At 31.0% G+C, this 141,910-nt stretch overlaps 17 protein-coding genes and 2 pseudogenes across 23 annotated transcripts in view; 9 read left to right on the top strand and 10 right to left on the bottom strand.

Annotated features, from left to right (window-relative positions):
• LOC111318200 (uncharacterized) overlaps positions 1-2,468 on the bottom strand; it is a gene marked incomplete at its 5' end in the record, with an annotated part of 2,896 nt that extends 428 nt beyond the window's left edge. The window contains 6 exons of the mRNA XM_089755346.1: positions 1-10; positions 127-336; positions 695-738; positions 1,269-1,328; positions 1,418-1,501; positions 2,154-2,468. The exon at positions 1-10 is cut by the window's left edge and continues 91 nt beyond it. Coding sequence (XP_089611472.1) covers positions 288-336; positions 695-738; positions 1,269-1,328; positions 1,418-1,501; positions 2,154-2,468 — 552 coding nt within the window. The remainder of the gene's footprint in view (positions 11-126; positions 337-694; positions 739-1,268; positions 1,329-1,417; positions 1,502-2,153) is intronic.
• A 2,279-nt stretch (positions 2,469-4,747) lies between these two features.
• LOC111317727 (uncharacterized) lies at positions 4,748-6,643 on the top strand. The gene has a single exon (XM_089755341.1). It carries the CDS (start codon positions 5,286-5,288, stop codon positions 6,468-6,470), a length of 1,185 nt encoding a protein of 394 aa, XP_089611467.1. The 5' UTR covers positions 4,748-5,285; the 3' UTR covers positions 6,471-6,643.
• A 1,436-nt stretch (positions 6,644-8,079) lies between these two features.
• Positions 8,080-9,612, top strand: LOC111317571 (uncharacterized). The gene is made up of 2 exons (XM_022920005.2): positions 8,080-8,492; positions 8,600-9,612. The coding sequence occupies exons 1-2, from the start codon at positions 8,149-8,151 to the stop codon at positions 9,441-9,443; spliced, it is 1,188 nt and encodes a 395-aa protein (XP_022775740.2). The 5' UTR covers positions 8,080-8,148; the 3' UTR covers positions 9,444-9,612.
• Positions 9,613-17,593: 7,981 nt separating this feature from the next.
• On the bottom strand, positions 17,594-18,356 carry LOC111317570 (uncharacterized). Its single transcript, XM_022920004.2, has one exon. It carries the CDS (start codon positions 18,275-18,277, stop codon positions 17,828-17,830), a length of 450 nt encoding a protein of 149 aa, XP_022775739.2. The 5' UTR covers positions 18,278-18,356; the 3' UTR covers positions 17,594-17,827.
• A 15,799-nt stretch (positions 18,357-34,155) lies between these two features.
• On the bottom strand, positions 34,156-36,527 carry LOC111318199 (autophagy-related protein 8C-like). The gene is made up of 6 exons (XM_022920915.2): positions 36,369-36,527; positions 36,190-36,237; positions 35,668-35,723; positions 35,519-35,571; positions 34,542-34,660; positions 34,156-34,452 (listed from the first exon to the last, which is right to left on the bottom strand). The coding sequence occupies exons 2-6, from the start codon at positions 36,224-36,226 to the stop codon at positions 34,331-34,333; spliced, it is 387 nt and encodes a 128-aa protein (XP_022776650.1). The 5' UTR covers positions 36,227-36,237; positions 36,369-36,527; the 3' UTR covers positions 34,156-34,330.
• A 4,230-nt stretch (positions 36,528-40,757) lies between these two features.
• LOC111318198 (putative beta-1,3-galactosyltransferase 2) lies at positions 40,758-45,937 on the bottom strand. The gene is made up of 11 exons (XM_022920914.2): positions 45,490-45,937; positions 44,442-44,538; positions 44,284-44,348; positions 43,989-44,200; positions 43,778-43,841; positions 42,851-42,923; positions 42,582-42,702; positions 42,232-42,319; positions 42,014-42,139; positions 41,784-41,893; positions 40,758-41,227 (listed from the first exon to the last, which is right to left on the bottom strand). Exons 1-11 carry the CDS (start codon positions 45,597-45,599, stop codon positions 41,079-41,081), a joined length of 1,215 nt encoding a protein of 404 aa, XP_022776649.1. The 5' UTR covers positions 45,600-45,937; the 3' UTR covers positions 40,758-41,078.
• Positions 45,938-50,417: 4,480 nt separating this feature from the next.
• Positions 50,418-57,494, top strand: LOC111318193 (putative disease resistance protein At4g27220; annotated as a pseudogene). Its single transcript, XR_016333553.1, has 6 exons — positions 50,418-50,730; positions 52,292-54,298; positions 54,654-55,929; positions 56,041-56,811; positions 56,914-57,084; positions 57,171-57,494. The product of XR_016333553.1 is annotated as a putative disease resistance protein At4g27220 (transcript).
• Positions 57,495-57,777: 283 nt separating this feature from the next.
• LOC111317726 (putative protein S-acyltransferase 6) lies at positions 57,778-59,802 on the bottom strand. Its single transcript, XM_089755324.1, has 4 exons — positions 59,081-59,802; positions 58,709-58,972; positions 58,392-58,625; positions 57,778-58,250 (listed from the first exon to the last, which is right to left on the bottom strand). The coding sequence occupies exons 1-4, from the start codon at positions 59,471-59,473 to the stop codon at positions 58,080-58,082; spliced, it is 1,062 nt and encodes a 353-aa protein (XP_089611450.1). The 5' UTR covers positions 59,474-59,802; the 3' UTR covers positions 57,778-58,079.
• Positions 59,789-65,616, top strand: LOC111318196 (protein RRP6-like 3; annotated as a pseudogene). Its single transcript, XR_016333544.1, has 13 exons — positions 59,789-60,020; positions 60,083-60,342; positions 60,429-60,527; positions 60,639-60,722; positions 60,877-60,963; positions 61,081-61,201; positions 61,617-61,801; positions 61,918-61,962; positions 62,551-63,062; positions 63,148-63,641; positions 64,300-65,014; positions 65,056-65,124; positions 65,550-65,616. The product of XR_016333544.1 is annotated as a protein RRP6-like 3 (transcript).
• Positions 65,617-65,885: 269 nt separating this feature from the next.
• On the bottom strand, positions 65,886-72,361 carry LOC111318195 (NEDD8-activating enzyme E1 regulatory subunit AXR1-like). 4 transcript variants are annotated; one of them, XM_089755309.1, is made up of 15 exons: positions 72,282-72,361; positions 71,952-72,124; positions 71,691-71,854; positions 71,321-71,431; positions 70,998-71,092; positions 70,404-70,554; positions 70,232-70,325; positions 69,633-69,721; positions 68,800-68,873; positions 68,553-68,715; positions 67,848-67,933; positions 66,737-66,820; positions 66,470-66,650; positions 66,225-66,314; positions 65,886-66,138 (listed from the first exon to the last, which is right to left on the bottom strand). In XM_089755309.1, the coding sequence occupies exons 1-14, from the start codon at positions 72,317-72,319 to the stop codon at positions 66,228-66,230; spliced, it is 1,590 nt and encodes a 529-aa protein (XP_089611435.1). In that variant the 5' UTR covers positions 72,320-72,361; the 3' UTR covers positions 65,886-66,138; positions 66,225-66,227. The 4 variants fall into 4 exon arrangements, with proteins under 4 accessions (XP_089611435.1, XP_022776644.2, XP_022776643.2 ...); XM_022920909.2 differs by having other exon boundaries at positions 70,998-71,077; XM_022920908.2 differs by having other exon boundaries at positions 68,553-68,873; positions 70,998-71,077.
• A 1,798-nt stretch (positions 72,362-74,159) lies between these two features.
• LOC111317725 (uncharacterized) lies at positions 74,160-75,002 on the bottom strand. The gene has a single exon (XM_022920140.2). The coding sequence runs from the start codon at positions 74,646-74,648 to the stop codon at positions 74,292-74,294; it is 357 nt and encodes a 118-aa protein (XP_022775875.1). The 5' UTR covers positions 74,649-75,002; the 3' UTR covers positions 74,160-74,291.
• Positions 75,003-77,425: 2,423 nt separating this feature from the next.
• On the top strand, positions 77,426-86,107 carry LOC111318192 (aconitate hydratase, cytoplasmic-like). 2 transcript variants are annotated; one of them, XM_022920905.2, is made up of 20 exons: positions 77,426-78,012; positions 78,401-78,505; positions 78,641-78,801; positions 78,947-79,039; positions 79,459-79,644; positions 79,847-80,008; positions 80,702-80,846; positions 80,949-81,091; positions 81,169-81,225; positions 81,374-81,453; positions 81,586-81,661; positions 82,292-82,477; positions 82,633-82,700; positions 82,813-82,931; positions 83,107-83,228; positions 83,958-84,056; positions 84,143-84,622; positions 84,921-85,019; positions 85,114-85,356; positions 85,841-86,107. In XM_022920905.2, the coding sequence occupies exons 1-20, from the start codon at positions 77,721-77,723 to the stop codon at positions 85,907-85,909; spliced, it is 2,985 nt and encodes a 994-aa protein (XP_022776640.2). In that variant the 5' UTR covers positions 77,426-77,720; the 3' UTR covers positions 85,910-86,107. The 2 variants fall into 2 exon arrangements, with proteins under 2 accessions (XP_022776640.2, XP_089611423.1); XM_089755297.1 differs by lacking the exons at positions 78,641-78,801; positions 78,947-79,039.
• Positions 86,108-86,558: 451 nt separating this feature from the next.
• On the bottom strand, positions 86,559-95,970 carry LOC111317724 (uncharacterized). Its single transcript, XM_089754186.1, has 12 exons — positions 95,631-95,970; positions 94,667-94,829; positions 94,253-94,407; positions 93,886-94,174; positions 93,463-93,638; positions 92,565-93,000; positions 91,731-91,756; positions 88,024-88,171; positions 87,717-87,886; positions 87,282-87,555; positions 87,023-87,174; positions 86,559-86,952 (listed from the first exon to the last, which is right to left on the bottom strand). Exons 1-12 carry the CDS (start codon positions 95,671-95,673, stop codon positions 86,663-86,665), a joined length of 2,322 nt encoding a protein of 773 aa, XP_089610312.1. The 5' UTR covers positions 95,674-95,970; the 3' UTR covers positions 86,559-86,662.
• Positions 95,971-97,573: 1,603 nt separating this feature from the next.
• On the bottom strand, positions 97,574-98,324 carry LOC149520195 (uncharacterized). The gene has a single exon (XM_089743131.1). It carries the CDS (start codon positions 98,187-98,189, stop codon positions 97,737-97,739), a length of 453 nt encoding a protein of 150 aa, XP_089599257.1. The 5' UTR covers positions 98,190-98,324; the 3' UTR covers positions 97,574-97,736.
• Positions 98,325-104,300: 5,976 nt separating this feature from the next.
• Positions 104,301-108,810, top strand: LOC111318190 (protein DETOXIFICATION 40-like). Its single transcript, XM_022920902.2, has 7 exons — positions 104,301-104,706; positions 104,813-105,444; positions 107,504-107,560; positions 107,710-107,948; positions 108,056-108,174; positions 108,254-108,340; positions 108,449-108,810. The coding sequence occupies exons 1-7, from the start codon at positions 104,392-104,394 to the stop codon at positions 108,506-108,508; spliced, it is 1,509 nt and encodes a 502-aa protein (XP_022776637.2). The 5' UTR covers positions 104,301-104,391; the 3' UTR covers positions 108,509-108,810.
• A 69-nt stretch (positions 108,811-108,879) lies between these two features.
• Positions 108,880-112,171, bottom strand: LOC111318191 (large ribosomal subunit protein uL6c-like). Its single transcript, XM_022920903.2, has 3 exons — positions 112,027-112,171; positions 111,004-111,312; positions 108,880-109,348 (listed from the first exon to the last, which is right to left on the bottom strand). Exons 1-3 carry the CDS (start codon positions 112,056-112,058, stop codon positions 109,012-109,014), a joined length of 678 nt encoding a protein of 225 aa, XP_022776638.2. The 5' UTR covers positions 112,059-112,171; the 3' UTR covers positions 108,880-109,011.
• A 4,477-nt stretch (positions 112,172-116,648) lies between these two features.
• Positions 116,649-122,036, top strand: GLR5 (glutamate receptor 5). The gene is made up of 6 exons (XM_022920901.2): positions 116,649-117,230; positions 117,803-119,148; positions 119,549-119,826; positions 120,006-120,037; positions 120,759-121,165; positions 121,370-122,036. Exons 1-6 carry the CDS (start codon positions 116,972-116,974, stop codon positions 121,802-121,804), a joined length of 2,757 nt encoding a protein of 918 aa, XP_022776636.2. The 5' UTR covers positions 116,649-116,971; the 3' UTR covers positions 121,805-122,036.
• A 6,024-nt stretch (positions 122,037-128,060) lies between these two features.
• Positions 128,061-133,666, top strand: LOC111318187 (glutamate receptor 3.4-like). The gene is made up of 7 exons (XM_022920899.2): positions 128,061-128,368; positions 128,574-128,990; positions 130,026-131,374; positions 131,531-131,808; positions 132,169-132,200; positions 132,310-132,719; positions 132,891-133,666. The coding sequence occupies exons 2-7, from the start codon at positions 128,660-128,662 to the stop codon at positions 133,350-133,352; spliced, it is 2,862 nt and encodes a 953-aa protein (XP_022776634.2). The 5' UTR covers positions 128,061-128,368; positions 128,574-128,659; the 3' UTR covers positions 133,353-133,666.
• A 3,047-nt stretch (positions 133,667-136,713) lies between these two features.
• Positions 136,714-139,041, top strand: LOC111318186 (septum-promoting GTP-binding protein 1-like). Its single transcript, XM_022920898.2, has 6 exons — positions 136,714-137,282; positions 137,370-137,493; positions 137,596-137,692; positions 137,838-137,877; positions 138,046-138,129; positions 138,671-139,041. Exons 1-6 carry the CDS (start codon positions 136,953-136,955, stop codon positions 138,833-138,835), a joined length of 840 nt encoding a protein of 279 aa, XP_022776633.2. The 5' UTR covers positions 136,714-136,952; the 3' UTR covers positions 138,836-139,041.
• The last annotated feature ends 2,869 nt before the right edge of the window (positions 139,042-141,910 follow it).

Raw genomic sequence — 141,910 nt, 5'->3', positions numbered from 1 at the left:
CTATGGTGATCTGCAAGCATTTGAAAGAACTATGCAAGTTAATTTCTGATACTGAAGTAAGTACAAAGATTAGAGATATAAAAAGGATAAACAACTAGCAAAGCCAGTTTGTGTGGAGATCAGTACCCAACCTACGAGGTATTATCCGCTTTAATCTGAAGGTCTCGTAGTTTTGTCCCACAAAAATTGCCTCACAAGTTTGGGATTAAGTCTCAACTTATATATCATATCATATTTACACATTCTCCCAATGTGGGATTGGGGGCGTTACAATATATTTTCTCTTATTAAGAAAGAGGTTGCCAAGACATAGCCAACGACACCCATTGATCGAGCCTGCAATTTTAAAAAATTGTCCACCACAGCAGTTCAGGATATAAATAGAGGATTCCATAGCTTCTAATGAGAAAGAATGTGCATAAGAGAGAACACTACAATTGAGCACAAGAAAATCGAGACACCCCAATCGGCAATTAACTGATTTCAATGTGTGAGAAACTGGAAAATTTTTTTTCTCTTTTAATAGGCTTCATAAAATAAGAGGCATTTGTCATACATAGATTAAAACCATAACAAATGTCGTTCAGATACATTTCTTATATAAAACGCTGTAACAAACATGTGTAAGGGCAAGCACCGTTTCTTATATGAAAAGATTCAACAAACATATATAAAGACATGCACTACTAGTTACCTCCACAAAGCACCCATTGTGAAACCAAATATTCCATGTGTAAGCTGCATGGGCAAAATATTAAAAAGGTCAGTCAATTATTCACTATTCCACTTACAGAAACAAATGTAAAATTCCACTACCACCAGTGCATTGCAACTTTGGCAGAAAAAAATGAACACATCACAACACAACCCAGCTCCACCCATGGAAAAAGAACAACATTGGGATTAGAGAGAACGAGAGGGCTACCGTACTTGACTTAAACCTAATTAAATATTAACTACAAACAGGTTAAATTTTTTAATGCTTTGGTAAATTTGTTTAAAAATAAAAAGGATTTTGCTTAATTGGAAAAGACCAGTGAAATATGGGAAAAGCATATCAGGCTTTTGTACTTAAAGCAAAATCATCACAACTTGTAAGGCTTTTCCACCATAAAGCCCAAGAACAAGAAGAACTATAGCTGAAAAAGAGATAGAGAGAACACACAAGATCCTAATTTTGGTATCTGAGGCGTAATTGGCAATTTTAGTGGTTTAATCATAACTCAGATCACGCAAAATAAGTTCAGGTCAGATCAAATTCAGCTCACCAGATTGCTTAGGGCTTTCTCAGGGCCAGACAAGACAAAAAATAACATAACCGTGGACAACTGGCAAGATGAAAGACCATCTCAATAATTAGGCATCCGATAACTTTCTAGTAATATTCACACATTAAATCTCTTGAAGAGTTACAAACCAATTGTTTCCTCCCACATGCAACACCCCATCTTATAGAGGGGATCACTATTGGCAATGAAAAGAAACATCCAAAGTAGTTATGCTGGCAAAAATGGAATCTGAGTTAGAAACATGTATAGCAATAGTCAATAGATAATGGAATATATTAACAACTGTTTCCAACGACCAAATACATAGTGTTGGCAGGGCCGCAAAGAGCTTTTACTTTCTAAAAATGACCCATCAGTGAGAAATGAAGAAATTAAAGAAAACATAAGTGATACCAAGTAAAACTACTATGATTATGATGCCCCAGAAATCCCATTCCTTTTCTTTTGAAGAGAGAAATCCCATTATTATGATTATAAAGCTCAAAGCTGAACAAAATTAAAAACCAGTTTTTTTTGTCAACACATACAGTACCATCAGCTTTAACCTACATAATGAAATATAATATTTTCCTATCTCATAAATCCCATTGCATGCTTAAAATTTAAACATGAAACCTCTTATTGGTAATCTCAAATTCTAATTATTTACTGTTGCCTTGGGACAAAAGAAACATTTGAACCTAATATCCCATAAAAACCCCAACTCTCAAAGGCAGCTTTCTAGCAACTAATGAAATTAAGAATGAACGCATTGCTTAAAATATAGCAATTCAAACACTCTAAAGACTTGACCAAAAAAATGAAAAATATATTTTTATAAAAAAGAACCTATTTTACAATTGACAAAATTGAGAAAGATAAAACAAAAGAAGCCTCAATTGCGAGGGAATTACGCAAGAAGTAGACAAGTCCGGCGACAGCAGCAAACATGGAACACTCCACCAATCTCAGCGTCTTTCTATAAACGACACCGTTTGCTGCCAAGTCTTCAAGTTCCACCGCCGACCCATTGCTGGGTCCTTGTCTTTCTTCTTCATCGAAATAAACCGCTGGTTCGACTTTGGAAAGGTTTGAAAACTCGAAGCATAGAAGGAAACTGAAGATGATTGAAGGGTAGTTTGGGAAAGAGGTGAGGTAAGAGTGGGCAGCAGGGAAGGGTAGTTCGGGAAATTCGGTTATTATTCATCATAATAGCATTCTCGGATTTTTGTTTTGATCGTTTATTTTTGTTAATCAGTGAGCCGTGACATTTACGAGCAGGTGAGGATAGGGAGGGGCCTTTTGGGCTAAAATTAGGCTGGGCTTCTCCCTTCAAAGCAGCGAAAGCAAAATAAATGTGTTTGATATTGTTAATGGGCTTACCCCTAAAGCAGAAACCCATGACGTCTGAAAATATGTAACACTGATAATCTTTTTGGTACTTTTTTTTTTTTTTTATATTTGAAATTGTGGGATTTAAATTCTGATTGGGGAAGTAAGATTTTAGCAATTTAGCAATAAAAAAATCATAATTTAGATATAGCTTTTATGATTTGGCCAACTTTAAATTTATATTACCCCAATATTTTCCTTAAAATATTTTTTATTTATTTAAAGACATAAATATTAAAAAAATAACTATTAAATTTTATTTAAATAAAATTTTATACTTTTATTGTACCTATGTAAGACTTTATCATTTCATTTGTATTTATATGAGTTGTTATTTTAAATAAAAGATTAATTTATATTAAAGTTTTTTTGGATATACATTAAAATTTTATTTAGATATAATAAAAATATAAAAAATTTATTTAAATAAAATAATAAATTTTAAATTTTTTTTGTTATTTTAACCATAAAAAAGCCACTACTGAACGACTCCAATGGGGTGCCTTTAACACCGGCTGGCTTCCACCAAAACAAAAGGTAGGCATAAAAGTAAAAGGTATGTAGACCACATGACGAATAATCATTCATTGTTTGTTCTCTCTAAAATTCAAATTCAGAAAACAATAAAACTATCAAATTCTTAGAATTTGAATCGTCGAAAGAGCCTTAAAAGAGGCTTTTTTTTTTTTTTTTCTCTTTTGCATTTCAGGTTGATGGGTACCTAAGCATGACTAATAATATATGTAACGTTGGAAAATGTTGAAGTTACTGTTTAAATTAACTAATTTATACAATTATTTTTAAAATTTTATATTTAATAAATTTAAATTTTAATATCGATAAATTTTTTTTATAGAAAATGCTGTTAATTAGTAAAAAATATGGAGAATTTCAATGTCTTACATGGGCAAAACTTTTAACTTTACGATCCCAAAGCCTTTTTAGAGTTCATCAATTACAAGATTACAAAATTATTAGCGAGGAAAGAACAATGGAACATCATGATTATTACCATCTCTAAATACAATAAAATAAATTAGACCAAACAATAATATCACTTGAAACAATTATTATTTATTTGCCTCAATGATGTATGTGGATCTAGCATGCGTTGAGCATGCCGCCTCCCCATCATGTCTCGCCATGGACATGCTTGTACCAATAACAAGCTTCATTTCTTTTATTAATTATTTATTTTTCTTCTTTCCTTATGTTTTGTGATCAATATTTCGTTTTTGGCTAGTCTATATTTTTTTTTATAGATATGGAGCTTATAAAAGGTATTGTTAATGAAATGTGACACATCTATTTTTTTATAAAAAAAAAGTTTAAGAACAAATAAGATTTATTTTGTTTTTAAAATTTAATTAAATCATCAATTTAATTGAGATTTATAAATTAATTAAATTTTTATTTACTTATTTTTCATACTTACAAATCATTTACCAACAAAAAATCATGAAGAGATTCGAACCAGGTGCGATTGTTGGCATGACACATCTAGTCTAAAGACATCATCCTAGTTTTTATACTTTTGAGGGTTTGGTTCATGAGTTATGTCTAAAATTGTTTCATACTTCTCATCACCAAGATTGCCTATGAAGCCTAGCATATAAGAACAGTTACTTTCCAAAAGAAAACTCTAGGGAAAAAATGCCAAAGAAGTTAGGCCTCCATTCCTCCATGGGGACCATGCAAATGGATCTGTCGGTAGAACACGTGCTCCATATCTACATGAAAAGAACATATGATACAAGATGGGTTTCATGAACCATGGCACAATTTCAAAAGAAAGTGGACCAAATTAATGTATGCATTCTTATATCTTTATTTATTTTTTCTGATAGGTGACTTTCATCAATCCAATAGTAGAAGAAAATGAAGAAACGATTCTAATTGAGAAGAGAGTGTTTTCCACTTGGCATTTAGCATGGGAAAAAAGTCAATAATCAAGAAAGAAAAGTGAAGAAAATCAGGGAAAAAGTTGACAAAACACATGACAGATTGATGGATTTGGACCATGCATACATTGATTCAAAAGACTTTTTAAGGTGGGACTTAAATGACAGAAAAGAAACTCTACAGCATGTAGCCCACAGGGTAAAATCAAAGTGGCTATGGGCAGTGGAGTAGAGAGCGTGAGCTTGAGCTTTGGTTTTGGTTTAGTAGGAAGATACTTACTTGGCTTGTTTCAGAGTTTCAGTAACTTTACTCAATTTGCTGTTGCATAGTCCCTACACAATTATACATGTAGGAAATGGTGCTTTTCTACATCACTGTTTTTACTTTGTCCAAAGAAAAACGTAAAGGCAACGCCTTCTCTATGCTTTTCATTATCATCCATCTACCTACCTTAAAGTGTTCAGCTACCTTGCATTCTTGAGAATCTTAAGTGTCTTTAACTTTTCTAACTCTGCTATTTTTCTCTTCCACTTTCACTTTTCCTCCCCATAGTTGATCCTTTGCTTCCTTGATCAACTTCAATATATGCCTATTAAAGCAAGCATTTCGATCTTTATACCCTTTCTCGAGATATGTATTTTCTGGCTTGTCCAAGCACTACTTCCTGAGAAGCCAATCTTTCCAAGTTTGGGGATTCATTTTAGTACATAATGAAGAGAAGCCATGAAAGAGAGAGGCAAAGCTGTGGAAGTGTACAACAATATTGATTTTTTCCAAGATTATAGCACTTCATCGGATGTTCCATGTAAGAAACACCCGCAACCATCTTCAGTTGGTGTATGTGCGTATTGTCTCAAGGATCGTTTGATCAACTTGGTTTGCTCAGATTGTGGTGAACAGCGTCTCTCATCTTGCTCTTGCTCTGAAATCTCCTCCAACCCTCGAACTTCATGCACTGGTGAGGTAGGTAGCGTTGGTCGTGTCTCATTCTTGATAGAGAATGAAAACAAGGATCAAATTCTAAATCCAATTTCCAAGCCTAGAAACAGTAATAGTGGAAATAAATCAGAAGAAATTTTCTTACTCAAGAGAAGCAATAGTAGCTGCGTTGAGATCAAGAAAAAGAACGGATTTTGGAGAATTGGAAGGTTGTTTAGGAAAAAGAGAGACAAAGATAGTAATAATTGTGGTAAGAGCGTTGGTGGGGTTGATGACAAAAGTGATTTGTGGGTTGTTGATTACACGGGTGTGTCAAGGTCAAGGTCTCTTTGTAGCTTCAGGGGTGGTGGAATTTTTGGATCTGAAGATGGAAGTGACTTGATGAATATTTCAGGTGCAAGGAGCTCCATTTCAGCTGCTAGGAGTTCTGGTGTCAATGGTGGTTTGGTTTTTGATCCTGAACGGAAAAGTGGGTTTAGTGAAGCAGAGCCGAGGAAAAGTGGCTTTGATAGTGAAAGAAGAGACAGTTCTTTCATTGAGTCTGATATTGCAGATATTAGAGCTATGAGAAAAGGTGTTGGTGGTCTCATGGATGTTGATGGTGGTTTTAATGGAGCAAACAGGCGGGTGTTTTCTCTGAAAGAGAGTTATTTTACTGGTGGGGATGATTCAGGCTTCATTGACTTAAAATTTGATTTCCAATCAGAGCCTAAAGGGGATATCCCTGCAGTGAAGAAGGGTGTTTTTTCTGCTTTTGGCAGCATGAGGGATGGTGGTGATTTTATGCCATATAAATCTGGTGGTTCTATTGAAAATGCACTGGTTGGAGATGGGGCCTTTTGCAATGGAGGTTCATGTCGGATGACAGTGGATGAAAGAGGAACCAAAAAGAGCAGAAAGAGTTTCAAGGGATGGCGATGGATGTTCAAAGCACCATCCAAATTGGACCATTCCGGAGAAGAAAAATGAAGATCTTACAGTTCATCCCTGAAGCCCTGACAGGGTTGAACTTGAATAGCCCAATCTTTCAAATTTCAAGCTGTGTTTCCTTTGTGTTCTTTTCATATGTATTTTTCCCACATACTTTCTTATGTAGTTATGTCCATTTAAGTAATGAAACAAAAGTGGCTAGCTCAGGAATGTCTTTGATTTTTCACTTACTTCAAAAACTCAAGAGAGGAACAAAAAGCAACAAGGTATTTTCAGGTTTACCATTTCTTCCTAAAACAATCTTCACATCATCATCGATACAATATTACACTTGGTGAGGAAGCAACTAAGGCTTGTCAATCTCAAACTAGTTCCAACCAACTTAATTTAATTTTTTTTCCCAATAGATGGATTCTATAACAGGGTATCTTTCAATTCCAAGTCCTTGGTGGAATTGTCAAAAGATTTTACAAACCAAGCAACCGAGTTAGTTAACGACTCTTTTGAAGTTTGAACATTGAAATTGAATAGATTTATGCTTCATTTGGGCGGCGGGAGAATGGGAGAGGTTCAATCACAAAACGACACTCTCAATGTGATAAAATCCCTCTTAAAGCCTATCTAATCCAAATGAAGCATTAATCTATCAGATGATAGGGTTGAATTTATAATTAGAATAGTAATTTTGAATATTAGCAATCCCTTGGATTCTAACCTTCATCAACCAAAAGAATGAAAGCATGAAAGAGAATTGCTTTTTTAATTGTTGACTTTTTTTAATCTTTTGGATTAAAGTTAATTATATATTTTTATTTGAAATAAAAAAAAATACAAATTGATATCTAAAGAATTAAAATGTGTAATTTGCACCCTAAACTTTCAAACTATATATCATTTTAATCTAAATTCTAGTATTATTAACTTAACTTACCCATATACTATCTAATCATTATAATTTTGTTATATAAATGTTATTTATTAAATAAAAGTATTAAATATTTTATAAAAACTTCTAAAGGATGTCATGTGGATCTCCTATGACAAATAATAATTGATCTATTCTAGACAATTTTTACAGGTTAAGTAAAAAATATTTTTTTAATTTATATAAAAAATTGGTTAATAATATGTGCAATAAACACATAATTTTATAATATTTATCAAATGTTATATATATATATATATAAAAGCTAATATGATTAGCAAGATTAGAGTTAAATTTAAGATGATATATAATTTAAAAATTTAGAATGCAAATTGTATTATTTAAGTCTTTAGGAACTAATTTGTATATTTTCTTAAAATTTAAGTACCCCAATATAATTAATTTTTTGAATTAGAACTGAGATTTGAATTCTAATCCCTTGGCCCTGAAGCATAATCCATTAGCACCGAGCTAACAGCTAATTGGTAATAGTTGCTTTCCTCCTTTGCGTCGCGCATCTGCTTTTGAATTGGTTTATACTTTGATAAATGAACAAAGCTTCCACGAAACGTATACACTTAGCTAATAGTAGACGCCATTGAACTTTCAACTATGCATTAAAAAAAGGCTTGCTCTGACTAGTTGTTAGTCAAATGTGTTGTTACTTGTCTAATGCCAATGTTGCTTGTTTGAATTCAACATATCTTCTCTTTCAGTTCAGATTTTATAAGAGATTTCATAGCAGAAAAGTACTCAGAGCAGCAAAATCAGAAATTTTTGGAATTTAGAAAGATGTATGTAACAAGGCCTCTTTCTATGTATAAACAGTCTCCTTCAGAGCTTGAATTACCTCCTCCTGAGGGTCCGAATTCCGGTATTCTGGTAATCCTGGATGAAGAAGCAGAACCAACTTGTTGTTTTGGAATGTTCAAAAGTCATGAGCTGAATCGCCTGCCTTTCCCTCAAAACAAGAAGATACGGATTCGCTATAATAATAATAATAATAATAATAATAATAATAATAATAATAATAACAATAGTACTTATACACGCGCTGCAGCATTCATTCCTGTTCTTGATCAACCATTGTCTTCCAATCGGTACTATGCGTTACAGCCTCGAGGAAGTCATAAAGGGTAAGTATGTTGTCATAGATTTAACTTAGTTATCAATTTCTGAGGATATTGTTTTGTATTGGCTCTTATTCTAATTATTAATAGTGGATTTTTGAATTGGGGTGTAGGGAAGCATTCACAAATTCAGCAGAGGAAGATGTTGTCACTTGCTGTTTCTGCAAGTGTTTTCCTGACATTGAACCACAGCCAGCAGATCATCGTGACATATATCAACAATTTGAGATCTGTCCTCGGAGTTGGGGAGGCTTTGTTGCCAAATCTGTAGCCCCAGATGGGGTTCCTCCAACGTTCTTGAGGAGAAAAGGCTGGCGAGTGCTCATCTCAACTCCTCGTAATTTCACATTAGGTGAAGCACCAGGGCTTGACACTGCCCTCCGAGCCCGCCTACCCGAATTCAACTTCCCATTATCTCACAAGAGTTCAGAACCTATGGTTGTTGGAAAATGGTACTGTCCTTTCATTTTCATCAAAGATGGAAGACCGAAAGACCAGATGGCTGAATCAATGTATTATGAAATGACACTTGAGCAAAGATGGGAACAAGTTTTTGACGATGACTATAATGAAGATAACACCGTGGTCGTGGATGCCACAGTTGAAAAAGAAGTAGTTAGAGTTGATGGGATGGAGGTTTTGCAAGATGAGAGGGAAATACTTGATGGGGTGATGTGGTTTAGGAGTTCTAGCGTAACAGGAGGGGAAGTAGCTATTGGGTTAAGTTTGGCAATCGTTGAGAGAATGAAGTGGGAACAAGAAAGGTTTGGGTGGACTGCTGGAAATGAAAGGCAAGAGAGGATTCAAACAGTAGAGGAATTTGGAAAGAATGGTAAGTGGAACAAATTTGGGTGTTATGTGTTGGTGGAGAGGTTTGTATTGAGAAGAATGGATGGAAGTGTGGCATTGACCTATGATTTCAAGCATACTCATCAGATCAGAAACAAATGGGAGTGATCATTTATGCTTCTTTTGTGCCTACGAGAATTTTCTCCTGGTCATGATTGTGTATAATTTCTAATATAAATTAGGTTACTGTAATGAAGTTAATTCTTCTTCGTTTGCTTTTTCCAACAAATTTTGAATCAATAACACGAAAATATCTGAATTCAACACAGTTGAACCATTTCTTTCTACAAAAATTGACAGTAGATGACAAGCTGAAACCAACGGAAAACCACTAAGTTTTTGCCACTTTATCTTACTACTAATATAAGAATCAAGCGTTGTCCCGACATCCCTTCTCCCACGAAAACGCCACACTACAGCACCGACATATGATGACAAAAAGGGAAAATGCTAAAGGGAGTGAGTGAAAGAACAAGGTTGCTTTCCAATTTGGTCCCAACCATGATGAAGAAGAAGCAATCCCCTGGTAGTGTAATGAACAGAGCTAGACTGATTAATCATAGTATTAAGGAAGCTGATGGTTCCCAAAAAATAAAGAAAGCAAATGAAGTATCGCAGCCTTAAAGAAAAACCAAGGAAAACTAAAGATAGCCTGAAGAAAATGTACATGACAAGGCCTCTCTCAATGTACAAAAAGTTTGCTTCACAGTTGTTCTCAATGCCTCCTGAAGGCCCGAATTCTGGCATCTTGGTGATCCAAGATGAAGAATCCGAAGTAATAATAAGCTGTCGGATTGTGCAAATGAAAGACTATAGTGTCAAAGAGGCTGAATAGATTTATATGTTTCGTTTGGTTCCTTCGGTATATATTTAGGTTGAACAGTGTTTGCAAGCTATGAGAGTAGAGCACGACCTTGCCACTGCTACAGCAAAAATTTTCTTGGTGACAGGCAGTAGCTGTCAAGTATGCAGCAGCTTCTTGTTGATCCTCCTCGAAAGCGGGCAGCAGCTTGTTCTACATTGAAATTCAATGGCTTTCTTTAATTATTTTTCTCTTTTAATGTCTCAGGTTTCAAACTAAATCACGCATGAATGGTTGTGTGAACCTGTCTCAAGCTTTTCAGTTTGCAACGAAGTGATTCACAATTATTACAGCAATAAGCTATAAGCTAGACCTTATTGGGAAGTATCAAGTTATTTGAGATAAGCAGCCGGGCATACTTTGGTTTTATTTGTTTACCTCAAAGTCAGAAGCAAAGGGTGACAAAACTTTGGTAGTGTCAGTGAGTGGCAGTGATTTTCGGTACCCTATTAGACCTTGTCGCCAACTTTTAAGGTAGTGCTTGTTAACGTATTGAAAAGATTTAGATTAAATTTTTTATTAAAAATAATTAAATTAAAATTAAAATTGATAAATTTAAAGGTTTTATTATATAAATTAAATATATAAAATTTGAAAAAATTTTAATAAATTTTGATATATTTTTTATATAAATATTTTTAATAAAAATATTGATAAAATTTTTATGAATAAATAAATTTAAATTAAATTTAAATTATAAATAATATTTTAATATTTTTAAATATTATTAATTTTTACATTAAATTTTATTTAAAAAATTTTATATAAATTTTATCCCAATAATTGTGATAATCGAGTTTTTTTCGAGATATTTTATAATTTTGTTCCTTAATAAGGATCATTTTAAATTTGTTTGCGTAAACGAGGTACTTTGTAGCCTGTGAATATCATGTCAGATTCTTTAAATACATTATCGTTACTTTTTCTTTTTTATTACAAAACACTGTTTCTGCCTGCCTTTGAAACATGGTGAAACAGGGTAGGAACAGGGTTTCTAATTCAACAAAAGATTTCAACCCATCAAAAGCTTATGGAATGCTAGATATAATTATCCTCTCGTTAAGATATGAAAGGAAGGTAGCATTTTAACGAGCTGATCTTTCAAGCCACTAATAATATTCTTACGTTCTCTGACTCTGCATATATCTTCTACTGTATATAGCATTATAACACCACAAATAATTAAATAGCTTAAATATTTATAAATGAAAGCTTTAAGACCAGTGCTTAATAGTTTAATTGAAGCATTTCCTCTTCGATCCTGAGTTTTACAGCCCAAAGAGATGTACAATGACAGGGCTGTAGATAAAGGTTCCAAGTCAATGACACCCTTAGTAAGTCTTTCATTTTCTTATTGCTTTGATTCAATATTTTGGCCTTGTTTTCATAGCCATTTTTACTTTCAACTGTCTTCTTGATTTGATTTTGGCATATAGGAAGAACCCTAAATGACAAGTTGATTCAGTTTTCTCATTCTGGTCCATTCTTTTTTATTAGTGGCCAAGGGGGTCTTTGCCAAAAGGGGCAAAGACTGATCACTGTTGTTATAGTTGAGAGAAAGGCTGCGCCATCAACTGATCCCCCAAAGAAGTTTCTTCTCAGTCCTATGTTCTAGTAATCAATTCGAGCCCTCCAGCAAAATCCCCATTTCCATCTCCAAGGCCAACACAGTTTCCCAAGCATCATGGCCCTGTTAAAGAACTTCCAAACGCATCATCTATAGGGACAAATTTGGCTCCTATATCTCCATCCCTTGTTTATGATCCCACCTAAAGTTTTCCTATTATGCTTGCTACTGATCTTTGATTGCAAGAGAGTTAAAAGCATGGAAGCAGAGAACGTGTAATCTCTTGTATTTGAAAAATACTTCCATGAAGGTTGATAAGTGAAATTTATGAAATTTTTTATTAAAAATAAATAAATTAAAAATCAAAATCAATAAATTAAAAGATCTCGTTACATAAATCAAGCTTATAAAATTTGAAAAAATTTTAATAAATTTTGATATATCTATTAAATATATATTTTCAGTAAAAATATTGACAAAACATTTATCCTTAAATAAGTATCAATCAAATTTACATTATAAACAATATTTTTAATAATTTTTTTTTTACATATTACTGATCTTGATATTAAATTCTATTAATTTATCAATTTAGATTTCTTGTTAAAGTTTTTGTCTATTCATTTCTAATAAAAAATTTCACGAACTTCATCTATAAAACTTTATATAAGTTTTGTGCTTTATATTTTGTATGTTAAAAGAAAAGGATAATAAAAAAATAGAACAAGGCATGATAACCTCATTTAGATAAATAAGTTTAAAATTATACCTATTAAGAAATAAAGATTTTAGAATAACTTTCCGTAGGAAAAGAATTCTGTGATAATCTTGCTATTAGAAATTGTTTTTGTTATCCAAATTGTATGAAAAAAATTTGTTAAAATTTTATGAAAGGTTATCAAATATTTAATAAATGCTACTAAAATATATCCAAAGTTAAAAAAATGAAAATTATATAAAAGGTTATTAAATTATTTATATATATATATTTATAAGGTTACAAAGTCGTATTAAAAGTTATCAAAATGATATGAAAATTATAAAAATTTTGTCAAAAATTACCAAAATTATATCATTAGTTACTAAAATTTTATTAAATGTTATTAAACTTCTAACAAACATTACCAAATATATCAAAAGTTATTAAAACGAAAATTATATAAAAAGTTATCAAATTGTATTAAAAGTTACTAAAATTGTATTAAAAGTTATTAAAATTATATTAAGGTTACTAAAATTTTGTTAAAGATTACCAAAATTTTGTTAAAAATTACCAAAATTTTATCAATGATTATCAAAATAATATCAAAAGTTATCAAAATTTTATCAAAAGTTATAAACATTTAACAAAGGTTACCAAAATATATCAAAGGTTATCAAAATAAAAATTACGTAAAAATTTATCAAAATTATCTCCAATATTACCAAAATTATATCAAAAGTTACCAAAAATTTATCAAAAGTTATCAAATATCTAATAGAGGTTATCAAAACAAAAATTATATAGAAAATTATAAAACTTGTATTAAAAGTTATCAAAATTATATCAAGGTTACTAAAATTTTGTCAAAAATTATCCAAATTGTATCAATAATTATCAAAATAGTATCAAAGGTTATTAAAATTACTAAAATTATATAAAAAGTTACTAAAATTATATTAAGGTTACTAAAATTTTGTCAAAGATTATCAAAATTTTATTCAAGATTCTCAAAATAATATCAAAAGTTATCAAAATTTTATCAAAGGTAATCAAACATCTAACAAAAGCTACCAAAATATATCAAAGGTTGTCAAAATAAAAATTATGTAAAAACTTATCAAAATTATATAAAAACTTACCGAAATTATAGGAAAAGTTACCAAAAATTTATCAAAAGTTATCAAACATCTAACAAAAGTTATCAAAATATATCAAAAGTTATCAAAACAAAAAGTATATAAAAGGTTATCAAATTTGTATTAAAACTTACCAAAATTATAACAAGGTTACTAAAATTTTGTCAAAAATTACAAAAATTGCATCGATAATTACCAAAATAGTATCAAAGGTTATTAAAATTATATAAAAAAATTATCAAATATCTAACCAATATTACCAAAATTTATTAAAGGTTAAATTATATCAAAATTTACTAAAATTGTTTTAAAAGTTATCAAGATTATATTAATATTGTCAAAATAATTTAAAAAGTTATCAAAATTGTATCAAATATTATAAAAAGCAAAACTATATCAAACACTACCGAAATTTTATCCAAGTGAAATGAAATGTTTGATTTGTGTTTAACAAACTACTCATACCAGTGGTAATAGGACTCGTTTGGTTAAGATTTGGCAAGAAATTGGCGATTAAATGAGATGGGAAGGCTTTATCACCGCACTATATCATTTGATCAAATGAATTTTTAACTTTTATACACAATGTAAATGAATAATAATTAAATAACTTTTATAAGGAGAGAATGAAAATGAGCATTATGTTATGGAATATACTATTATTTAGAAGATAGAACAAATAAAGGTCCAAAACAAATATTTGAGTGCACACTTAAATGGAAAGGATATAACTTGAATATATAAAATAAAAGCAATATGCTAAGATTATAAAAAATTGGAGGCAAATAATGGTTGATATATTCTTATTTCCATGTGATTTCCAGTTGTTTTGCTTGTTTTTATATGAATTGTCAGTTGAATTTTCCTCTGGCAAATTGGTTTAGAGTGGAGACCACCTTAGGCTTCATTTGGATCTTCATTTGGTATTGTTGAGATGCGATTTGCATCACTGTTTTACTTAAATCGTATTGTTTTTGTGATCACACTAATTAATCTTGATGGTCCCCAGTTCCCTGTTGGAGCTCTGAAAAATCACCCAACCTTAACGCAGCCTTCTTCCAATTTTGTTCCTATTTTTTTGGCTTTTTTTTTCTCCTCTACCCTTAAAGTCATAATGATTTGACAAAAATATCTCTACCATTTTTTTTTTGTTTTTTCATTTGTTAATTTAAAATAATTTTATTAATTTAAAAATAATAAATAAAATGTATTAATATTTTCATTAAATAAAATTTTTAAAATTTTAAATATTATAAATAATATTTAAAAATTTATCAATATATTTTTAAAATAAATTTTTTATAGTCATTTCTATTCTCACCTCATCGTTATCGATATTTTATTATTTAAATATATATTTTATTATTATAATAATTAATCTCATTTTCATCAATATTTTTAATTTTATCAAACAAATATTAATATCCATCCAAATATATATTTAATCTAGTGGCTTTGAGCATTGGTCCTGGAAGAGGTCTCTGAAGCTGAGCTTTGAAGGTGAGGTTAATTCTTTTTGTTCTCAATGCTATACAAAAGGAATAAGTGAAATCTGTGATGGTTTTCCATTACAAAACTTGATTGATTGATTAGTGTAAAGAAGATGAACTTCCAACTCTGAGTTTAATTTTTTGTTCCCGAAATCTAATTGAAATGTGAGTTCACATAAGAGTATAAAGTCTGCCTTTCCCTCTTTTCCACACCAGATTGCTCTTTGGCGATTTACTGGAAAACCAGAGAGTCGTGTCAAAGCAAACGACCAGTCAGCCAGGGAAACGATTGCCACAAAAATTAATATTGTTAAATGATCAAAAAACAAGCATTTATCGATAACATGTGGCAGGAATTAGACACGGTACTAGGATGTGCGACGAATATAATCCATCTTTTTCATTGGTATACTTTAACGAAAGATCCCATGGAACACGGTGACAATATTGTGACACTTCAATTATTTAATGACGCGAATATATATATATATATATTAATTTTCTGGTAAATATATATTTTTATAAGATAGTTTTGGTTCGTATTTCCTTTAAAATGTGGAAATCTTTTATACCCAATATGTGAGGAATGTATTTAAGCACGTTTCATTATAATTACTGTCTAAATTTTGGCTAAAATCATCTTTACCAAAAAATTTTTAACATATTTATTGTCTTAATCAAGAATTTGCTTTGTTGTTTCATACAAAATTTTTTTTTCTTAGCTGGTGTTTGATTTAATTATTGAAGTTAGTCTTTTTCAATGCGTCTGAATTTTTATTTTGAAAGTCGGTAAATAATTTGTTTTTAAATAACTAAAAATAACAACAAAATGAAATTTTAGTGCAAAGACAGCCCGAGTATATTTAATGAAATGGCCAATTTAAAAACAGCATTAATTTCTGGGCCACAGTGTATTTAATGATACACCCAAAAAAACTCCAAAGGCATGGGAAACGTTGTTTACGAGTGGACCCCTTTTACTAGTCCTATAATCGCGGAAGCAGCCACACGTTTTTTGGGTGATTCAAGGGAAACCACAAAAAAAAAAAAAAAACTTTTTTTTTTTTATTTTAAATACTCTTTATTGCATAGTTTCTTATTTTATAAAAACGAAAAAGTTACATTATGTCTTTGCTCGATTAGATGGATTCAATTTGATTCAAGTTGAGTTATGAATAAAATTTTTTTTATGTTTAGATTCGATCTAGCTTAATATATTATTTGGTTAATAAAAAATTAATTTTATTTAATTTTAAAATATGTTTACAAATATTAAAATATTTATATTTTAATATATTTTTTTAATTTTCGAACTTCTTGAACTTAATGGATGGAATCAAGTATTAGAATCGATTTTAAAAAATTAATTAATTTCTTTCAATTCATAAACATTTTTAATTTTACAAAATATCATTTTAAAGAATAAAGAAAATATCATTTTTCATTATTTCAATCTAAATCTAATTGATCTTGACAGTAGCCTGGATATGGACATAAAAAATAGAAAACTCATGATGAAAAAAAAAAAAGATGAGCAAGTAGCCTTCCTTAATTAGACCTAATATCTTAAAGTTTGTGTGGACTGACAATAACATTTCACTTATAATTTTTTTAATACAATCATTTAATTATTTAATTATAATAAAAATTTATGTAAAAATTTATTGCTTATAAATATAAATTTTATATAATCATAAATTTTGATTAATTAATTATAATGAAAATGTTGTGAAAGATATACTTCCGGACTGAAGAGCTAGACAATGGATAAAGTCGGATGAGCTAGTGTCGTCTCACCTATCATTAGTGTCCTTCTTCTTTAAATTTGGGTTCCTCTTTATAGCAATGTTATATATGTCGCCCTTTTTTTTTTTTTCAGTAGGGTTGATTGAAAATTAATAGAAGAAATAATTGGGATGGTAAAGTGTCTGGCTTTAAACTTCATAAGGCAAGTTTATTTGATCTCAAACAATAAGTTTTTTTTTCTTTGTATTTCACCCAAAAATTCGTAAGAGATTTCAATATACATACAATCATATTAATTAGTTTGATAAGTTTTCAAATTAAAATTTCAATAATTAGTTTAATTAGTATACTTTCTCTATATAACCATACTAACACTATACTTTTGTTCTTTATTTTTTTTACTTGGACATTAAAACAAAAAATTCAACACGCAATCGATAATTTTTCAAAGTTGTTGGCCAGTATAAATTGATATAAGTGATTAAAATTTAAAGTTTAAATATAAAATATTTAGATTCGAATTCTTTCGATTTTTTATTGAGAAATAAGTTATAAATTCTAAAAATATTAAAAAATATTTAAAAATATTCATAAATCTTCTTGTGGAATGAAAACTTATTTCAACTTTAAAAATAAAATAACCTCTTTTATTTTTAAGCTTTTTAGAATTAAAGATAGATCTTTATTTTTTGCATTTGCCTTTTGTTATTTTTGAAACCAATTTAGAATTAGAAAAGGTTACGAAGATCAATGCTACAAGTGGAAATAAGCACATCCTTCCAGAGTCTCGTGCCTAACGCACGTCCATACATCGTTGCATTTGAGAGATTAAAACTAAAATCTACATATAATTACACAAAATATTTAACAGTTTTTATATTTTAATAAAAAGGGGGTTTTTTTATTGGTTTTTTATTTTTAAAGATATCTAATAATTTGCATTCCCCCAACTAAAACACTAACGGATAGTTGAAGTTGATGTTTCAAGCTAGCGCAGCCACCAGTTGTCGCGGTGGTTGGAGTTGAAAGTGCAATAGTTAAATATCAGCACTTCAACACCGGCGACTAGTTTAGCAGGACTCAAGAAAGTACGGCAAATGGGACAAGTCATGGAAAGGCTGTAACCAAGCCACCTATCCAAGCAAACCTTATGAAAAAGGTGATTACATCTCAGCTCTCTCATCTCATCATCTTCTTCTATTCGGCATAGGCAAACAGCACAAGCCACTTCTTCTTCTTCATCGTCGTCGTCGAAGCAGTTCTGTTTTTGCTGCTTCCAATTGTATCTAACTACACCAAGTTGTTGATCAGCAACGCCTGGCAAGTGCTGCTGTGGGAATTCCTGCTTGTCGTAAACGTTAGGGAACATAGAATATTTAAGCAACAAGTTCCAGGCCAATTTCAATTGGTTTAAAATCAAAAGAACGTAATACAACATGGTCGTTGAGTAGTTGAGAGGAAATTAGCTGTGGAAGAGCTGGTTGGGTGAGAGGATCAATGGCAGCAAATTGTGAATACCTAGCAATAATTCAGAGGGGAATACTTGGTATTTATAAAGTTGAAAGGGAGGGATCGGTGACATTGTGGGGCAAGCTACAAGACCAACATTTTTCATTAATTAGAAAATTAATTATTATAATATTATTTACTTGATAAAGTTTTATGATTATTTTTTTTTTATCATTCAATTTTTGAAAAATTATAAATTTTAAAATTTCATTGCTCAATCGTTAAAGATTAACGATAAATTATTGTGATATTTTCACATATATGACATTGGACAAAATTTACATAAAATTTTTAAGTGAAATTTGTGAAAAATTTTTGTTAAATGATTTAAAATATATATAATAAAAAATTTAAATCGATAAATTAATAAAATTTAATGTAAAATTTCATAACATGTAAAAAAATTTTATTAAAAATATTATTTATAATTTAAATTTGATTAATATTTATTAAATTGTAAAAAATTTTATCAATATTTTTATTAAAAATATCTATATAAAAATATATATTAAAATTCATTAAATTTAAAAAAAAAAATTTAAACACTTAATCTATCTAAAAAAATTTTTTAATTTTTATTTTCGATTTTAATTTTTATTTAAAACCGATACTAAACTTCACTACTGATATCTTAAGGAACAACCCCCACTTCTAACTCAAAAAAAAAAGCCAGCTCAATCTTCATATCGACCTTCCCCTCTCTTAAAACTCTAAAGCTAAATTATCATTCATCGTTTAGCTAGCAGCTTAACGTTACGATCGTGTTTCATATTCTCATGGCCCACTCTCTCCGTTATCATTTTTAATAAAAAATTTCACAAATTTTATTTAAAAAATTTCACAAATTTTATTTAAAAATTTTCACTAAATATTACATTCAATTACTTATCTAACATGTAATGTTATAAATTCTGAAAAATATGTATCTGATGTTAAAAATAAATCACGTTTTTGGTCTCTTAGCATTTTTAATTTTTTATTTTGATTATTTGATTTTGAAAATTTTACAATTTAATCGTAAAAGTTTGTAGAATTAAATTTAAAAATGTTAATGATCAAAATTTTAAATTTAAAAAATATTAGTGGTTTAATAAAAAGATCAAAATAAAAAAAAAATTGTGAAAATTTTAGTTATTATCTAATTTACTTAAAAATAATTTTTAGCAGACATTAACTTTTCCTAGGAAATTTCTATAACAAAACAAAATATGTACCTGATATTTACTGGTGTTTGAACCATGCTTGATTTAGACTTTTGTGGACGAGAATGACAGAGAGAACACGTCGACGGAGCCAGGGTGCGTTTGGGTGGATTTTTTTGAGTTCTGGTTGTGTTTTACTTATTTGGTCTCAAAATATTTGAATTGTATTAATTTTTGTGAAATTTAAAAAAAATTAATTTTAATATATTTAATATTAAAATTATTTTTTATAAATTTAAAGTTTCATTATTTTTAATATTAAAAAGTAAAAAAATCATAAATTATAATTTTAAAATATATAAAAAAGAATTTTAGATTAAAAAAAGACATAATTTTAAGATATAAAAAAAATGAACAAAAACAATAGGTAATTTTTAAGACTAGGTTACAAATTCTCCTTTTCCTAAACATACTTTCTACTCATTTCTAATGTTTGTATAATTTGATTCTCTTCATCTAATTAAAACAATGAGTTTAATTTTTTTTTTTTTTTTCACATTACACCATTTAAATCAAAGTTCAAGTGGGTCAGCGGTTGTCGTGGGCGCGATTGATCAATCGAGATGGGTTCCTAATTCCCTCACGCAAAACCTGAATGAAATTGGATAAAAACGTGTCTTATCTTCTCTTGCTTTATAAAGGATTCCGTTTTGTTTCCATGAAAAGAAAAAGAGTGATATTTTGGGAACATCTGAATCGAGAGATGAATTGACGACCCATAAGCAAGCGTATGGCAGTGTTCCTTTCAATGAGAACGAATTATATTTCGTCGGAAACCTAAGACAGTGTCATCTATCAACGACCCTGCTTTTGTTTTTGCATGAAAATGTGGCTCACAATATACAAACAACGGGCTTATGTAAGTCCACCAGTCCCCTTCCAAAACCAGGTGTGGACGGTGGAAGGACTATTAATGCAATTTTATGCGTCTCTGTTTGTATCGATCCTGTACATTCACGGGCGGTAGTTAATAATGGTAGCCTGAGGGGGCCTTGGCCCTCCAAATGTTATATATATATATATATATATATATCATTTTATTATCAAATATATATTATAACAATAAAAGATGCATTTAAAAGATAAAATAAAAATGACACCTCTCAAATATTTTATAAATTTTAAAAGTAAAAAAGTCACGATAGATAAAAAAAAAAAGGTTATATTTTTCGTAATCAAAAGAGATAACTGAATTTCACCAAATAATGAATTAATCCACAATTTCAAATAAAATTCTTTACTTATTTCATCTTCAAATCACTAATCAATTGTTGTGATTTATTTTACCTTTTTTCATTCAAATCTTTACTATTTGACCAAAACTATAACGTAATGATAATAAAATAAAATTGTAATTTTTTAAATTGAGAAAAGAAAAGAAACGTATTTATATTGTTTCAGATTACAAATAACTTAAATGAAAAATGAGTTTTCAAATAATCATTAAATAAATTCTAAGTTTGATGATTTCTTCAAATATAGTGGATTTTTTTTTGTTCAAATGGATTTTAAAACCAGGAGAAGATTATTCAATTTCAATTAGAAGCAACATACTTTTGACAAAATATTTTTCATGAAAAGGCTACAAGAAAATAGAAAATCAATGATAATTTTTAGTGATTTTCACTAAAAAACGTCACTAACTTTAATATTTTTATAGAGCTCGAATGATTTTTTAACAAAACATCATTTAATATTCAAATAATGATGTTTGTATTATTTAATGCTACTAAAAAAACAAATTAGTGGCGTAAACACCTCAAAATAAAATCCAAAATTAATAAAATATAAATATAAATCTTTTAATGGTGTTTTAGGCAATAAACGTTGTTATTCGAAAATAAATAATGATGTTTTTTAAGGAAATGCCACTATTGTAAAGAAATTAACGGCGTTTCTAAAGTAAACGTCGCTAAATTTTTTTCCTCAAATTGAAACTCCTTTTTCTTCTTGCAATTTCCTTTCATTTTTCAATAAGTTCTCCCACTAAAAGTTTTCCCCTAAAATTGAAACCAGACGAATCCTAATCATCCATGCCAACCATCTTTATGCTCTTCGCTCTCCACTCTCCACTCTCCTTGCTGGTCTTTAAAACCTTCAAAATAATCAAAACCAATCTCAGAATAGCCTTGGTTCCATAAGCATGGATGAACTTTTGAAAAACATCTACTTGTCCCCACCACCGCCACCATCTACTTTTGACACCCACTTACAATTCCCCAACTCATCCATCCCTCTCAGTCTCTCTTTTGTCTTCATTTGATTATCAAGAAACGTAGGAAACTCGTAATAATAAAAGTCACAGCTCCATTTTTTTTTCTTTCAGTAAACAAAATGGAAGTTTCAGATTTTTTTTCTTTTGATGGAAACATTTTACTGTTTTAGATTTGTACTTAATTGTTTGATTCTATTTTCTCTTTTGCAGATCTCACATTGTGAGAAAATACTTATTTATAGTTAATTATAATATTATAATTTATATTTTTATATTTTTATATTTATAATTAAATATTTGTATCCTTAGAATTAAAGATAAAAAATTAAGATAGATAATCTCTCAATTATAAAATCGATTTTTAGAAAGATTTAGATTTTTAATTTATCTACTAGTTAGTTATATATAAACTTAAAGTGCTTGTATAATTTATTTATGAGCAGTTTTTTAATATACATTCAGTTTTACTCTTAATTTTTCACATAACTTTATTTTACAGTTTTTTTTCACATAAAATCAGAGCTTTAGACTCTTTTTAGGAAGTAAAATTTTTAGCTTTCATTGTTGAATTTTATTTTAAGCTTTCATTACCAAATCCTAATAAAGCTTTCATAGCCATTTTATTTTTCCTTTCTTTAGCCTTCATTGCTAAGAGTCATTTTTTGTTATATCTTAAAACTTGTTTTAGTTCAAAAAAAGATATCACTATCATCCAATTTGAGAAAGTATCAACTGAAAAAATTACCAAAGTATTATAGATGTTTTAAAAACAATAAGAGTTAGACAGAGAAGAGATTGAGTAGCTGAAAAGTCTATTAAAAACCTTTGAAAAGCCTATTAGGGTATGTTCCTTGGGTAAGGTCTCTAGTTTAGGTAAAACTTTTGGTTTTCATAGACTAAATGTCTCGGTTAAGCCTATTACAACTTCTTGGATCATTGACTCAGGAGCCACAGATCATATGGCATATTTTTCACAGAAGTTTAGTACATAAACCCTATGTCAAAGTAATAAAAAAATTATTGTTATAAATAATTCACTTATTACAGTGGTAAGATTAGGAGATGTTCAAATTAATCTCCCGTTTGTTCTTAAAAATGCTTTTCATATTCCTGGATTATATACTAATCTGATATCTATACAAAAATTTACCAGAGATATGAACTACAAAGTGACTTTTTATTCTTCTTATTGTAAATTTTAAGATCAAAGTTCGAGGAAGAGGATTGAACTTGCTAAGAAAAAGAATGGATTATACTATCTTGAGATATCAAACAATACAAGTAATATTAAGAATAGTTTACATTTATCATTTCTTTATGAAAAATCTCCCAATAAAGATAAAATATGGCTTTATTATTTTGTCTTGGACATCTTTCTTTTGAAACTTTGAAAAATATACTTCCTTATTTGTTCAACCAATTAAATGTCAAAAATTTTTATTGTGATGTTTGTGAACTTACAAAGCATAAATGTGTGTCTTTTTCAATTAGCAATGAAATAAATTCTATTCTTTTTTACTTAATTTATAGTGACATATAAGGTCCCTCTACAATTCTTAATATTTTAGATGCAAGGTGGTTTATTTCTTTCATAGATAATTATAATAGAGTCTCTTAGATATTTTTACTTAAATCTAAATCAGATATGAATAGTATATTTTTAAGCTTAAAAAACATGATCTAGAATTAATTTGGAGTGAAAATCAAGATATTTAAGTCTGATAATGCAAAAGACTATTTCAATTAAAGTTTATCTACTTATTTTCAAAAAGAAAAAATTATCCATGAGTCATCTTATGTTAATACTCCACAGCAAAATGGAGTGGCAAAGAGAAAAAATAATCATTTACTAGCCACAATCCGAGCTTTACTTTTTCAAGCAAATGTATCCAAATCATACTAAGGGAAAGCTGTTCTTACCACCATATATATTATAAATAGGATACTTTCAAGGGTTTTAGGATTTAAAACTCCTATAGAACTACTCTCACAATTATATCTCAATTTTAATATCACAAACAATCTCACACATATGATATTTGATTGTACATCATTTGTTCATGTTCACAATCACAATAGGAGAAAGTTAGATCCTAAAGTAATTAAGTACATTTTTATGGGATATTCATCAACTCAAAAAAGGTATAAGTGTTATCATCCTCCTATTAAAAAATTTTGTGTTTACAGATAACACTTTTGAAAAAAGTAAATTATTTTTTACTCAACCTTATCTTTAAAAGGAGACTTCATTCATGAAAAATGAAGATAAAGACTTCTTTTTGCTTGATTTATCCTTTTCTTCAATATTTTTACCTAATAATTCTTCTAAGTCAAATTTTGTTTCTTCTGAATCCAAGTTAAATATTGAATTTAAGTCTAAACCCATTCCAAATATAGAAAATGTGACAAAAGATAATATTATTTTTGATTTTATGAAAGAATTATAGGTTTAGTCAAAAAGAAAATTTTCAAATCCTAAACTAGGGCCAGTCTAAAAATTTAATCGTAACTCTAGAAATAAAGTAACTATAATTTTTTTACTTTATTTCTCAAAATGAGTATGAATCTCTTAAAACTATAACTAGTGATTATGATCTACCTATTTTCATTAAGAAAGGAATCAAAGAATATACTAAGCATCCATTATATCTAATCTCTAATTTTTTATCATTTGAAAATTTTTTACCATTCCATAAAAATTTTCTTATGAGCCTAAATACTATTTATGTTTCAACTACATTATCTGAGGCATTATCTAATGAGAAATGAAGGCAAACCATGAAAATAGAAATTGAGGCCTTCGAGAAAAATAAGATATAAGAACCGATAGAATTGCCTAAAAAAAAATCTAGTTTGGTGTAACTGGGTTTTCATTGTAAAATATAAGATAAAAGGTACTATTCAAAGGTATAAAGCTAGGTTAGTGGCTAAGGGCTACACTCAAACGTATGAAGTGGATTATCAAGAAACTTTTCCTTCAGTTCTCAAGATGAATACAATTAGTATTTTATTATCATTGGCTACAAATTACAATCAGCTATTTTAACAATTTGATATAAAGAATAATTTTTTACATGGTGATTTGGAAGAAGAAATATATATGAAGGTTTCATTGAAATTTAGAGGTCATCTAGAAGCAAACAAAGTATATAAGTTGAAAAAGGCTTTATATAACCCTAAACGATCTCCTAGGTCTTGGTTCGAGAGATTTGCCAAAGTGATGCTAGCAATGAAATATAAGCAGAGTCAAGGAGATCACACATTATTTATCAAGCACTCTGATTCAGGGAGAATCACAATTCTATTAGTGTATATTGATGATGTAATTGTAAATGGAGATGACGAAAAAGAGAGAGAATCTCTAAAATAATATTTAGCTAGAGAATTTGAGATAAAAGAGCTAGAGAGATTGAAGTACTTCTTAGGAATTGAAGTATCTTACTCATGGCATGGTATTTTCATCTCACAACAAAAATATGTGGTGAATCTTTTGAAGGAAACTGAAAAGCTCACATGTAAGTTTGTAAATACATTTATAGATCCTAATCATAAACTTAGAGAAGTTAATGAAGATGTTGCTATAGATAGAGATGTGTACCAAAAATTAGTTAAAAAAATCATTTATCTCTCACATACTAGATCAGATATAGCATATGTTGTGAGTGTGATAAGTCAATTTATGCATAATTCTAACAAACAAACAAAACAAATGCCAAGATGAGATGAAAAAAAAACATAATAGACTATTTCATAATGGTTTCCTAAAGATATCTTGAATGAATTAATAAATTCATGTTAACAAGTAATAACTTTTTAGTAATTTAAAAAAATTCTGTTGAAAAAATACTAAACCTAAAATTTCATTCGTGTTTATAACTAAATTCAACATTCAATTTTTGTTCTATCTTGAATTTTTCTTACCAACCAAACAAAATAAACTGAACTATAATAACAAAATAAATTCATAAAAAAAAAAAAGAATAGTCAAACACTAAAAATTGTCAATGTTGAAATGGAGTTTACCAATAAAGCTTGAATGGCGACAAAAACAAAACAAATCAGATAGAAAGTTTAAAGATTTGACCCAACAAATCAGACAAGAAGTTTAGGGATTTGACCCAAAATGCAAGAAACCTAACTTGAAATTTATAAAAACAAAAGAAAAGAATATGAAAATTGACCATAAAATGACTGAAACTTAGGGAGAAAATGAGAAAAAAATGACCTAAAATGAGCCAAAAATAGAAAAAATAAGTAGGAGAAAGAAAAGTAAAAAAGGGGTTTCGCGAGTTTGAAATTTAAAAAAAATTTAATAGCAAAAAAATGTGATTATTGAACGTATTTTTTTTGCTAAAAACATATTTAATAATCTCTTTCAATTTTTTTTGGATTGTTCAAATCATTTCTGGCCACAAACACTTTCAATAATCCCTTCAAATTTTTTTTAGAAATTATTCAAGGCGTTTTTGACCAAAAAATGCATTGAATAATCTCTTACAAAAATTAAATGGGGTTATTTAAGGCATTTCTGACAAAAAACACATTAAATAATCTTGTTCCATTTTTTTATTATTATTCAAGGTGTTTTAGCCAAAAATGCCTTCAATAATCTCTTTCAACTTTTTTGAAGATTATTTAAGATGTTTTTTTACAAAAAACACCTTAAATAATCCCTTTCCATTTTTTTGGAGATTATTTAAGGTATTTTTTTACCTAAAAACAACTTAAATAATCTTTTACAAGAAATTGAATTGGGTTATTCAAGGCGTTTCTAGCAAAAAATACCTTAAATAATCTGCTTCATTTTTTAGGAATTATTGAAAGTATTTTTTTACAAAAAAAACACCTTTAATAATCTTCTTCCTTTTTTTTGAGATTATTCAAGACATTTTTGGCTAGAAAATGCCTTGAATATTCTCTTACAAAAAAATTAAATTAGGTTATTTAAGGCGTTTTTAACCAAAAATGCCTTAAATAATCCCCTTCGATTTTTTTTAGGGATTATTCAAGATGTTTTTAGCTAAAAACACATTCACTAATCCCCTTCAATTTTTTTTAGAGATTATTCAAAGCATTTTTGGTAAAAAATGCATTGAATAATCTCCTTCCATTTTTTTGATTATTAAAGATTTTTTTACCCAAAAACGTCTTGAATAATTCCCTTTCATTTTTTTTATTATTAAAGATTATTTTACAGAAAATACATTGAATAATTTCATCATAAAAAAATGGAGGTGATTATTGAAGGCGTTTTCTACCAGAAACGACTTCAATAATTTTTCTAAAAAATTAGAGATGATTATTGAAGGCATTTTTGGTTAAAAACGCATTCAATAAATCTCTTTGTCAATAAATTTACCAAAAATAAAATAGCATTGTCGATTAGAGTATACGGTTATTAACCATAAGATTATAGGTTTAATCTCTCCTTTTAGCATATTTTGAGTTTTTTAAGGAATTATTCAAAACATTTTCTACTAGAAAACACCTTGAATAATCCATTAAAAAAATTAAATGAGGTTATTCAAAGCGTTTCTAGCCAAAAACGCCTTAAATAATCCCTTGAAAAACTCAAAATGCTAAAGGAAGGGATTAAACCTATAATCTTATGGTTAACAACCGTATACTCTAATCGACAATGCTACTCTATTTTTGATAGATTTATCGACAAGGAGATTTATTGAAGGTGTTTTCGACCAAAAACGCCTTCAATAATCCTCTCTAATTTTTTAGGAAAATTATTAAAAGTATTTCTGGTAGAAAACGCCTTTAATAATTACCTTCATTTTTTATGAGGGGATTATTCAATACTTTTTCTGTCAAAAACGTCTTCAATAATCACTTTAATTTTTTAAAGAGAATTATTCAAGATATTTTAATCGATAAATGTCGCTATTTTTATCTTTAGTAATATTTATAAGTACAAATAATACTATTTAAATATTTAGTGATGTTTTGAAAAAAATTAAATTTTATAAAAATACAAAAGCTAGTGACATTTTTAAGTAAAATGTCATTATAAAACTACCACTAATCGTCTATTTTCTTGTAGTAGTAAGTAGATATTTGAATAGGTCACATTTGATTCTTCTTGAAATTAAGATCAAGTTTTCTTTTTCTAAAGTAATTTGGACTTTGTTGTGTGAAAGGATAGGCTTGCCTCTTCACCCAAGTCTTCAACAATTGAAAGCGACGTTTGGTAGGGAGGGTCCACTTGGTTGAGATTCTCACCCTTCGCATTGAATTTCAATTGAATTTACGTGTTATTCAAATTTGTTTTGAAATTCATGATTTTGACCTCTTTATAATTTTTGGATTAATTCTTAATGAATTCAAGCATGTTTTGAGCCAATTTTTTTTTGCTAAATTCTTAGCTCATAAATCTTTAATTTTGAAAAAAATTAGCTTTAAATTACATCCACACAAGTACAGAAAACTCTCCAAACTCACGCCCAAACTTAGTTGACGGATTAGGATTTTTTTTATATTCGCGAATTTGATCTCTTTGTGGTTTTTGGATCAGTTCTTGATGAATTCTAATTTGTTTTCAGCCAAATTTTTTTTTGTTAGAATCCTAACTCATAGATCTTTAATTTTGAAAAAAAAATTAGCTTTAAATTCCATTCACACAAGTACAGAAAAATTTTCAAAGTCATGCCTAAACTCAGTTGACAGATTAATTCTTTTTGAAATTCACAGTTTTGATCTCTTTGTGGTTTTTGGATCAATTATTGATGAATTCTAACTTATTTTAGCCAATTTTTTTTATTAGAATCCTAACTCATAGATCTTTAATTATTAGAAAATTAACTTCAAATTTCATCCACACAAGTATAAAAAATTCTCCAAAGTCAAGCCTAAACTCAGTTGACAGATTAGCTCTTTTTGAAATTTACGATTTTGACCTCTTTGTGGTGTTTGGATCAGTTCTCGATGAATTTTAGCTTGTTTTGAGCCAAAATTTTTTTGTTAGATTCGTAACTCATAAATGTTTAATTCTGAAAAAAATTAGCTTCAAATTCCATCCACACAAGTACGGAAAATTCTCCAAAATCACGCCTAAATTCAATTGACAGATTAGTTCTTTTGCACGAGTGATAGAATAGCAAGGATCTACTCTCTTTTTTGGCATTTGGTTTGCTTCTTTTTCACTTCACACTCTTATATTTACATGTTTACTTGTTAGTTTTCAATTGATTGCATTTGTTTTCATGGATTTACATGTTATTTGATAGATTTCTTTAAACATGCTCTATTTTTTCCATATCTATGTACTGTTTGAGTTATTAGTTCAATGAATCCGATTTTTTCTTATTTGTTGAATTTTGTGGTAGACTTGTTGATAAATCTTACTTTAGCTCAGTTCTAGTTCATTCTCCTTAGAAGTTTCTAGATCTAGCTTTTTCACTCCTTGAATTAGTAAAATTCTAAAGCAATTTAGTTTCTGTTTTGATTTGTTTTAGTACTTTCTTGTGATTTTTCTTTAGTTTCTGATTTTCAAATTAGTTTCTATTGTAGTTCTTTACATGCTCTTTTAATGTCCAGCTCATGCTTCATTAATTTTGCATCATTTAGACCTAGATCAATAACTTCAAATTCAATGTTTACATTTTTTTTCACTTTCGGTTTCAACTTGCACTTTAAGTTTTTGCATTTTTTGCTTCACATTTGAAGTTCAAACTTGTTCCCACTTTAGTTCTTCACTTGTCTTTGCAATTTTAAGTTTGATTTCATGTACTTTTTGCCATTTAGATTTCATTCTAGTTCATGAAGTTATGATTTGTCTATGGTAGCTTTGTATTTTCTATTTTGCAAGTTTAATTGCAATTTGCATTCAGTAAGTATTTATACTTTTTAATATAAAAAATAACTTATTATTAAGTGTAAAAATTTGTTTTACTTTATTCAGCAAGTTCTTGAACATACTAGTGATCGTGGTTGAAAAAATCCTTCGTCAAATGGCAATGCTCCAAGTCTAAACGATCATCAATTATATGCATTTTAAATTTTTTATTAATATATTGAAACAATTTGAATGTTATTGTATTAAACTTTATGTTACACGCATACTGGAATAAATTATGTATTTAGATATTTAAATATTTATAATATTTAGTTTATGAATTTAAAATTATTTATCTATTTTTTATTTAATTATAGTAATAAAAATTGAAAAAAAGAAAAAAAAAGGTAAAATTTTTTTTGGAGATTATTCGAAGCATTTTTTGTCAAAAACGCCTTGAATAATTCCCTTCCATTTTTTTTATTATTAAAGATTTTTTTTGCAAAAAATACATTGAATAATCTCCTCATTAAAAAGTGTAGGTGATTATTGAAGGCGTTTTCTACCAGAAACGCCTTCAATAATTTTTCTAAAAAATTAGAGATGATTATTGAATGTATTGTGATAAAAAAATATCTTTAATAAATCTCCTTGTCAATAAATTTGTCAAAAATAGAGTAACATTGTCGGTTAGAGTATACAGTTATTAACCATAAGATTGTAAGTTTGATATCTCCTTTCAGCATTTTTTGAGTTTTTTAAGGAATTATTCAAAACATTTTCTACTAAAAAATGCTTTGAATAATTCATTAAAAAAATTAAATTGAGTTATTCAAAGTGTTTCTAACTAAAAACGCCTTAAATAATCCCTCAAAATGCTAAAGGAAGAGATTGAACCTATAATCTTATAGTTAACAACCGTATACTCTAACCGACAACACTACTCTATTTTTGATAGATTTATCAACAATGAGATTTGTTGAAAGTGTTTTTGACTAAAAACATCTTTAATAATCCTCTATAATTTTTTAGGAAAATTATTAAATACGTTTCTGGCAGAAAACGCTTTCAATAATCACCTTCATTTTTTATGAAGGGATTAATCAATGCTTTTTTTTATAAAAAAATACCTTCAATAATCACTCTAATTTTTTAAAGATGATTATTCAAGGTATTTTAATCGATAAATATCACTAATTTTTGTCTTTAGTAATATTTATAAGTACAAAAAGATACTATTTAAATATTTAATGGTGTTTTGATAAAAAAAAACATTAAATTTTATAAAAATATAAAAGCTAGTGACATTTTAAAGTAAAATATCATTACAAAACTAAGTAGATAAATATTTTCTTGTAGTAGTAAGTAGATATTTGAATTGGTCACATTTTATTCTTCTTGAAATTAAGATCAAGTTTTCTTTTTCTAACGTAATTTGGACTTTGTTGTGTGAAAGAATAGGCTTCCCTCTTCACCCAAGTCTTCAACAATTGAAAGCGACGTTAGGTAGGGAAGGTCCACTTGGTTGAGATTCCCACGCTTTCGCATTCAATTTCAATTGAATTTACGTGTTATTCAAATTTGTTTTGAAATTCATGATATCTTTATGGTTTTTGGATTAATTCTTAATGAATTCAAGCATGTTTTGAGCCAGTTTTTTTTTTTGTTAGATTCTTAAACTTGCACTTTAAGTTTTTGCATTTTTTGCTTCACATTTGAAGTTCAAACTTGTTCCCACTTTAGTTCTTCACTTGTCTTTACAATTTTAAGTTTGATTTCATGTACTTTTTGCCATTTAGATTTCATTCTAGCTCATGAAGTTATGATTTGTCTATGGTAGCTTTGTATTTTCAATTTTGCAAGTTTAATTGCATATTGCATTTAGTAAGTATTTATATTTTTTAATATAAAAAATAACTTATTATTAAGTGTAAAAATTTGTTTTACTTTATTCAACAAGTTCTTGAACATACTAGTGATAGTGGTTGAAAAAATCTTTCATCAAATGGCAATGCTCCAAGTCTAAACGGTCATCAATTGTATGCATTTTAAATTTTTGATTAATATATTGAAAAAATTTGAATGTTATTGTATTAAACTTTGTGTTACATGCATACTGAAATAAATTACGTATTTAGATATTTAAATATTTATAATATTTAGTTTATGAATTTAAAAATATTTATCTTTTTTAATTTAATTATAATAATAAAAATTGAAAAAAAGAAAAAAAAAGTAAAATTTCTAATTTAGAGGCGTTTGTAGTGAAAAATATCGCTAAATTTAACGACGTTGTTGTCCAAAAACACCACTAAATTTTTTCATTTAGCAGCGTTTTTTCTTAAAATACCATTATTTTTTTCGATGTAGGTATAACTGACGCTTTTAGCGACGTTTTTGACAAACGTCACGAATCATTTAATGATATCTATAAACATCGCTAAACATGAAAAAAAAAACATCACTAAAAATCTATTCTCTTGTAGTGTATTCAACAGATCGTTGGTAGAACCTAAAATTGGAAAAAACCTAAATCCAATATAGATAACTAACTTTTTTAAAAAATTGAGTGAAAAAAAAATTATAATTACAATCAAAGGTTAGATGAATGAGTTTTTTTTTTTTTTTTAAGAGAATGAAAATGCAAAGTAATAAATAGATAATAATAAGTAGGAAAACAATTAGTTACTTACATGAAAGTTTAAATATTGCAAATTTATCTCCTCTCAAGCTGTAAAAACTCTTTTGAAGATTATTATCTCTTGAATAAGAAAATAAAATAATTTTTTTGAAATAAATGAAAGAAGAATACAAGTATTGAAGAGGCAACCAATAATGAAAGATGAAGCATTCTTGGCTCTAAATCTTACGAGATGAAAGACATAGAAATGGGATAATTGAACTTGAATGACCTGATAATTTAAAATAAATATTTAGCAACTTAATGGTCTTACATGGCAAATGAAGATTGCATATGTGGCAATCCACATGTCACAATTTTAGACAAGGATAAAAATACATGTATGTTAGATATATATATATATATATATATATATATATTATTTATATTAAATACATTTCAATTGGTCTTTTAAATTGATTTTATTATTTTGGTGTTTTATAAATTAATTTTATGCATTGTAATTTAAAAAATATTCAAATCATATTTATATTTATTCATTTATTATATCCAACAATTATTACTTGTAAATTCTTAAAGTCAATAAATTTATCACAAATTTTAAATCACAATCAAATGAACTTAACAAAAGTCAAATTAACTTTATGATTTTCTCAACAAAATTTAAGTTTTCAACCAAACACCAAATGATTTTTTTTTCTTTTTTTTTTTTAGTACAAGGAGCTCGAAGTCTAGAATTTTTAAGGAAAGGGAAAGAGATATTTAGCTTACTACAACTCCTTTTCTCCATATATTTTTTACTTTTATTTTTACTATAGATTTTTATCACATGTTATTATGATTCTTTTTTCACCAAAAAATTCATATTGGAATTACTTTACAAAATGATAGAAAAACATCAAACTTTTTTATCTCAAAATTTTATTTCCGTTCCTTTAAAAGTATATTTGATTTTCTTGTTTTGATAAAATATTTAATAATTGATTTATTCATTTTTTTATTTCAATTTTAAATTGTTAAAAAATGAAAAAATTTTGTATAACTTGTAATTCAACTGTGTTATTGTTAAAAATATAATGTAGTCATAGTAATACTTTTGTTTTATAATTTTATTAGCTTATTATATTTTTATTAGTATAATGTTTTTATTAATATATTGTCTACCTATATATATATATATATATTAATAAGTATAATAAAATATATTATATTATTAATTTGTTCTTTCAAAATTATATATTAAGATCCATCATTGTATGTACATACTCTCCTTTCCTTTCACTTTTATTCAAATTTGAGATTAAAATCGTAATCTAAAATGATGAGATAGAAATTTGAGGGTTCAGTTAATTTATTGGTCTTTGACAGGCCTTCCCACTTAGCATTTGATGGCGTATGGCCCTTCTATTAGCTGGTTCTAATTAACGCACAGCTTGTTCAATAAATTTCTCCAATTTGTAACTAAACATTTCATTCCGTAGCATTGGATTATACTCTCAGAGTAAAATTCAAATTCCTCTTTTTCTAATTAAAAGGGGAAAAGAAAATCTTTGGGCATAGTTTGGCTGTTTCGGTAATGGGTAGAGCCAGCTTGCAATGTTGCACTTACCCTCTGAAACAAATTGAGCCTTTGTCCTTTCGCCTTTGACATGGTCACATATATATATATATATATATATGGAAATGAAAAGCTTCCCTTTGCTTTACATGATTATCCAAGTACGACTCATACATCATATGAGCTACCCTACTTTCCTTGGTATAAAAAGCAAATAATAGGTTGAAAGACTTTGAAATGTAATGAACTTTACGGGATGAAAGATGATTAGATTGTCTGACCTGAACCCGATAAATGTTTGAATGCACCAAAAGAAATTCCAAGAGTAAATTCGATCACGATACCGTATCTAATTTACATAAAGCTTCAGCTACTTACATAATCAAACCGACATAGCATACATCCATATCAAAGCAAACTTTGTTTAGTTCATATAAATTAGTTCCAACTTTAGAAGAAATTGTCAGAGGAGGCAATTTGACAGAGTATTGAACTAATAATAGGTAACATCCACTTAGACCTGGTAGAGACCAACGGAGTATTTACATCTTAAAAACTAATTTTATTTTTTTGCAAGTCATGTTCACATGGATATCCCTTGATCATATGCCTCAATGATCCCAAATGTGTTCTCCCCACTGTAAGTCATGTAAAGGAATCCATCTTCATCCTTGTTTTCCTCATAGATGGCAGACATCATAGCAGCTGTACCAACGTTGACAAGACACCATTTAACATAACAGGTAACACAGAAAATGCAACAAGAGTGAGAGATCTACAAGGTTCATTCTCACCAGTTGGGGGTAGAATGTTCTTCACAAAAATGAATATAGCTTTCTCAGGACTTAGCTTAATCCTCTTTCGGACAACATAGACAAATTGGCCAACAGTTAGATCAGCAGGAACCAGATATCTGCATTAATCCCAAGAGAGAACCTTAAGTTTCAAGTGAAGAAAAAGCGAAATACGGGGAAGAAATGGAGAATCAGTGTACAAAAATTGGAATCAGGTTCCAACAGGACGACATTGAAGAAATGATCATATTAAAGTCACAATCTTGTCATAGAATATCCTTTGTTCTGCAAAATAAACAGTCACATAATATAGAACAAAATATGTCATCACAAATGCTAACAGAAAATAGATACGATCATTAAAAATTAGTTAACAAACATCATTAACATATTCATTTTCTCTGGCTGCCATAACTAACAGCATGCTTTAAAACTTCCCGCTCTTGCCAGGGCAATATCAAAAGTGCAGGTACATAAACTCATGAAAATTAGACTAGGCAAACTTAAAAACTAGTATAAGAAAAGATTCGATAGATCACATTCAAAGCATACAAGTTCATAATTTCATACACCTACTGAGATTGTTTCTATGATAGCTTTCCATCCTCAAAAACCCCATCAAGAAATGGTTGACAACTCTTTCTTTAGCTAGGAAATCTTGATCCACATTAGTTAGAATCCACTCGAATCAATACATCAACAGTTTTAGAGAATTTAATAACCGAAATCACAACCACAACACAACAAAAAGAAGACAAATTTGGACAGTCAGTAACAAAATCTACTAGAAGAAATAACTTACATTTCAAAGCATCAATTAACTAATGTCAAATAGCAACAATACATTAAAAATTTTAACAGCTTGAAAAGTAACACGTATCAATGAAACCCAAATAGGTAATACACATATAAGCAAATTAAAATCAATAAAATCAAAAGTTCTCTAAAAAAAAACAAGTAGAGAAACAATAACTGACTTTTTCTTATCAATATCAGGCACATCACTCTTCTCCGCCCTTTCAACTATCACCTACACCAAACAATCAAACACCAATGTAACGTGTTAATCATAGGAGAAAACAAATAAAAGTTGCATTAAAGGACACAACAACCAAACATTACATACTGGGATTCTGTCAGGATACTTTTCCCTAATGCGAGCAGCTTCAGCCTGCCTCCTTTCTGGCAAAAGAAAAAAAAAAAAAAAAAACAACAACAACAAACACTTTAACATAACATCCTAATTCTCCCGTGTTCTAAACCCTAATTACTATTTTTTTCCTCTAAATTGGAAGTTCAAAATTGTTTCTATTCCTTGAAAAGCAACAGCATTATAAAAATTAAAAATTGTAACAAAAGAAGAAATACCCAAATAAAAGAAAGAAAATTTCAAGGGTTGAAGTAGATTAATTGGTGAAAATATTAAAATTAGGGTTTCACAAGATCAACAGAAAATTTGAGCAAAAAAATTAAAAATTGCAACAAAAGAGGAAATACCCCAAATAAACGAAAGAAATTTTCAAGAGCTGAAGTAGATCAATCGGGGAAAATATTAAAATTAGGATTTCACATGACCAACAGAAAAAACGCGCATAAAAGATCAATGGGAAATTATAAAGGAGCTCCAACTTAAAAGAGGAAGACGAACCGAGCGGGTGTTCCAACTTAAAGGAGCTCTTGGCCATAGCAACAAAGTCTGCAACCCAGAGGAAAAGGAAAGAATTCAACCAATCAATCAAATATAGTTTAAATTAATCAATTAAAATTAAACGATTGAAAAAATAAATAAAGAAGAGATCAAGAAAGAAGAAAGGGAATGTAACAAACCGATGGAGAGAGAACGAATTTGGGTCTGGGGAAAAAAAAGTGGAAGTAGCAAATTTTTCAGAGTTTTTCTTTTGCCAGTTTTTCAGAGGGTTGTTAGATTGTAAAAGAAGTTGTTTTGTTGACACGTTTGGTGTCCACTATGCATAATGCCAAAAACCTGAATGATTGAATTATAGATTTTCTCGATTTGTATCTTACAAAATATTTAAATTTATATATTTATATATTATTTAATATAAAAATTATATATTAATATAAAATTATGAAATTTATTTTTTTATTTTGTTAAATTTATACATAATTATTATTAAAATTTTAAAAATATATCATTTTTATATTTTATTTTTATATTATATTTATATCATATTATAATATCATTTTTAAACTATCAAATTTAATTTTCTCATTTCTCTTTTATTTTAACAGAAAATTTTAATTTTTAATCAAAATAACTTGTAAGTAAATTAAACTTTCCTCAAATAAATTTGACCCAAACTTTGTGAAAAAACAAACAAGAGAGGGAGAAGTATTTTGAATAAATTAACTTAACTGCCATTGTTTTCTTATTAATAAATTAAAAGTTTATTTAAGTCTAAAATTTTTAAGTTTTTATAATTTAAATAAGTATAAAGATCCAACAAATATTCAAATAATAAATATAAATTAAAGTTAATGTCATGAATAACTTTTAAATTATAATAAAATATTTGATATAATATTTAAATTTTAAAAATTTATAATGTAATATCAAAATTATAAATTTATTAATTAATATGAAACTTATTTATAATATAATTAGTTTCAAATAATGATACATGATAGATAAATAACTCTTAAAATATTATATTAGTTAATAAATTTATAACTATAATATCATATTTAAGATTTTTAAAATTTAAATAACTAAAGGTATAAACAAACTGAGCATTCAACAAATTATTTGTGAATATGTTTAGTTCTGTTCGTTTATAGTTGTTTATTAAATTTAATAAACAATCTTAAATAATATTTTTATGTTCGTTTATTAAATGAACTAAATATGAATAGAGATCTGTTTAGTTTATTTATATTCATGAATAAATTTATTTAAAATTTATTTAAAATTCGTTCGTTTATCATTTGTTTATTATTTATTTGCTATTTATTTATAATAATATTAATAAAATTATATTTTTATCATTTACTCCAATCCTATTTTAAGGTTCATTTATTTCATTTAAATTTTATTTGTTTAAATTGGTTTGATTATAGTTTATTTATTGTTCATTAATATTTAATATGTTTATATATATTTGTAAACATGTTAGTTTAATGTCTACAACTGAACTTGTTTAACTTAATTGAACCAAATATAAATCAAACGTAAATAACTTATTATTTAAATGAACACGAACGATAAAATAATTTTTTTAACAAATATGAATCAAATATGAATATATCCAAAAATAAACGAACAAGCTATAACTATACGTTTTTGCGTTTATATTTGACTCGTTTACAATCTTATAAATAATACATTAAATATTTTACTATAATTTAAAAATCATTCATGACAAAAAAAAAAAAAAACTTAAACAAAAAGTAAATCAAGTAAATGATTTTAATAATGAAAAACTTAAAACGTCTACTAAAGATTAAAAAATTAATATTATATATTTTGGATAATTTAATTATTTTTTAATAATAAAAAAAATTAATTTATAAGAAAAATATTTTTTAAATTTCTTTCAATAACCGAATGAAATTGTTCCATTGCCAACTAATTAATGGAATTAATTTCAATAATAATTTACATTAAAATCATCGTAGACAGTAGGTACCACACTTGGTCCCAGGATACAAGTGAAAGACCACTCAAAATACACCACATGTATGGGTCCAGGATCCGAGTAGCCCGGCGTACTGTGAGAGTCAGGTAACGTCTGTCTATGGAACTTATGAAGAAGGAGCACTTTGGGAACCACCATTGGTTCTGAGCCCCCGCCCAATTGGTGTTTTCCGTCAAGGTTAAGTCGCTTTTCCAAATGTGAGTTTGGTAACGTCTCTAGATAACTCATGAAGAAGGAGCATTCCGGAAACCACCATTGGGTCGTGAGCTCCCGCCCAAATGGTGCTTTCCGTCAAGGTTTAGTCACTTTTCCCAATGTGACTCATCATCATTTTTGGCCCATTTTTGGACCCAACTACTTCTTGTAAGTTTACATTTTTTCTTGTATAATTCTCAAACCCTTTGGACCACTCTTTCTGTTGTCTAGGTTCTTTTGCTGGTAGTTTATATAAAGCCAAAATCTTTGGCATTGAGAGCCCAAGACATACCAGAGGCAATCATGGCTCGAAGCTTGAAGGAGCTTTCTAGCTACAAAAAGAGGTGTCTGGCTATGGCAAAGGAGCAGAAATCAAGATTTTACATACTGTGGAAATGTGCCACTATGCTGCTATGCTGGCATAAGTATGGGGATTCTTAGCTTTTTTTTTTTTTTTTGTGTTTTTCCCATTTTCTAGTTTTCCTGATAAATAATGCTTAGATTGCCCTTTATATCTCAAGTTATGTATCAACCATGAATCTAAAATTTAATATTATTTGCTTAGTTTTCCTGTAATGTTGATGTTATATTTAAAGCTTATGCTTATGATCATAACTATTTATTTGTATATTTCATAAATAAAACTAACTGTTAAAGTGTCGTATAAAAAATTTGTTAAAAACAATGTATTTGTCGAAAATTGATTAGACCGTACAGAACCAACGAAGTGGCCTTATGGGAAGGTAGTGCTACAGGATATCGAAAGAACCCAAAGGGTTGTTATTACGGTTTTGACTTTAATCCATAAATGCTCGATTGAACAGAACCAACATGCCCTTTCCTTTTTTTAATGATGTTACCTTGCTACATTCAAAGCTCCAAACTTGTGTCCGTGAGCTTTTCATGATTCTTGTAGTACGGTTTCTCCCTATTAATAACCCAACTTCTTTTGTCGTTGAGCAGTTGAGTAACTTGAATGCAACTTGCTTCAATTCAAGGCTTACCTCTATTTTTGCTGTTGAGGAGGACGAGGGAAGGGAACCTGCTTGATAAAAGCATTTTCTCTCCCCCTCCTTTCCCTTGGTCACCTTTCCAACATTGAACATGTCTGTCGGTCTCTCCAACACGAAATTTGCCTGCCTTTTTTCAACTTTATATATGGCATTAGTACCATTTTGGAGATTGAAAGTGTCTTCTTCTCTTTTACCGTGAATTCTTGTTTTGTTTTGTTTTTTCTTGGTTCTTCCTTTCTAGCAGATGCTTTGGATAAATGGTGGCAGCAGTAAAGAATCAGTTTTATCGAGATATTGGTCCGGTTCAATAAGAAAGCACAGTTCTCAAAAGAGCAATATTGAGACTGCTTTTTGATTGAGCCGTGCCAATATCACGTGCCACTGTTCTTAATTTGGTACAAGAAGATTTGAACTCAACTCTCTTTTTAACTTATTTTTTTCAACGAATCCATGAGGTAATTTCATGTCTACCTTAATAATTCCATGTTCATTTTTTCATCATCTGATCTTAAGGACAGAAATGAACTCAGATCTCTGACAAACTTTACAAAGAAGCAGCACCAGTCTCTCAACTATTTATATGTTTGAAATTTTTGGGCACCCAAAAAGGTCTAGATTCTTGGTTTCCAACAGAGTTTATAGATGCATTTCAATAGATAAAACATGTAGTAGACATCCCAAAGTAGAGTTATCAAAAGATATTGCTTGATCATGCACCTCACCAACAAATTTGAGGCAAAGAATAGCCACCCATATTAGTTGTTGTAGCAAAAATGACCCAATATCGATAGTATTCATCTTAAAAAACAGATGACAGAAAATGAAAAACAACTAATCTCTAAAAAATTTATGTTGCTTTCTCCATTTTAAGATTTTTTTTTTTTGGGAGGGGGGGGGTGAATTTATTGAAATAATTTGGTGGACTGACTAGGCTAGGCTTCGGATTCATGGTATTGCCATTCCAACAGTGATTGGAAAATGGAGAAGAGAGCAGGAGGTTCAAAAGAGCTTCAGCATTCCTGATATCATTTTGCATAATTCCTCTTTTTAACTCATAGCTTTTGCAAGACAAAAGGATACATGATTGGTTTCCACAAGAGCCATTCTCTCGTAAAACCTTGTTTCATTCTCAACTTTTTGTTAAAGCATTTTAAGTTAATCAAATCTTTAAAGGGTAACATCAATTCGAATTCAATCATTCCGCATAAAAATAAAATGCTACTTATTAAGCAACAGGTTGAGTACCAAACATGGTAGATATGTTAGCCAGACCAGAAACATGATTTGGAATGTTGGAGTTAGATCAAAAGAAGAGAATGTTTCTCAGTATTGCAGAAATGGATAATTGAGGATTGAAAAAGGTACCAAAAATATTTTGTATTTATTATGAACTTTATGGAACTGTAACTTACAAATTGGCCCTCGAGCCTCAAAGAATAAGAGGGTGGTGGTGACAGTCAGCTTCCTTTTCGGGCTGGCTATTGCGACTGTTCCCTTCTACTAAAATTGTAAAGGCCCCCATTTCAATGCTTTCTCTCTCTCACACTCCTATATATGATATAACATTTTCTGTACTCATTAAACCACAGAAAAAGATTTTGGACGTATGCTAATGTCTGGTCGTCACCCTAGCTTATCATCCTCCTGAGTTAGGAAGAAAATGAAGCTGCCTATTAGAAAGTAGCACTCCACAAGGCATTCTCACCTTCCCCACACCGCCGATGAACCTCTTTGATCCTATCGGCAGACCTGCAAATTCCACTGCAAGTCCAATCGAAGGAAGCAACACAAATGTTGCCAGCTTGGGCCTTCCACTCACAATCTGCATTCAGAATACATTTGTTAGACCAAACAGATTTCATAGTTTTGTTCTCAGGCAAAAAAGGAAAATGCAGTAAGCTTCCCTTGCTCTTATAGGTCACATGAGATTTCAATGAATGATCGTATAATTTTTTTTGAAGCCTCATCTCAAGAGTGAATACTACCATAAAGCAATTTCACTTCTACCAAAATGGCTGAGCAAATCATATCTATATCATGCCTAATATTTTTTGGAAACAAAATGGCAATTTAGATTACCTTCCATGATTTTTTTAAAGAAAAAAAAAATGGTACAAGGATAGCATTGTATATAAGAAATCATTTGGTCACTTCAGCTTTTTGGTGTTTAGTATATTTCACCAGGTTTTAGAATTGATACGACAATGACTCAATGCCAGCTTGTCTGTGACATGTGAACCAGTATTCTCATCAGCAGTAATTATAGTTTTGAGTTAGATTTTACATCATCCTCTTCTATGCAAAAATCAAAACAACCTCTTTTTTTCAATCTAATATTACCACAATTCAAAATATTTGGGAGCATTTAAGAACTTTACCAGGTGGTGTGCCACAACATAGTCTCCGATCATCAATATGCTCCACATCAAGTCCAATAAACCAAGATCCCAGTGAAACATCCTCGTTAGCATACTTGTGTAGCACATGCCTGACATAATCATTCATGCAAGTAATCATCTTTAGTACAACAATGACAACGAGGGGCAGGCTTTGGATTAAAAAAAAAAGCTTCATCTTGAATTTTACAAACATGGCTCTTGGATCTTACTGATTTATAGATATATACGAGGCCAATTCTTTTGAAATGGCATACAACTGTCCTGTAGCATGCCGGAAATATTTGTTTCCTGACTCGCCAAATTTCCAGTGTTCAGGCTCATGGTATCTCACTCCCCTGTTCCATAATAAAACAATTCAGAAAACCAGTATACTTTTTCAAAAATCTTTTGCATAAGAAAAAGGAAATATGTAGATAATATGGCTCACTTTTGAGAGAGGACGGGACCAGATTTCATGCATCCAATGTATACGCGTGGTTTCTTACGGTGTCTAACTAGAGTTTCTCCAAGTGTTGCTGCAGCAATTTTACAGAACAGGACTTAAATGACAGAATTAATAAAATTGTTTTAATAAACACTTAATTACTTTTAACTGCAACAAGTATCATAATTCTCACAGGAACCACATAAGATAAATATTGATCTTCAAGAACAAAGGATACACAAGATTCTAAATTCTTGGATCTTTCTGTAAAGGATGATTCAATCGTAAGAAAAACCAATCCTTTGGTTGTCGATTGTAAACTTTACTTTTGCTAAACAAATTGCTGAACTTACCTATATTTACATGGACATCATCATCAACTTTGACATAGAAATCTGCATCCCATAAAGCAACAGCAGTAGCAAAATATATCTTAGTTTTTGCAGACAATTCAAGGTACCCTTCAACATGGTCCTGCTCGCATGTAAAACAGCATATTACTCAGTTCACTTATTTATCCTTTTCTCAGAGTAAATAATAATGAAATGTTCTTAAAGAAGCAAGCACATTAATAGAAGAATAGTCTCTACAAAAGGGATTAAAAGTGGCTAAAACAGCCTACCAGCCTCAAGAAGTCTCCATGCTTCTTATCTTCTGCTTCAATTGCTCGGTCCAAAATACCACCCGTTGTGACACTGGATAACAAAAAATGATTACATAAAAGTATACAGTAAATTCTTAAATTTGTAAAGGATTATTATTGCTGTCAGTTTCCACCCTTAGTCACTGCCTGGCAATATATATAAGATTTAAGGAACAAACTTAAAAAATTTCGAATCAAGAATCTATAAAAATAAATTTAATTGCTTATACCACAATTTAGAGCGTCTACCAAGAAGACCACAAGAAAAAGAATAAAGGGCACATCAGGACATCCTGTGGAAGCAAAATCTGTTTACTATAGATGTTCCATACAATTTGAGGAGAAATACATGCCAAAGTTCAGCAACCAAAATTAAAAGTTTCTATTGCTAGTAGATGCAGAACCAACTTTATGGCATTATTACAGCTTTACCTATATTTAGAGTTGTTATAGACTTTGCTATTCATTAGAACTATGGTTTAATGGTTGTAATGACATATGCTTTATTCTTTTATCTTTCATTCAATTTTGAATGTGTGAATATTTGAATCAGATTCTCTCTCCAATAGATCAGTTCTGTCTATAGTTTCTCACTCTTCTCAATTTATCTCCCTAATCTTTCTGTTCACTCCTTTTCATCCCCTATTATTCCTCGTTCTCTTCTCTATTTCTTTCCCATGCCCAAACTAGTAGCCCATGAAGATTCAAAGGCAATAATGAATGAAACTGAGATAATATAACCTAATAACAGCGGAAAATGTAATTCTTCCCAGCAGGGGGCTGCAAATTCAAAATGACATACTTGAGAGGAGGATCAGCACGTCAAAGTAAGAAAAACATGCTGAAGGATATGATACTTGAAACTTATAAAAAAAAAATACAATAGAAGGAGAATTAAACCCTCACCTATGACCAATAACAAAACGAACGATAATGCCCTTTTCATCCTCTAATTTCTTCCTCTTTTCACCTATTTTCCATCAGTTTTAGGAAGGAAAAACAAAAACAGATTTAATTCAGCAATCCTATTGGCATGAGAACATTGGGAAAGGGGCTGGTTTGTGTTAAAGGGAATAGGGTAAGGAAAGAAAGGGTCAGAAAGAATCAATCCAACAACCTTGTGGCATCCATGTAGCACGAACTGAGTCTCTTCTTTTCCTGCTGCTGAAAGCAGTATTAATTCCTATAACCATCACATACTTTCTCTTCCTAGATGATTCAGCTCTACTCACACCTGTGGATAATGGAGAACCACTGAGTAAGGATTCTTGTGCTGCCCTTGCAGCAGCTAATTCCATCTCTAAGTTGGAAATAGTCTTATCCAATGCCCTACATTCAAAACAACACGATAAGTTCGTTGATCAGCCACTTTAAAACCAAATCAAACATAAGTAGACAAAAGCAGCACTTACTGTATAGCATGATGAGTCTTAAAAACCTCCCCAATGATGTCCTTAGAAACATGCTTTTCTTCTTTCTGATACAAATAAAGGAACCCAATCAGCTTAAAAACTGCAAAACTTCGGCTGATTAACAAATAAGTTTTATATGATATAATCAAGATACTCACAGCATTAAGATTACAACCCTCTGAAATTAGTTTTAATTCTTCAGCTTCTACTGCAGTTGTCCGCATGATACCTTCAGTTTCAGGAATAGTCCCCATCCTGTTACGAATTTTACACATTAATTAGCCATTATATCTTACCTCAATAACATCTAAAACATACAACTTTTCATAAACAAATGAAACCAAAAATTTTAAATGTAATCCAAAATATAAACCAGTCAAACAAAATTAAGAAAAAAAAAAAATTAAAAGCCGCACAATTAGATAGAAGCATTAAAAGCAAAACACTTGAGGTAGAAGCATTAAAAGCAAAACACTTGAGATATTTATATGTCTCTAAAATGTCAAAGAGTTTCGGTTACAACTACCAGATGTTAAACCAATATTACAGCATGTGTCAGAGTTCTTCCTGCAATGAAATATTGAAAATGGCTTGAATGCTAATTAAGGATGCAGATTTCACTGGGCCATGGATAACAAGACTGCAATGATTTTTATTCAAATTTATAAATAAAAATAGCAACCCAAAAAAGCTGACCTTTGTATCAATATAAAAATTGAGTCTGTCAATTGAAACCTCCTTTACCAAAAACAAGAAAATTTTGAAACTTCAAAAACTTAATATCACATCATACTATTGCTGTTTGTTTCTCATATATATATATATATATATATATATATATATATATAAAATTAGATCCATTTTGCCTTGATAGGTAAAATAAACAAGGGAGAGCCACATATTATCTCTTATAAAAAAAAACTGTAGGAAACTCAAAAATGAACAGAACTTGAATAACACTGCTAACAGTACAATTCTTAATAATTTAAAACAACCAATCTTTAGAAAATAAATAAAATCTATTGCCAAAACAAGCTAACATAATTTCACCATTGAAACAAAGCAAAATTTAGCTAAATATAGATCATAAAACAAGATTAAAAACAAGCAAAATCCTTGTTTGAAGAAATGAAAAGCTAAAAGTTATAAACTTTGAGAATTCAATAAAACTGAAAACAAGGACAAGAAGAATAAAAAGATGGATACCTATTGGTGAAGAGCATTCCAGCACAGAAGCAGCCCAAGCAAAGAAGAAAAGTCCATTTCTTTGATACAAAACTTCCAGTAGACTGCTCTCCTTTGCTTTTAAAAGACATATTTTTGAAACTGTCAATCTAAATTACCTTGTATTCCTCCACCACTAGCAATCACAAGAGAGAAAACCCATACGTAAAAAGGGAAGCTTGAGCCAAATCAGAGTGACCCGGTTGTAGAAAAAGACTCCCCAAGAGCTCCAAATTTGAGTAGAAGACAGAAGAGAAAGAAGCAGAGTGCTCTGTTTTTGCTCTTTTTTTTTTTGGCTTGTTATTTTGTTCCTTTCTTTCTTTGTGTGTATTTTTGTTGGTTTGCTTGTTCTCTTCTCTCCACAGATTCTCTCTCCAAGTCTCAACTTTGCAGGCAAGGGACGTTGAACCCAAGCGAGAGACGACGACCCACCACTAACCGCGTTTCTCTTCTTCTTATACCAAATTTACCAAACTATCCTTTTATTTTGATTTTATTTATTTTATTTGTTAGTATTTATATTATTATTTTTTAAATTTTATCTACGAGGATGTTTAATTAACAGAATTTAAGATTTTTGTAGAAAGGGTGATTTCTGAAAAATATTTTATTCCTAAAAAAGGATAATTTTTCCTGTCATGAACATATTAAACTTTTGTGGCTATTCAACTGACGAAATTATTTTTAATTTTATAAATTTCATTCTTTATATATGATTAAAATTTATTTAAATTCGAATTATAATCAGAAGCTCATTGGAAATTAAAAAATATATGTAAAAGAAAAAATAAAATGTTTTTTTTTCTCCCTTTCAAAGGGTGAGAAAATAAAAAATATAATTTTTTGGCCAATAATTTTGGAAGCTTTTTTCCCATTAAATTTGTAAAGCTTCTTTTGTTAATTATTGTTAATTAAATAAATTGAGTTGGCTCCAGAGGCAAAGTCATCCCATGTCATGTGACATTTATGCCCTTATTCCATTTTTTTTCATACTATTAGAAAAAAGAAAGAAACTTCTATACTAGCTTACCAGTAATGCGCTTTTACGTGGAGTCCATAATTTATAATTAGGTCCTTCATAGGTAATTAGTGGTAATGAGTTTCTTTGAAAGAAATTGACACCAAAAAAAAATAAAATTACCATCTACTTATAAAAATTTTGAAAATTTTTTTTACATAATTATGGGAATTTATGCAAGATTAATAGTAACCCATATAAAATTACCATGGACTTATAAATGTTTCAAGATCAATAAGATATGTAAATTTTTTTGGTAAAAAAAAAATATATAGAACAGCTTATCTGTCATATTATTTTCTAGGTTTTTTAATTATAGAATATTTTCCAACTAAATATTTTATAGAATATTTCTCAACAGTTATATTTTGATCAAATTTACTCTAAAATTAAAAATAGAGTGATAATTTTGCATCAAAATTAAAAATAATGAAAAATTTGTACCCATTATAATATTAATGTAAACTTAAATCACTCACATAGATGATAACTTTATATCTCATCTCAAAATTATTTCATCTTAGGGTACAAAAATCTTTTAATCAAAATGGTTATCCAAAATAATTCATTGTTGATTCTCTCAATTCAAAATATAAAAAAATTAAAAAATACTAATAATATATTTTTATTTACATAGTGAAGTTATATTTACATATCCCTAAAATAACAAATGATGATGATGATGATGATGATGAAAATATATGTGATCCTTACTAAAAATAAAACTAAACTTTTGTGTTATAGTCTTATCAAATGCCAATATTTAAGCATAACAATTGCAACTTCCAAAAGCCATTTTTTAACTAGTTTTTTATTCTTTTACATCAAAATGCCGAAGATATTTTGTGAAAGACTCCTTGAAAATGACAGCTCAATTACAACTTGCCATTTATCCAAACACATTGCTGAAATTATTTTTTTGCCATGTTAGGGTAGTAATACATGCATTTAATTTATAGGTATAGGTGTCAATAATACACATTTCCTCTCACATGATGAAAGGTTAGGGAAATGGTATACTTCTATTCGATGATAATTTTTTTTTCTAAAACAAATTACATGATTCCAACATTGCACTTAAAGCTATAATCTCTTATGATCTCAAAACAATCCATGTCTTTGTTTTTAATTTATAATTATGAATGAAATTGAGTGCAAGATGAATTTGATATTTAATTAAATTGATTTATATAATTATTATATGACATTCAATAAATTTAAATTTTAATGTTTGTAATTTTTTTTCTTATTAAGATAAAAATGAATAAAATTATATAAGATTGGAAAGCAATAAAGGGCTAATGAATTTTCATATGTAAAAAAAATATTAATATTTCTTCTTTTATTTAATAAATTTAAGCTCATGTTAGTGAGTTTGATATAGTATTTCGCATGTATGAAAAATTTTGGTAATAAATTTTTTAGGATATTCTTTAAAATTAGTTAAACTATTACTTATAATAGTATTTTTTATTAAATATAATAGTTGACAATTAATTTAATAATTTTTAATGATTAAGTGAAAATAATACTAGACATAATGATTTTGCAGAATGCTGTAAAATATTATTTGGCAAAATTCATAAAAAAAAATTACAAATTTAATTTCTATCACTTTAATCAAGTGTATACAGACATTGATTAACATTTTATTAAACAAAATAGAACAAGGTTTAGATTCCCCTAACATGAGATTAGCCGATAAGCAAGCTCATTAATGAAGAGCCCCCAAAAAGGCAGAATGGGTAAAATTGGAAAAGACTGCCAAGTATATCTGAGAAAAGGTCACAGTTCACAACGTGGCAAAACACAATTGGATAAAGCACTTCACTGTATCTTGCCCCTCCCCCTTAATCACGTGACACATGCATTTTAGGTAACGTGGATGCTGCAAATGAGAGCAACGCGGGCAGAGGGTCACACCTCACGAAGACTGTTGACACGTGTTATGATGTGGTTAAAATGTTCGTAACTTTATGTTTCCTTTCACCATCCTCTATCAGGCTATCACCCACAAATAAGGGACATATGCCCTTTGGTAGGGCGGTGCCCGTTAAAGACGGGGACATCGCCTTTTGTTTGGAGGAAAAGAGGATTCCTGAAGAATAATTTCGTCAGAAAAGCTTCTATTGATTTTTGTTGGAGGTCTGGGAATTGAGATTGAGTTTAAACCAAGGTGAAATTTTATTTCAACTTTTCATAATTTTTTGTTGGTAAAAAAGTTACAATGGTAAATGTAAATTCTAATCATAAAAATAATACTTAATATTATTTTAATTGAAAGTTACGTTATTAATTGATGCAATTGGATTAAATTGATTACATTTTAAAAAATAATTACTATTGATATATATGTGTTTTAATCCATGTTAATGTAATAATTTTAAAAATCTAAGCTTTCTATTGGGCTATGTAAACTGACTACTTTCTCATAGCCAACAAAATGTACTGTATGTTTCAAGAATATTATTATGAGAACTATTATTACAAACACTAAGTGAATTAACCACTTGTATTAATCAAGATTATTGCTATAATTTAATATAGCAATTATTAATTAAGTTAACCGCTTTTTCTTTTTGGATGAATATTATAGCATTTCAAACAAGACAGCATCACTTTTCCAACATTCTTTGGTTGATTTCCAGCAAGACAAAAGCAAATATGTAGAAAATGCAATACGCCTGTTAATGAATCGAAAGTTCTGTGCACAAGTGTATATATATATATATATAGACCTTGAGCTAACTTACCTGGTGCCTATTTGGCTGTGGTTAAATTCTAATGAACTTGAAGCACTTTTGATTGCTTGTGTGATATGGCAATAAACTGACCAATTTTATGGAAATGATGGATTTAATGATTTTAATATTTGTGTCATGAAAATATTAAAATTTTTATATTTATATTTTATTTTATATAAAAATTATGTATCATAATTTATATCGATATAAAATATAAAATATATATTTTTTATGCTGTTATGTTTAGATATACTTATTATTAAAATTTAAATCATATTTATATCATATTCGTATCGTATTATCATATTATATTTTAAATTATTAAATCTGAGATGCCAATAAAATTTTTTGACATAATTGTTGCATATAGTCCACTGGCAACAACTTGGGGCCTAAAATTGCTACAAAATCTGACAGAATTTTAGTTTCAGTTGCACGCGGTTAATGGTTACCTTCTTCCTCTAGTCCCAATATTTACCAGCCCCAAATTCTTTAAGAAATAACTGTTTATCTTTCAAAAAATTAATTAAGGATCATCACTAAACATTTTAGATTACATTGACGAGACTAAAAGATAATACATTTATTTTTTATTATATTAATGTTTATTTTAAAATATTTTTTAAAATGATACATGCCATATTTTTAATTTAGCTGATAAAGTTTAAAATTACAGTATTTTAAACCCAAAAATTTCTGCTAACTTGTTATCTACTTGGGATATCTTATTGGTAATTGGTTACTTTAATGGGCTAACCTCGGAGCCCAAATATATAGGCCTACAATTGCTCAGGATTCATGAACTTGCGTAAATGACAAAATCTGAGCACTAGCATGAGCCATGCCTCATAGCCCACAAGTTGCAATGAGCAACAGGATCACCGCAAATTTTAGGGCCACTGTTCGTTTTGGAAAAATATTTTCATATTCACTTTTACTTTATTTATAATTAGAAACATAATCGCGTTAGGCGATGGGATTTATAATTTTTTTTTTCACAAGGTATTTTAATTTTTATTATAATATTAATTATTTTTGTTGAATATTTGATGAATATACTTCCCTCAAAAAAATTTTTCTAAATTGAATTTAAGGAGCCCACCTGGGTTAGTCAAAAATTCGCCTCCAATTATCATCAACTACTAAAAACAGGTCCCTTTCGTCTTCTTTTCTACAAACAAACGCGTCAACTTGCTTCAGTTTACTCGGTATCTTATCTTCCCGTCATTTTTCCACATTAAGAATCCCACACGCTTTTGTGGCATAGCTACTTTCCTACTTTTCAAAACAAGGAAATGGCTTTTGGTTCTGTTTGTAAGTTTAATTTCTCCTCTGATCGGTGGCATGAGGAGGGGCAACTGAAGTAAGTAACTCCATATATACAAACTTACCTAAAGTCGTGAATGGCGAAGAGGAAAAAAGAAGAAGAAGAAGAAGAAGAAGGAGACCGCAAGTAATTAGGTAAAGCCATAAGCTTGAAAGTAAATTATAGTCTTCTCTTTGATGAGTAGTAGCGCTTGAATTCTCTTTGGATTTCTCTTTATCTATATTTATGCTTTACTTATGAGTTGACCCATAAGTTATTAATTTAAACACCATAAATACATATTCTGTTTCAAATTTAATTTAATGAACTCTTTATTATGATCATAAATAAATTTATTTGCATGGTAAGACTTAAGAATTATGCCCTCAGTTTTTTTTTTTTTTTTAATTTTTTAAAAAGTAAAACTAAATGATCCCTTACAAAAAAAGTTTAATGATAGAAAATAAAATGATTTTTATGTACAATAATAAAAAATAAAATTTTTACTTTCATAAACAAAAAAATTTGAAGTCTAAAAATCCATAAGATAATTTATAATGTTTAGATTTGCAAATAAAATTTGTTACTTCTTTCTCCTTATTTTTTCCATCTTTTACCATAATAATTAAAAAGTATGTATAAAATTATGTGATTTATTTATATTAATTATTAATACTAATTTCTAAATTTGATGTCACAAATGATATCAACATAAATGATGAAATTATTTAAAATTAAAAAATTTATAATTACAAATATAGAGTTAAGGATGAATATGATTTACCTTTTTTATAAATCTCAAATTTTCTTCACATGCTAAAAAAAAAAGAACTATCCACTTATGGAAAATAATACCCAATTTTACTTTTTACATAATTTTTTCTCAAAATAATAAATAAATAAAATGGTTTTTCTTTTTATCTTTGAATATGACTTCTGTGGGCTAATGGGCTAATAATAACATTTCTATGTGGGCTAATGTTTCAGTGAAAAATGGGCTGAACCCATGGTATTAGGCCCAGATGCAGAGCATTGTGGATTAGGTCCAGTGCTCCAGTTACAGTTTATAAACACTCGAAAAATGTTCCGCTGCAAAACGAGATTTATAATCATTATTAAAAGATGTAATTTTGTGTGTTTAGTTAAAGATTATTATTGATGTTATTGTGATAATATTGATATTTTTATTAAAAATTAAATAAATGTGTATTTTTTTAAATTTTCTCACTAAATTGAAGAAGAAGAAAAAAAAAAAAAAAAACCCATGAATTCCTTTAATCTATAAATATAGAGGTATAAATTAATATATATATATATATATATTTGATTTGTTAAAATTAAACCGTAAACAAAATTAAGCAAATCATTTACAAGAAAAACAATAATACCACATTATTAAAGCAGGTAATCCTGATTTGAACTACAAATATAAACTCTAATTAACATAAAAATGTTTCGACTTCAAAGAAGGATTATTTTTTTCCACATGCTTAGCTATGAGTCATTTACTCTTGAGTTGCATGCATAACCCCAAACATGTAATTTTGTTTTTATTGTATGTTTTAATTCGTGGGACTGTTGTCAACAAAAAAAAAAAAATCCATGCGAATGTTTCCATTTTATTGGTAAGCATACATTTAGAAACGTTTTCAAATTATTATTTGTGTACTACCATGGCAACAATGTTGATCCTCTCAGATTTTCTTGTCTTAATAGTTTTCTGCAGCTGCAGCGGTGACTTTTTCAAATTACTTTAGCAGACAATTTTTTTTTTTCAAGCTTCAAATTGTCAGGAATGGCTGATGAGTTTGCTATTTCCGCTGCTTCGAACGTTGCGGGAAACCTGATATCGGAATACCTGCTGAAGCCTGCAACACGTAAACTTCGTTACATGTTTTGTTTTAATAACATTGTAAAAGATCTTAAGAAGAAAAGACAGGAACTTACATCAGCTCAAGATCGGCTGCAATATGACGTCGAGGAGACCAGAAAGCAAATTCAAGAAATCCAAAAGGACGTGTTGGATTGGCTAAATGCTGCCGATGAAGTCCAGAAAGATGTGCAGAGTCTGGAAAATGAAATACAGGAAACTCAAAGGTGTTTCAGTTGGTGTCCGAATTGGAGTTACCGATACAAGTTAAGTAAGAAAGTAGCAACGAAGACGCTAGTGGTTACTGAACTTGTACAAACTAGCAAATTTGAACGATTAGGCCACCGTGCTACTCTTCCAAGCATAGAGTTCTTTTCTTCTAAGGATTTTATGCCTTCTAAATCTTCAAATTCAGTTTTGAAACAGATTAGAAAGGCGCTGGATGATGAAGATGTGAACATGATTGGTGTGTGTGGGATGGGAGGAGTGGGCAAGACAACTTTGGTGAAAATAGTGGGAATCAAAGCTAAAGAATTGAACCTATTTGATCAAGTTGTATTTGTCACTGTGTCCCAGAACCCAAACTTGGACAAAATTCAAGATGGAATTGCGGACACTTTGGGTTTAGAATTTGATAAGAGGAGCGAACAAGGAAAGGCAAGGCAGTTATGGTTGAGGTTGATAATGGAAAAGAGGGTTCTCATCATTCTTGACGATGTTTAGAAAGAGCTCAACTTGATGGCTGTAGGAATTCCTTTTGGTGAATATCACGAGGGTTGCAAAATTCTTGTCACAACACGTCGTCAACAAGTATGTTCTTCTATGAGATGTCAAACAAAGGTTCAACTTGACGTGTTAGCTGAAGATGAATCATGGGATTTGTTCAAGCGGAATGCATTTCTGGATGATAGGTGTGGCACTTTGAATGACGTCGCCAGGGAGGTTGCTAGAGAATGCAAGGGTTTGCCTCTTGCAATTGTTACCATGGCAAGGGCTCTAAGAGAAAAAAGTCTAGATGAGTGGATAGTCACAAATCAACGACTCAAAAACTGCCGCCACTTGGACAATCAAGATGTTTGTGAAGATATCTACTCATGTCTCAAGCTTAGCTATGATTATTTAAAGGGTGAAAAACTCAAGTCATGTTTCTTGTCATGCTCCTTTTTTCCCGAGGACTATGAAATTAGCATCGAGGAGTTGACTAGATATGAAGTTGGGCGGGGATTGTTCTATGAGGTCAACTTGATTGAAGATGCAAGGAGGGAAATTCGTGTACTGGTAAAAAGCTTACAAAACTCTGGTTTATTATTGGACAGTGGCAAAGAACAATTTGTGAAAATGCATGATGTGGTTCGGGATTTTGCTCATTGGCTAACCTCATCGGGAGATAACACATTCCTGATAAAATCTGGCATTGGGATAGAGGAGTGGCCAAGGAGTGAAAATTTTGGATGTTACACGACAATCTCTTTAATGGACAACAAGATACATAACCTTCCCAACAAATTGGAGTGCCCGAAGCTCGAAACTTTGTTATTCAGTGGAGAAGGCTCAACAAGAGTTTCAACAACATTTTTTGAAGGGATGAGCAACCTCAAAGTACTGTCTATCGAACGCGTCTTTTGGTTAGAAGGACTTCAATTCTTGACAAACCTCCGAACTCTACGCTTAGAGAAGTGCAAACTAAGCAACGTTTCATCGTTGGGAGAACTGAAAAAACTGGAGATTCTTGATTTTCATGGTTCTGGAATCATTAGTCTCCCAAATGAATTAGGAGACTTGCCAACTCTAAGATTGCTCGATCTGTCAGATTGCCAAAGGCTACGAAGGATTCCCTCTAACTTGCTACCAAAGTACGTGGTGTTACAGATACGCCAATTTTTAGTGTTTTTCAAGTTCTTGGTTATATATTTTACTTATTTGCCTACTATTCCTTGTTCAATATACTTTGATTTTTCTTTTTTAACATTTAAAGTTGCCATAATTGAATCCTGATCACTAAAATTAAGAATCTAGCACTCCACCAGTAGTTCAAGGAGCTATTCGCATTATAGGGAAAAAAGTGAGAATTTTAAATTCTTAAGAACTGAGTTCAGCTTTTGAAATGCCCTCAACTTTGGGAACTAAAAATTCCCACCAAGAAGGTGGTAATTTCAAATTTGTTTAATTATTTATTGCCTAATGTGTTAATTATTTTTTATCTAACAGGTTATCTCTACTAGAAGAGTTATACTTCAGCGGATTTAGCGTTCAACAATGGGCAAGTGAAGGAACAAGCTGAGAAGCAAGCAACGCTAGCTTATCAGAGCTGAATTCATTGTCCCGTTTGACTGCACTTTCACTAAACGTTTGTTCTAAGTATTTTCCAAGGGGGTTTGTGTTCTCCAAATTAGAAAGATATGGGATATTCATAAATAGATGGTACTACGGCAGCTATCCAACCTCAAGAACCTTGCACATCAAAGGATGCCCATTGGAGGCATTTAAGGAGTTGTTCTCTAACGTGGAAGATCTTACTTTAGATGGGATCATGGGTTACAAGAATCTTAATGTTCCAATCTCATATCAAGGTAGAGGACTCAACAAGTTGACTTCTCTTGAACTTCAAGATTGCAAGGACATTGAATGCCTGATCGATACAACACAAGACCAAGTGCCAGGGAATGTTGCTTTCTCTAACTTGGTGAAATTAACCATAATGGAAATGGTTTGTTTGAAAGAGCTATGCAATGGTCAGCCTCCAAAGAGTTTTCTACAGAAATTAGAAGAGATGACAGTGAGGAAATGCAAGCACATGATCTCTATAGTCCCAGCGCTTCAAAATCTGAAAGAAGTAAGGGTTAAAGAATGTGATAAGTTGCAGGTGGTTTTTCAAATAGATGGGCATATGTTTATAAAGGAAGGTCGCAATTCGATGCAACTTCTCTCAAACTTGACATATTTGGACTTAGAGTTCTTACCTGAATTGGGAAGCATATGGAAAGGGTCAATCCGTCATGTAAGTTTCCAAAGTCTAAAGATGGTGAGAATCCAGGACTGCAATAAGTTGACGTTTCTCTTATCACATTCCCTGGCTGAAAGCTTGGTTCATTTAGAAAAGCTTGAGATAAGTCACTGTTCGAGACTGGAGCAGATTATTATCAATGACATAGCACTACCAGATCAAGGTGAACCATTATTGCAGAGCACCCATCCCAGTCTTTTCTGCTTCCCAAAATTAACGACTCTTGGAATAACTGACTGCTCCAGATTGCAATATATATTTCCAATGTCGACGGCTCAAGGTCGTCCAAGTGATGGGACTGAGATCGTGCTCCCTCGGTTGCAGTCTTTAGTTCTTGAAAATTTAATGAACTTGACAAGTTTTTATGCAGAAAACTGCCTTGTAACACTGCCATGTTTGGAAAAGTTGGAAGTGCGCAAATGTCCCCTTCTGACACATTTTACGGTTCGGCTGGAAGTCACTATGCAATCTCAACTAAAGGTACTTGTTCTATCTCTCTCTCTTTCTCGTTTTACAGTTGAATGCACAAGCATTGCAAATTTGCAACCCTTTCTGAGGTGGGTGCTCTATGTCTATGTGTTTACATTACAGAGATTATGCCTTTCTAAGGTGGGAAAAAGCAATCAATTGTGCAACGTAGTTGGCTTCCATAGGAGACAAAAGTCACGAAATTTGGAATACTTGGTCGTTGAGGATTGTGAAGAAATATTCCGTCTTCAAGGTGGATACTTCCTCTCATGTTTGGAGGCATTGCGGTTGGAGGCTGTTTCTAATTTGCAGGTTATATGGAAAGGTCCCACTAATGTTGCAAACCTACAAAATCTTGTTTGCTTGGTATTGATTGACTGTCCAAAGCTAAGATATGTCTTCCCACCTGTACTTGCCCAAAATTTGAAGCAATTGAGTTACCTAGACATACAGGAATGTGGGGAATTGGAACAAATCATTGCCAAGGATCAAATTTCATCATCATCATTATCATCACATTCTCAGGGTCATCAACCTCTATGCTTCCCTAATCTGACCGAAGTTTGCATCAAAAAATGCAAAAAGTTAAAAAGTCTCTTTCCCGTCAGTGTTGCTTGTCATCTTCCGAAACTAGATTGTATCATGGTTGAGGAAGTCCTTGAATTAGAACAAGTATTCGGACATGAAGATGAAGCAGACATAAAAGATGAGAAGATAATGCTCCTTCAACTAAGGGAATTACTCCTTACAAAGCTACCAAATCTCATGAGTTTCAGCCCCATGTGTCACCATTTTAAATTCCCACTTTTGGGGTTCTTGACAGTAACAGATTGCCCCAAGATGATTACAACTTTCACTGTGGATTCTGAGCTAACAGTGCATGCAAAAGCAGAGGTACCCCTCTTTACCTGGTTTTATATTTATTGTTGTTGTCAACAAGAAATTGCAATTTAGCTTCAGTCACATTGTTTTTGTATTTGGTTGTTATTTGTGAAGGAATCTAATGCTACGAGGGTTACCAGCACTGATATTGATTGGGATCGTCATAATAGTCCTAATGCACTACCTCAACACATTGAAGAACCATAGGATCATTTCACACAATGAAATTGCATCCATGTTGCCAATGCTTGAAGCATTTGCTAATCCTTCTCTTTGTATCTACAGGTAGTTTCTGTTACAGATGCTTTTGTAAAATTTCTTGATTTGCTTTTGCTTTTTTTTAAATGTTTTAATTATTTGTTCATACAAAGATTTTCTAAGGAAATTTGGAGGGACTCCTAAAACTGCTGATCATACTGTTGCTCTCGTTAAGGAAGCCATTCAACTCAGACTTTGCAGCACCCAGTTTGCCACTTCGATCTGCAAAATCAAATGCTTAGCCGGCATTAGTGTCTGCAACATTCTGTATCAGTTTAATGTTCTGTGATCTGTAATCTTTTGTCCTTTGATTGTTCCTTTGTTCTGCTGCTTATCTTCTAGCAGCCTGTTTTATTGTGTATTAGGAATCCTGCTTTCTTTAAATGAACAGATAGCATTTATCCAAAAAAAAAGAAACAAAAGATTTTCTAAGGAAACTTCTGTTCAGTTGAAACAATGAGGAGGCAGTTTATTAGAATGTCTCTTCATTAGGAAGAACATTGAGGGTTTTCTAAGGAAACCTGCATAAATGCCACCATTGATGCCCATCTCAAGCAGCTATCTTAAATACACCCACTATTCCCTGTCCATATGTGACGTCATATGTCATCTGGTCTCTGACATTGAGTTAACCAAGGAACCAGCTCCATCCATTTGATTAATGGAAGTATCAATATATATAACGGCTTTGAAAAGTATTCCATCTCGAGTCACATTGATGTTTGCTTTCATATATTATATATATTGTTCAGGGTTTCGGCTTTTGACATGTAAGGCCAGGTTAGGTGTAAAAGGGACCAAGGTGCCATATTTAACACATGCACACATATAAATCTTTATCTGCATATTTCCTTGAAATTTCGGTTTTTATTCGCAAAATGGTACTTGTCCATTCAAGGATACAACTTTCTTTAGGAAAATAATGGTGAATATTACATATATGGTTGAAAGAGTGAAGAATAATTAGGATCACCTACTTTTCTATCTGCATAAATATCCACTTCATTTACAAATATTTCACCTCAGACTGGCATCTCATCTTCCATGTTCCCCCTTGGCATTACTTCAGCCCTAAAATCAACTCTGGAAGGTGGTAAAGGTGCAAATAACACCTTCTTAATGTTACTTATTATTCCTTTGTCATATGGATTTGGAGATCCCTGGTAGCGGCACCGAAAATTCTCATAAGCTGTCTGTATCAATGAAACAAAGATTGAAGAAAAGAAAAGAATCAGTGAACTTCACTAAGGACAACACCTGCAAGCAAGTAATCTGAAGTAAAGTGGAGATATGCACATCCCCTAAAATAATAAGTTTCAGTAGATTAGGCCTACCTGATTTATTGCAATTAAATAGGAGTGGAAGATGGCAAGGCCACCTACAAACGAAAAGGCCGCAAAGCTAAACAACGTCAATGCCAAAGTTTCAGGGCAGTTCTTGAGCATTCCAAACAATCCAGTACCACTTTCCAACATTCTTTGGTGGATCCTCCAGCAACAGAAAGCAAATATATAGATAAAGAAGACTAGTGCTGTTATCAAAAATGTCAAATAGAATCGATAGTTTCTCTGCATAAATAACCATAAAAACTTAGTTTCATATAAACACTTGTTCATATGTAATTGAAGCAATTTGGTTGTGTCGACCGTACCAGTGCAATACACTGACCAATCCATGGACAGTGGTGATCAAATTTTTCAACACAATTGTCACATATGGCGCAATGGAAACTCCTTGGTGGCCTAAAAATCCTACAAATCCGACAATATTTTAGTTTTATTTGCACCCCATTAACAGTTACCTTCTTCCTCCTAGTCCCATTACTGGTATCAGTATCTGTAACAGATGATTGTTCAGTTCTTCTAGGAATGATTCCAGGGTCAATTGCAGTAACCAGAATCAAGTTGACAATAATCTGCAGTCAAATGCAATGGAGGAAACGATCAGGGGAAAAAAATTTTACTCTAGTTCATCATTTTGTGACAGTTATACTAAGTTTGAACCATGTAGTACTGAGACTGACCATTATCGTTAGAATCAAACATATAGTGACAACAAGAGTGGAATTAGTATTTGGTAAATCATATCCAATGTAAATGGTAAAAATCCAACTTGAAACAAGTATAGAAACTGATGTGAGGAGCAACCCCCTTGGATCTGGACCGCATACCAGTCGACCATGGAAGAAAAATACCTGCATTAATGGCCAAACGAGTAAGTTTTGATAACAAATTTTTTTAAATGGTTGTTTTGGTATGATAAAAGGGTAAGGTACATTGTTCCCTGGCCAAACTTGGTAAGTTCGAGTTCCCTTCTCATTGTTTCCATGGGAAACATGTTGGAGCCATTGTTCTTCAATAACTCCTCTGATTTTATAGAAATTGTCTTTCAGACAAACCCCCAGATTCCCAAACATTCCTCCAAATTTCTTTTCAACTTTGTTTGATCTTTTTTTTCTTTACCAAATTGTTTGATCTTTTTCTGAACAGCTAATGCAAAATTGAAGGAAAAAAATGGACACTGCAAGAGCGGTTTTACTTCTGACTAATTGGGCTAGCTTTCCAGCCCAAATATTTTGGGCCTAAAAATGAGCGGAGGTTGTTTTAAAACGACCGTTTAAAAGTGCCACGTGAGCAAAAGGCTTCCACGCGTACGTTAGCAGGAGCCGCCGCCTGGCCGCAACATTAAACCTCTTTCTGTCTGAGCAGGGTGTTCCCTCTCTTTCTCTAAAATGGAGTACAAGAAAGAGAAGACGAAAGTTTTACTGACAATCACATCGGTTGCCGCAATCTCAATCTTCTTCGCCGATCAAGTATACAATCGACGCCGGAGACAGAAAAGACCTCAAAGTCGCTGTTATTTACACTCCGAACTAAAGCCGCAACACCGTTTCAAGCGCTTGCTAGCCGATAACTGCTATTCTCCTTTCAGCCATTTCAACCGCCAAACGGATTCCGTTTATGGTAATCAACCTTCCACTTCTTTTTCATTTATTAAAAAATGATGATTAATTTATATGTTGCAGAGAAAGCTTCGAGTTTGACTCATCCGTATGAAGCGGTGATAACGGCATTGATGGAGAAACCGCAGCGTCAATTTTCTAAGAGTGCGATTGATGATTTTGGTGTGAAATTGGACATGGAAATTGATGATTCTTATGTTTGGGTTGAAACCGAGTCGCAACTGAGTCAAATCGCTCAAGTTTTGAGTGAAGAGTGGGCTTTCGCTGTTGATACTGAGCAGCATAGCCTACGGTCATTTTTACGTTTCACTGCTCTAATACAGGTCAAACACCATTAACAAAAAATTAAACTTTTTACCTTTGATTTTTTAATTAAACTTTTAATTATTTTTTATGGTATAAACAGCAGATTTCTACTAAGAAGGAAGATTATTTGGTGGATACAATTGCTTTACATGATGCAATGGGCATTCTTCGTCCCGTTTTCGCTGATCCTAATATTTGCAAGGTATAAACTTTTAGTATGAATTAGTGCATTGGTGGATTGTGGTAAAGCAGTAGTAAAGATTAAGTATTAGTATCCAGATAACATCATGGACCGCTTGGGATTGTGATGCAGGTGTTCCATGGGGCTGATGGTGATGTTGTCTGGTTACAAAGAGACTTCCACATATATGTTGTCAATCTATTTGACACTGCAAAGGTGAGCTTCAATTATTTGTTTCTAACGAACGTGGAAGAATTCGCCAAGGTTAAATGCTTGTTATCAGTAATGCATGCATGCAGAGATGGTGCTTTTTAACTACTGACCATCTTCTATTTTCTTCTCAATTCGCATTTCTCTTACTTTGACATAGGCATGTGATGTTTTGTCAAAGCCCTAGAGATCATTGGCCTACTTACTTGAAACTTATTGTGGTGTGGCCAAAAATAAATTATTACAGGTATGTGGTTGACACTTGCTTAGGGCTTCTCATTAAGCTTATTGTGCATCTTTTAAACTTCTCTAAGTAGAACATTGATCTTAAAGTTATTTATCCCGATGCTGCATTGCATTACAGCGTGAAGACTGGAGACAATGTCCACTGTCAGAGGAAATGGTGCAGTATGCTCGTACCGATGCACATTATCTACTGTATATTGCAAATTGTTTAATTGCTGAGCTCAAACAACAGGACCATGGTATGTTTGCCATCCAAAGCGAATTTATCTTGTTTGTCTCAAAGTAGATCGGAACAGGAAATATAAAATATTATAATAGAAAATTTCTACATAAATTGTTAATGATAGAGGTTAAATGATTATGCCCAATATCCAAAGCATTATAACTTTTTATTATGAATGAGTGCTGGTGGCTTTTTTTTTTTTTTGGGGGGGGGGGGGGGGTGGATCTTAGTTGAAGGCCTTGGTTAGAAACAAATTTGTTCCACCCCACTGTTTTTGGGCATAAAAGAATAAGGTTAACCTTGAAGGGTGCATATAATACACCACATGGAATCTTAAATTCTTAACCTTAACTTTTAATTCACAACTACTAAAAAGACCTATATCTACTACTTCTTGTAGCATCCACATGCTAAATATATCAATGTATCAGAATATTCATTTTGCCCTGATGATAAGTTCCATTTTGTTCTCGAGGCTAGTTGACGATCAAACATGATATGTTTACAACTCTATGCTAAAGAGATTGAAGATTTTCCTGGGGAGTCTGCTGCATTATCAATACTTTCTCGCCAATTGAATGGCCAGGGAGGTGCCTCTATATCAGATGAAACCAAGGTTTGGTTCTCTTCACATCACTGACTATAACACTAAAATCATTAAAAGAGGGGGCATTCTTCATTATTTTGTACTTAATTTTACATCATATTCTAATGCTTTGTTCTTAATTTCAGTTTCAGGATCTTGTTAGGAGACTGTGTGCATGGAGGGATTTAATGGTAAGTGTTAACTTCAATGTAAACTACCAGTTTAAAAATTTCTTCATTACTCAATGAGACTGTAGGTAATATTCTCCTTATTGATAAGGGAAACTCCCACGGCAAAATTTTTGTGGTTTCCTGTCAAACTTTGTTGATAATATAGAGTGATACTAAATTTGGTGATAATTATCCACTGGAGCAACTTTTAGTTATTGGTGTATGCAAGCAAAAAATTGTTTCTCTAATTTTTTAAGGCTTTTGTCTGTTATGAATATCTCATTTGTTATATGGTATGATCAGGAAGAATTTTTTTCTTCTCATATCATAACATGCTGGAAATCACAAGGGATTATCTCTTGAGCTTTGATACCAAACTGTGACCCTGTGCTTCTGCTCATGGCAGCAGGGTATATAGTTGAATCGACACAATTCATGTCTATGCAAGTTTGAGACTATTCTGATGTAATTTGCATTGACCTGGGTGCTCATTTCAACGAAACCAGTCATTGCATTTACTTATGATGTTCTTCTGTTCTTTTTTGTTAGTTGGTTTCTCTTGAAAACAGTGGTTATTGATGCTTTACATGTGCTGCTACCTCTTTTCAGGCTTGTGTGCATGATGAGAGCACAAGATACATATTATCTGAGTCTGCTATTCTTGCTCTCTCTGAAAAAGTCCCAACAACACAAGCAGATATTTATGGCACCATAATTCAAGCTGATTTGAATGTTGATTCTTCATATTTCAGCTCTTCACTGCCATCCCCTTTCCCTCTTGTTTGCAGCCATTGGATCGATGTCAATCAACTAATCCAGGACAAGTTAGGCAATGTTGATAAATTTTTTCCAGTGGTTCTTCAAAATTGCCTGGGTCCAAATGGGAGTTGTCCATTGTCTGCATTTAACCATGCATTATTGATGAACTATAGCCTGAAACTAGAAATTAGGTTAGTTTCCAAACAAAGTGGGTTCAAAAACCCAAAACAAGCTGCTACGAAAGCTTCTCGTGAGCTATTCATTCAAAAATTTTCCAGCAAATCTCCGGCTTATCATAATTGTAGGATCTATGCAAATGATGGGCGGCTTTTATGTTACTGTGATCGCAGGAAGCTGGAATGGTTTGTGCATCTTTTTCTGTATCTTATTTCCATTTAACCCCAAAATTTATGTTCCATTTGACAGGATAATGTTATTATCTTATAGGTATCTTCGTAGAGATCTGGCAAAACTTGTTGATGATGACCCTCCAGCAATAATGCTTCTTTTCGAACTGAAAGGCCACCGAGAGGATGAAGATAATGATTTTTATATCCAAAGTAAGAAAAAAATGTGTCAGCTGTGGTGAAGGCAATCACTACTTACGCTACCGAATAATTCCCTCATACTACAGATTTCACTTTCCCGGGCACTTAAAAAGCCATCGCTCTCATGATATAGTCCTGCTCTCTATTGACTGTCATGAAGTTGCTCATGCTTCTGCTGATAAGTACGAGAAACATATTGCTGGAGAATTTGGAATTCCACTTTATGTCCGTAAGGTAGTTGATTCAAACCAAGCACCTATTATATCTGGGTCATCTGATTCAATGAACTTCGAAGATTCAGGTGTCTTACCACTACAATTACGAACAGCTGCTAAGGCTCTTTTGCGTCATGGACCTGAAATGCCACCCGGTCGCCGTGAAGAACTGACTCGGGTCTGAAAGCTTATCTTCACGTAGTTTTTTTCCACGTAAAAATCTAGAGAGCTTTAATATGTTTCAATGAATCACATGAGGCCATTTAGGTTTGAAAGAATACGCTGTTCTGCTTCAGGCCACTCAGGGGGCCTGAGAAACCCAAAAGCAAAAGGGTTAAATGCTATGTACTAGTATTAAACTATGCTTGATGTGAGCATCGTGATAAGCTTGGAAGTAGAACATACTATTTGGATCTTGGAAGCTGACTAGACATTAAATATAACTGTTAAATTCAGCCATTTTTTATAAAAATTTAACATTGGGGTTTTTGAACTAGATATTCAGTTGCGCTTCATGTTTGATCCAAAATTTATACTTAATGTACAACATATTAACTTAGAACCAAACTCCCTGTTCAATTTGCATTGCTTGCTTCAACTTCTATTAGATAAAAAGAAAATTTAAAACTTATATATAGTTATTCAGCCACACATGTAATACTTGCCACTTTTATTCTCTTTTTTACAAACTTGCTTCCTTTTTTTTTTTCTCTCTCCATCACCATATTTTTTTGTCAATCATTACAAGTGTATGGCTTTGCTGTAGCATCTTGGTGGTACATTTCATAGGACTCTTGGAAGAAATAGGTTCATTTTCCTTCATGTTGCTTTTGCAGATTGTTATGAAATATTATGGGGGCCGGGATATATTCAAGGAAGATTTAGAAAGAGCCTTGGCAGTGGGCATGAGTCCTCATGAGCGAAGAAGACTGGAGAAGAAGAAAGGATCGTCTTTAAAACCTTCTATGAAGATCCTTCCAGTTAAAGAACAAGAAGTAATAATGGGACAAAGATCATTATTAACACCTCAGATCCATCGAAAGTTGATAATCCTGACGGTTCGGATTTTACTGCAGATGTTTCTCATTCAACAAAAGTTGACAAAATGAAAGAAGCACTGAAGACAAAGGAAGACATGGATTTTTGTATGGTGACAGATACCGATACAAGCAATCCTCCAACAAGTTCTGATATAGGGGTGGTGACAGTTTCAACTACATCTTACAATGATATGAATTCACGTAGCACTGGAATTTCCGAGACTAAAAGTGCATGTGCATGTGCAGTCAATGCTGATGATAGTTGTGAGAGAAGTACACCAAATGAAATAGTTGACTCATCTTGTACGAGATATGATGAAAACATCCCACTTAAACATAATTCAAAATTATCTCTACTAGGGCGTGGACCCCATGGGAAACAGGTTGTGGATCATATATTAAATGAATATGGAAAGGAAGGCATTCGTCAATTTTGTCAGTGGTGGAGACGAGTTTTTGTTGAAGCTGTTCATCCTCGTTTTTTACCTGCTGGCTGGGATGTTATGCGCAGGTATGCCTCTGTCCTGTTATGTTTGTGCATAATTGTTTTAGCTTCCTTTCTTATAGAAAGTTCCTATGGAAAGGAGTGATGTATAACATTGGAGAATGTAGGAAGACAAGGTAAGGGAGAAACCAAATTCAATGAGGATTTGGTTGATGTAGAGGCAATTTGAGAGGGTGGAAAGTGCTTCGAAGTAAGAATGATGACCGCATGTGAGGACAGACAGGAATATTCATAGGCTACAGCTTTTACTCTTTGATAAATGTAAGATTGACAAGAGAGAGACTTAACAGGAAGCCCGCTAGACCTTGGAATTTCAGAATCACAATAGAGCTTCTTATCCATAAAAGCTTTGCCTTGATAACTCTTAACCACCTCCCACCTCCCCAACCCCAAAAATAAACAAAAAAAAAAAAAAAAACCGAGTGACTTGATTATACATGTTAAGTACTAATTAATGACTCATTTCATTTATTCATGTATTTATTTCTTTTCCTTTTCCTTTCTTTGTCCAAGGATTTAATTTGGACACTGTTTTTGCCAGTGGCAGAAGAGAATTTGTTGAGTTCAGCGTGTACAATCCTGCCAAGAAAGGTGCGGGTGGTGATTAATATTTGTAGCAAAATGATGGGGAATGTAAACCAGAAGACAGTCACTTTCAACTTGGTACATTGCATGGCAGTTACACTGCAACTCAAGCCCTTTTGCCATTGTCTTGTATTCGATTCAACTGCTCAAGAACTTTAATCCAGATCCCTTGTTATGCATCCTGTTTCTTTTCTGTACCAATTTTTGAGGATGGATCTCTTAACAGCTTTTCTTCCCTAAACTATAGATAACTATATGCATGATCAATTAGGCTCATGACTTGGAAATCCAATAGAAAATAATAGAGGTGTGGATAAGAGAAATTAAATGATGACATCCATGGTACTCTTCAATTCAGTTATCATCCTTCCCTTGCTTTTCACTACCTGTTTGATTTGAATCAAGTTACACGAACTTTAGCATCATTAAATCTGTTCATCAAACCATGTAGCTATGCCTCGCAAAGATGCAAATAGTGTCCCGATCCCAAAAACCCTTTATAAATGGAGCAGGACAGCTATACTTGAAAATAATTGCCACTCAATCTGCCAAGAAATCCAGAAATTAAAATGTCTTACACTTGAAATAGACATGACACAAGGCAGTCGCACCAGATGAGATGAAAACATACCATCTAATACAGTGTCAACAACTGAGACTTATGATCAATGCCATTGAATACATAAGTGCCAGACATGGGAACAAACTGCTTTGTTAGAAGCTGCAGCAAACACAACATTTGCAATTTCGGGCAGTAATGAGCAATTACCAAGACATATAAACAATGTAAAATCATTTTTCAATACCCGCCCTCATGTAGTCCATGAAAACATGAATTTGAAACACTTAGAGCTGAGAAAGAATAAAATGCTATACCTTGATAACCTCTTGAGATGCAATTCCTCCGACAAATGCAGCGACAGCATGCAGCTCTGCCGCGCCAAATCGGCACATTTCATTAATAAGGTCCTCTGTCAATGTTAAGCCGTTGCAACCCAAATCATTAAGTAGGCTAATAGCTGTAGATTTTAACCGAGATATATCCTCGTCCATTCCACTGCAAAACAATAACCAAAGAGTTAGCATGCAAAGCTCAGGTTACCACACCAAAGGAAAAGAAAAATTCAGATGGGTTGGACTTACCCATCAAACTGCCCGGGAAAACTGTTGAAATTTGCAGCATAGCGGTCGGCAGCTCTTAGAAGAATATAGAATCCCACAGCAAAACTGCCGAATATAAACACAAGAACATAAGACTGTGATCAAGATTTGATTTGTGAATCAAAATCATAATTTTTCAAATTGAACAATCAAAAATCAAATCATAGAATACAAAAAGAGAAAAATCTTAATATACTATTTATCTCAGGCAATAAGCATTCATGTAAAATGCGAAAAAAAAGAATATGCTAAAAGTAAAATATGTAGGAGGATAACAAAGCTAAAGGATTTCTTTTATTCTAATTTTATAGGCCTTTAGGAAGCCTCTGGCTTAAAAAAGAGGGTGAATTTTTAAATAGCTGGTGCAACTGGGTTTTTGGGGATGTTCAGATTTGTGACAAACTAGACTGTTTTGTTAATTGAAAGAGTCATAAGTTACAAGTTGGAAGCCATACAATTCAGGTGAGAAACCACATCAATCATGGACCCACCAATTCTCTACTTATTTCAATCATCCTATTATATTCAAATGATACGCTAGTGAATTGAATCAAATCATACCATTTAAATCAAAATTGTACAATATTGATAACTATTGATAAGGTTACTTTGTTGCATGAAATTGACACATTAAAATTAAATTTCTGAACTTGGTATAGTTCCGGAAGATTCAATTTTACATAGTCGTAGCCCTAACTGGAACCAATCAAAGCAAATATGTCCCAGGCTCAAAAATTGGAAAGCCCAATACAAGACCCAACTAGATGTTTCTTCTAGACAACAACGCTAATTGACTTCTAGCATTAGTAAGGAAAAAAAAAGAAGACATAATTGTTAAAGTAAGGACCCAGTTTGTTACTATAAAATTACAGAGAAGATCAGGCAAGTTCACTTGGTAAAGCAACTCTATATGATAGATAGAATCTTCACATGTAGTTTTAACCTGTCACAAATGTCACACATATCACACGTATAAAAGAAAGTTTTCCACATATATAAGACAATGCATTTGGTTCAAAACTGATCAAAGAGCACCATAATGTTATGAATGGAGATTTGACGTTTGGAAGCATAAAATTTAAGTCACTGGCACCTGTAATCTTCATCAGTCAAATATTTCTGCAGCTCAGCAAGGGGTGGATTATTATACTCATCCTCAATGAGGCGATACCTGCAAACCTACAAAGTAATGATTAGAATGCCTCATTGAGGGGTACCAAGTCAAAGAGCAATAAATGAATGAGAACTTTTTCTACATCATCTGTCAAAAACAGAATGTCAACCCTTGGTTTGTGGCTTTGTGCTTTTGAGCTTTTTTGCGTGTGTGCTCAGTTAGCTGAGGGGTTATTCCACAAAAGGTGTGCCTCACTGTGATCTCTTTGGAATCGTCATCAACAGGGTGATACATCAGTAACATATTGGACAACATTCTATTTATCATAACATAAACATTCATCAATGTGGGATCCTGATAATAAAAATTGAGGGCAGGAAGATCCAAATTAACAGAAAAATAAATGATGAAATGGACCAGAACGGCTGGTGATGTAATGCAGTAGTCGGAATTAAACAAGGTTATTTAACAAAAAGCAGTTAACAAAGTACAATAGAGATCCACCAAGGTCTTCCAAAGAGTGGTACTTTGAGGCACATTATACACTCCAAACAATTTACAGATCTTAGTCAGAATTGGGATGAATGATGACATTATACCACCAAAGTGCTTCTCATATCAATGGGGATAGATGCAGTAGATTGAACCATAAATAAGCAAACAGATGAAATTTAACACACTTACTTTGAGTTTTCTTGCATTTTTACAGAAGCTTTTTATCATTGCCTTTGGGATACTATGTGGATCTCTGCCAATTTTCTTAAGAATATTCCGAACTCGTTGTTCAATGACAAGAAAATCAGCCTCAGACTTAGCCTGGTAGATCTTCTGCAAGTTTACATAATGCCTGAACAAGAGAATTGAGAGAGCAGTTATCCTCAATTTTAGAGAAAACAAATAGCAAGAAATTTTGTCCAGATCAATCACTAACTCAGTTGAAGATGTCATATCTGGTATTGACCCCTCAAGTGGTGCCTCCCCACCACCTTCATTTGCAATGAACTCCTGGATAAAGTGCACAATTGCAAAGAGTAAATTCAATCAAGAGAAACTTGCAGGGGCTTGAATAAGTTTAAGTTGGAGGGAAATCATAAGAATTTATAGTGGGATAGACATTGATTAAATATTCAATCATCTTTAAGCAATTATAAATAGTCAAAGTAATACCTACAAGGATGTTGCATGGAAAATGAAGGTTTGACCTAAAGAAAAGCCTAGAAACACCTATAAACTTATTTTGTTGCATGACATAAATATATATAAAAAATCATACCATCAAAACACAACCCAAAATCCTACAACTCTTTTACTCTCCTCTAACAGTCATGCACAAAAACAAGACACTTCCCATGGATGATGGCACTTAAATCCAGAAATCAACCAATAAAAAATTGACAACTAATTTAAATTATTGAGATGACATTGGAAACTGACATTTTATCTAAAATTTTCCCGGGAATATTTGAGGAAAGAGTGAAATGGTTATGAGAAACAATCAGCTACACAATTAATCTTCACTGCTTATAAAATTAGAAAAGCTCCCATTGGACACCATCCAGGGTTGGCAGCCTCATTTAGGTTTATCAGAGAACCTCTAGGGCTTACAACTAAACCAATAAATGATCCTATACAAGTATCAACAGATAAGAGTCCATTATAAGAACAACGACGATATGAGTGCCATTGTGAACAATGTCATTTCAGCCACAGTTAAGTGACAGGATTGAGCTTATTGCAAGTGCAAGTTAACTTTTAATCACCAACCTTCAAAGCTGCTGCCATCACCCAAAAGTCAGAGGAATTAGAATCAACTTCAGCACAGTTATCATTAACAATCCGCATCAAATCTGAATCTAAGATAAAAAAACAGAAGGAAAGGGAGGGGGGTTAACCACCAACCAAAGTAGAGTTTGATTTTCGCAGCTGATACCAACTCAACTCAGAAAACCAAATAATAATGCATGTAAAGTATACTGCATGACAACTACGCATAGAAGCTTCATCAAGAAAAGTAAAGAGTCTAACAAACCATAAAAGGTACTTTCTCCACTCAATTTATTCCAAATCAATAAGTTCTTTGCCAAAAATATAGTTGCAAGTAATTTATTAATATGAACAAAGAGCAAGGTGCCTCAAATCAGTTGCCCTCATAACCTCATTTATGAGGCCAAAACCAACTCCAATCCCAGCCAAAAAGTGTTGCAATGGTCATTAGCTGGATTATATGGTTCAAGTCAGTACAAATATCGGATTCTATAAACCAATTAAGTTTTTCATTCTATTTCCAATGACACAGAAGTTTCTATGAAAATTTTTTAACCGTCAAAAAATTTTAACCCATGCTTATGCTAAGACAAACTTACTGATTCCTCGAGGAGCAAACACTTTAAAGGAGGCATCAATAGCTTCTTTATAGTTGTCTTCGTCCATTGAAACCATCCTGGCTCTGAGAAGTTCCTAAAATGTCCAAGAACTAAAATTAAATCTCACTGACATAAATCAGAAGAAATATAAAAATTGCAGAAATTTGTAAACCTTGAACTCTCTTTTCTCTTCCCTGGTTGATGGAAGAGCACCACCATGGCTTTTTGTCCACTCGTCAGCCATCTTCACAAGGATGACAACATATGGTATGTGTTTATGGGCAACAGGGTCTTGCACATTTAGGTCAATACCTTCTGCAAACCTGTTATATGTAAATGCCATCAGAACTCTAATCGAGGAAAGCAAAGGATATGAGCTTAGAGTTCACTAAATACTCAAATATTTTCTAAGAGCACATCAGAGGAAAAAACATTGAGGAAAAACATCATTGGAGAAATTACAAAAATTCCTTATCAGAGGCACAGTTTCATCCTAACATTATGGAAAATATATACTTACCTCCCTCATTAGTAAGTACAATAAAATTGACCACTGACCATAAAGGGATGGCTTTATGGAGGAGAGTTTTGGTATCTAAAAATAAGAAAACATAATGGATCCTCTATCTAACCTAAAGGATGTTTTAACAGTTAAATTGACATCACAATTCCATTATAGTGCAACCCAATAGCAAACAGAAATGTAAAACCAGGCACCGAGAAAGAAACCAACATAGAACTTTAATTGAAAACTAAAAAATAGTACCCCCTCAACTCAGGCCATGGGTTATTCAACCGAAGGTCATCTAGAAAATGATCAGGCTTTGACTCAATGACAGTGTGTTCCTGCCACAAGAAAAACTAGAACATTATTTTAAGACCTTTTCCTTGTTTGTTGTCTAAATACTAAATACTAGAACAATATTGAACAACCATACATTTCCTCTAGGCCTACATAAAATTCAATTGAAATTCCAGATTTTTCCTGCTGATATCAAACTATATCAGTGAGATTTTCATGCCTTGATGTAGAGATGACTACCTATAGATGGGATGAAAGTGCAAACAAAGTAAACTAAAACAAGTTACCTTCACACTGATTCGAACTAAACCTGTTAGGCCATAGGAGCGAGCAAAAACCAACATCACATTTGCCTGTCTACAGATTCTATCAAGCTTCACCATAAATTCTTCCACCAGCTGAAACAACATCATAGTTAAAAGGAATGATTCATGAGATAAAGAACCATAGAACCACACAATTCTTTTAAGAAACAAAGAAAGGCAAAAATTACGAATCAATCCATGTTAATTCGAAATGGTTTTTGCAAGCATAGACATCAATAAAACCAGACCTACCAAGAAAATAAGAAAGTAACTTTTAGCAGCATAAAAATGAAACCTAACAGTTAAGTTCATTGCTTAAAGAAAGTAGTTTAGGAATGGGAAGATTGGATACCTGAGTAGCTACAACCAAGGTAAATTGAGAAAAGAAAGATGGGTTGGTGTCGATTAAAGCCTGGGGATACTCTTCAATAAACTTAGCTTTAACAGCATCATTTAGCTCTTGGAGGAACGAACAAACACACTTGGCCTTTGACTGACCAAGACTTGATTCATCCACTAACCCAGAACATTACCCAAAAAGAAGACAATATTAATAAAAAAAATTGAAGATTAAAAATGTGAAAAATAAAAAGGGAAACATATTAAAACTTACCCATAAAATTGTTTCCAAGGTCACCCAATTCAACCTTAGATCCATCGACTACAGTTATGCTTCCAACACCACCAAGAACAAGATTCTTCAAAGTCTCAGAACCTGTTGGCCCACAATTTAGTAAACATATGCTCGCTGTCTCTAGAGCTGCTTGCCCTTGTTCACCCCATATCCTGCCATTTTTTTAAAGAAAAAATTGATAATATTGCAAATAGGCAAAGCAATAATTGAATTCTGTTACACTTTTTTCTTTATTTCTTTTGCATGGATGGAAAATTTTATAAAGAAAAAAGTAAAAGGACTATAATCTAATTATATTTGAGAGATAACCTGAGCTGGCGATCGTATTTGGTTTTAGGCTCCGCCATTGATTACTTCAATTACTTCTTCGCTTGCTTACTACGCAGTACGCACAAGAGCACGCACTGTCTGAGTTTTTTAGGACAACGGCAAGGCTATTGCCTATTCATTAGTGCAACGGCGCCGTTTGGTTAGGCAGACCAAAGTATTGGATATAGAGATTTTGTTGATTGTGTTAAACGGCATCGCTTGCTGCAACGGTGCTGCTTTAGACCGTTGAGCTTTAAAACTGGGAAGGGGCCCGTTGGGCTTGGGCTAATGTGCTGGTTACATAATGAGAACAAACCATGGAAATTGAGAAAGCCAACCGCATAGGATTCCAGGCTTATTCAAAAATGTTAGATTGAACAATTTTAGTCGTATAGCTTTCTCCTCCTAGAATATGAACTCTCAGTAGTGTTGTTGTTTCCTTTATAGAAATAATCAAGGTTAGAATCAAACTTTGCTTGGTTTCTAACCCATGCTTCGTTTGAATGCCCTATGAGAAGGGATTTCCACCCGCCGTCACATTATTTTCGGATGAAATGGTGAGTGAACGATGACTTCCTCTTAGAAATTACCAATCCATTTTGATGCTATAGACGATAAGTTATTTATTAAGCATTAATGGCGCTTAGAAAGTATCTGCAAGGAGGCTGGACCTTCATTTAAGTCCTACGCCAAAAGGACATTTTAACCTTCAAATCTGATAGTATAGATGGCTAGTACATGCATGTTGACTAGACAGAAAGCAAAACATCTTACTATCAAATTAAGGCTCATAACAAAGGGGTTAGCAATTCCATTCTTTGACTGGGATGAAGGGTTTAGGGGAGGGGGAGGGGGAGGGCCACTGATGCTGTCACCTACCTGTTTTATGGCACAGCCACTGGATTTAAACCCTAAAATAAATGATCATATGGAAACCATTGCCTAGCTTAGAGAGTGAACTAGGAGAAACTCGAAAGGAACTTGAAGAATCATTTCAAAATCCCACTAACATGAACATATGCAAGACCCTTCAGCTTCCCTTCGTCTTGCCCAGGAGGTTAAGTTTCATGATGCTAACTTGGAGCAAACTTGTTAAAAATAAACAAAAACACTCTGACAGAGAGCTATAAATATCAAATTTTAGTAGCCAGCCAAACATGAATTATTATACGCCAAGAATCTACAATTTCAGCAGCAAGCAAAACTGTCAAGCCAAGCACAGTGCTACAGCTTCTGAATAAAAAATGGTTTAAAAAATAACTGAGCTAACAAGCCTCGATGAATTCAATAGCAATAGCATGTCCATGTGAAATTGATAAACTACACGTACTGCAACCAGCTTTTTATATGCAGTTTTAGAGATGCAGTTATAAGTTATGTTATGATGTACTAACCAGTAACCAGCTTTACAAATCATGATGAACAACCTGCTATTTAAAAGAAACAATCAAATGAATCCAAAGTCTAGTTCAATTGATTCATAGTACCACTCTTAAGAGATGATCCCCCACAGATCTGAAGTTCAAATCTAACACATATAACTCCCATTTTTAGAATGCAATCTCCTTTGCAAAATAAAACAATTGAACTGCAGTTTTGATAGATAATAATGTAGCTAATGTCAGCAGCAATGAAGAGCTTATAACAAGCAGGAATGCGGTTAAAGAATTATGGATTTAGATGATTGGACTTGGAACCCTAATTGACATAAACATGATTAAAGAGACTAGTAATAAATTTACTTAACCAATTTATCAAACATTTACCAGACAGTTTTTCACTTTTCACTAATTAATTAAAGCTTCGATTCAGATTTAATTTCCTAAAACAAATCAGAAAACTACCTAAAATTGAAAAAAAAAAAAAAAGATTGAAAAGGGAAAGCTGAAAACTGATTACAACCATTATTAATTTTATTTTTGTTCAATTAAACAACAAAATAGTAACCAAATCTACAACCTAGGGCTAAAAAGAGGGAAAAAGAGTTTAAATGCACAGATTAAATTAGGTTCATTCACTTGTTAACAAGTCCATAATCGGATCGGGCAAATCCAGAGCAGACTGTGTTGAATTCAGAAACAGCATTCCTTTGACCGCGATTAGCTTCTTCCTCTGGAGACACCTGGGCCCATAAACTCTCGATGTCTCCGCAAAGCAAGGGAAGCCGTCGATAGCTGTAGAGAAGGGTTGACCGCCGTTAGACTGCGGAGAGGACGGAGAGATCTGAAAGACGGAGCTGGTTCGGTGCGATCTGGCGCTGATTCGTGAGTCCCTGAGGCGAGCTAGGGCGCCGGGTTTGAGGTACTTTAGGAAGGGTTCGGATCGGATCAGGGAATGCCTAGCAAATGATCGGGTTCTCCGATTCATGGCAGGAAACGGAGGGTTAAGCGACAGAAAAAAATGAAGGGATTTTTTTTTTCTTTTTTTGGAGTTGATAGAGAGATAGGGTTTGGCCGTTTGGGAGAATAGGGCGGATTTTTAAGTAGAGAGATAAAGCGGGAAATTTAGGGAGGGAATGGGGGTTTGAAAGAGAGGGTCAGAAGGCGCGGAATAGAGAGTAGGGTTCTAGCCTCTTTAGGGCTTAGCTAAGGCTAATGTATTGGTGAGGCCCGATTGGGCTCCTGGCCGTGCTTGTGGTCCTCTCTAGGTGCACCCGGACTAGAGCCGGCGTCTATTTATAGAAAAAATTCAGATAATAATTCTTGGTCTTTACATTGTTTGCCATGGTATTACCTAGAATTCTACACTACTCTCACATCGTAAGAACTATATTAATTAATAAAATTATTTTAAATAATTATAAATAACATTATTGAAATTTAATAGATGTAATATCACAATCTCATATCAAAATATTGTAATAATTAATTATATATATGTAAATATTTAATTCATATTTATGAAATATTTTTTGTAAAATAAAATTTATAAATTAAAAATAATAATATCTCCTATATTAAATGGGAATATCACAATAAAAACATTAATATTACCTTAAAAAATAAGTATTTAACACATCCTAAAGATAATGCTTTTATCTTGATTTGCTTATTTAAAGTATTTTCCCGTAAAAGTATTGTGCTTTTGAGAAACAATGAAAAACAATTTTTTCTTTTTGCATTATTAATATTTGAAAGTAAGATAACGGGATGGATAAGAGATTTCAGTTTACCATGAACATTTATTCTCACAAACAGATGGATTAGGCTCCAATAGTTGTTTTTTTTTAAGAGTAATGGAGTCATGGACAACCTTGGCTTTTTGTAATATCAAGCAGAAAATAAGCTTTGTAGAATTCAATCAAACAACGTTAGTTCATGGTAAGAGAAGAGAAAGCCAAATTCAATTTGTCTAACCGTAGTAGACTTTCGAAAAATAATATTAGGTCCCGTTGAATCATATGACGTGGTTTACTAGGGCTCGTTGTTACCGCATTTGGAGACACATTATCAAACAAAACCTTAATAATATAAAAAAAATAAAATATGATGATTAAGTTAAAAGATTGTTATATTTACGTAACTCATTTAAAAATAAAAATAATATAATAAATTTTTTATTATATATTGACCGTTACATTAATAACAATTATGATCATTACCTCAATTGATTAACATTTAATAAATTAATCAATCACGTTATCACTTACAAAATATAAAATGTAAAATAAAATTGAGCATGTGATACATTCACAATTCTATGCTTTTCGTTTTGCTTAACCATGCCTCTCTCTCACTTCATTGTTTGTCCAGAGCGGAACATGTTTTGGAGTATTATCTCCAATGCTTCATCATTTTTTTTAATGACAAATCACGTTCAGTGTTCTACTCCACTTCTAACAAGTTCATCAACGATTTTAATTTGTTGACAAGGCAAGTCAAGTAGTTATTTTTCCAAAGTTTACTGCGGTTAGACAATTTGAATTTGGCTTTCTCTTCCCTGTACGCAAGGAATTCAATAGAAAATTTATTGGTAAATGGACGCAATGGAGTAATTAGCAAATATAATAGCAGTGTAGTAGGAGAATTTAGAAAATCTCATATTTAAATAGAATAATTTTGTGGCGTCCCGGCCACGTTAACTTCTGGCTATTGCTGGGAAATTCAGTTCCTAGTGCAACTTGGGGAAAGAGAAAGGAAAATTTCAAGTTCAAGCATCCAACGTCTGACCCGCACCGCCTATTTAAGGAAAAAAAAAAAAGCAAAGAATTGTCGAATGGCCGTGGTACCGACTAGAAGTGTAAATAATAAATTAATGTTAGTAAGTTATTAAGATTCGAATAAAAAAAATTTGAATTCGATTCGATTATTATCGAATCGAGTGTGAGTTTGAGTAATTTAACTTATAAATCAAATCGAATTTGAATATTTTTATATCCGATTTGAATAATTCACGAACTTAATCGAATTTTTATATTTAAATATATTTTTATTATTCGAATTAATAAAATATTTCGAATTCAAATTTAAACATAAATAATCGAACTTTTGTTAAATATATGAATCAAATTTTTTTTTACATATTAATCGAGTTAACTATAATAATTTGAATTTGATCACAAATCGAATTCAAACTTAAAAATTAAAATTCGATCAAATTTGAATCGAGTATCGAATAATAAATTATAATTCAAACTCAAATTCAAATTTTTTATTATATCAATTCGATACGATTCAACTATACCTCTAATCCGATCAAAAATCTAATTACAAAAGCCAGATGATTTTTCCATAAAGAACCCGATCTCCGCAATGGCGAAATCTTGACGTTGATTTGACACTGCCATTTGAAAGTTCGAAAGTTTCCAAACATTGGCTACTCTCATAGGCCTCCGGCCCACAGTAACTCCGTTCATAACCATTCCATCCCTGCATCATACAGCTTTGTTATATAGTGGGTACAATCATGGGTTGATGCTGTCAATGTTCCTAAATATGTAGCGCATCCGATTATTTCTTGACCATTAACAAAACTCACTCCACCACCCCCCAAACAGATAAAAAGGCAAAATTCCTATTGGCTCCCTTCTTTAACGTGGACCCACATTGCACGGATCCAAGGAAAAACAAACCACAAATTTCCATGTGGCATAACCCAATTGGTGAATAAAATTTAAAAACGTTAGTCCGGAGAACACATCACTTAATCCCAGGAATTCCGGAGGCATCAGCTCTGAACTGGCCAGAGCCGTTCTAGAAAGCGGGCACGCGGCCCTAGGGTTTTTCTCATTGTGCTGCGCTCCGTCTCCACACGCCTTTCTCTTTCTCAAGACAAACATAAAAAAAATAATAATAACAATAAAAGCCAGAAACTGCCATGAATTTCTGTTAGGTTCTTCTCTTCATTAATATTTCCCCCTTAATCTTGTGCTTTCTGCTCACTGCCATTTTTATGTGAATGCGTGTTTGTTAAATCGTGTGATCTTGATCGTCTGACGTCATGTATATAACGACCTCATCTTCGGCTTCTTCCTCTCTCTTAAGAGCAGCTGCCTCCTATTCTCGTGCTCGCTTTTTTCCTTCTTCGTTTCGGAATCTCAATTCGACTCAGGCCTCTCCCTCTCTTATCAATCATCACCGATCTCTTACCTCCGCCGCCTTTCGTTCCTTCCACTGCTCTGTTCCACGGTGGAGCCAACGTCTCGATTGGCGATCTCCTCTTAGCCTCCGTGCTCAGATCAGAGCTGTTAATCCAGTCATCGAACAGTTAGAGAGGAAGTTTACTACTATGGGTACTGCTCTCCAATACTTTCGGAGTTTGTTTCTGTTGCTTGATTTTGAATCTTTATTTGCTGATTTAATTTGGCTTAGATTAGTTTAAGGTCTTACATTCTCAGTCAAAGTCTTCAGTTGCTTGATCGGGTTCAATCAATGAGAATCCTTAGATTTAAAATTTTAATTCGTTTTTGCCGAATAATAATGAATATATCATTATTAATTGCAGGATCAAAGGAATAATTTTTTTTAAAGAAATCAGTGTAAAGATTTTAAAAAGGATTAAAGAGCTTTTTTTTTTTTTTTTCAAATTTTAATCAAGTGAAGTATTTTAAATTTGATAATTGAATTGAAAAAAATTTTGGCTGAGAGTTTTTATTTATTTAACTTGTTTATGATTTGCAGCTGCTGAACATCCTTTTAAGACGGTGTTGACAAGTCTTCCCAAGCCAGGTGGCGGCGAGTTTGGAAAGTTCTATAGCTTGCCTGCCCTCAATGATCCAAGGATTGGTAAATTTTCTCGTACAACTTATACATATATGCATTCACTTGATAGACGACTTCATGCTTGTCTCCAATTTAGTTGTTTCTGTTCCTTGTGCGACTGATCATATCTGTTCCTTGTTTCTGTTGTATATGTATTAGATAAGCTGCCGTACTCTATCAGAATCTTGCTTGAATCTGCAATTCGTAATTGTGACAACTTCCAAGTGAAGAAGGAAGATGTTGAGAAAATTATTGATTGGCAAAATACATCACCAAAACAAGTTGAAATCCCCTTCAAGCCTGCTCGTGTTCTTTTGCAGGTTTTTTAACCTAGTTTATGTATATATATATGTGTGTGTGTGTGTGTGTGTGTGTGTGTGTGTGTGTGTACGTGCATATACTTCTCTACTAAAAGAAATAAATGATGCTTTGTTTTATCTTTAATCCATTCTGCTTTGTTGCCAGGATTTTACTGGAGTGCCAGCAGTGGTTGACCTTGCTTGTATGCGTGATGCTATGAACAAGCTTGGCAGTGACACAAGCAAGATTAATCCTTTGGTGCGATTGTTTATGTCATTTTTTGCTTAAATGTTGTCAACTATTTTCCATTTTGTGAGGGATGGTCAGTTTTTAGATGCTATAGATTAAGATTGCAATCTTGTCTTTTTGGCTTAATAAGGTTGTGGATCTTGAGAGAACTTTTACATATAATATTAAGTTGCTAGTCAGTATGAAAGCATCTTCAACTGCTTTTTGGTTAAGTTCTTAATGCAAGACATCTTTTTTTTCCATCTTTAATCCTGATTACTATGTTTATGATTTATGGGAAGTTATCCTGAAATTTCTAATTGATATCAGTTCAATAGTATGCTTTTTTGAATGCCAAATGTCTTACTGGAATATGCCTGGCTATTCTGCAATAATTTTCTTGTTTACTCCATCCTTATATTGTATTGCTGAAAATATCTTGTATTCAGGTTCCAGTAGATCTTGTCATTGATCATTCAGTTCAAGTTGATGTAACAAGATCAGAAAATGCAGTGCAAGCAAATATGGAGCTTGAGTTTCAAAGGAACAAGGAAAGATTTTCTTTCCTTAAATGGGGATCTTCTGCCTTCCGTAATATGCTTGTTGTTCCTCCAGGTTCTGGTATTGTGCATCAGGTATAATTTGGGAACAGAGCGCAATATGCAGTAAACACTTTTTGACATAATGGTGGACAAATCCTTATTGATCTTATGTTTAACAAATCTTTTTCAAAGTGATCAATGAATTGGATTATGTTTATTATTTCATTGAATTTTTTGTGGACAATTAATCTACGTGAATATGGTGGCCAAGTGAGTTGACACTGTAACATTTCAGGTTAATCTTGAATATCTTGGACGGGTTGTGTTCAACACCGATGGCATGCTCTACCCTGATAGTGTGGTTGGAACTGATTCTCATACAACTATGATAGATGGGCTAGGAGTAGCTGGCTGGGGAGTTGGAGGTATTGAAGCTGAGGCAGCCATGCTTGGTCAGGTAGGTAATGCCATAGACCAATAATATATTTTTCCCCTAGGAAAAAAGATTTTGATTAATGTTGGTTCATGATGATTTGAATTTTTGCTAGTAAAAGTCTGTCCTTCAATGATGAGTAGAACACTGTTCTTTTCTGTTGGATAACTGCAAATTCATGTTTCTATATGGTATGCTAAAATTAATAGTTAAAAGTGAACCAGAAATTTCACTGCAGGGTTGTGAAGTCTTTTAACTTAAGTTGCGACATTAATTTGATGTGTATGCATGTGATCTTTATCCTGCATTAATTGCTGTAGCCTTTATTGAGCGGCTAGGTTTAGCTTCTTTCATTTTGCTTTTCATGAACGTTCTAACCAAATAAGATGAGGGATATAATTTTGATCTTGTGCACTATGGTGGGTATAATTTTGATCATGTGCACTATCCAACTGTTCGTATTTTACTTTCTTTCAAAGCCTTTATCAAGTGGCTAGTTTTGAGCTTCTTTCAGTTTGCTTTTTGTGAATGTTCTAACAAAATAAGATGATGGGCATAATGTTGAGCCTGTGCACTATCCAACTGTTCTTATTTTACTTTCTTTCAACGAGACTTTTCTCATTCTTCTCATTCTTCTCATTCTTCTCATTCATTTGCTTGAATATACATCTCTATCGTTTGTATTGTTTCCTAATTAGTCTGTTTTGAAATTGAAAGCCTATGAGCATGGTTTTGCCTGGTGTTGTTGGATTCAAGTTATCTGGAAAATTAAGAAATGGTGTGACAGCTACGGACTTGGTTCTAACTGTGACACAAATGTTGAGGAAGCATGGTGTTGTTGGCAAATTTGTTGAGTTTTATGGTAAATACTATTCATTGGGCTTATCTGAAGTTCCTCTTAGTTCCTTAATTGTTTGGCTCTCAAATTCCTTACATAAGTTTTCAATTTTGCACAAATTTGTAGGGGACGGAATGGGTGAACTATCATTGGCTGATAGGGCTACTATTGCTAATATGTCTCCTGAGTATGGTGCAACCATGGGATTTTTCCCTGTAGATCATGTTACTTTGCAGTATCTCAAATTAACTGGAAGAAGTGATGAAACTGTGGGTATTCTACATTATCGTATAACTTCATCTGTAATAATTTAAACACTAGTTGACATCCTTTTCCTTAATTTCAGGTGGCAATGATAGAATCATATCTCCGTGCAAATAAAATGTTTGTTGACTACAATGAGGCAAGAACTTTCTTCCTCTTTCGTTTTTACATTTTGTCCTTTACACCTAGCAGCTTCCAGTTGTTCTACTTGTATTTAGATATAACTATTCTAATGCCTTCCTTTTCTTCTTGTGTTTTGCTCCCAACCCTAATCTTGATGTGTTCAGCCCCAACAAGAAAGAGTGTACTCATCATATCTGGAATTAAACCTTGCTGAAGTTGAATCCTGTATTTCAGGACCGAAGAGGTTTGTCTTTTCTGCCACTGTTTGTTTTGTCAGATTCAGATCATCAGCTGCTTTGTTTTCCTTTGGCGTTTGTTTATATATTAAATATGATGTGTTGTACTAATTCTATGTAACTGCTGCTATTCTTTCCAGACCTCATGATCGGGTTCCTTTGAAAGAAATGAAGGCTGATTGGAATTCTTGTCTTAATAATAAAGTTGGCTTCAAGGTGAGTCTTGTACTTGGTGCATATCTAAGTGCTTGTCATCTATGTCTTCACTAGTGCACGTTCTCTTGTTTTAATTAAAAAATTATTTACAGTAAATTGCTTGATAGTTTGTTTCTTTAGCTTCCCTTGGTTAGTTGAACAAATCAAATAAGATTTTGATTTAAAGTATGATGATCGACAAAAGTAAAATTAACCTTGCTAAAAGCTGAAAGTCAAATATCTTTGATTACATATGATATGCATGTGGTATAACTTTTCAAATAACATCATGGTCATATTTTGTTACTGACTTAGTAATGGATGTTAAATATTCTATCGTGAATCTAACACATAGGACAAGAATGCCACCATGACTCTTCATGTGGACAAAATCTCTCTTTTTTTTCCCCATTTCTAGAATTCTTACCTCTCTTATCTTCTAGAGCTTCATGCTCTGCTTTTCCAAAAATCTGGTGACTTGAGCACCAGAACCTCCCTGTGGACAAATAAAGGATAAAATAATAGCATCTGGTAGGAAGGAACTTGAAATAGACCACGTTTGATTAGAACTTCTCTGCTTCAATGTGTAAATTTAACCTAATGATTGACTAAACTTTTGAACATTCTGCTGAATGTCTTACGATGTTGTAGGGCTTTGCTGTGCCAAAAGAGAAACAGCACAAAGTGGCAAAATTTTCATTCCACGGGCAGCCAGCAGAGCTTAAGCATGGCAGTGTGGTGATTGCTGCAATTACGAGCTGCACCAATACATCAAACCCCAGTGTCATGCTTGGGGCAGGTCTTGTTGCCAAGAAGGCTTGTGAACTTGGTTTACAGGTACTCTCTCTTTTTTCTCCCTTCCAATCCCCTCTCCTTTTTTCTTAAAAAAGAAAAATCTCTTAAGTATATTCAGTATTTCTTGCCTTTCCATGAACTATATGAACGCTAATATTAATGTAATAAAATAATTTACTTAAATAATTGTTCTACAGGTCAAGCCTTGGATAAAGACAAGTCTTGCACCAGGTTCAGGAGTTGTTACAAAATATTTACAGCAGAGGTATTCCTTCATTTCACTTGTATCTGAAGTTTACTTGGAGTGATAATTTTTATAGAATATTTCTATATAATTATGAGAGAATTGTTTACTAATTCTGGTTTATGTGATGCAGTGGGCTGCAAGAATATTTGAATAAGCAGGGTTTCCATATTGTTGGATATGGCTGTACAACATGTATTGGAAATTCAGGGGAATTGGATGAATCAGTTGCCTCTGCTATTTCAGAAAATGGTACCATTGAAATTTTTAACTGTAAAACTTTTGTTGGATCCATAGTTCGCATGATGTAAGCTTGCAACTACTCAAATATTGTGTTAAGTTTTAACGTGTTAATCATATTCCTTTGCCAAGTTTAATGTTCAGTTTTTGACTTACTAATCTAAAATAAGTCTAATATGCTACACAGACATTATAGCAGCAGCTGTGCTTTCTGGGAACCGGAATTTTGAGGGTCGTGTTCACGCCTTAACAAGAGCCAACTACCTTGCTTCACCACCTTTAGTGGTTGCATATGCCCTTGCTGGCACGGTACACAATATCTAATTATTTGTTGGTGATGCCTATTTCTGTTAAATATTTACTAAGATTTATGTTCTTTTAATATAATCCGAATGATCTGACATCAACTCAATTTTGGGGAGCTTAATGATGGTAATGTTGTAAATCAGTTAATTCTTGTGCATCTAGATTTAATTTTCCTTGCTAAAAATGTATCAGTTGTTATTTCAATTTTTTTATTTAATGATTTACAAGTCTTATCCTGTTATAAAGCTTTCTTAACTGCATCTCCTCATGGGAGAGTGGAGGGTGGGTTCAGGGGCTGGAATACTGGGATTGAGTCTGATAGATCTGTGCATTTCGTTTCATTCGCATGCTTGGATGGTAAAAGACTAGCATCACATGCAACCGATAACTGTACTTCAAGTCAAATCTTGTGGCCTTTTAATGGTGTGTGGAATTGTAAAATTAGTATTAGAGCTGTGGGAATTATGTGCATGGAAGTAATAACTAATTCTACTTTATGCCATAGGTATTAGCCACAATATGAGTCAAATCTTGCCTCATCTGTTGTTTTGTTTGTTTGTGTTTGCATTAAGATGACTGCATTAGTGTCAAAATTACATAGGGACAATCTTTTGGCAGAGATCTTTTAAGATTTCCTAGTTTTGCTTCTTTCTTTTTTTTTTTTTGATAAAAGACTAATAGCTTTTGCTGTATCATTTTGATGATCAATAAGTAACTGTCACCACTTTCCAGGTTGATATTGACTTTGATAAGGAGCCAATTGGAACTGGTAAGGATGGTAAGAGTGTGTATTTCAAGGATATCTGGCCATCTACTGAAGAAATTGCAGAGGTAAGACACTGTAAAATTTGCATAAAACGTCAATTTTCTTTTGTTTAAGCATGAAATTAATTAGCTTGGGCTTCTCTGCTGTTTAGGCTGTTCAATCCAGTGTCTTGCCCGATATGTTCAAAAGTACTTACGAGGCTATTACAAAGGGCAATCCCATGTGGAATCAGCTATTAGTGCCTTCTTCCACCATGTACTCATGGGACCCCACCTCAACCTACATTCATGAGCCTCCATACTTCATGAACATGACCATGGAGCCTCCGGGAGCCCATGGCGTGAAGGATGCATACTGCTTACTGAACTTTGGTGACAGTATAACAACAGATCATATTTCTCCGGCAGGAAGCATCCATAAGGACAGTCCTGCTGCAAAATATCTAGTTGACCGTGGGGTGGAGCTCAAGGACTTCAATTCTTATGGAAGTCGCCGTGGTAATGATGAAGTGATGGCTCGGGGAACTTTTGCTAACATTCGCCTTGTGAACAAGTTGTTGAATTGGGAGGTCGGCCCGAAGACAATACACGTCCCCACAGGAGAGAAACTCTATGTATTTGATGCAGCTATGGTGAGTTCTTCGGTATTAAAGTCTACCACAATTTCTTATAAAACCAATTTTTTATTTTAATAGAAACAAATATTGATTTCTTAGCACTGCTTGTCATTTTCCATTTTAATTACAGAGAATTTAAGTAAAAACGATAACCAATCAATTCTTGTCAAATTTACAATCAAATTTTTGGTTTTAATTGGTATGTGATACGATTTACTCAGCAATAGATATTTATGTTGCGTGAGATAATAACAATCTTTAGCTGTAGTCAAATTATTCAATGCTAAGTTTTATAATCAATCTGGAATTTCAGAGGTATAAGGATGCAGGACATGACACCATTGTTTTGGCTGGAGCTGAGTATGGGAGTGGTAGCTCCCGAGATTGGGCTGCGAAAGGTCCAATGCTATTGGTAAGTCATGATTTGGTTGCGATAAAGAAATTCTTATTGGTCTTTTATGTTCTTGCTCCTTTTTATCCACCTGCGTAACTTTGTTGTATAACAGGGAGTAAAAGCAGTAATTGCCAAAAGTTTTGAGAGAATCCATCGCAGTAATTTGGTAGGAATGGGCATCATTCCACTTTGCTTCAACTCTGGTGAGGACGCAGACACACTAGGTTTAACCGGTCATGAGCGTTATACCATAGATCTCCCAAGCAAAATAACTAATATAAGACCTGGTCAAGATGTGACTGTCACGACTGACAATGGGAAGTCTTTCACCTGCACTGTCCGCTTTGACACTGAGGTAATAAATGGTTCCAATTATTTGTTATGAGCGAAATAGTGCAGCGTACATGTGTTTAATCTGCTATTGTGTGATTATCACTGCCTGGACATTTCTATTTATGGACAAATATACTCCCTTGTCTGAAACAGATAACTCCTTAGTCCTTACATGACATGGTTATTTACTAAAATTGAAGTTGACTTATTTTCAATGTGTCAATCTTTATGCCTTGTAACTTTCTGATGGAAACTTCACATATTATCTTGTACTCTGAGCAAACTAATGCTTGGGATGTTAATTGCTTGGTACTAGTCTACTCCATGCATCAAATATCAATATCGGTAAAGTGTGGTAAGAACAATTTTAATCATGCTAAGTTATACCTTAAATTTATAGCGCTGGAGGTAAGATAAAAGCTTACACTCAGATTTAACTTACGCATTTTACTGGTTTTTGAGCCTGAACTTTGTAATTCGAGAGCTGACTGTGATTGCAATTGCAGGTTGAATTAGCCTACTTCAATAATGGCGGTATACTTCCGTACGTCATAAGAAACTTGATTAAGCAGTAAATGCATTGGATGGGAGCCTCATGCCAGTCCAAGATTTCTGTCTATTGTAAAATGTCAGATGCAAATAAAGCTATCAATAACTGAAATTTTCCCATTAATGGGACTTGTAGTTTTTCCTGCAATTTACTTTTGCCGACAGGGCTTGTCTGTTGGTGAACCAAAATTATTTCGAGAAATGAAGTAATTTTTTCATCGGCCTATTAGGTGTTATTACTTTTGGTGGTTTCCCAATCGTGAATTAGAGAAATGCTTTTTCTTCCACCCTACTTGATGGAAAAAAATGTTTCGTGGTTCAACATATAAACTGACCTATCACTTCTTCCTGATCAATTAACTTACTTGAATCCCAGGTTCGGCAAATAAAGAAGTGCAAGGAACATTACTCTAAATTTCCTTTGGCATGTCTTTGGTGATTTCTTGTTCCGAGGTTTCATATATATATATATATATATATTCATTCTTGTTATGGATTTTGTCTAGTTCTTTTTTTTCTGCAATCGGAGCTGGAGGGTACAAAAATATTGCAGGTTGAATCTGATTAACTGGTATCGGTTGGGCAGAAAAATAGTACAGCTTATGTCATTTCCTTTTTTTTTTTTTATCAGATCATTTTTCTGATCACCAATAACTATACATAAAACACTTGATATATCCAATTAAAAATAAATGATTGAATATTGAAGTAATATTGTAATCATGTGTACTTATTTAAACATAAAACACTTTGACATATTTTAATAATAAAAAGTTGATCTAAGGAAATCCTGGTGGTGCATCACTATCTGTAGGGTTTGCCTTGGTTTTTGGGGGATCTGGATAAAGATCTATGGCCATGGACATGGAAGTAATTACGGCTTCAAACAGTACTTCAAACAGCATATCATCATTATCAGTAATGCCCATCATCAGTCTTTTATCAGCGAACTTTATGCCGTTCGCCTGTTTTGGATCAGCCAACTTTGTGTTCGTCGGTTTTGGATCGGCCAACCTTGTGAAGCACGGAAAGCCCCAAGCAGGGGCAAAGGATCTAAACCATGCACCACCTGCATAACAACTACTAGTAAACAGAGCTAAAAATCTTTATAAAATTCAAACAAAAGCATGCAAAATCACCTGTTTTCTCGACTTGGTGATTCATTCGAAGCTTGAATTCCACATACATTTTGTTTCCGATTGGAATTTTTTCGTTGTCAACTAGGTGAATAAAAATAGACAGAAATTCTCCGTTCACCTTTGGAACACCTTTGGGATAAAGGTGTAACTTCCTGCAGCATATGCACCCAGCAGATTTAGCAACAATTACAACATTCAAACATCAAAATTTTGAACTGAACAAGGTGTAGAGTAGAGATATAATATGCAAATTACAAACCATTTGTAATCCCCAATAGTAAATTCTTTCGAATATCGGCCTCCTTTATGTAACTCGTAAAACTTTTCAACATACACATTTTTACTGAGGTTGTCCATGGTGAAAAAACGTTCCCCTTTGCCTTCACTTTTTATAACAAAAACCTCCACTCCAAACTTGCATCTGTCTCCATGGCTCAGGTAGCCGTTTGAAGTATCATAGAATTCAGCGAGAGTAAGAAGTCGAGAAAATCCCCTTTCTTTGTTCACCGCATTAAATCGCTTCACTCTCCCATCTACACTATTTTAAAAGAAAGGGATTACTACTAATTGCATAATATTTACTCAAAAGACGAAAATGTTAATCAATGTCTAGTGGTCCTGGACCGGGTGAAATTTACAGACATCCGTTGAAATAAACCAATGAAATAAACAAGAAATAATAATGGAATTGGACCTTGAAAGCTTTTGTACTGTGCCCAACTTGCATCAAACACAAAAAAATTTAAAAGAGCATCAATCTCCCATGGACGGCCTAGATTTTGGATGCCCACAATTTCCAAGTAAAGAGATATATGACCTTCTCCACCTCTTTGCTTGTCTCCCTCAGGGTAAAGTATCAACCTCCTGCATGTAACCATACATAAGCCATAAAAGGATCAGCTTTTTTTTTTTTTTTTTCTATTTTTCTGATTGTAAAATCAAACATTCTTCACAGGATCAGATTTTATTTTTTAAAAAAAAAAAGACAGAGAACAACTCACCATTTGTAGCCACTAGCTTGAAATTCAGGTGATTCATAGCTGTGAAGTCCAGTTTTTGAAAGGATTTCTTTCAGAAACGGAAGTGATTCGATCTCTAATGTGTAATGTGCGGGAGCAACATTTCTCATCGTCACTGTTAATTTTTCCACTGCCATATATACGTACAAAATTTATGCAGATTATCCATATATTTTTGGGATTTCCAAATTAATATTCCAGATTTAATTCAACATTTATATTTTTGTTTCAAATTCTATGTCAAAGCATAACAAAATGAAATTAATTTTATGTACTACTATAATCAAAGGAATTTAGTTTTTCCATGTCATTAAATTTTAAAAACAATGGGAGTTGGTGAAATATTATTTCACATGGAAAGCATTTGACTTTATAATCATAAAATGTCTCTAATTTTAACTTTGAAAGATAATTAGAGACGAGATTATGAAATTGAAGATTATTACCTCTCCTATTATAATCCAAGTTAAAATCAAAGATTTTCTTTTCTTTTTATAAAGAAAATTGTAACATAAAAATATAAAAAGGGATAGTAAGTATTAAAATTTAAATATAAAATTTATTGAATATTACATAAATCAATTGAATTAAATTCTCAATTCTAATTCAATAAAATTTTATGTACATTACAGAAGCAAATAATATTAATTTATGCAAACGATTACCTCCCATTATTTCATTGCAAGGAGCGTTAGTAGAAGTCTTTGGTTCCTCATGATCATCCTTAGTCATGACTTCCGGCATTAGAATTCGGTTTTCTGGGCAAACTTTTCAGGGCAACCATAATATATATATATATATATATATATATATATTTGAGCTTGCTTTTAATCCTATCCTAACTATGCTACGATCTTAACAACTTTCCAACCCTTTTAATAAAAAAAAATGAATAAATAAATAAATGAAAATATTCTTAAACCTTGGGCAGGAAAAAGCATATGTCTCGGGCCAAGGTAGCTGCCCCCACAATTTCTTGTTCCTGGAGATATGCCATTTCTCCTTTTAAAGACAAGGCATTGCTTCAACTTATTGTTTATCTGTTAACGGATTGATTGATGAAAATTCGCATATAATTTACCCTATAATTTTTTTATATTTGTTTTACCCTTTAATAGTTTGCTTGAAATGATAAGAATAATCTTGTTTATAAATAAATAAAAGCTTTGTTTGGTTAGTACTTTTATTTCGTTAAGAGTTTCAGATAAATTGCTTTAATCTTACATTAATTAAGGAAAGAGTGCAAGAAAATTATAATGGCCACATAATATTTTAACAAATGCCGGATCTATAATTTTTTTTTTTTTTGAAATGTCTACTTACAATATATATAAAAAAATATTGACAAATATTTTAATTTTAAGAAGAGAAAGGTGTTAAAAAATTTTTTGAGGTGACTAAATAAAAATTTTCTTTCGAATTTTTTTATTTTATAATTTTTTGAGCATCCATTTTACATTTGGATCGGCCAGTGATTTTAACCAAATTGAGTCTAATTTTCATGAATTTTAATTCCAATCTTGTGTATAAATAATTTTACTTGATATATATTGAATATAAGACAAGAACACATGTAATTTGTCTTATATTTATTGGCCGAGTAAGATATAGGGACATATGGTTTCTAAATAAATGAAATGTCAATGTAAATTATATTTTGTATTTTTGGACGACACAATGTCGGATAATAAATGTCACCCACTTTTGCATTTTCCATAAGACAATTTCGTGTGAATTAAGGTTATAAATTGGAAAAATCAAACTTGGCTAGTTAAGTAGAGTAAAAAAAAAAATTAACACAGACAACGTTTTTATAATATTTAGTATTAAACTATTAATCATATTAATAATCATATGATTTGTTAATAAAATATTGATTCTTAATTTAAAAGATCTTGTTTTAATCCCAAATAATTGCAAGTAAAAAGAACAATATTAAACATGTCAAAGCAAACTATAGCATCCGGACGGTTTTTTTTTTTTTTTTTCATAATATGTAGAGATTACTTGTTTAATTATTCTTCCTTTCCATTTTTCCAATAGATTATTCCTTTCAGAACATGCAAGGGGATTGGCATATGGTAAAAGGGTAATGCCATTTTGTTCGACATTTGAAAAGTTCAACCCTACTCACAAATAATATGGAGATCCTAGAAATAAATAACAACTTTATGAATATTTATTTTTTTTATAAATAAATAGACAATCGAAGTCTCAAATATTTTATTTTATTTTTTAAATATTGAAATAGTTGTCTTTACTATTTTTAATGAAATGTTCATGTTGGAAGATCGAAGTCTCCAGTGAAATCATCCATATTTTCAGGAAAATGTGAAGACTTATCTATAACTATAACTATATATGCATAAAGGAGTCTCTCAATGTCCACTGTTCATTAGACATCTAATTTGATTATATTTGTCACCCATTTCTTGGTCTTCAATAATTTTTTTTTTATTTTTTATTAATTGAGAATACAGATAAATGAAAAAAGGTATTGAAAGAAAAGAAAAGAAAAAAAAAAAAAAACAAAGTAAGAGGCTATTTGTGGAGAAGCTTATGGGGAAAAAAGGTAATTGACTCAACCACCCTTTCACTGCATCTTAAAAAAAATGAAAAATCAAAAGCTTTTCCTTTTTTATCTACTTGTAATTAGAAGTATTTATAGGTTTGATTGGGTTAGATTTGATTCGAGCTTATATTTGATATTAATAATTTATATGTTTATTCAAATTCGATTCAAATTGAAATTTCAATCTTCAAATTTTTTCTAAGCTTAACCCAAATTAAAAAAATAAAATTTAAATCTATTTATTAAACTTAATTTATATAATAAAATTTAAAAAAATATTATTAAATTAAATTTAATGGGATTATATTTAATTCATATATATATATAAATATAAATATAATTTTAATTTAATAAAATATAAATTTTATTTTAAATTTTTGTTTGTATTTAAATTAATTTATATATAATTCACATATAAATAAAAAAAATTAGATATATATGAATTTGGACTTGATTAGGCCAAACATGAGTTTTAAATTTTTTGTTCAAAATTCTGTCCAAAATTTGAATAGACATAAAAGCCTAAACTCATTTAACAAGTTTTAATTTTTTGTCAATATCTTTTCAAAACTTAGACAAACCTTTAGACTTGGGCGGATAATTCGATCTATTGCTAATCATCAGCAATGGATTTTCATCAAAAAATTAACTTTGCTTCCCTTGATTCCCTGTAAGTTCTCTCTTTATCTCTAATTTTCCACTTCAAAGACTAGGAGAAATTCGCTTTTTTTCTTATTTTTTTATGCATGATTCAATGGATATGATCTTATCGGCTTCAATGTTGGTGGGTTTTATTTGTTTATTTATAAAATAGAAATTTGGGTTTTTTTGTCTGCATGTTAGAATAACTTGCAAGAACTTTGAGTTTTATATTGATGGATAACTTTTTTTTTTGAATATTTAAGCACCGTTAAGATTTATTAAAGTTTGTTTTTATAAATTCTTCCTCTTTTATTAAAAAAATCATCAATGAAAACTTGAAAATTGAAAAAAATTATTCTTTTTTTTCTTTTTATTATTTTTATTGCATAATGGATGCGAAACATGGTCTCAACTCTCCATTAGAGCTTCAAAAGAGGGATGAAATATTCGAGGATTTAATTAATATGCTTCAAACACAGCAACAATAGCCTGAAACTTTGGCTACAGAAAGAAAGATTTTTAAAGATCAGATCAATGTGCAATATGAAAGTTCGTCTATGATGTTTGCCTTTATGAAGATCATATCTCTCAGGTACAGTTTCGAATTCAGGAATATTTTTTGTTGTTTCTGTTCCCCTTAATCAATTGGAAGTATAATATGAGTCTTTTAATTCTCTTTTGTTGTTTAGATCAAGAGTGATTTGGATTCGAAAGAAATGGCGCATGTGCTTGAGGCTACAAAAGCCGATTCAATGATAGGATTGAAGCATAAAAAGGTTTATTTTTATAAATTGAAATTAGGTTTGTATTTTTTCCCTTGATATTTGATTCTTAATTTTGTTTGAACCGGTTGTTTGTTTGGTTTAATTTACTACATGAAAACAAATTTGAGATAAGTGACTACCGTGATGTATAGTGGTAATGGCAATAAAGGTCAGTCCATGATTGGCCTTTTAATACTTCTATCTTTAAATGAGGCTAACATGGATTATACTGTCATACGATTATTGTCAAGGTTTTAGTCTTCCACTCATTTGCTAAACCTTTCTCTTATTGATTTGCTATTTATTTGGTGCAAACCTATAAAAGATGTGATTTTAAGTTTTGAGTAATCTGTTGTCTCCTTTTGTCGTTCTCTTTGAGGATAATGTAGATGTATTTTGATACTTTAATATGTTTAATAGGAGAATGGTTTTTTAAATTTGGTGAATATGTTGATGTTGGTTGTTGATCATTTATGTCTTTCCCATTTACATATGCATTTTTCACATGCAGTGACGACATGAGCAGTGGCCGCGGCGGCTGCGACTATGGCGATAGCGGCGGCGGTGACAGCGGTGGCGATGACGATTGCTGCTGCAGTGACGATGGAGACGGCAGCTGAGGCAGGGTCAACGACGGTGGTGGTGGCAGCTGCGGCCACGGAAGTGATGGCGATGGTGGCAGCTGCGACCACGGAAGTAATGGCAATGGTGGCAGCTCCGACGACGGAAGTGATGGCGGTCGCAGAAACCCGACCAAGATCTCGTAAAACCAAGTGGCCGGATATAATGGCGATGGCTGATAGTCGAGCAAAGACTTGTAAAACCAGGTGAAGAAGGTTAAACTCGTGGACATGGAAATAATTTGCAGTTCAATTTCCATTGCATCCCTAAAAATATTGCTCGTCGATCTTCGTAGATCAGCCAGCTTAATAAAGCATGGAAAGCCCCAAGCAGTGTCTAAGGCACTAAACCAAGCATTACCTGCAAATGAAGATGAAAATTTTCAAAATTTCATCAAATAGAACGATAACACTCTTTGATCAAAGAGTCAAAATTATGTTGGGCAAAATCGGTTTGATTTGGTCATAAATAATATAATATTTCAAGAGGTACAAAGATAAACTTAAAACTATATTGAGCTTTAAAATTTTTTTATCAAGTACATTTTTATTGAATCTTTCTATAATTATCTCAAATGGGATTTATATTTCATTTAGACGCTCGATCAAAAAAATTCACTGCAGCATACATCACGTTAAAAATTCATTGTGTCATCATATTAAAAGTCTAAGTGATAAAACAACACGATTGCACAGCAAGAATCTCTTCCTACCGCCATTAATTTAAATGATACATTAGCAATCAATCTTTGGATTCATTGGTGCATTTATCAAATTGTATATATGCGAATGAATTCGTAAGGTAATTATTGATTTGACTCACCTATTTTTGTTATTCTGTCAGAGTTGTTCTCATGGACTTGATCATTTATAGAAAGCTTGAATTCAACGTGCATTTTCCATCCAGGAGGAAATTTGTCTTGGTCTTGTAGGCATAGGTATATAGACAGACATTTTCCCGTTGCCTTGGGAACACCTTTGGGATAAAGGTGGAATTTCCTGCATGCACAAGACGACCCACCAGCACGTTAATGGTTAGATCTAGCTCGAGATTATCAATTGCAAGTCTTGAACTTGAAAACGAAAAATTGGATTAATAGGATCGATGGGAAACAAGTAATATATATATATATATATATATATATTTTGTGTAATTCAAGTTCAATGGACTTTCGTACGTGTACATAAAAAAAAATTCATGCTGGAAATAAGGTGATGATGATGGATTGCAAAACATACAAATTACCAGTTGTAACCCCCAACAGAGAACTGTTCGGAAAAATGGCCTGTTTCCTTTAACTCAGAAAGCTTTTCCACGGTCCAAATTTTTACTATTTCACTTTGTTGGCGTAGCGTGCGAAGATATACCCCTTGAACTTCAAATGCATCGCATTTTATATCAAAAACCTCCACTCCAAACACACAACTATCGTTAACCAGGAATCCATTCGAAGTATTTCGGAAACAATCAAGCGAGACTAGTTGGGAAAGTCCCCACACCCTGTTCGTCTTATTAAATTGCTTTACTTCCACATCTAGGTTGTTATTATGAAATTAGTAATATATGAAGAATTTAAAAAACCAGTAAAAATGGCTGGCTAGAATTGCTATACCTTGAATGCTCAAGTACTTATCCTTTAGTTGGTCATATATAAAAAATATTAGAAGAGCATTCATCTCCGGTGGAGGGTACGTGATTTTCAAGTAGAGAGATATATGGTTACTTCCATTTCTTTCCTGGTCTCCACTAGGGTACAGTAACAATCTCCTGCAAGAAATTAAAGACCCATATTAAAGATTATTGTACGACATATTGTCAATACGAGTTTTTAAATTTCACTAACAGAAATTGATAATAAAATAAAAATATACATGATAACATTTTAATTATGTTTGTTAAATTTAAAAACTTGGCCTATAGAATAATAATTATATTATTTAGGAGCAGTCTTTTTAATTTTCCATAGTTTACAACATCAACGTACGTTGTTCTTATAGACAGGAAATGATCAAAAAGTAATACATACCATGGGTAGCCACTAGCTTCGAACTCATTTGATTCATAGTTGTCGACTTTAGTTTTCTCAAGGATTCGCTTAAGCGACGAGAATGACTCGATTTTTAATATGTAGTGTGACGGTGGCACTTCTCGCCATGTTTTCAAGGTACTAACGCTTTTGAATCCATCATCTGAAAATGACATATTACACACATAATTAATTGGGCATGGAAATTATGGCCGTTTCCAAAAATGATTAAAAAAAAAAGGGTAAGGATTATTCAAGCTTACAACATGTGGGGATTAGAAATTTGAAATATTTTTCCAATGATCAAGCTTAGTCTCTGAAATTTTTAGATTTCATATTCAACTCCTACCATCTATGTATTTCGTCCAATTTATGTTGGAAAAAGGGATTCGAACCTTGGTTTTTTGAATAAGAATACTTGCAACAGTCATTGAACCAAAGCTCTGGGGCAATTAGTTTCTTTTATTAATTTAATTTGTTGAAAATTTTTTGATTGTGGTTGTGATTTGCATTTGTACATAGAATCTCATAATCATAGAATCTCAGAATTGAAAATTTTCAATAAATTATTTATTTCATGTTTGATCCTGATACAATTGGCTAATATAAAGACTTTAAACGCAAAGTTTTCAAGAAATTAAAGAGAATCCGCATTATAGCCTGTTGTCATTTCAGTTCTGTTTCAGTTGCAATGTCAATTATCTCTTTCTCATCTGTTGTGTTTAACTGTTCATGTACAGCAGCAAGGGAAGTGAATTGCAGATAAAAAGTAAAGCTAATTAACCCATCTAATAATATTGGAAAGAAATGTTCCCATTTTTCAGTTTCATGTTCTTATAAAAGACAAAAGAGGGGATAGAAAAATCAATAATTTTGCAATAATTCATCCTGGCTAGTTAAATCAATTTTTTTAAAAAAATATTATACCATGTTAGATGGATTAAGAGTAGATTGCATACTTTACCTGCTATATTTTCATTGCCATGTGTGATGTCAGACCGATCCATAAGGAACGATTTCCTTTTTGTAGTTTTTTAATGGAACGAGGTGTTCAGGCTTTTGGGTAATTTTTTCAGGACAAATACTTAATCATAAGAAAACTTTGAGCTTCCTTCCATTTAAATACCAAATAGTAGGAATAATACTATTGTGCTTGATCTTAACATTCTTAAACCAAAGGCTGGGAAACGAATAAATCCCAGCTATATAATACCATGCAGGAAGCCCACCTGATCATTCTTGCATTGCTTGTTCCTACAACTACAAATATCCCATTTCTCTCTTTAGAAACAAAGTATCAGATGCCTCCCTAAAGTGTTAGAAATTAACTAATTATTGGTGAGATTTTTATTCTTACCATGCATGGTAACAATAAAAATTTAATGTTGCCTCCTTAAAATGAGAGTAAAAAATGTTTGTCACCAACGAAGAACAGTACTGCTCTCTGTTTTTTTGTTGCTCGAAGTGAACTTTTTCTTCCTACAAGAGATCGAGCATCATGACTCTAATTTAAGATTAGTGTTTTTTTTTTGTACAAAAAAAGAATTAAGACTAACGCTGAGAAGATAACATTATATAAGAAATCTCATTAAAAAAAAATTTATGATTCATGACAGACGATGGGATCCACTTTTTGTTTTATATCTTAAATGAAAGAAACAGAAAAAAAAAAAAAAAGTGTTTGCTTGTGTGTTTTGTGACACCCACGTCTAACTTACTAGATATTATTTATTTTAATCCAATAATCTTATCTTTTTTTATGAAAATCCACATCCGATAGTCTTATTTTTTTGTTTTACAAAAATTATCAATTATATATCATTTAGCTCTTTTGAGATTCAGGTGCTATTGAGGTCTTAGGTGACTCTTAGCATGTAGGATTTTGTTGGGCTAAAAGCCTCCAATCCAATCACACCAGCGGAAGCAAAATCAAACAATAAATCAAACACACAAGAGACAACAATTTAACGTGGTTCGGTCCAACTGACCTACATCCACGGATGAGAAAAAAAATCCACTAGTTATAGAGAATTACAAACATACATCAAATCATCAACCTCACTCAACAATCAATACTCATAAGACACTCTCAATTTCCTCTAGTCTTATGAAGTATTCTCTACCCAAACTCTTGTGCACCTTTTCAACACAACCAAACACATACCCATATGTTCCCATACATCATATCTATGTGGACTCTCTCAGTCTCCTCTAGTCCACTCACAAACAAATATACACACCCATAAGACGTAAAATCTCGATACTCTTATGGGTATCTATCCCACAAAACCTTACAACTCTCTTACATCTTTCTCATACCTAACCCTGTAGAGACTTCATCTATTTATAACCATACAAACTTACCCATTAAGAATCCCTCTCCTCTTAGAATTTTTCTCCTGTAAGTCAAACTTGCCTATTAAGAATCCATTTCCTTTTAGAATTCTTCTCTTGCAAATCAAACTTACCTATTAAGAATCCTCTATTTTTTGAAATTCTTCTTTTGCAAGTTTTCTTGTTCATCAAGTAATCTCTAACAAATCCCAAATAAATCTCTTATGGGATTTGAGTCATTATTCCTAACAGACTTAACACTCTTAAGATTTTAGAAGTGATTTTCACTTTATAATATTTAACTTCCTTAATTTGTAATTGCTTGATATCATTTATGAAGAGATTGGCATCCAATTTGAATAGTATTGTTTATTTTAATCTTAAAGTTTTATGATTTTATTTTATAAAAAATATTTTATAAATTCTAAGTTTAAGTTTTAATTTATATATTATAACATATTTGCAAAATATTTCGGTATAAGATTGAATTGTCACAATTTTTGTATAAAAAAAACAGGGTGATAATAATGACATAATTTCATGATTGGTATAAGTTAGTTGTCTGATGCAAGCAAGACAGAAAGATTTTCATTGAATTCAACTAGGGATCCACATAAACCCGGTCCGAATCTGATCGTTGACTAAAACAAAGAAGCAAATTACAATCAAAGTTTTCTTTTTACAACAAAAGAGATAAATTAATCTGGAAAAAACTACTGAGTTACAGTTTATTCTGTTAATGTTCCTCTGGAATACTCTCCAATGCCGGTCTCCAAGCAGCACGAAAGCCATCATCGTCACTTTTTCTTCCAGCTTCAGAAACCCTGACACCTCTCAACTTCATAACTCTTATCAATTGCCCCATTGAAGAGTGCTTTAAATCTTTCCTGGAGCTTAAAATTTGCTTCAACTCTTTCTGTGTCACCACAACTCTTATCCTCACAACCCCATTTTTGGACTCACCTTGTTTTCCTCTATCAACATTGTTTTCTTCGTCTAATTTAAATCTCACTACCTTCTTTTGCTTCTTAATCTCAACCCCATCAGCAACCTCAGCAGCTCCTTCCAAGTTGGAAGCTGTAACTACTTGTCGTGTCTCTTTCATCACTTCAGCTTGGCTGCTGCTGCCTTGTGGCTCGTCCTGGTCGTTTTGTGCTAGAATTTTGTTGCTTGTCAAGCAATTCCCCATTTTCAGAATGCAAAACAAGAAAATTCAGATTGGCAGAATCAAACTGAGAGAGAAAGGGAGAGAAGAACTAAGGCAACAGAGGGAACATAAATATAGAGAAACAGGGAAGGTAGAGCACATGACCAATGCGGTTTTCACGCTGGGGTATTTGAGAGGAGGAGAGATTCTTTTAAAAAAATTCTAAAACCTTCTCATCATATGATTATTCAGAAAAATGTTTGATTTATTAATTAAACATAAAACCAAAGTTTTATAATAGATAAGTACAGCCGTCTATTATCTTAAACCCAAAGAATTTGTCAAGTACATGTACAAAAGGAAAAAGGAGAGAACTTGTAAAAGCACTTCAAAAGTAAATTCTTGAATGCATCGAATAATTGACGCAACCGTCGCTTACAAAAATAAAATAACGATAATACCCTTTACCGTATGATAAAAAAAAAAAATGAAAGTATTTGTTAACGCCTAAGTGCGCCAATAGCATAGATTATGATTTAAGGCAGCCGCACATGATCAAAGCTTGGACAAATTCTTTTGAAATTTACTGCTTAATTGATTAAATCAAGATTCTTCATCACAGTTGAAAGTAGTTTGCCATTGCTCAATGACAAAAATAACTATTCTTTTGATACTTTGATAGCGTAATCAATTGCCCTACTTTGACTGGTAACCCAATTTTGGATTATAAATTAGGCCAGTGGCAGGTTAGAATTGGAGCCTTTCAAGCTCCTCTCAAATTAATTATAAGATTATAGTCGGTTTAATGGCCTCTAATTGCGCCCATTTTACTATAGCTGCTCCACAAATTTGCTTGAGCTTGACCCTACATTTTTAGAGAAACTTTTCTTGCATTGTTTCCACATTGTTGTTGGTTTCTATACATCATATATGCAATTGATTTGAAAAATCCTGATTACATAATATCTACTTTTAATATTCATTTTATACCAATCTACTGGCAATAAATGTTCAACAATAAACTGTATCATACGTAATGTTTTAGTATCTTATAATATTATGAAGATAGGGCTTTATTTTTCAAAAGGAAAATAATTAGGACCAAAAGGGTTTGATTTTCCAATCAACCAAACCAACTGCCAAGCAAATCATATCAACTAAATCCACATTGATATCAATGTAGCAAACTTGCAACCAATTGTTTCTTATTAATCTATCAAGGTTTGAACAAGTACTGATAACCAAAATGTTTACTTTGCATTGGAGTTTTGATTAATAAATTTGAGATGCAATTAGTTAAGATTTAGTCAAGCTTTGCTTAGAACATGCAATAGCAAAAGGATGGTGGCGGTGGGTTCATGGAATGTGAGATGTCCTTCAAATTTAGGGCACCAATTTATATATATATATATATATATATATATATTAACTTTATTTTGGCCTACATAAAACTCAGAAGGGACCGTTGAAAATTAGTAAATGAAAAAGGCCAACGCGTGAATACAGATATATTAGGGTTATCTTTCACATGGGTTAGGTAACCCCTGTTAGTTTCTCTGGAAACGTTGGAGCCTTGTTATTCTCTTGTTATGCATGTGGAGGTGGCCCTTATGTAACTTTTTCTTTTCTTTTCTGCATTATTGTAATGGGAGACACCGCCCAAAGCTAGCTCCGAACATGTATGGTTTCATTTAATTATGGTGACATCCATGTGACATATGTGGTAGGGGTCGATTTGATTCCGGTTTTGAAACGATAAATTAATTAATGTGTAATACTATGGTGATTTTACATTTGGCCATATATATATATATATATATATTCAATAGGATCTATTAAATTGATATAATTTCACATCTATTAAATTTTAATTTTTTTTATGATTTTATATCCAAGTTAGACTTTTTTATTTATTGTTTGGTTTTAAATTAGATATTTAATATAATATTAAAGTCCAAATTTGTTATATTCTTTTTTTATTATTTATTTTAAATTTATCACATAATAATCTTATTATCCACACGTCAAAAGTTCTATTAAAGTGATAATATTATTTTACATTTATTAAAATTTGAATTTTCAATAATTTTATATTAAATTAATTTTTTTTAATTATTGTCAATTAATTTTACATTGAGTACTTAAAGAAGTACTTGAACTGTATGGTGGTGTCATGTTGCAAAAGTATAAAGAAATAAAGATTGCAGAAAGTTAAGATGGAAGTGTCAAATGGGCCACATTGCGTTGGGGATGGACAATGGAGCATTACGGGAGCCAATCAGCACGAACCAACAATTGACAGGACAAGGACATTGGTAGTGCAGCCCAAACAGGAAGTTGGGCCATAGCCCATGGCCCATGAACCAACTTGGATCTAGCTCGTTATTTTTGTCAGATGGAAGACCCATTTTATAATTAACTAATAATAAAAAATTAGTTTAAGGATCAAAAATATTCTTAAATTATAATTCAATAATTATTTAAATTTTTAATATTTTATCAAAATTAAGTAAATTTTTAATCTTTTGTTTTAATTTAATCAAATTCTTAAATAGACGAAATCTACTTATATGATCAAATTTAATCAATTAATCCCTAAATTACAATAAATTGAATCATTATAAGGATCTTAAAAAGAAAGTGATAGAGAAAATAAAAATAATTTTATTTAATTATATATATTAATTATATCATGTGACAAACTTTCATTTATTTTATTAATATCATATGAAATTTTATTTTAGTTGATAAAAAAATTAATGGTGCTAATTTTTTCATCAAAATAAAATTTTAATTTGATATCAATAAATATTGATAGAGTTAATTGATTACAACCAAAAAAAAAAAAAGATTTGAATTATTTTTAAATTATGATTCAAGCACTTTTATATCCTTTAACCTAAAAAATTTTATATAATGTAGGTCGTTAAATTTGATGTTACATAATACAATAATGATATAAAAAAATCAATTAATAACAATTTATTTAGTGAAATTATTTAAAAAATCAATTAATAACAATTTATTTTTCTCTTTTTTATTTCAAAACACTAATTTTTTTTTTTAATTTCCAATGACTGTATCATGTTCGAATATACTTCCAAACCAAATTTATAACTTTCGATTAATTTTACGAGAAAAAATAGTATGTTTTTTAAGAAAAATTCAAAAAATGGTAAAAAAAATCCAACTATATATGATATATATATATCGAAAATATTTTGGAAAAGAATCAAATTTTTTACGATGTTTTTATTGAAGTTTGATGGTAAAACATGTCAAATCATCACTGAAGTTAACGTAACAAACTGAACAAAAAAAGAACAAGGACTGTTTTGGATTTTAAAAAGAAAAAATTAATAATACATTCGATCCAAAATCATGAGTCGTAATCGTTCCCATCAAATTTCATTCAATTTTTTTTTTAAATGTTATATAATATTATAAAATTTTAAATTTTGATTCGAATTATATTAAATTTTTATTTAATTTAAATTTAATTAAATTTTATTAATTTGATTAGATTTTATTTATTGATTTTTAATTTTTATATATTATTTTAATATAAAATTATTATTTTATTTTATAAAAATTTAAAATATATATAATTTAATTCGATTAAATTTTTTTTAATTTTTTAACTTTTAATATTAAATTTGATCCAAATCTAATATATATATTTAATACTTAAATTTAATTTAAATTAAATAAAAAATTTGATATGAACGAAATCAAATATTGTAATTTTAAATTAATTTTTTAATTTTTCAATTTTTTTTATCCTAACCAAAACGAATCATGACGAAGGGTTTTAATTCAAAAATGCTAGAATAAAACAAGAAATGTGATTATGAATTTTAATTTGTTGAATTAAAAAAATATATTTTATTTTTCTTACCTAACAAACAAAAAAATTTTAAAATATTTCATCCACCGGTCTTTCAACATAGATTCTTTCAGCACTGGATGAAACTATGGCCTCAATTAAAATAAAAAAATAAAATATGACATTACTTGGACCACGTAGACGAATTGATCGTTATCAAGTTAGCAAATAATTCGAGGGTTTACATGGACCATTGGCAAAGAAATTTAAAGGAAAAAGAGATTCAAAATTTTTATGATTACGTATTTCAATTTTCAACCTCAGAATAATAGATTGATGGAAACTCCACCATCTAAATTACACAGATTTCACATGGATTTAAGACGATTGAAATTAAATTTAAATAAAATTTGAGAATAATATTAAAAATATAATTCAGCCCATAAAATTATACATAGATTTATGAATTTGTACTCATTCACTACTGAAAATGCAATTTAATATTATAGTGGGTTGATAAAACTAAATCATACATTAATTTAATTTTGAATATTTAAATATATATTTTTATGTAAAATTATTAAAAATTAAAGTCTAATAATTAAATTTTATTAGGATAACAGTGGATTGACTTTAGTAATATTAAAAATAATAATTATTGTTATTATTATTATAATTTAAAAAAATTAATACAAATTTTATATTAAATAAATTTTATTAAAAATAAATATTTAAATTTAATTAATAATACGATAAATTTTACTATACTGTAGCAAAAAGTGCTACAAAATCTAAGCCTACCCTCAATCTAACGAACGTTCAACGCATCACAGTGCGATTGACAAATACAATCAATCTTATGTCCACTTATAGGACCTTTGTCGAAGTAGATCAAATGATGACTTGATATTTGATTTGATTCTAAAGATGATTATTGTGTCTAGCACTTAGCCTAATTTCTCTCTCCTCCATGATAGGTTTCTTTCTGAAACACTACAAGACAGAATGTATCTATGTAAAAAATAATAATAAAAAAGGCTGCGTCCAGCCAACGAGTACAAAACCGAGACAGAAGATATGTGACTTTATATTTTTTTTTTGGCCACTCAATTTTGAAATAAAAATTCGTCTTTAAGAATTAAAAACTGAACTGCTAATAAAAACACCCGATGTAGTGTCCTATCAATTAATTAATAATACAGCAACGAAACAGGAATCTCCAATTTGTTCTGTTCTTCGTATTAACAACAAGATGTCAAAATAAAGTATTTAGACTTTGATTTTTTAAGGTTAAAACGTGGGATTTAAAATTCGAGATCTAAATCGATTAATTTAATAATTATTTTTATAAATTTCTTTTCGGATAATTTTTTGAAATGTAAGGATTTAAATTGGCTGATGCTGCTCCTTTTGATTACGCAGCCTCTTACGCAATGATGCAGTTACCAACTAGCCACCAGCGGCGAAGCCCATCGACGGCCCTATCATAAATTGATTTTTTTGTTTTTAGTACTAATCATATCTCTGACTGATCACATCGACAATGCATGACCCAGCCAGCTATTTGCACAAAAGGTCAATTACATTCATGCTGATGTATTTTTATTCACAGATTGTAAATCTCAAATTCTCTTTTTCCTTATAAGGTAAACTAATATTTTAGAACACTTTTAATACATAATAATATTTTCCTTTAATGTATTGAAATTTATATGTAAAATTATTAATTATTGTATTTAATATAAAATTATTATTATAAATAGTATTACTTAACCTTAAAAAAATATCATAAAGACAATAGTTAACAAAATTCATAAAATAAATATATATTAGACCTATGATCATGAAGTTATCCTAAGAATACATCTTTAAATCTTCAAGGAATTATCTTTAAGCAATATATCCCTCATCATATTAAAAAGATAGTGATTTTTTTTTCTAATTAATCGAATGTTTATAAAATTTATATTTAACGTATTATCAATAAATTAAATGATATTAACTATTGAATTATCAAATAGAAATTTTTATTAACTTTTAAAATAAAAACATTAAACTTAGTTTAAAAAAAATTCATTAACGAATTAGTGTCATTCATAATTACAAAATATAAATTATTACTAACTTTTAAAATTAAATATAAAAAACTTAATTAAAAAAATTCATTAATCAATTAATATTATCTTATTTATTGTCAATATATACAATTTATAACTAATTAATATATCAAATATTAACTTAGAAACATCCAAATTGACATCTCATTTTCATTTAAGCAGCCGGCAAACATACACCATATATAGCTCTTGGTAAGGCCCCTTCTCCTATAAATACAAACCAAGGAAACAGAAGAACAATCATCCACTTTGAAATTACAAATATATTCCTCAGTCCACGCCCACAAACCAAACCCCTGCAATGGGATCTCCCCAAGACACCATACAACAACCTCTGCTTCAACCACAACTATCACACACAAAATCCGAAACAAGCCCAGAACTCGAGAATACGTTATCGGACTTTAACCTTTCCTTCTTTGATCGAATAAGGAAAGCAACATGGATCGAGACCAAGCTCCTGTTCCACCTTGCTGCACCTGCTGTTATTGTTTATATGATCAACTATCTCATGTCTATGTCCACCCAAATCTTCTCCGGTCACCTTGGTAATCTTGAACTCGCCGCAGCCTCCCTCGGAAACACTGGCATCCAAGTCTTTGCATATGGTCTCATGGTATATAAAGAGATTAATTACATAAATTTCAGATATGTATATCTGTAGCTGTATATGTTTGGAAAATGACATTGATTTACTATGATTTTCATGAATATTTATGTAGTTGGGAATGGGAAGTGCTGTGGAAACGCTATGCGGACAAGCCTTTGGTGCACAAAAGTACGACATGCTAGGCATATATCTTCAAAGATCAGCGGTTCTGCTCACCTTAACGGGGATTCTTCTCACGGTCATCTATATCCTCTCCAAACCAATCTTACTATTACTTGGTGAATCGAGTGAGATTGCCTCAGCAGCTGCAATTTTCGTCTACGGCCTAATCCCGCAAATATTTGCATACGCCATAAATTTCCCAATACAGAAATTTTTGCAGGCTCAGAGCATAGTGGCCCCAAGTGCTTACATATCAACAGCCACATTGATCATACATTTGCTGCTAAGTTGGCTGGTGGTGTACAAAATTGGGCTTGGTTTGTTGGGTGCGTCATTGGTGTTGAGCTTGTCGTGGTGGATTGTGGTGATTGCTCAATTTGTGTACATAGTTAAAAGTGACAAGTGCAAATACACATGGAATGGATTCAGTGTTCAAGCCTTCACTGGCCTGCCGGGCTTCTTCAAGTTGTCGGCTGCATCGGCGGTGATGTTGTGCTTGGAAACTTGGTATTTTCAGATTCTGGTTTTGTTAGCAGGATTGCTTGAGAACCCACAGTTGGCTTTAGATTCACTCTCCATTTGGTAAGTAAAGATAATTTCTGATCAACATTCTTGTTTTATTTGGTTGCAAGATCTTATTGAAGGTTTTGAACAATTCCCAGTCTAAGTTGTTGGCAAGATACATAGCCCTCAGCAGAAAAGGTCAATCATTTTTGGAATAACTCAAAATGGCTTTTTCCTCCCTTCCCCATGTAGTGGAAACTAAAAACTACGAAAACTATAAACTAATTGTTTGCTTCTTCCATTTAATATACATAAAGCATAACTGATACATTCATAAGGTATAAATATTATACATTATCAGTTAATTATAACATTAATATTTTATAAAAAATTAATTTTAAAAATTTTAAAAATATATTATAAATTAATATTTTATTAAATGTTATTATAAAATTTTTTATAATAGTTATTATATAATGAAAATATATTATATATAATGTACGCTCGGTTTGTACAAAATAATATTCTTATACATTGGACAATGTCAAAGTGAGGTAAATTGTGGGAAGATGACTGATATTGTCTGCAAGAGAAAATCATTTTCAAAATATCCATCCGATTCAATTTGGCTTTTTCTGCTTAATAATGCTTCTCTTCGATGACACAAGAGAGTACGTCAATCAAACAACAGTTTTTTTTCCTGAAAATTCAGTATTTATAGTACACGTGGCTCGTGCAGTGTGCGTAAGTACTTTTTTGTTATTGCTAGCAAGCGGTCATTACGAAGCATGTCAGAGGTTTCTAAATTTTACATATGGATTAAAAAATTAATATATGTATTTTTATTATATTAATTTTTAATATATTTTAAAAATATGTGTCGTTTTATTTATTCCGCAATTAAGTTTTATAAGCTGATAAGAATTTTTATTATATTAATTTTTTATTTTTAATACATTTTAAAGAATAAATATCATTCTATTAATTTAGTTAATAAAATCTAAAACTTTTAAAAATCATTAATTGTGTTTATGATTTTTCTTTGAAATATTGTCTATTCGTAGAATGATTAATCATGATCTTTCTATTTAAAAAAAATCTAACCTTATTTAAAAAAGATTCTTAACATTATGCTTAGATTTAGGGGAAGGAATGGAAAAGAAAGAAAAATAAAAAAAAAGTATTAGAAACAAAAAAAACTTTTTTTTTGTTTTGATAAGTTTTTAATTTAAGAAAAATGGAAAGAGATGAAAATTCAATAATTTTTTATTTTTTTTATAATTCACATTTTTTAAATATCTCAATTTAAAGGAAAAGTTGAAGAAAGAAAAATTTTAAAAATTTTATTTTTACAAAAAAATTTAGTATATTTATATTTTTATTATAACATTAAATTTGATTATATAGTTGATATTTTTTACAAATTTTTTTTTTATAAATATTTTATATAATATTACAGTTTATAAATATTTTATAATTTTTTAAATTTTAATAATAAAAAATTAAATTATTATCAAAAAAATAAAAAAATAAATTAAATATAAAATTAAGAATAAATTAATAACTAACTAATATATTTTATCATATTAAATATGTTTAATTTTGTTTAAAAAAATTATTTATACAAGTTAAGTAATATAAAAATATATTTTTATATTATATATTATTTTATTAAAAATATTATAATAAATTATTTTTTACTATTTACTTGAATAATGATTATTAGAATTATTTTTTATTAATTATTTAAATAAAAAATACATATATTATTTTTTAAAAAAAAATTTATTTATTTTTTATTAATATCTCTCTAAATATAACGTAACGATGATTATACAAATATTTCATCAGCAATTATCGATCAAATAAGATTCCAACATATGAATAATTTCTGATCGATGAATGCGTACTTTTTATAGAAAATGAAAAGACAAGTGATTTCTACTTTTACATTCGCATATGTCTCATGTACTGTTATTTTCAATCACATTTTTATCTTTTTAATTAAATTTAAATACTACTAACAAAAAGAATAATATTTTCAACCACGTTTCCTGGAGTATTTATATCCTAGAAGAATGTAATTAGCACCTCAGTAAAAGCTATAGATTTTTAATGGGTGAATCAATTGTTTCAGCATGACGATTTCTGGATGGGTGTTTATGATTTCAGTTGGGTTCAATGCGGCGGCAAGGTTTGTCATCAAATTTTACACTACAATTTATTTTATTATATATTGATTCTTTATTTTTTTTTATTTGATTTAACTTTTAATTGGTCATTGAAATTCTCTTACAAATTACTGCTTCAATTGATTAAAAAAAAATGAATGGAAATGAGCAGTGTAAGAGTAGGGAACGAGCTAGGAGCAGGACATCCAAAATCAGCAGCGTTTTCAGTAGTAATAGTGACGGTATTTTCATTCATTATCTCGGTGGCGGCGGCTATAATAATTATGCTTCTGCGTCACGTTATTAGCTATGCCTTCACTGAGGGTGAAGTGGTGGCTGAGGCTGTTTCCGATCTCTGTCCGCTTCTAGCACTAACCCTTATCCTCAACGGAATTCAGCCTGTTTTGTCTGGTAATATTCATTTCTTTGACATTATTAAAATGCAACTGTTGAATTCGATTCAATAAAACATTTTCATCCCATAATGTTTTTGGATGTATATATGGATTTGCATGAAGGTGTGGCTGTTGGGTGTGGATGGCAAGCTTTTGTTGCATATGTCAATGTTGGCTGTTATTACGTGGTCGGGATTCCCTTGGGTTCTCTTCTTGGCTTTTACTTTAATCTGGGTGCCAAGGTAATTGCATTATTTTTCATTTTTTGCCTTTCAACTTGAAAGTTTTGTGGATTATGATCCACGATGTGCATGGCTTCAGGGCATATGGTCAGGTATGATTGGTGGCACGGCAATTCAAACCCTCATCTTGATTTGGGTCACATTTCGGACAGACTGGAAAAAGGAGGTAACCCCTTAATTTCAATATTTTCCGTCAAAATTAAACAACGCATATACTTTTATTGCTTGTCAATTTCGATATCTATATGTATTTAAAATTCCGGGAGAATGGCAGGTGGAAGAAGCTAGAAAAAGATTGGATAAATGGGAGGATAAGCAGCCCATTTTGAAGTAGACAGTCGATCGAACATGGTCAGCCATTTGTTATGGTGCAGCTCCAACACCTCACCAAAGAATTTCCGATCTCCATCAAGGAAACTATGATCCCTGGAAGCGAATTGGCTTTCCTCCGTTAGAGTTTTTTCACAATGCTCAAACTTATATAATTCAATTATCTCGACTAGATTATATTAAAAACTAACGGTACTGTATGCATGAGCTATACAGTTTGACTGGAAGCCTGCTATTTTCTAATTTACTTCTTAGTACCTAGGTTTTCTTTTCTAATAGATAAGGGCAAATGCCTCATAAATCCTATATCTATATGAAGAAGAAATCCTGCACAAAACACATTGTTATTTGTACAAAATGGTACAAAGTCGTATATAACAAGGAAAAAGAATCAACTCTTTCATTAATTGTGAGAAATTGCATTAGTAGCAACATGAGTATGTTTCATTCCAGATATCTAGGCAAGCACAAAATGAGAGGACAAATGAGAAACGAGATACACCACCATTACTTCTTCTTCCCTGCTTTGCCCTCTTTTTTTCTAACAATCTCATCAGCGTACCTCACACCCTTTCCTTTATATGGCTCCGGAGGTCTCCATTTTCTAACATTAGCGGCAAATTGACCAATGGCGCTTTTGTCATATCCACTCACGACGATACTGATGTTTTCTTCCACCTTCACTTGAATGCCTTGGGGGATTGCCATCCTGACTGGATGGGAAAAGCCAAGATATAACACCAAGTCCTTTCCCTCTAAATTTGCACGATATCCAACACCAACTAGTTGAAGTCTCTTTTCAAAACCCTTTGATACTCCCACCACCAGGTTGTCAGTAAGAGTCCTAGCAATTTCATTTAGGTAGAGTCACAATTTAAGTGTCATTACATCATGCTTACAAGACTTTCCAAGCCTAACTTCCTTCATATAGCTAGCTCATGTGAAATTTGAAGATGGAGAGAGAAACATGAGTCAAAGAAGAAAATGCATGAATAATAATAAAAAAATAAAAACCACATGAAGTCTGCTTTGGTAATTGGAATTGGGGGTTGGAGATATTATAGTAGGCTCAAGCCTCTTTCCTCTAATACACAAAACCGAAAGAAAGCCCCGTAAAAGTAGGCAATTTTTTTGCATCACAACTTCTATTTCTTTAACTTTTAATGCACTAAATTTCTAGCACATCAAGAATCATTTACAAAGAGCGCCATGGATATCAGATGGGGCCCTCCTATGCATCCATGTATATGATCCACATCATTTTACACACTTAGTGCTGATAAATTTGCTGCAGCTATTGCTACTAAATCTTCCTCCTTATATCCTAATGCCAAATCATGTACCTATTTGAAAGGAAAAAAAAAGGATCCAACAAAGTAAGGAAAAAAAAAGGATCCAACAAAGTAACTTTGCCCATTTCAAATTCGATACTAAATTTTGCATGTCACTCTTGTAGGATACAGCCATTGGATATGTTTCCCTAGCTGGTAATGATCAACACACACCATGTGCCCCTTACCAATGTCATTAAGGAACCACCTTATACATTGAAGAATCCATATTTCACAAAAAGCAAAGGAAATTATGCAGACAAAGGAGCATTCTAGCAAGCCCAAAATTAATTTTTTAAAAAAATTTAATAAAATACAATTGAAAAGAAAAGAGAGAGGGGGTTTCTTTAGAATTTCAAATTTGAGGTTAAATAATATGCTGAAATCTATAATAAGTTGATCATCAAAATGGAATTTTTTATAAAGAATGAATGAACTGACAGCAGAAAATGCATCTGAATCTCCGGCAGGAATGATTGAGGACCCAAAAATAGAGTAAAGTTTTTTAAACAAATTAGTGATCTTAGCTATCCAAGCAGTCAATCAAAATATATTGACCCAAAACCCAACTGAAATTCAGAATAGCACCAATGGTGCTTGATGAAATGTATCAAATTAATTCTTTTCAAGGAATGGATCTGCTTATATATGGAATTCAAAAAAAAAAAAAAAAACAGGAGTTAATCATTTGGATAAGAGGTAGATGCCTAACGAGCAAGAATAGAGGACAACAAAGGATTAAGGAACATGGTCAGTGGACTTAGGTGAATCATTGGTTGCTTCTTTTTTTAGTATGTGATACTAAATGATGATTTTCAGATCATATGATCAAAAATCAGAAGGCATTCTGGACACTTGTTCATAACCTTTGACAGTAAAGATAAGAAAATCCATGAGCAATTATCATTTCCATAAGAAGATAACATCGAATTTTTTATCATAGATTGCTAATTCTTGGTGTGGTAAATGTGCATACATAATCTCGATTCCCAATATCATTTACAGTCCTTCAGTAAAGTCCATACAAGGGTATTTAGAGAACTATGAAGAACTAAACAATGCATAGGTAATTACCAAGATAGACTTTAGACAAATAACATATCAAGAACGAACTAAAATAAAAACTTTTAGAGAAAGAGAGGAAAAACAAAAAGGGAGGAACAATTACCTGAAAAGCCCATGCATTTGGTTGGCTCTCCTAGTCTCCACTGCCTTTCTGACCCTCAGTAATCCGGATTCCTCCTTATCAAGCTTTACTTCTGGTGGATAAGTCAATGCAAGTTCTCCCAAAGGACCCTTTACCTTCAAGTCCTGACCCTCCAATGTAATTGTCACACTGGATGGCACTCGTATAGGCTGCTTCCCTATTCTTGACTCCTTACACTCTACAGCCTTCCTCACTAAACCAACACGAGTTACAGAAATACTAGAAACACAGATCCCATTTTTTTCTCCCAAAAATGCAGACCTCAAATTGCTGAAACACCAGAAGGAAATAATCACATCAAATAAGAAAAATAACAAACAACAAAGCCACATATCCGGTTTTATGACTAAAGTGAAACTAACAGCCCTTATATTATTTTTTTAAAAAAAATTACAGCGCCATATTTTCGTATTGTAATTTAAATAAGACTGGTCATGATAAGTCTATAACTTAATGGACGCCAAGAAGCTGAGATCAGGAAAACCACTTCCCAAACAAATTAAAAGCTAAGAAGAAATGAAGAGTGATTGGCAATTAGGGATATTCAGGAGATAAGTTATGCACAATTTCGATACTTGACTAGTTTCAAGTTTAAATACACAATAGAATTTTCCCCTTTGCATTGCGAAAAAGGGGAAAAAAGTCCCACCATTGGCCTAAACAAATCCTAGAGCACCATAGCTGCACAACATAGTAACATTCCTCTCCATAAATGGAGTGAAAATAGACAAACCCATTTTAAGGCACAGTTTCATTAACAATTTGAAAGTGATGATATACTCTTAAATTCAAGACCAAACAACATTAAAACAAGGGCAATGAGCTAAATTTGTAAAAAGCAAGGAAAACCCATCTTCCAACACCCAACAATATTTGAGCCTAAATACCTAAAAAGGACCATCCAGAAGCAGAACATATCAGATAACTTGAAGGCTCAATGCATAAAACATAAAAGAAAAACATGCTTGGGAAGTGGGAACAAACCTGGGTTGGAAAGATATAATTGAAGAAGCCATTTCTTAGACAATGTCTTTAGCATCGGCTTTGGTGAACCGAAGAAAATAGAGGGGCCTATCCGAAACGATTGTTGGTTGCTACGCTTTGTTTTTTCAACTGTTGTCGTCTCGATTGTGTCAGGTCAGTTGCTCATGGTTTAATGACCCTATTACCCTTCTTGAAATAATGAATTTGGGCTTGGGCATGACCCAGTTACAACTTGGCTAATGGGCCCCTTGTAATGGATTCTTATTTAACAAAATTTTTAAATTCAATATAAAGTGTTAAATAATTGCCAAATTTTTATTTAATAATTAATTAATTTATAATACCAAATTAATTACTGTTTCTGGATAATCATTATCTAATATATATATATATATATATATATTATATATTATATTACAATATATATAGTTACTAGATAAGATTCGTTGACGTGAATGTTTACATAAATAATTTTTTTTATACATAAAAAACTTGTTAAAATTTCTCTTTATAATGATATATATGATATTTTTATTTTTTTATTTTTTATCAAAAAATATATTTTAAAATTTATTTGATTATCCAAAACTTTTAAAAATTAAATGAAAAATCAATTTAGATTTAAAATAATTAAAATGATAAAACTATTATTTTTTATTTTTGTGAGATTTTATTTAAATAAGTAAAATTAATTCTTATTTTTTATTTATGGATTAAATAAATGTATTTAAAATTTTATTAGTTATCCAAATCTTTTTAAGATATATTTATTTGAAATTTTTTAATTATCCAAAGTTTTTCTTTTTACTAAAAAAAATCATCTTTATTTGTCAAACACATTTTTTAATATATCTTTTTATTTTTAAAAATTAATTTTTTAATAATTAGTTATACATATAGGTTTTGACATGAGATTAGTCATAAATGGCCAAATAGTGAGCCAAAAGGTAGTTAATATGTAATTAATGCTACATTTTGAAATACTTATATTTTTTTTTACCTTTACAATTAAATTTATAGTATTAATAATTGTAAAGTTTGCTTTTGAAATATAAAAAACTTCACATATCATTTTCAATTAGGATAATAATATATATATTTTAAATTAATTTTTTACATATATCTCTAATTTTAAAAATATTAAATATAATTTTATCTTAATAGATTTCATGAATATATTTTATTATTTAAAATTGTCAAATTTAATCTTTTAGTAATTTATAAATGATTGTTTAATATCATTCATTAACATCAATTTGATTTTTTTTTTCATTGTTCTCTATTTTTGTGTTACTCATTTTATTTTTATATTCAAAAGTGTAAGTTATAAAATAAATTTTTTCTTTTTTATATATTTATGGTAAGCCCGCAGTTTTTAGCTTGACTTTTTTTATAAATATATTATAATATATAAAATTACATAAACATATATATTTTTATATTTTGTAGATAATGACTACATATCTTTTTTTCTTTATTATTGACTCTTCATTTAATTAGGTTTTTTTTTTTTTCAATTGACTTTCTTTTTTCATATATTACATGAAGCAAAGTTACAAAAAAATATTTATTTTTCTATTTTGTAAGTACTGTATATAAGTTTTTTTTTTCTCTTTATATTTGACTATTTACCCAATTAAGTAATATTTTTTTTCTCTTAATTCAACTTTGTTACAATGCAAAAACATTTTCATTAATAGTCTATTTAATGACATTAATTTAAATCTACTATTTATAAATATTGTTACGAATAACAAGAACTAGTTGGATTCTGAAATCATGTTTTACATATATAATATAATTAGCCCATCAATTATGATTTTATATATAAATTTATAATCTGTTATACTTCTTCTTCTTCTTCAAAGTCATAACATTATTTTTATTTATAAAAAAATTAGGATAAATTGAAATCCAACTTGATTTCATTATTTTTTGCTTTTCAAATCAAATCTCATTAGTAAGTATTTGATATTTTCTTAAACATAATTTTTTAAAAAATAAGAATTTTAAAAATTAAGAAATATCCATGAATTTGGTGGCATAAAGTTGTAAACATTTATAAATTTTATATTATGATTCAAATCACCTATTCAATTTATATTTATTATTAAAATGTTATAATATTAAATATATTTAAAATTTAAAATTAAATAAAATTTTAATATAATAATATTTTAAATCCATGCTTAAAAAGTTATGAATAAAATCATAAATCGAACTCATAATTCAATAAATGAATAGGTCTATTTCCTAATAAAATTAAAAAATTATATTTAATTACGATCCATTTGCCTTTTTTTTTTTTAATTTCCTTTGATCGAATTTTGAAAAACATTCACTAATCAAACATAAATATAAAATTGAAAATGTGTATTTTTTTAATTTATTTTGATTAATTTAATTGAATTAAATTTATTTAACTAACTTTCTAATAAGATTTAATTGATACAAAATTATATATTTTTCATATGATAAATAATATTATTCATGCTTAAAGTGTATGAGATATTTGGCAAAAGAAAAACAATTGAAATTAAAAAAATAATTTGTGATTTTCGAAGTAAAATTATAATTAACAATGATTTATAAAATGTTTTTCATTGTATTTTAACTATAAATTAATTTCAAGCATAAATAATTAGATATAAATGATTTTGCCTTTCTTTTAAATATTAAAAATTTGAATAACTAATAAATTTTTAAATATATTTTTTGATAAATAAAATAAAATAAAAAATTAATGAAGATAAATTTGTTTACACACATAAATTATTTATGTTTACTTTATTAAATAAATAACAAATAACTAAATTAAATGATAAATAATTTTTAAATTGCTACATTACAAACTAAATCTTAAAAAAAAAAATCAATTACAATTAAATTCTGCTCTGCTGCTGTATTTTTAATTTAAAATTAATTTTAATAATATTATTGAATTAATATATTATTGAAAATCAATCATGACTTTTAATTGGAAGTCTTTAGAGAAAGACAAATAAAAACACTGCAAATTTCCCTCGAGAAAAATATTTAGCTTTTCGATCTGATTGGATTCAAGAAAAGCAAAACGAATCAAACTTCACTTTAAATAAGCATCAACAGCTTTTTCTTTTTTGTTTTTTTCATAGTCTTTTTATACTGAAAAGGACTGTTAGCCAATTAAAACCATACCACACCTGACACGACGTAGACCTGTCGAACTATAATTGGCCATTACTTCATTTTAATAATCTTGCTTTGCCTAGCTGAAAAAGGGTTCTTTTATTCTTCATTGCTCTAATTAATGATAATACATAAAATTGATAGTTTAAAATATAATATAACAATATGGTATAAAAATAAATAAATAATAAAAAATGATATAATTTTAAATTTTAATAAAAATAATATATTTGAGTTTAATAAAATTTAAAAAATTATATATTTATATTCATATTAATTATGATACAATTTTTTTATAAAATATAATATAAATAAATAAATTATCAAATCTAATAAAAAATATACTTTAATAATTAAATTATACACATCCAATTTATAGAAGTATTCTCACATTAATTAGTACAGAGGAGCACTAACTTTATTTTTTCTATATTGATTAAAAATATTTGTTATCAAATTAAATTGATAAATTAATTTATTGGTTTTGATATAAGTGATTTTTTATTCGATTTGTATCAATGATTTTTTTGTTAGAATAATTTTGAATGCTCAGTGTAAGATGTATTTTGTCTTAAGTGGGAAGCAAATAATTTATTTATCCAAAATTTATAAATAAAAAAGTATAAAGATATTACTTTTAATAATAATCTTGATAATCTTTAAGAATTTATTAGTAAAATTTTTTTTCAAAATCTCATCTTTCAAATCTTTGCTATTTTAATTTATAGATTGGATTAGAAAAAATTATTAAGTTATCCTAATTGGGAGAAATTATTACATAACTTTTCTTATTAATAGTTTTTAAAATAGGAAATTAATCTCAACAATAAAATTTTTAAGTTTCACAAATAATATTAAATAAAATAACACATATTTTAAAAATATATTAAAAAATTAATTAAAAATAAAATATATGATAATTGCATAAAAAATAAACTCTTTCAACAAGAAAATTTTATTAGAATCCAAGAGTGTGTATCACACAACCTTTTGCACGTGGAAACGAACCTTTTGTCGGTAAAAAATAATGCTTTGACAAATCTAAGATCGTTCATTATTATCAGTCCATGCAAGTCGTGCCAATATAATCACGAGCCACCTACCCCTTACAAAGAAATACGTCGCTTCTCTCTTCATTTTTTTTTTTGCACCCTAAAAACATGGGCATTTTTTTTTTTGGTAAACCATGACCAAATTTCTTTCAAATTTATCCTTGAATTAGTATTTTTTACAGTAAAAAAAAAAAAGTTGCAATCAAATTTTCTCCATTGAAAAGATCAAAAGCCTGAAAAACTTTATTTCTGGGTCCCTTGACTGACTGACTTCTCACTCTCTGGTCTTCCCCACAAATCCACTGTTAGTGTTTTGGACATGGTGTCCACAAATTCCACGTCCAATCACTGTTTTTTTTCTTTTCGTTTGAATTTATCCCAAATTCCACATTACTGTTTCTTGGCTTCTTGCAGCCATTGAGTTTTAGTACTACTATCGTTTTTTCCATATGGTAGTTGGCATAGTCTTAAGTCAGCTTTAATACATTTCCTGAGTTCCTGTCCTAACTCCTAAGTTTTTCTCACTAAGTCTCGAATTTGATTTGTAGGTTGTGTTTCTGATTATTTTACAATCTGGGTATTTAGAAAAATGCATGCTTGATATACTTTTAGCAAGTTTCTTCAACCCCAGAAGGTCTTGACTTCAGACAAAGGCTAACTCTTTAAATTAAAAAAAAAAAAATTCCTTTTTTATTCTGGATTTGTTGGTTTTGATAGCGTTCCAAATGAGACGTCTTGGGTTTGTTTCATTTTTCGTTTTGATAATATGGGTGTCCCAGAGTTGTTTTGTGGGTTGTCAGAAGCCTGCCGTTGTAAACATTGCTGCAATTTTCACTTTTGATTCTGTTATTGGTAGAGCTGCAAAGCCAGCCATGGAAGCTGCAATCTCTGATATCAATGCTACTCCCACAATTCTTAATGGAACTCATCTTAATTTGTCCATGTCGGATGCTTATTGTAATGTCTTCTTGGGTTCTACAGAAGGTAACTACAACTCTGTTATTTTGCTTTTTCCCTGCTACTTAGTCTGTTAAAATACATGGTTGGAATTAGCAGTTCTTATGGCTTTTGACAATTTTAATGAATATGTATTTAGTGATGGGCATAGTTATGAACTTAATTCAATTTATTGTGGTTCTTTCTCCTTCTGCCTTCTGTTCTCGGTTCACTTGAATTTATATAGGGTCAATCAATAACTTAAAGCTCTTTTCAACTCTAATCATTTATTTGATGATTAATAACTATTCTTACTGTGATCTCTACTTGTTTTGTTTCTAGATTTCCTTTAATTAATCTTCTAACTTGACCGGCATAATAATGATTTTATATGATAATGAAGTTTCTGTGCATTTTAATCCATCAATGATTTCACAAAGATGCCAAATCTCCTCATGTCTTCTTTGTTTACGGTTGATCTTATATTTTCACTGTGGTATGATTGCCATATCAGGCCAAAGTCCTTTCAGGCATGATATTCCTTGAAAATTTATTGCAAAGAATCTTAAACCAAGATAGAAGTTCTTCTAAAACAGATTGAACCTTTTCTTTTATGTCAGCTTTTCAAGTAATTGAAAAAGAGGCGGTGGCTATTATTGGTCCACAGTCATCTTCGATTGCTCATATGATTTCTGGAATAGCCAATGCTCTTCGAGTTCCACTTGTTTCGTATGCTGCCACTGATCCAACTCTTTCTGCTCTCCAATTCCCATTCTTTCTACGAACTGTGCAAAGCGATTTCAACCAAATGGTTGCTATGGCTGACTTAGTTGATTTTTATGGGTGGAAAGAGGTTATTGCTATCTATGTAGATGATGATTATGGGAGGAATGGGATATCTGCCCTAAATGATGAACTTAATAGGAGGCAGACAAAAGCTTTCTATAAATTCCCTTTGCCTGTACATTTTACTCAAAGTCACATCATATCCTTGCTCAATCATTCTAAATTGCTAGGTCCTCGTGTGTATGTTGTTCATGTTAATCCTGACCCCCAATTAAGAATTTTTGCCACTGCTGAAAAGCTTCAGATGATGACCAGTAACTATGTGTGGCTTGCAACGGATTGGCTTTCTGCTACCATAGATTCATTCTCTCCCATGAATCAAACTGCTCTCCAAGTGCTTCAAGGGGTAGTTGGACTCCGGCAACACATTCCAGAGTCCAACAAGAAGAAAGACTTTGTGTCTCGATGGAGAAAAATGCAGCAGAAAGGGTTGGCAAAATCAGAGTTGAATACCTATGGGCTTTGTGCTTATGACACAGTTTGGACAGTTGCACATGCAATTGACAAGTTCATAAATGATGGCAACAATCTTACATTTTCATCCAGTAATAAGTTAAATGATACAAGAACAGCCAAAATGCATTTGGAGGAGCTTAAAGTTTTTGATGGTGGTGATTCACTGCTCAAGGATTTATTACACACAAACTTCTCTGGTTTAACCGGTCAAGTTCATTTTAGTTCAGATCGGAACATTGTGACCTCAGGTTATGATGTCATTAATATTCACAAGATGGCTGTTCAAATAGTTGGTTACTGGTCTAGTATTTTTCATCTCTCAGTTTCTCCTCCGGAAACCCTCCAAGGGACACAAAAGAGCTATTCTGAGATAGACCAGAAGCTTCACAGTATTACTTGGCCTGGTGGAAAGACAGAAAGGCCTCGTGGCTGGGTGATTGCAGATGATGAACGGCCATTGAGAATTGGAGTGCCTTATAGAGCCAGTTTCATTGATTTTGTTACAGAACAGCATGATAACCATAAAATCGCGGGATACTGTATTGATGTGTTCACTGAAGCACTGAAATTCATCGCATATAATGTTCCTTACAAATTTGAGCTTTTCGGGGATGGACGGTCCAATCCTATTTATGGTCAGCTTGTGAACATGATTGCAGATGATGTAAGTATGACAGTTTGCCTTTTATAGTTGGTAAGGATTAACATAAATTTTAAATTTGAGCAAGGATTTTGAGGAGATGATGGTTCCACCTATAGGGTTAGGAAACTTTCTTAATAATTGTTCAATATTAACTTACCTCACACCTTCGCACCAAAATATGTCATAAATTGATTGGGGCAAATATATCCTTTTTTTTTTTGTAACATATATTTGCCTGTGGTAGATGTTACTTTCATGGCAATAGTTGAGGCACTTCTAATGAGTTGCATGGTTAAACCTTCATCCAATAAGCAATAAATAGCATGTTGCAACTTAAATCAAAGTCTTGCATCATGGAGAGGAATGTTTATTTATAGATAGAGCTTGTACATCTTGATTGTTTTTAAAATTATTGTACCAGGTGTTTGATGCAGCTGTTGGGGACATTGCAATTGTGAAAAACCGTACAAAGATTGTGGATTTTTCTCAGCCTTATACAACTACTGGTCTCGTCATAGTAGCTCCAATCCGCAATTCAAAATCAAGTGCTTGGGTATTTCTAAAACCATTTACATTAGACATGTGGTGCATGACTGCAGCTGCTTTTTTGATAATTGCAGTTGTTATTTGGATTCTGGAGCATCGAGTCAATGATGCTTTTCGTGGTCCTCCTAGGAAGCAACTTGTAACAATGTTTATGTAAGTTATTGCTATATCTCAGAGAAGTTCTAGTTAATATTTTCTATCATTTTTTTTGTGATATTATAAATGTGGTTCTTTTCCTCCTATTTTCAAAAAGATGGCTTTTTTTTTTTTTTTGCACTCATTGAGCCCATACATTCCTACCTCTAATATCATTCATTCATTTACTATTGCAGGTTCAGCTTCTCAACACTGTTTAAGACAAACCGTAAGGAAACTTTGGCTCCCTAACTTCTTTTATTTGAGAATTTTTTCACTGAAGATAAGTATTAACCATTAGCAGATATGATGTTAGCCTTAGGCTACTTTTGATATCAACAATAACTGATTTTGTTCATCAAAGTCTGTATACGTGGCCACTTCAGTTCTTATGAAATTTTACAAATAATGCCAACCTCGCAGTTCCAATTCAAACTGAGCTGCACTATCTTTATCTAGATATTAACATAACTCAGTAACTCTACTTGCCTTTCCTATGCCATTATTGTTTTTTCTTTTTCTTTTCATGGGAGGGGGAGTGTTGGGGGTGGTCTTGACTGCCTCCAGATTTTTAAATATTAGAAAAATGGCTAAGTAGCACATTTAACTGTGAAGCTCTTCTTCTTGGGATGATAAAATTTCTTGCTTTGCCAAAAAAAAAAAAAACCATATGAGCCTTTTGGTTCTATCATGCTTGATTGTCTACATTGTGCAGCCCAATAAGGATTAGTGATAAGGCTAATTGGTTTGATCCAGCAGTAAGAATCCTCAAATTCACATCAGCTTTCTGCTTTTTCAATAAAATATTGTCTCATTCTGTTTCTTTTAAAGCAAAATATGGCTTTACTGTTTCTACTCTTATCAGTTATCATTTTGTCGTCTCAAGTTACAGAAAGTTTTAGAATCCATACTGATCTTAAACTTGACAATATTTCATTTTAACAATACAGAGGAAGTAACTGTAAGCACACTTGGGCGAGTGGTAATGGTGGTATGGCTTTTCTTATTGATGGTGATAACATCTAGTTATACAGCAAACTTGACTTCAATCCTTACAGTTCAGCAACTCTCATCTCCCATTACTGGAATTGACAGCTTGATTTCTAACACTTGGCCTATTGGTTACCAAGTTGGTTCATTTGCATATGGTTATCTATCTGAGAATCTTAACATCCATCGGTCAAGGCTTGTTGCACTACACTCTCCAGAAGAGTATGAAAGTGCTCTACGACTAGGGCCAGCTAATGGAGGTGTGGCAGCTATTGTTGATGAGCTTCCTTATGTGGAATTATTTCTGTCAAAGCGAACTGATTTTGGGATTATTGGCCAACCATTTACAAAGAGTGGCTGGGGATTTGTAAGTACTTTCCTCTACATGAAAATGCATTCATAATTTCATACACGTCTTGTTGGAATGCTGGCATTTCATGTCTAGATTTTTGCATATTCAGTTAACTGTAAAATGTAAATAAAAATACTATCATAAACCAATTCATAATGTCTATGATATGTCACTTGTATGAAAAGTTTCTCATAGATTGTGTTCACTACATCATATCAGGCTTTTAAGAGAGGTTCTGCGCTTGCTGTTGACATGTCTACTGCAATCTTGAAACTTTCTGAAAATGGAAAGCTTCAAGATATACATGACAGCTGGTTTTGTAAGATGGGTTGTCCTGGAGAGAGGAAAAGAAACTCCGAGCCTAACCAACTCCACTTAGTGAGCTTCTGGGGCCTATATCTTTTATGTGGTTCCATCACTCTTGGTGCACTTCTAGTCTTTATTCTTCGAACTGTTCGCCAATTTGTCCGGTACAGACGAAGGCAAATGAACCTTTCTTCCCCTTCATCCTCGGTTCAAACTACTACTCGTTGCTCTCAGGTCATATATAACTTTTTTGACTTCATTGATGAAAAAGAGGAAGCTATCAAGAAAATGTTTATGCAGTGTGAGATTAATCCGGTTCCAGAAACTCCAATAAGCACAGCAACATGAAATTTTTGTTTTGGTAGATTTGGAGGGATATATTAGCCTTTAGTGCTTAACGCAGAAACCTAGTCTGTACATGAATCAACTCAGACTGCCTATTTAGGATTTGTGATGCTTGTAAATATCACTGCTCGTGATATGTAGAAAATTCCATAATGGCGATTATGATTTTCCTTATGTATACAAATGACATTAGTTTTGCAGTAATCCTATCTAATTATGGCTCATATGCTTGTCATTCTAGGTTCTTTAGCTGTTATTAGGTATTCAGAACCAGATATTACTAAAACAGAATCTTTTAGATATAGATGGATATACCATATGCTGCATTAAGTTTGACTGGTGCAAATCATCTGTGGGGTTGCTGGTGCTTCTAAATGAATTGCTGTTCACAAAATTTTCAGGGAATGCTCTATCCAAAGTCACAAGGTCCCAACTGCAGATAATTGATATCCATATCTTCATTGGTGCTAATAGGTGCAAATTTGATATCTAACTTGATTGGGATTTTGAAATTGGAATGGCTGTTCACCATAATTTCCAGCATTTTGATCACATGGTAGAGATTAGTATGATCTTTTGAAGCATTTTAATACAGTATATGCAGAGAAACCCTGTTAAAGCAGGCTGATTTGAATATCAGGTATATATTTTTTCCACTGTTTCTTTGAATGACAATCGGATTTTTGAGTTGAGGAGCTTGATCCATTTTGCAAAAAGTAAAAAAGAATTATATTCCATAGAGAAAAGCCGAATGGACGGCCACAAAATTTGAGAATGGCAATGCTGTTATATTGGCATTGGCACCTGGCAAAGGCCACACAATTGGGATAGGCATCCATTCCCTGCTGAATTCTGCGGATCAGTACCACAACAATGCGATGCAAACGATAACATTCAAATTCCAATGTTGCAAATATTTATATATATATATATAATTATATTAATCTGACCTTTATATCTAGCCCCAATAAACCAAGCTATAATATCCCTCACCAAAATATTTGGCTTTTTAAACAAAATGATATTAGACTTTTACTTTTAATAATCGGATTTAATTTCTTATTATCTCAAGCATAAAAAAAAAATTATAGTTTCCCACTTAAAAAAATAAAAAAAAACTTTTGCATTTAGCCTATGACCATTATTATTATAGGCAAATTGAGTTTAATTCTCACTAAATTGATTTTTTTGATAGAATATATTAAAAGGTATTAATCAGGAGCAATTAAACTTAATGCATTCAATTTAACAATTGGCTCAGTCATCATAATTTTAAAAAGTTTTTATCCTTTATTAATAACCCTTCTATATATTAAATCCTATTGATTTCTACTAACATTTTCACAATAAAATTCGATTAAATGAAGCCTACAGGCATTGATTAAGGAAAATTAAAATATTATTTAAAGAAAATTAATTTTACATTTTTTCTTTAAATATCACCTAAACAAGTTTCACTGATTAACATTTTTTTACACAAAATATTACTAAAAAAATCATAAGTTTTTTTTCTTATTTAATTTTAAGATATAGTAAACAATTTGCATAACAATGAGATAGTTTTTATAAAAAAAAAAAAAAATCCCTATATTAGTAACAATTTTTACCATTGAATTTCTCAATCCACACCATAATTAATTTAATTATATGGTTGAAATAAGCAACGCAAACAAATAAAGTTTAAACCTTAGACAAAAATCTAGCCATGAGACGAACCTATCAATCTTATCTTTCACGTCATCGATCGAACAAATAGCGACACTTTATTCACCTTTCACGTCAATCAATCAAACAAATAGCGACACTTTATTCACGTGGACGCCAGTTTTTCTTCTTATTTACAGTCATTATAATGCTGCTCTTTCCTTTCAATTTAGCTAAGGAATTTTATTCTTTACTTTATTCCACACTTTTTTTCAACTTGTTCGTACGAAATATCTTTGGCTCAGTCGTAACTTAAAATCACATTTGACGGCATTGCGGTTGAAGGGCAATTCAACAAAAGTTTTTTGGGTCCATTTTTTTTATCTGTTAATAAGAAAATAATAAAATAGTGGTTATGGATGAATTATTATTATTATTATTATTTAAAACTTGAGAGTATCAAATATTAAATTATTTAAATATGTAAATGTGTATGCATAAATTATTAAAATTAAAACTTCATATAATACATCTTATGTATTAATAATCAATCACTTTGATTATTTTTAATTATTTAATGTCAATGTAATTAAATGATAAAATATTTCTAAAATAAAAATAATTGAATTCATTAAGTAGTATTTAATTAATTATTTAATATTTTTCTTTAAATATTTTATTTAACTAGTTTCTAAAATAAATTATCAAACACATTGAAATTTTTAAATCATTAAAATTGTTCAATCATTCATCAAAATGACCCTATTTATATTTAATAAATATTTTTTATTATTAGACTGTCAACCAGAATCCAGCCATAGTTCATAAATTTTCTAGCAAATAAGTCTCTAACAATATTAAATTTCCTGTCATAATTTAATTAATTAATACCACATACAAGAAAATAAATATAATTATTTATAAGTTTTTCTTATCAGAGTTTTTCTCTAAATTAATTAATAATAGGTTTATATTTTTTCTTTAATTAATAATTTTTTCTCTAAATTATGATAAGAAAAAAAAAAGAAAACATATAAATAGTTATAGGTTTGCTAAGAATATTCTTAAAGCAATTTTATTAAAATACTATTTATAATAATATTTTACATTAAATGCATAATTAATAATTAATGTGATAAATTTAATGTATTAACAAATATTTTTTCTTAACCTAATAATTTTAAAAGAAAAAATTGAATATTAACTCGATTATTTCATATAATCATTTTAAAATATGGTATTCAATAAGTTCAATATTCAACTCAATACTTATTTTATCTTGACCATAATTGTGATGTCTCAATCACATATCGAGATAATATGAAATTAAGCTATATGTAAATATTTCAAATTAAAATTGTGAAACGTTTTTTGTGACATCAAATTATAAAATTTTTGAATCAAAACGAATAATATTTTATAATATACATTTTTCATAAATAATATCATAATAAGATTTTAGTTGAATTTCAAATTATCCTATTAACATCACAAGAACTTCTTTTTTTTTTTTAAATAACCTTAAAATAATATTTTTAGGAGTCTGAGTAATAAAATTCATAATTATGAAGTACCACAAAAAAGTTCAAAAAACTTCATAATTATGGGTATATGAATGTTAGATTAAAAGTCTCTCAATTTGGCCGGAATATTAGATTTGTTGATCCAAATAAGAAGGGAAAAAAAGAGGCGGCTCATACAATGAGACAGTACACCATTTGCAGATGGCAAAATGCTTGTACAAGTTGAAACACATGTTTCACACATGAATTAGACAGGGAAACGCCTAACAAAGCTAAAAACAAAACGTCATTTGCACATGCATTTGTACAGATGGCATCATTAGAATTTAGAACTATTATCTTTAGTCCAACATGTGATCATAACGTTGACATAATTAATGAAAGGTTGAATATATTGAAGTGATGAGTTGAATTTATAAGTGATGTCAAAATTAAATTGAATTCATCAATTAAATCGATTTAATCGAACGTTACAATTAATTATCAAATTGAACACACATCAAATTAGTCAATATCTAATTAAATTGAGTTGGACCAATAAAGTTTAATGAATTTTGATTAATTTATATTATTTAAATTATTAATTATTCTTTAAAATGTTTTATAAGTGATAGAATTTAAACCTTTATCATTTTAGAGTTCCATTAATGTACTTAACTATTAAGTCAAATGTATATATGTAAGAAAAAAATTACACTATGATAAATATATGAGATTATGGTATAGTAATAAAATACCAAAAAAAAAAAAGCATAAGGATCATGGAAGAGGAGGTGAGGTTTCAAGTACAAAATAAACTTAAGACTCTAGCTATACATGGACCCTCCCTGCATTGTAAATTTGTGGCTTGCCAAGGGAAAAGTATAGTAATTTGATGTCTAATGTTATATAATAAAGCCATACAAATAGCACCAGTTAATTATGAATTACGTTAAAAGGGATAATTATTTAAATAAAACTTAATAAGTGTATCTAAAAAATTTTTTGTTAATTATTGTTCCAAAGATATTTTTTAAAGCTAATTAACGTATTATTTATAATAATATTTTTTGTATTGAATGAAGTGGTTGATAATTAATGTGATAATTTCATTACATTCTAAAAAGATTTTTTTAATATGATAATCTTGAAAATATCTTTTAGCAAAATTCTTAAGTTTTGCTTGCATCCTTTGATATTGATATTTTGTACTGAATGCATTTGGTGGTAATTGATGTGACAGTTTGAATGCACTGTTTGCTCCATCATGTTTTCAATGTTAGATTGTTTTAAAAAATGTTATAAAATGAAATTAAAATAGTGTTTGATAAATTTAATATAAAAGTGTAGTAAAATGTTACAAAATATATTTGACAATATTTTTTTATATTTTTAATAAATAAAAAAATAAATCAAATTTATTAAATTAAATAATGAGTTTTTAAATATAAAATAATTAAAATAAAGAGATGTTTTTATTAATTATAATAAAAACAAATGAAATAAATACAATGAAAAAATCATATCAAATAATTAATATTCTTTATCATTTTATGAATTATTGAAGACTAAAGTAAAAATATAAACAGTAAATTAAAACAGTAAAATTGAAGCAGTAGAAGAATCAAATTAAAACTTTAAAGTTTTCGGTAGCAAAAAATCTTAATTTTAAAAGGGGGTTTTTCAATTTATTTAATTTCCAAGTAGCAAATTGCAAATAATAAAAAAGGGGGGGGGGGGGGGGAGGGTATGGTCTATTTGATCACAAGAAAACAAATAAATAATTTGTTGGTTTGTATGTATTTGAAGAGATCCCCCCACGTGAAACCAAATTCGTTTTGTGATAATCAAACGGTGATGTTTAAAATACATTTAATAATTTGTATATTTATACCATATAAAATATTAAAATTTATATATTTATATTATATTTTATATAAAAATTATATTTCATAATTAAAGTAAATAAGTTTTTTTTATTTTATTAAATTTATAAATAAATGTTATTATAATTTTAAATTATTTTATTTTATTTTTGTATCATATTTTCATATTATATTTTAAATTATTATATTTAATTTAAATTATTGTGAGCCATCAAATTTATTTATTTAGCTCTCACAAGCAAGCAAAGAATCCAATACCCAAACTTTTTGCCTTTTGCAAAAAAAAAATAATAAAAAAATCTCATTTTTTTCAGTAAAATAATTTTTAAATTTATGGTCATTCAACCCAATCACAAGAACAATTTCAAAACCATGTTTCAGACACTTAATAGTTTGGAACGCCAGGTTCCCATCAAAATAATCACAATCATTTTATTTTCCTTTTTTAAAAAAGATATTTTCCCTAAATATATTGTTCACTCAATTGGTTTCAAGGCCGCAGTGACAGAGTAATGCATGTATCATATATGGATAGAATAATTTTTGATTGCTTCATTAGATGTTTTTGCCTTCACAAAATTGTGCCTTTCAAAATTGGTTTTGGTCGGTGGATTAGATTTTAAAAATTATAAAATACAATGGTCCAAAGCGAATTCAATAAGTTAAAATTTTTTTTTAATTATCTTTTTGATAAAAAATAATTTTTTAATCTATAATTTAATTCAATTAATTTATTCAAATATTTTAAAATTGACATCCAAATTTAAATTTAAATTCTAATTTATACCCTCCTTTTGTTTTAAAATCATCATCTCCTACGTAAAAAAATTTACTTTTAAAAACCAATTATTTCTATTTTCCATACCTGAAAACACAAAGCGACAAAAACAAAAAGCTTGTTTGTCAACAAATCTATCAAGCACATGATGATCTGATGAGGATTACAGCCACCATTACAGGGATATATGCTAAAAGCTTGACGTGAGCCAGTGATGTTAACAAATATTCTGTCTCATACTCATTTACATTTGGTAAAGAAATTAACCAAAAACTCAGTGTAGTTAAATAGGTAGTACAAAAAGGTTGGGCTAAATAAAGAAAAAAAAAAGACTTGGAATTTGTAAGAGCCAGGGAAAGAGACATTATTTAATAAAAAGAGGCAGGGAATCATTCTTTACTTGAAGCCTGCAACACTGTTTTGAAGCCGTGAACGGTCAAGTTGTTTTTGAACTCAATTATATATTTTTTTACAGCCAGCCTTTAAGAACACTTTCGTCAAGGTGATGCAACCAGCAATATCTCCTTCCCCTTTTTTATATTGTTTTTCCTTGCTCATTGGCTTTGCATGTGGTGGTTTTCCCTGACAGTTTGAACACTTGTATATTATTAAATTCCACCACTATTTTCTTTTTCACTTTCACAATACAAACCCAATATAAAATTATGTTGAACCCAAGTTTTTTTGTTGAACGTACCTTGGTTTTATTAATCTTTATGGCTGTCTAACTAACCAGGGCATGTGCGTTTTGGACCCTGTAAGTGTTATGAAGCATGGGTTTTTAGATCATTACTGTTGGAATTTTTTGTTTGTCATTTTGGAGTCTAAATCTTACTGCTGTTCTTTTCATCTTTTTTTTTATTGACAATTTTAATAAAACCCCATGCTGGTTTCGTCCTCAGAATTGCTTGGATTTCTTCTTGATTCCTGCTTTTCATGTTTTTGCTTACGTTTGTTGGCAGGTGGTGCTTGGTATCTTGAATTCATGATAATTTGAGGCAGAAAATAGTTGGTCTGGTTTCAAAGGCAAGTTTTTGTTTTGGAAGACATGGTGGAGGTCCTGTTGATTTCAAGATTCATGACAAGAACTTTGATTTTGTTGAGTCTTTGGTTCATGTGGGTCCCATTGGGAGTTGTTTGCAGTACTGGAAATACATCAGCTTCCTCAAATTCTTCTTCATCATCATCTTCTATGAAGCCAAAAGTTATAAATATTGGAGCTCTGTTCACGTTGAATTCAGTTATCGGGAGAGCAGCAAAGCCTGCAATTCAAGCTGCTATTGACGATGTCAACTCTGATCCAAACATTCTTAATGGGATAGAATTGAAACTCATTATGCACGACACAAATTGCAGTGGATTTGTTGGAACCATGGAAGGTATTTTCTTGTACCCTGTAATTTAAATTGATCTTCAACTACTTTTTCGTTTGTTCACATTGCTGGATTGAATGCATCTTATAAGGAATTAAACTGAACTGTTTTTAGACAGAAGTCAGTAACTTCTCAGAGGGGAAGTGGTGATAATGAAATCAGTAGCTCTTTCTTTGTGTTGCTTATCTTTCCGCTAGTCCTTTTGCCATTTAATGGTATATATAACATTGGATTGCCATTTAATCGCAAGCAATGCCGTGATTAGAAGGGCAAGGCATTTGGTTGTATGTGCCTTATTTGATGTCAATTTGCAGCATTAACTTCAGTGTCATTGCTATTGTTTCTCAAGTGTTATAGTTGTTATGGCGTAAACCAGACTATGCTTGCCCTAGATCTCTAATAATCTGCATTAATAGCTTACATACAAATCAGGTTGTGTGCTCCGGTGTTGACCTCAGGAGATATGTATAATGTAATTTCTTGATAGAATGAGTGCTGGGTACGAGTACCTTTTTGTCTGTTGTTTATTTTATTCAATTGATCTCCTGCTCCAGTTCTGTAATCTATGTACTTATGTTTATTCAACAATGTTACATTATTTATGTTGCAATCTGCAGTTACATTTTGTGCCTCCAAAAATGTCTGATAAGTTGCAGCCATTTTAATTTAGAAATCTATTAGGTGGCACTGCAATTTTTTTTAAAAAAAATTTAAATTGATAAATTAACTGATTACATCTGAAACTAGTTCCCCTGGGATAGTGCCACAACAGGAACAAAAATTATTTAACTCACAATCTAGATGAGCTAGCGACCTGCCAACTCATTTGCTTTCCTTTTTTACTTGGGAAAAGCACAATGCACTGCTACCTAATACCTAGTATAATTTGCATTGTTTCATATGCAAGTGTCCTGCAAAATAGAGTGGCTGAAGAATACTAGAATCAGCTAGGATTAGATGTATATTACTTCCACTATCCTTCCTTTTTATCTCAGAACAGTGGAAACACAAAACTTTGATCTTTTGTCCTTGTTTGTGTAGCTTTGCAGCTGATGGAAAGTGATATTGTTGTCGCAATTGGTCCACAATCTTCTGGAGTAGCTCATGTCATCTCCCATGTTGTTAATGAGCTTCATGTCCCTCTTCTCTCATTTGGAGCTACAGATCCCACTCTTTCTTCCCTGCAGTACCCATATTTCCTCCGTACTACACACAGTGACTACTTCCAGATGTATGCGATTGCTGACATAGTAGACTATTATGGCTGGAGGGAGGTCATAGCAATATTTGTGGATGATGATTATGGAAGAAGTGGGATTTCTGTTTTGGGTGATGCCCTGGCAAAGAAACGTGCCAAGATTTCTTATAAGGCCGCATTCAGCCCTGGAGACCCCAAAAGTAAAATCAATGACTTGCTAGACGAGGTGAACCTGATGGAGTCACGAGTTTATGTAGTTCATGTTAATCCTGACACTGGTTTGAATATCTTTTCTGTTGCTAAGACTCTTAATATGATGAGTGGTGGTTATGTTTGGATTGCTACAGATTGGCTTCCTTCATACTTAGATTCAATGGAAGCAGTTGATCCTGAGACAATGAATATCTTGCAAGGGGTTGTTGCTCTCCGTCATTACACCCCAGATACTAATCTCAAAAAGAGTTTTATGTCTAGGTGGAACAACCTAAAATACAAGGGGAGTACAGGTCCTGCAGGTTTCAATTCTTATGCACTTTATGCTTATGATTCTGTTTGGTTGGCTGCACATGCCCTTGACGTTTTTCTCAATGAAGGTGGAAGTTTATCTTTCTCTAGTGACCCAAATTTGCATGATGTGAAAGGCAGCATGCTGCACCTAGCATCGCTTCGTGTGTTTAATGGAGGCCAACAACTCCTCCAGACTCTTCTTAGGATGAACTTCACTGGTCTGAGTGGTCAGATTCAATTTAGTCCGGAGAAAGATTTAGTTCATCCAGCATATGATATTCTTAATGTTGGTGGAACTGGGACCCATAGAATTGGTTTTTGGTCAAATTATTCTCATCTCTCAATTGTTCCTCCAGAGAGCTTATATACAAAGCCTCCCAATATCTCTTCTGGAAGTCAACAGCTTTATGGTGCAATATGGCCTGGTGAAACTACTAAAATGCCGAGGGGATGGGTATTCCCTAACAATGGACAGCCACTGCGAATTGTTGTTCCCAACCGAGTAGGTTATAAAGAGTTTGTGTCGAAAGACAAGGGTCCTCAGGGTGTAAGAGGATACTGCATTGATGTCTTTGAAGCTGCAATAAACTTACTCCCGTATGCTGTTCCTCATACATATTTTTTATTTGGAGATGGTAAAAGAAATCCTAGCTATAACGAACTTGTTAACCAGGTTGCCCAAAATGTGAGTATCATCTTTAGTTTTGTTTTTATTGTTTAACTGGTGTAACTTAACTGTTAGTGCATTATATGATTTTGTAGGGGATGGTTTGGGGATTTCGGTTCCCTGCTCAATATTGAGGTGCTAGTAGTTATACTAACTTGCTCTTTTCCTCTTCAGAAATATGATGCAGCTGTTGGAGATATTACAATTGTTACAAACAGGACAAGAATTGTAGATTTTACACAGCCTTTTATGGAATCTGGACTTGTTGTTGTTGCGCCAGTCAAAGAGGGAAAGTCAAATCCTTGGGCATTCCTCAAGCCATTTACTGGAGAAATGTGGCTTGTCACCGCTGCATTCTTTCTTTTTGTGGGAGCTGTAGTGTGGATTCTCGAGCACCGGATAAATCATGAATTTCGTGGTCCTCCTAGGCAACAGCTTATAACAATTTTGTGGTTAGTCTATTTGACTCATTGGTAGCCCTCTTTATTATAGATGGCTGCTATATATCTAATTTGAAGATAATGGGTGCATTTGTCATCCCTTGACAGTTGACACATTAGATCTAACCTATAAAGTACAGTGTCATATTGCAAAAACCAAAATCCTATAGAGCATAATAAAGCTTAAATATTTATGAGTAAGCATTTTATCTTCATCATACGTAATGGTTCCATAGATGTTCGCTGAGGCTGCAGTCCTAGGCTCTGATTTGTAATGAATCTGCATGGTCCTTGTAATTAGAGATCCTTTCTATTAACTCACTTGACGAATATTATAGTAATTATATTGATAAATTTTTTTCCTAATTCCAGGTTTAGCTTTTCAACAATGTTTTTCTCTCACAGTAAGTCGATGTAGTTCCCTATGGCTTTTGTTTATGTTATTACATGTAATGCTTCAACAAATTCATGCTAGAAACTCATAAAGTCCTTCTTGCTTTGACTTTGATGCAGGAGAAAACACCGTGAGCACTTTGGGACGTTTGGTGTTGATCATATGGCTATTTGTAGTTCTGATTATCAATTCAAGCTACACTGCTAGTTTGACCTCAATACTAACTGTTCAGCAGCTGACATCAGGGATTCAAGGGATTGATACCTTGATCTCAAGTTCTGAACCTATTGGAATCCAAGACGGTTCATTTGCATTAAACTATTTGGTTGACGAGCTCAATATAGCAGAATCTAGGATAGTTAAGTTAAAAAATCCAGAAGCATATCTTAGAGCCCTTGAGCTTGGACCGAAAAAGGGTGGTGTAGCTGCCATTGTTGATGAGCTTCCTTACATTGAACTCTTCTTATCCAACACCAATTGTTTATACAGGACAGTGGGGCAAGAATTTACAAAAAGCGGATGGGGCTTTGTAAGTATCAACATTAAACTTTTTAGGGTGATAGTGGCGTTGCAACTCTATTTTCCTATGTATGATCATTATTCCAATGTCTAACCAGTAATGTTTGCTCACATTTTAAGCTGTGGAAGTATGAAGTGCAATAATCCTATGTAGTTATCATTTTATTTTTCCCGGTGTCAGGCTTTCCAAAGGGACTCTCCTCTTGCAGTTGATCTGTCAACTGCTATCCTTCAACTCTCGGAAAATGGTGATCTCCAAAAAATCCATGACAAGTGGCTGACACGCAAGGAGTGCTCTATGCAAATCAATCAAGTTGATGAAAACAAACTCTCCCTAAACAGCTTTTGGGGCCTGTTCCTCATTTGTGGCAGTGCATGCGTCTTGGCTCTTACTATATTCTGCTGTAGAGTCTTTACTCAGTACCGCAGGTTTAGCCCTGAAGACGACGAAGAGGAGGTTGAGGAGATTGAACCTTCTAGGTCATCTCGGCGCCCCGTCCGCTCAACTAGCTTGTGGCCCATAATGGACTTTGTAGATAGGAAAGAAACAGAGATTAAGGAGATGCTGAAGAGAAAGAACAGTAATGAGAATAAACAACAGACCAACCACCGCTCACGTGGACAAGAAAGTTCACCTGCATAAAGAGAAACATTTTGTTTTGGTCTATTGGATCTTCTAATCTTCCTTTCTCTCTGTTGAATATAGAATCAATACAAATCCAAATTCATATGTGCAACATATCTTCTCCATTGCTTTGAAGTGAATGCATAGGCCCAGGTTTATTGTCTATTTTCATACACTTTTGTAGCAAAAAAAAAAAAAAAAAAGAGAAATTGTTAGCTAGTCGCAAACCAATTTGTATTATACAACAGTGTCAAAAAAAAAATTTGTTGTTCATTTCATTCAGGAAAGGGAGCTCCCAAGATAATCAAAGTGATTTACTTTTTTATGCAAAAGAGGTTGCAGTAAAAGAAATTGTAGTTTTGTAGATGAGATTTACTTCAGATTCATTGAATGTCAATTTATAAGAGTAATTAAATAAATAAATTAAATTAAAATTTGAATTCTGAAATGCTTAAAACGATTTATTTTGTAAATGAAAGAACTTTTTTAGATTTATTGAAGTTGAGTCACTAATAAGTGATTTGATCGATCAATTAAAGTTAATGTTTTTTTATGAAAAAGCATTGAATTCGAATTTTGTTTGTGATCGATCATTTATTGAAATAATTTTGAATATATGATTTACAATCATTTATTTTAGATTATTAGATACAATATATTTTACTCTGATGAATTAAATAATTTATCTATCATCAAAATTTTTTTTTTTTTTTTTAAGTTGAATAAGACCATACAATATATTTATTTATTATTGTGTTCCCGATTCTTCTACCGTTTTGAGTTGCTTTTTCAACTTTTTTGATGGGCCATCCACCATTATTGTTGTCCCTTAGAAAAGAAATATTCAGGGCCGTGGTGTCCTACACCAGCTCACATTAACGTTGGAGTTTTAAGAGGACACAGTAAGGAAAAAAAAAACATTGGGCCATGGTCATTACTTATTGAAGATTTTAAAGAATGAATAGGGGATAATAATGGCATCAAACTTAAAAATTTGGATTACGTCGTATATTTGAAAAATATGGATTTTTTTTGTCTTATATTAAATGATTCTACCAACTTTCTTAGCCAAAATCAGAGCCACACATCAACATGTGTGGGCCAACCGTTGTCAATTAAGTTTAGGCCCAGAAGCTGGGTCCAAAGGACAAGGACAGTTACCATTGATCCAACCCAAATTAGAGACTACTTGTATTTTTTAAAAAATTAATATTTGATATTTTATCCATATAAAATTTTAATTTATAAATAAAATTAAAGGATTATTATATATTTTATTTTTTAAATATATTTTTAAAAAACAAAAATATAAAACTTTACTAATTGAATTTCTTTTTTTTGTGATAATCAAGTGATGAGAACAATTAATCTATCATTAATTTCAATTTTTTAAAACAAAATATCTCCAACAGCTATTACCAAACATAGTTATACCAACCACCCACTTTTTAAAAGACACGTCATGTCGTTGTTGGTTTTCATTAATAAAATAAAACATGACGTGTCAGCCGTTGATACCGCTCATCGGAATCGGTGCCAACCTCAAATCTTCAAAGATATTGCTGTGAGTTGAAGGATACCAATTTATAATTCTCAATTTGCAAATTCTTTCCAGGTCAGTTCAAGTTTTTGAATATTTTAAAATTTTATTTTAGTTTAAATTTTTTTGAGTAATGTTAAAAATACATTTTTAAATTAAAATTTTAAAAATTTCGAAACACTCTTCGTAAAAATTCAACTGCTAATTGACAAAGAAAATGAATTTTTTCTTTATTAACCCTTTTTTGTATTTGAATCCACGTTCTATCCAAATTATCACCGAGTGGATGATCTCCTGTTCATACGTATATCTTCCTACCATAACAAGTTTTCTCGTGTTTTTAAGGAATATATATTGAGATATTATTAAATATATTTATAATAATTTTTTTAATTTTATAAATAAAATTAAAATGACGATATATATTTATTAAAGCATATTCAATAATATAAAAAATTAATTTTTAAAAAATGAAGCATATGTTATTATTTTAATTTAGTTCATTAAATTAAAAAAAAATTATTATAATGTATAAAATAATTATATATATATTTTTTAAAACTTTAATTTAAAAGTTTTGAATTTGAATATGAATTATAGAATCATAAAGACAATGATAAAAGATAGTATTAAAGATTATTGTTTCTTTTGTTTAAGATATTAATGGGCAAGGTTTAATCTATTTTTATATTTAATATATATTTTAAATATCTATTTATTTTCAAGAATTTAATAATTACGGGTAATCCTTGTATCTATAAATTTTTTAAAAAATATAAACAATTTTTTTTTTAATTTTATCTTTTGCATTTATGTATTTTTTATAAAAATATATTTTTTAAAATAAAAATATATCAGATCTAATTATTGGTGGGGTACATCAAATTTTCTCAGCAAATCTTTGATTCAAATGCAGCAACGTTTCAAGGACAAGTGTTCCTTTTATCCATTTAAAAAAAAAAAAAAGGGTATGTTCTGTCTTTCAGACTTTAACCAAGACATGCTCTCAAGTTCAATGCCTTGACCCAACTCTAATCAATTTAGAGCTAACAAAGCACCGCTTTAGTAATGAAACGGACAAATTTTTATGACATTAAAACTTAAAAGCTAAATTTTTTTTTTTTTTTTATGAAAGCACATATGAGAATAAAAAAAATTTACAAGTGTTAAAATTTGAAATTTTAATTTATAAAATATTATATTTTAAAATAACTAATTAAGTTAGGCCTTAATTTAAATTTAATTACTTTTTAGCTAAATAATGAAACCTAAATTTCAAATTTTGAACTTATTTGATGTGTATGAATTTAGTATGAACTCATTGATGTTCACATTGTTTAAATCCGTGAGCAAATTTTACAAATAATTAATGAAGAAAACTTGTTCATCTTTCACAAGCAATTGTATTGCTTAATTTAAATTAGGTTCTAAATCAATATTTTAATATTATTTTATATATGTATTACTATTTTTAATGAGTTTGAGCATTGAATTTGTGACAAAATTTTAAACCCATTTACAAAATAAAAAAATTTCATGACCAATAGACAAGGTGATTTTTCTTTAATTATTGGTGATCTCAAACATGTGGTATTTGGTTTGGTATTAGAAGATAAATATCAAACCTGAAAGATCCAATTTGTACTTGTCAATCTCTATCCCATTTTGTTAATGTTTGAGTCCATGTTAAGATAATGATTAAGATAATCCACTGTTAATTATTGAAAGATAGAGATAGAAATTACAGCAAATTTGTTTGAGGAAAGAACTATGAAGTTCCCAAGATAACCCTCGTGTGGAAGCAACTGGAAGCAGAAGCCAGCCGGCAATTTGGACTGTATGCAAAATTATTGTACATAATTGGGGTCAACCGTCCCGTTAAAGTAGTCACTTTCGTAGCTAAAAAGTCTTTCTGTAAGTTGCAACCGAAAACTAGAGCGCACGTTCCAAAAATATCACAATGTTATGAAAATACGAGAGAAAAGTGTTAGCCAGGGTTTTCTCTTTTTGTTTTTTTTTTTTTTCCATGGCCAAATTGTAGACACGGAAATCTGTTGAGGCCATCAAAGTGAGAGATTATGACTCAGTTTTGGCCCAGAATGGTTAAACTCAACCTTAGGCTCAGAGTTCGTCGCGTTTTGATTCTGCGACGCTGCATTCGTTGCTTTTGGGACAGACTTCTCATGTGCTCCCTAGGTAAGCCTATAAGGTATCGAATGTTATCATGTGCATCCACCCCCGCCGTGTCTTCTCCGCCTTCTGCTACCGTTGACGGCAGTCTTGCAGCACCGAGGAACGTGACGACCCCCGCTTGTCATCATAGCCACCATGATTATAAAGACTCGGATTTGGTTCCCTTGAAGATCAGTCTCTTGGGTGATCCTCAAATTGGAAAGACTAGTTTTCTGGTTAGTGTCATTAGCTTTCCTTCTTTCTCAAGTGTTGTTGGTTTTATTTGATTGAATATCAAATGTACATCGCCGTGGCTTTTGAAGGTGAAATATATTGGGGATGAGAAAGATGAACAGGAAGACATTCGAGCGGAAGGACTGAATTTGATGGATAAAACTTTCTTTGTAAAAGGAGCAAGAATATATTACAGCATCTGGGAAGTTGATGGTATGCCATTTTTTTTTTATTTCTCCTTCTCTAAAGTTTCAGGTTTTCATTTTGCTTTTGCTTATAGAACACCAACTTTTTCATTTTCAATTAAAAATGTAGGAGGTGAGAAATCTCAGGATCATATTCCTCTGGCTTGCAAAGACTCTGTAGCAATTCTTTTCATGTTTGATCTAACAAGCCGGTGTACTCTAAACAAGTATGAACTCACATTATCCAGTCCAATATCTCCATTTCAATCAACAATGAAAAATAATTCTTGTACTGCTGCTTAACGTCTGTCCTAGTGCTTCAAAATCTGGGTAGTATTCTAATTTGTAGGAGTTTTTGTTCTGTTGTTGCAGTATCATAAGCTGGTATCAAGAAGCCATAAAATGGAATCAGGTTTTCCCTTTTTTCTTTTTTTCTTTACTTTTACTGTTTTCTTAGAAATCAGAATGGTTTTCATTCCTTTGTTCAAGGTTTCTTCTGCTTCTGTCTTAAGAATCATGTATTTAAGCAACTACATATGTTATAAAAAGTCTCCTAATTATGCAAAGTGTGATTGTGCAGACAGCAATACCGATTTTGATAGGAACAAAATTTGATGATTTCATTCAACTTCCCATAGATTTGCAGTGGACAATCGCTAGTCAGGTAAATTGGTACTCCAAGATAATTTTTGTTACCATTCTTGTTAAAGCCTGAATCAATCCAACAGGTCTAAAAACAAATTCCACTTGTTTTTAAAAGAAATATTCTAAGAAATTTGGATAGGCATGGTACCTTGTATTATTGCTTCATGATTAGATCCATCAATTTGGGGGAGTAAACATAGAAAAAGGGAAAACTTGCAGACAACCAAGTCAATGTTTGAGAATTAAACATGGCGGACAAATGAAGTAAGTCAGGTGACAAACAGGGAAACCTAACTGGAGAAAAGGACTTTTGGCCTATCCGCCTAGTTGATTACAGGGAGTCCAACTAACAACCCGGTTTAAGGAGATTGTGATCTCTCACCCTTCACCAATACTCAGATCCTCATGTTAATCACTCAATGATCCCAACAGATGAAATGAGTCTCTTTTCTTGTTGTAGTTGGCAGCTTTTTAGAAAACCTCCGATTGTTGCCTCACTGATGTTTATTGTGTATAAAAAGTTTCTCATTGATGTTTCATTTGCTTCGTATTTGTGGCAGGCAAGAGCATATGCAAAGGCCCTGAATGCGACGCTCTTCTTTTCAAGTGCTACATACAACATCAATGTAAACAAGATCTTCAAATTCATCACAGCAAAACTCTTTGATCTGCCTTGGACGGTTGAACGCAATCTTACGATTGGAGAGCCCATCATTGATTTCTAAACTTCATGTTGTACATAAACTGTCTAAACTCCTCAGCCAACCGGTCACCAGGGTTGATGTTTTCATCGGTCTAGTGATGATTCGAGTTGTTTCACTGAGCAGTGGTGGAGAACCCATATCTCCACAATGAATAACATTTCAGTTGTGCCACAATTATAGAAAAAAAAAAAAAAAAAGAAGATAAAATGCTTTATGAGCTTTGCATATTTCTTCAGCTCAGCCACTTTCACCGATTGAGCAATTCTTCATGAAACCTACATGAAATATACTTACCAAAGGCATTTCAAAATAAAAATGACATTAAAAAAACTAGAAGCGCAGCTTAAAAAGAGAACGGATTAAACATGGTAAAGAAGTTGAGATCCCAGTCAAATGCTAGAAAAAAAAAAAGTAGACATAGAAATTGGGCCACGAAGCCATCAAATACCCAAAAATGTTCATTGAATCATCCTGATAAAGTTCAATAAAAACCTGTAGCAGTTTCCATAAATAAGGAAGGCATTTTTCTCACAATTAGAGCCAAATCTCATTGGCAAGTCCAAATTGCTACAATATAGTTGAACATGGAATCTGGTGAGCAGATGTCATAAATCAATGGCACATTGATATCTAACATAAATATATATATATATATATATATTATATTACAACATACAAAATTATGTAATTAAAATTATTTATGTAGATGTTTAAGTGGATAACTTCTTTTAATGACATATTGGATAGTATTTATACTATTTTATTTATCAAATAAAATTTTTTAATAAATTATTTAAATTAAATATTTTGGATAATTATTTAAATTGAAATCAAAATCTATCTAATGTTGAAATTTTAATATAAGATTTAAATTTAAATACATTAAAACATATTTTATTTTATTTTTTAAATTTAATGACTGTTCCAAATATATATAATTAATAAAATTTTATTTTCTATCAAATAATTCTATTTAATCAATTATTTAAATTCAATATTTTAAGATAATTATTAAAATTCAAATCAAAATCTATAAAAAATTGAAAATTAATTATTAGATTATTTAAATTTAATATTTTTAGATAAATTAATGACTTATTGACTAGAAAGCATAAATTTTTAAGTAACAAAAGCTTACATATTTATATGAAAATATGAGACATTTGAATGTTGATAAAAAATTAGATAAAAATATATATTTGATTTGAAAACAAATATAATGTTTTATTTATGTTCTAATTCAAATATTTTTATATTATATATTTGGTTAATTTATTTATTCTCTCTAGTCCATAATTTTTTTTAAATTTTGCTTAGATTGATTATAATTAATTTTTTGTATTATATATATTTTTTGTTTTATTTATTTATTCAATGTTTTTATTCTCTGTTAATTTATTAACATATTTGCTTTTATTATTGTATATATTTAATCTTGACAAATTAATATATAAATTTATGTTTTCTATTTTCTTTTGCTATACTTTTTATTATTGAATTTCTTTACTTATAATGGATGATATGAGAAGAATGATGATCACTACTATATCTAACTCACAAAAAATATTATCAATTATGTTAAAAATGATTAAAAATAAAAAAAAATTTAAAAAAGTTTTTAAGCATAACATAAAGAATTATTGTTTCCCTTTTATCTAAAAAATAACCTTATTTTGTTGACATATATAGAAATAATTGTTATCCCAATATATTTGTGTAATAATTATTTGAAGTATATAAAAAATAAGAACTAATAAAAAGTAAATGATTATAACAAAATTAAGAATTGTGATTTGTTATTCAATCAAATATATATATACATATACACCACCTAATCAACATTATGATAAAAATAATTATTAATCTTAATTATTCAAATATTGATTTTTGATTTTTTATAAAAAAAAAAAAAGCGGTAGCAAAATTTTTAGTATTTAACAAATAAAATGAAGAATATATTTTTTTAATGAAAAAAAGAATTTTTATAATTTTTGAAAATTTATAAAAGTTTATACTTTTTTTAGATGAACAATATCATTTATAATATATTATGTATAAATAATCATCTAATTGTAACTTAGCATTTACAAAAATATGGTTATATATTAAATAAATAATTAAAAAATAAATTTAAAATTATGAAAAATTTAATAAAAATTCCGTATATTGTGCGGGTTAAAAAAACTAGTTTCAAAATAAAAATGACATTAAAAAACTAGAAGGGCAGCTTCAAAAGAGAACGGATTAAACATGGTAAAGAAGTTGAGATCCTAGTCAAAACCTAGAAAAAAAAAGTAGACATAGAAATTGGGCCACGAAGCCCTTAAATACCAAAAAATGTTCATTGAATCATCCTGACAAAGTTCAATAAAAACCTGTAGCAGTTTCCATAAATAAGGAAGGCATTTTTCTCACAATTAGAGCCAAACCTCATTGGCATGTCCAAATTGCTACAATATAGTTGAACATGGAATCTGGTGAGCCAGATGTCATAAATCAATGACACATTGATATCTCTTTGATGAGAGAAAATTGACTTAATATGATTGGTTTGGCAAAGCAAATTTTCAGAAACACGGAATTAGGCAGGCCGGCTATCACTTCTTGGAGAAGTAAAGAGAACAAATATGAAGTCTCTAGAGGCATTATTATAATCCAGCGAAAAAGCCAACTGTTACCAAATTGTATTCAATAAGATCGTATTACTTGATGAATTTCACCTCTCCCTCAGGGCTCTCCCTCAGGGCTCTCTCTCAGGGGATTGGATTGCTGATAGCAATAACAAAATGTTTGATGATTCTCACTGTCACTGTGCATGGTCACAATTCACAAATTCAATAGATAAATATTGCAAAGGGAGATAAATATGTGAAACTGCTATCGACTTGGTTGAAAACTGTGTTCTAGCACAAGAGACCGGAAGAAGGATCAGTACCCCTGAACCTCTGAAACCATATATATCTCCAACTTGACATCAAAGATTGGCTAACTGTTCTTATGATGAGAAATCTCTGATGTGGAATATCCCCTGGAAAGTTGTTTTCCCATTCGAGGGTTGGGGAATCTAGCCGAGTAAAACGATGAAATTACCTTTGA

The sequence above is a fragment of the Durio zibethinus genome, chromosome 2 (assembly GCF_047325235.1).
Source record: "Durio zibethinus cultivar Kanyao isolate XHJ-2024 chromosome 2, ASM4732523v1, whole genome shotgun sequence".
Classification (NCBI taxonomy): domain Eukaryota; kingdom Viridiplantae; phylum Streptophyta; class Magnoliopsida; order Malvales; family Malvaceae; genus Durio; species Durio zibethinus.
The sequence above is the reverse complement of the archived record's forward strand: the minus strand, read 5'-3'. Positions and strand labels throughout refer to the sequence as shown.

Bases quoted from the DNA above. Each gene is read 5' to 3' on its own strand.
- LOC111317727 (XM_089755341.1), top strand. From the start codon at position 5,286: ATGAAAGAGAGAGGCAAAGCTGTGGAAGTGTACAACAATATTGATTTT.
- LOC111317571 (XM_022920005.2), top strand. From the start codon at position 8,149: ATGTATGTAACAAGGCCTCTTTCTATGTATAAACAGTCTCCTTCAGAG. The intron at 8,493-8,599 runs GTAAGTATGTTG...ATTGGGGTGTAG, and splicing joins CCTCGAGGAAGTCATAAAGG to GGAAGCATTCACAAATTCAG.
- LOC111317570 (XM_022920004.2), bottom strand. From the start codon at position 18,277: ATGTTGTATTACGTTCTTTTGATTTTAAACCAATTGAAATTGGCCTGG.
- LOC111318199 (XM_022920915.2), bottom strand. From the start codon at position 36,226: ATGGCCAAGAGCTCCTTTAAGTTGGAACACCCGCTCG. The intron at 35,724-36,189 runs GTTCGTCTTCCT...TTCTTTTGCCAG, and splicing joins TAAGTTGGAACACCCGCTCG to AAAGGAGGCAGGCTGAAGCT. The intron at 34,661-35,518 runs GTCAGTTATTGT...GGATTAATGCAG, and splicing joins CCTGATATTGATAAGAAAAA to ATATCTGGTTCCTGCTGATC.
- LOC111318198 (XM_022920914.2), bottom strand. From the start codon at position 45,599: ATGTCTTTTAAAAGCAAAGGAGAGCAGTCTACTGGAAGTTTTGTATCA. The intron at 42,924-43,777 runs GTGAGGGTTTAA...TTTGTTATCCAG, and splicing joins CGTTTTGTTATTGGTCATAG to TGTCACAACGGGTGGTATTT. The intron at 42,703-42,850 runs GTAGGCTGTTTT...ACATGCGAGCAG, and splicing joins ATGGAGACTTCTTGAGGCTG to GACCATGTTGAAGGGTACCT.
- LOC111317726 (XM_089755324.1), bottom strand. From the start codon at position 59,473: ATGTTTGGGAATCTGGGGGTTTGTCTGAAAGACAATTTCTATAAAATC. The intron at 58,973-59,080 runs GTCAGTCTCAGT...ATTTGACTGCAG, and splicing joins GTTTGATTCTAACGATAATG to ATTATTGTCAACTTGATTCT. The intron at 58,251-58,391 runs GTAGGCCTAATC...TCATTGATACAG, and splicing joins ATTTAATTGCAATAAATCAG to ACAGCTTATGAGAATTTTCG.
- LOC111318195 (XM_022920908.2), bottom strand. From the start codon at position 72,319: ATGGCGGAGCCTAAAACCAAATACGATCGCCAGCTCAG. The intron at 67,934-68,552 runs GTAAGTGTGTTA...ATTACTTTGTAG, and splicing joins AAAATGCAAGAAAACTCAAA to GTTTGCAGGTATCGCCTCAT. The intron at 66,315-66,469 runs GTATAGCATTTT...TGTTTGCTGCAG, and splicing joins CATCTCAAGAGGTTATCAAG to CTTCTAACAAAGCAGTTTGT.
- LOC111317725 (XM_022920140.2), bottom strand. From the start codon at position 74,648: ATGAATCGGAGAACCCGATCATTTGCTAGGCATTCCCTGATCCGATCC.
- LOC111318192 (XM_022920905.2), top strand. From the start codon at position 77,721: ATGTATATAACGACCTCATCTTCGGCTTCTTCCTCTCTCTTAAGAGCA. The intron at 81,226-81,373 runs GCAAGAACTTTC...TGATGTGTTCAG, and splicing joins TGTTTGTTGACTACAATGAG to CCCCAACAAGAAAGAGTGTA. The intron at 84,057-84,142 runs GTAAGACACTGT...TCTGCTGTTTAG, and splicing joins CTACTGAAGAAATTGCAGAG to GCTGTTCAATCCAGTGTCTT.
- LOC111317724 (XM_089754186.1), bottom strand. From the start codon at position 95,673: ATGGATCGGTCTGACATCACACATGGCAATGAAAATATAGCAG. The intron at 94,830-95,630 runs GTAAAGTATGCA...TGTCATTTTCAG, and splicing joins TGGCAATGAAAATATAGCAG to ATGATGGATTCAAAAGCGTT. The intron at 93,639-93,885 runs GTAATTTGTATG...TTGTGCATGCAG, and splicing joins TCTGTTGGGGGTTACAACTG to GAAATTCCACCTTTATCCCA.
- LOC149520195 (XM_089743131.1), bottom strand. From the start codon at position 98,189: ATGGGGAATTGCTTGACAAGCAACAAAATTCTAGCACAAAACGACCAG.
- LOC111318190 (XM_022920902.2), top strand. From the start codon at position 104,392: ATGGGATCTCCCCAAGACACCATACAACAACCTCTGCTTCAACCACAA. The intron at 104,707-104,812 runs GTATATAAAGAG...ATATTTATGTAG, and splicing joins TCTTTGCATATGGTCTCATG to TTGGGAATGGGAAGTGCTGT. The intron at 108,341-108,448 runs GTAACCCCTTAA...GGAGAATGGCAG, and splicing joins GGACAGACTGGAAAAAGGAG to GTGGAAGAAGCTAGAAAAAG.
- LOC111318191 (XM_022920903.2), bottom strand. From the start codon at position 112,058: ATGGCTTCTTCAATTATATCTTTCCAACCCAG. The intron at 111,313-112,026 runs GTTTGTTCCCAC...CTGGTGTTTCAG, and splicing joins ATTATATCTTTCCAACCCAG to CAATTTGAGGTCTGCATTTT. The intron at 109,349-111,003 runs GTAATTGTTCCT...TGAAATTGCTAG, and splicing joins CAAATGCATGGGCTTTTCAG to GACTCTTACTGACAACCTGG.
- GLR5 (XM_022920901.2), top strand. From the start codon at position 116,972: ATGAGACGTCTTGGGTTTGTTTCATTTTTCGTTTTGATAATATGGGTG. The intron at 117,231-117,802 runs GTAACTACAACT...CTTTTATGTCAG, and splicing joins CTTCTTGGGTTCTACAGAAG to CTTTTCAAGTAATTGAAAAA. The intron at 121,166-121,369 runs GTAAGTACTTTC...ACATCATATCAG, and splicing joins CAAAGAGTGGCTGGGGATTT to GCTTTTAAGAGAGGTTCTGC.
- LOC111318187 (XM_022920899.2), top strand. From the start codon at position 128,660: ATGGTGGAGGTCCTGTTGATTTCAAGATTCATGACAAGAACTTTGATT. The intron at 131,809-132,168 runs GTTAGTCTATTT...TCCTAATTCCAG, and splicing joins CAGCTTATAACAATTTTGTG to GTTTAGCTTTTCAACAATGT. The intron at 132,201-132,309 runs GTAAGTCGATGT...ACTTTGATGCAG, and splicing joins AACAATGTTTTTCTCTCACA to GAGAAAACACCGTGAGCACT.
- LOC111318186 (XM_022920898.2), top strand. From the start codon at position 136,953: ATGACTCAGTTTTGGCCCAGAATGGTTAAACTCAACCTTAGGCTCAGA. The intron at 137,494-137,595 runs GTATGCCATTTT...TTAAAAATGTAG, and splicing joins CAGCATCTGGGAAGTTGATG to GAGGTGAGAAATCTCAGGAT. The intron at 138,130-138,670 runs GTAAATTGGTAC...TATTTGTGGCAG, and splicing joins AGTGGACAATCGCTAGTCAG to GCAAGAGCATATGCAAAGGC.